This window comes from Bacillus rossius, chromosome 18 (assembly GCF_032445375.1).
Source record: "Bacillus rossius redtenbacheri isolate Brsri chromosome 18, Brsri_v3, whole genome shotgun sequence".
NCBI lineage: Eukaryota > Metazoa > Arthropoda > Insecta > Phasmatodea > Bacillidae > Bacillus > Bacillus rossius.
In genome coordinates, this window is record NC_086345.1 from 4,768,626 (window position 1) to 4,912,804 (window position 144,179).

At 37.7% G+C, this 144,179-nt stretch overlaps 1 protein-coding gene across 2 annotated transcripts; it reads left to right on the top strand.

Moving 5' to 3' along the window:
- The first annotated feature begins 4,739 nt into the window (after positions 1-4,739).
- Positions 4,740-48,151, top strand: LOC134541099 (uncharacterized). Of its 2 annotated transcripts, XM_063384263.1 has the most exons (11): positions 4,744-4,811; positions 22,374-22,565; positions 26,285-26,496; positions 29,220-29,760; positions 32,476-32,867; positions 33,828-33,911; positions 38,523-38,691; positions 39,756-39,873; positions 40,824-41,130; positions 43,294-43,425; positions 47,058-48,151. In XM_063384263.1, the coding sequence occupies exons 2-11, from the start codon at positions 22,388-22,390 to the stop codon at positions 47,217-47,219; spliced, it is 2,295 nt and encodes a 764-aa protein (XP_063240333.1). In that variant the 5' UTR covers positions 4,744-4,811; positions 22,374-22,387; the 3' UTR covers positions 47,220-48,151. The 2 variants fall into 2 exon arrangements, with proteins under 2 accessions (XP_063240334.1, XP_063240333.1); XM_063384264.1 differs by lacking the exons at positions 33,828-33,911; positions 38,523-38,691; positions 39,756-39,873; ... (1 more) ...; positions 43,294-43,425; positions 47,058-48,151 and adding an exon at positions 34,932-35,904 and having other exon boundaries at positions 4,740-4,811.
- Positions 48,152-144,179: the final 96,028 nt, after the last annotated feature.

Here is a 144,179-nt window from a genome sequence, read left to right on the forward strand (position 1 = left end):
CTGCATCAATGTGAAACTAGGCCTTAAAGGATCCCAGAATTATTGCTGCACTTAAACAACTAGTTGTATCAATAAAGACATATAAAAAAAATTAAATAAATTTTGAGGTTCAAAAATTTTTCATGCTATTTTCAGGCGATTTTCATAATCTATTTTCAGGAAATTTTCTGTTATTTACATTAAAAATAATTACTTGAGAATAAAACCTAAACCTCAAATGGTGCAATGAGTGACTGGTTGGCTAGGTAACCGACTACCGTTACATTTGCACCAGCAGATAGCGCCACAAGCAGGTGAAAGTCCACAAGAATACATGTAAGAACGCGAGCTATTTGTCTTTCACGTATATCTGCTTCAGCGATTCTGTAAGGATTTTTACAGCTATTCTATGGTCAAGAGAAATAGCTTATATTCCTGAGATGCAGTTTGGAGTTCCTCAAAGAGGTACTCAGTAAAAGCAAATACCTCTGAATTCGTCAAATATCTTACAATTACATTTTTGGTAGTAGCTGAAATAGATCAGTAGTGCTGTGAAGGGTTTTACGTTTTAAAATTCCTGCATTATTTACCATTCAAGTAATGTCAGGTGATTTAAAGTGAAGGATAAGTTAAAAGTGATGTTTCCAGCTCAAATCGTGTATCAGAAGAATCAAAATACACTGATCTTTTTTTTTTTTTGACGTGACAATGTCTAATAAATCGATTAACTACGGCTGCACGCACAAAAAGTGTCCCGTTACGCACATTGTTCCGTTACGCTGTGTTCCGTTACGCTGTCGGCGAGTGCAGTAATAATAGGTTATGTTACAATTGACTAAACAATTATGGTGGTTCATATAATTGATGATAGATATTTTATTACATTTTATTTATATGAAAACTTGTTCATAATTATATTTAAACTTTATAGTTAAACGCCAGGTTTCAAATTAATTACAAGTCATCTACACGTGAACTGTTTCGTCGACTGTTTATAAAGTGAAGTGAAAAGTTAATGTGGTTTTCATTGCTTAATACAACAATTTCGGCAATAAAGGTTCATTATTCTTGCATTTTAAAAATATGATTACTAGTATAATTTCAAGTATTTATTCTTTTATTATTAAAATTAAAATGATTTAATTTTATTCATAAAACTATGCAATCATTTCATCAATGTTTTGTTATGACGTTGTCACATTAAACTATCGTCCGTAAACCGACTCTACAGACAACCAATTTTTTTTCAAACTGTACGGAAGCTCACGTGACTAAAGTTTAAACCAACCAGCGTCGTCTTCTCTGCGAGCCACTGGCCCCATACAGGTTAGGTTGGGTTGGCTTCTGTGCACGAGGAGTTGCCTAGCTTGCAGGTGCAGTACAACCGGCTGCCTATCCTCGAGGTGTTCCCGATAAATTGCTTTTCAGCTGTCAGGTTGTTACCCGCGTTTCCAAAACAACATCACGCAATCTAAATTTTTCTATTTTTCTATAAAAAAAATGGTTGTCTGTAAAGTCGGTTTACGGACGATAGTTTAACGTGACAACGTCATAACAAAACATTGATTAAATGATTGCATACTTTTATGAATAAAATTTAATCATTTTTATTGAATTATCGCAATTTTTATGGATAAAAAGAAGGAGTGAAATGAAATATACAATTTTATTGATAAATTTAATTTTATTTGCACTCATTAATTCAAATATTTTTATTACTTTAACGAACAGATTATTTTAACTATAAACTTTATACATTATTGCTATTTAACTTCTTCCAATCTGTGTTATTCTGTTAAGGATAGGACGATGATAGGAAAAGTAGGAAACGAATGGGAGTGTTTCAAGTTTAATGTGCCTCAAAAAAATCAAATCGATGGTTGTTCCAATCGAGTGGAAGAGAGATAGATGCGGCGCAAGCGTACAATGAGCGTGACGGGACAATGTGCGTAACGGGACAATGAGTCATCCCTTTTCGTGCGTGCAGCCGGCTTTTATCGATTTATTAACATTACAGAGTTTGTCTTATAAAATGTTTTTTCTTTGTTTAGGTTTGTATCTGCGTTATTTTCACTTGCCAAGCCAAGGATAAGGAAGTAATACTACGCAGAAAGACTGCAGATAATAAGCTTAATCTAACGAAGCTTGAAACAAAGCTTTTATTTATAATTTTAATTGTAACCTGCACAGAGAATTCTCTATAGTCCGTATACTATTAAGATCAGTTATAGAATTTCATTTCTGCCTCAACCTTTTTTTGATATAGCATTGAAACTGCATAGTTTGCTACGGAGAATCAAATTTGTGTTAAAAATATGAACCAGAATATTATAGAAATTATTAAAATTTAAACAAAATAATAATTTTTGATTTATTATGTGCTTTGATTTAACAAATTTAATTAAATATTAAATTTTTAATAATAATTTTTTTTATTTAATATCGTTGCCATATTTTGTAAAATCTCAGACAAGTTGGAAACGAAAGTGTAATACAACGCATTCCTGTATTTTTCAATCAACAATATTAACAGTTCATTCAGTAATTCATGTTGCGACTCTGACCAAGGTAAGAAACCGTTTAAAACCATTTGGAGCTAGTTTTTAAATCATGTAAATCAATTTAGTGTGAATAAACTCAAACTACTATACTGAGTTTTTTTGCTCGATTCCTATGAATATTCAGAAACATAATACTTTGGTAAACTTGGTATAATTTGCGTCACTTTAAAAATAAATGCATTGAAGAAATACGTAGGTATCCCACGAACTGCCTTTAAGGCGTAACTCAAAGAAATTATAGGCAGAAAAAAATTATTCATGCGTTAAATTTCGAGAATCATACATTGCAATGCAACTCTTTAAGTGATTTTTTTCTTGGCATATAATTTTAGAATCCTAAAGGAAGTTTAACATTTATGAAGATTTCAGAAAAGCATGACTTATCATTATTCAGTACCAAAGCTCTCAATAAATAGTTTTCAGGTTAGTTGGAACATTTAATTTCACCACAATCTTACACTTTGAACGTGTTTGCATGAGTATTTCAAATGGAACAGTCATATGAAACAACACCAAAAGTTTGGTTATGTAAAAAATATTGAAATTTGGTTACTTACATTTACAGTTTCATCAGCCGTACATAATATGTCCACAAATTGGGTAATTTAACACCAAAAAATATGAATGGCAGTATTTTTAGTAAATATTCCACAGCTCTTGGTGGTTTTTATCTGATATAAATTGTCCGCTGCATGCGTATTTTACAACAAGTACTAGTTTATTTAATTCTATCATTTTGTAAGTTTAAACTAACAACTAACATGTAAATATATCTTTGTTCAAAAAACAATAATTTTATTGCAACTTATAGCTGTTAATGAATCACGTGATAAATGTAAAATGTCTTAACCAATCAAGGAGTTACTTAAGGTATCTCGGCGGTTGGAAAAAAGTGCGGTTTGCTCAACAGCACTGTATTTTTTTTTTGTTGTAAATGGAACAGAAATATTGTAGTAAAATGAGTGATATTTTTAAAAATTTACATCAATCTAAACAACTGTATCACTATAAAATAATTTCCGCACTAAAAATGGATTCAGATTATTACCCAAGCATTCATGCTTTATTTTGTTCCACAGTATCTCAAATAGTTTAAGTTATTTGTTAACCGTTCCATGAATAGTTTTCCCTGATTAATTGCACACGTTAATAACGTTAATACACATATCAGAACAAAGTGAAGTCCAATAATAAAAAAATTAATTATATTATTTATGGTTTTAAAAACTATGCTTGAATAAAATACGTATAAATTATAATATAAAAATATGAGCACATTTTACGTAAGAAATACTCAGTATTATCTTGAAAAGCGTATCATTACTAATATTATAAATGAAAAAGTGATTTGTATGTTTGTCATTCTTTCACGGAAGAATGGATTGACATGAAGTTTTTGGCATATAGATAGTTTTTAGACCGGAGAGTAACATGGAATGCATTGTAATTATGAAATTCCATTCCCAAAGGTATCGAAAAGACCTGGTTAATTCAGTTTTATAATAGAGAAACTTACTTACAGTTAGTTTGAGTCATTTGTCTATGTCCGCCACACGGTCATATAGTAAGGTCTGTCCACTTGCTATACCCCTCCTTGGAGAAACCCACCCGCTTAGTGAAACTCGTGGCTGCTAGCGAACTAAAGGCTCCAATAAGAGTTCATCTTAAAACTTCGTCAATAGATGGCGTTTGCCTTGAATTCGTAACGCAACTATCGTTTGGTGCGTCCGTCACGTATTCCCTAGGGTTTACCTGCCTTCCCACAAAATGAAGCTGAATGTTAGCGTCGATGCACCGAGATTGTGTAATTAAAAAGGGTCTTCAAATTAAAAAAAAAATTCCCTTTTTTTTCTCGAGTGTATGTCCTACAGACTTTAAAACTCGGTAGTGAAGTTCCCGATGTTACGGCGTGTTTAACCCGGGAAAACGCCAGGTTTTTCAGCTAGTTTTCATGCACGTAGCCACGTGTAGTAACAAAGTAAGAAATTCATTTCTTGGCAAATGGTTTCCAAAGGAATCTGTTGTGTAGGAACTAGGTCTGGGGGAGCAGGCGGTTCAGAGAAGCCGGCTTGGGCAAGACAGCCCCGTCAGAGGGGCGCAGTCCCTCGGCGAGGGGGTGCGAGTGGGGGGGAGAGAAGGGACTCCCACCCGGGCCCGCCGCGACTATAAAACTGGCCGGCGGGCGAGCGACTCGCCGTCAGAAGAAAGTTTCCCTGCGCTGCAGCCTCCTCGCAGCACGGTCGGGCGTGGTTCTTCTTCCAGACACTCGAGGTGAGACACCTTCTTCAACTCCCGGCGCCTGTTCACACGCAGGACTGCGTCCGTGCCAGGGACGTCGGAACGTGAATTTTAGACGCATAATTGTGCTACTTAATGAGTTCCCGAACCAAAATTTTAAATATACCGTTCCAAGAATTTGATGACGTAGTATGTATTAAATACTACTCTGACAGTAGATGAGGTACAATTTGAATAAAATACCATCTAGGAATTTGCAATCATTTTACAGTATATTGACAATCATAAATTTGATTTTCTAATCAATGTGATCACCAATGCAACGTTTGTAACTATTGGTTGAGAAAAGTACTACTAGGACCAAACATTTATTCTGGGAAAAGGAGGGGGGCGAAATGCTACTCTCGCCCCCGCCCCCATGCATAACAGCACGGGGGCGACTCGCCGCTGCTGCCCCCCCCCCCCCCCCCAGAACTGCAGGTTGTAGTAAGCTTTCCCACCGAAGCTGCTATGGAAAAGCTGGATTGTAACCAGAGGTGATCGTGTGCTGGGCTGCACGTGCCATTGTCACCCGTAGGTAGCGCTCTCTGGTTCATGGCTCGAGCGATGATGACAACCAAACTTTGTCCTGCGAAAGCTCGCGTTCCTCTTCCCTGGGATATTGAGAACTTCGCTCAGCTTCGCAGGAAACCAGTCCGTGCATGTGGTCCATCGGATGGATGCTGCGTCGCATTTTACCTTCCGGTCGGGAGGCGTGTGATTTTGGTTTGACATCTAAAAAAGTTCTTATCGGTTTTTCGGTCGTACGGGAGCGTGTCAAAAAATATGTATGTACCGATCCCAGGGTGTTCACATTCTGGAAAGTCAGGAGAAAAGTCAGGGAACTTGCAATTGATCCGGGGAAGTCACAGAATCTAACTTGAAATCCTGGAAAAGTCATGGAAATTTTCAAGTGGTAGTAATTAGACGGATAAATTTAATTTCAACACTTAACCATCACGCAGACTGTGAAAGAATTTTTTTTTCAGAGACAGTTTCAGCTCATAGTGATAAACGCTATAAAATAGCGTTTGCAAGTTTCTGCTAAATTTTCAATTTTGTACCATAATTTTAGGTTAGCTATGGGACTTTGTAGTTTGTATTTTCATTAAATGTTTCTGAACATTGTCGATTAAAATAGAATTCGTTGTTAAATTAACAGTTTTGGTCATATGACAGGGAAATAAAATTCCAGATTTGAGTCAACACCACGCATGTAATGCACTCCAGTGAGTATTTCTTGAGTTCTTGAGTTTTGCTGGTCTCTAACACATTTTATCCATAAAATATTGTCCCAGTTATAAATTTTAACAGTTTTAACTGTAAGCGTTGTAGAATGTTGATTTATGATCAAATTTCTTTACCTAAACGCATGCGCGAGTACTGCTTTGTTGTTTTCTCGCTTGCAGCGCCTACGCAAAATGGCGACTCCTGAGCGAAAAGCGTTTTGTGTTCGGCGATTTTCTAAGAGTGAATTTGTAATTTCATTTCAACGTGCATTTCGTTCATAAGTTAAATTGAGATCCCCCGTGTGGCAAGAAACATCCGCCGATGGTATAGGTAATTCGAGGCGACACAGCTCTTTTCCGCTGGCCTCCGAGTTCACCTGACATAAAGCTATGATAATTTTTTCCCTTCTGGGCTTTACAAAAGATCGCGTCTACGTTCCGCCGCTACCTAGTGATTTGCCAGAGTTGAGACACAGAATTGAAGAGGCTATCGCTTCAATTACTCATGACTAGAGACATGCAAAATTCGCGGATTCCCAGATCGGCCCAGATTTTATCCGGGGAACTGTGAGCCAATGGTAAACACTAAACCAAGAAAGTGCCGAATTACGGACATCCTAGTTGAGACGTCTCACGCGTCAGTAGCCAATGAACAAGTGTCATTTCCGCGAGTTTTTAAAGGACTGTGGAGGTCTATCCTAGAGGTCAATGAATCCGCGAATTTTGCAGGTCTCTACTCATGACGTAGGCTATTAACCAAAGTGTGGGAATAATAATTAGACTTCAGGTTGGATGTGTGCCGTCTAACTAAAGCTGCTCATGGCGTTACCTTGGTTAGTTCACCTTCAATTGAACTGTTGTAATGTACCGTTGAAACTGGGAACAGTCTATTGTGGACACTCCGGTGTATGACCGCCCGGGTCGACACCCAGCGGGGGGGAGGGGGGGGTGTAGCGGTGACGTCACCAAGGCCGACGGCGTCTCCCGGGCGCTGCTGTTTGTTGTGGTCGCGCGGGCAAGTGAAAGTGTAAGGCGGACTCCCTCTTTCTCCCGTCACGCGCCGCTGCGCTCATACTTTCTCCCGGCGCTGGCGCCCACGAGCCTGCAGCCTCGCCTTCCCTGGCTGGACGCATCGCTGCACTCCGCAGTTTCCACGCAGACACGTTCTTGTGGACTCGCAGACCTCTGTGTACGTGAAAACAACCGTGTCACCACGACAACAGTCATACTGGGTTATACTCTCACCCGAAAGTGCTGTTCCAGTACCTGCCAATAACTTTCAAGTGTAAAATACCTACAATAATGAGCCTAATAAAACAAAACAAATTATTTAATATTCTATAAAAATTTCCATTATTTAATAAAATTATGCTTAAAAGAAACATCACTAAAAAATACTAAATTACTCGCCAATTTTCTTAAGAAATACTCGGTACACCCACATGTTGTACAAATTAAGAATATCCACAGTTTTCACGCAGATGTATTCGTGTGTACTTGTAGACATCTGTGTACGTGAAAACAACCGTGTCACCACGACAACAGTCATACTGGGTTATACTCTCACCCAAAAGTGCTGTTCCAGTACCTGCCAATAACTTTCAAGTGTAAAATACCTACAATAATGAGCCTAATAAAACAAAACAAATTATTTAATATTCTATAAAAATTTCCATTATTTAATAAAATTATGCTTAAAAGAAACATCACTAAAAAATACAAAATTACTCGCCAATTTTCTTAAGAAATACTCGGTACACCCACATGTTGTAAAAATTAAGAATATCCACAGTTTTCACGCAGATGTATTCGTGTGTACTTGTAGACATCTGTGTACGTGAAAACAACCGTGTCACCACGACAACAGTCATAATGGCTTAGATTCTCACCCGAAAGTCTAAACTTCGTGCTGTCCCAGCATCTACAATAATGACCCTAATAAAACAAAATCAATGTCAATTATTTAATAGTCGATTATCTTTTCCATTATATTTAATAAAATTATGCCTGAATGAAACATCACTAAAAAAATTACAAAATATCCCACCAATTTTCTTAAGAAATACTCGGTATACCCACATGTTGTATCAATTAACAATATCCACAGTTTTCACGCAGATGTATTCGTGCGGACTTACAGACATTTGTAGATGTGTACATTTACGTGGAAACAACTGTGAAACTGCGATGACAGTAATAATGGGTTCGATTTTCACCCGAACGTTTAAACGTCGTGCTGTCCTAATAGCTCAATAAAAATAATAAAATAACTCGCCAATTTTCTTAAGAAATACTCTGTATACCGTCATGCTGTACAATTTATCAATACCTTTCTTGTGGCATTACAAAATTTGTTTTCGCAAACATGCTTTCCCAAGGAATGTTTTTTTTAATTAAAGAAAAATATATTCTGTGTACCTACAGACGTGCATAAGTAGTTTTATTATTGGAGAGAGGCGGGAATACGTACTCTTAAACTCTGGAACTGCGTTCTCATTGGAGCATTGGTTCACAGTTTCGACACGTCCCGAAGGAATTGAAACCAATAACAACGTTACAAGATTCAAATCATCCAATCACATGCCGGAAGGTAGAATGTGGCAGTGGCTTATCTGTGTACAGTAGTGTGGCGTTCATCCTGGAACCGAAAATAACGTGACTTCCGGACATTTTGATTCCTAATTACTGATGATCAGAGACAAGCAAAATTTAAGTTTTGATTTCTTGTAGTTAGTTAGTTTATTTTTTGGTTAGTTAATATTGTGAATATTATAAAACAATATTATGAGAATGTGCACTTTATTTATAAGAAATATTGATAATTTTTCTTCATCCATACCTAAGTTGACAAGAAAATACTTGCAAAACTAAACGGCAATGTAACATGGTTATGTATGTGAAACCTACCTTGAACTTTTATTTTCTGGTATTTAAGGGGGTGTAGAATAAATGTTGATAACAGTTGAAAACCGCCGATGAATGAATTTTTGTTATAACCAAAACAAATTCACCCAATGTCGTGGTGGGAACTTTCTCTTGAGTGGAGTCGTAAGAGTGAAAGTGTCTACGTTTTGCTCTTCATTGTTCGACCTTAATGGTTCTCACCCTGAGAGCTAACAATACAAATATTTACTATTGAAATGTCTGTTTTCTTAATATTCATGTAATACTTTATTTTGCTACAAATTTAATTACTTAAAAAAAACGAAAACGTTGTAATGGGGACTGTCAACAGAAGTGAAAACTTAAAACTTGGTTTGTAAATGTGTAATATGACATCATTTGTAAGTCAAATATACGTAAGAAAATGATTTTGGTATTATATCACTAGCATGTCGGTGACGCAAACCCATACGTTTTGCCCCTACCAAATATCGCTTAACGCTGTTAAATAAGTTTTCACTTCAAAAATTAAAAATATATACATATTTTTTTGTCTTATTTTATTCAAAGACTGTTCATGCTAAAGATTTAAATTTCAAACAATTTTTATGTAGTTAACTCAGAATTATTTTCGTAACTCAAACTCTTCCAAAGATGAGATGGTAATTTTGAACTAACATTTAATAGCAATTATTAATAGTTTTGTTGTGATTGTAAGAGAAAAAGGCGATTGGTATGTAATTTTATTAATAAAACCTACACAGTGACTCCAAGAGTTGACTTTTTTAATTTCCAATTTAATTTTTTTTTTAAATAGTATTTTAGCCGTCATCAAATTGGGAGCAAGTAGGTAAGGATTATGTATTGGCCTGCGTAGCATTGTCTGAGTAAGTAATTCCACTTAAAAGTTTTTATTGTTCCTGACCATAAACGCAAAAAAAATTGCAGTCACTTGGTAACTTAAATTAACCATTATATTTAGTATAAACATTTGTAACGCACGAATGTCCACTTATTCTTTCGGAATAAGCTGCGTGAATTATTAGTTTCACATGATCCAAGTAGCGGGGAGAGCAAGTTATTAATGACATCAGCACGAGTAGGCTGGATGTGCAGTTAGAAAATGCAAGCGAATGCACTGCAGGCCATGAGCACAACCTGTCAGAAGTCGGCTTACAATTCACATCTTACTGTTAATTTTACCCGATGAAATTTCGCGTTTCATCCGACATATATGTTGGAAGTGTTAGTAACTACATTAATTACCAAACGATTAACTTATGAAATCTGGCCAGCAATTTGTGAGCACGTTTATTTAAATAAAAAACTAAATTAATAAGTGTTATTTAAAAAATTATAATTAAAGATTCCAACCACGACACAAATTTTTTATTTAAAAATTTTGCTAGTAAGAGCATTAATTAATTTTTAAAAGCAGTAATCACACCTGACGTTGTAATATCTCGACAATTTCTTGCCACAATGGCTTGCCTGAATGTTTTCCTTCTCTACTCAATTGGTTGTTGCACCATGCGTCCGTAACCATAAATAAAATATATTCATTTCCCTGCTATGTGCACGACCGTGCCATGCGCTATTGTGAATCAGTGGGTTGGAAAACATGAAGGTCAAATCTTGTGCGCCCGAACTACTGTTACTGTTAGTGTTATTTTTTTCAACTGTACACCCGGCTTAACACCATACCAGCAATACTACACCCATGGGTCAAAAGCTGTGAAATCAAGTTGTTATTATTTAATTATTTTAGTGGTTACATTTACAATTCACTCAATTTTCACGTGTATGAAGTGCTTGATCCAATATGGAGTCAAATATTTTTCAGTAAGGTCGTAAGCTGTCAGGGAGTGGATGTCCGCAATAATACAAGTGAAAATGAGAATCACATTTGAATCGGAAAACATTTAAGATTATATTTATTGTAAAAGCTTATTTCTTGTTTATGGCTTGTACTTAATAATTTTTTTTTTTTTGCAATTGGCATTTTTTTAATATTTTGCCTGATGAGTGGATTTAAGGCTATGAAACAAAAACAAAATTGTTTGTCTGTAAAGTCGGTTTACGGACGATAGTTTAACGTGACAACGTCATAAAAAAACATTGATGAAATGATTGCATACTTTTATGAATAAAATTGTATAATTTTTTATTGAATCATCACAAAGAAGGAGTGAAATTAAATCTACAATTTAATTGATAAATTTACTTTTATTTGCATTCATTAATTAATTCAAATATGTTTATTACTTTAACGAACATATTATTTTAACTATAACTTTTATACGTGTTTGCTATTTAACTTCTTCCAATCTGTGTTATTCTGTTAAGGATAGGACGATGATAGGAAAAGCAGGAAACGAATGTGAGTGTTTCAAGTTTAATGTGCCTCGAAAAAGTCAAATCGATGGTTTTTCCAATCGAGTGGAAGAGAGATAGATGCTGCGCAAGCGTACAATGAGCGTAACGGGACACGGCGTAACGGGACGATGTGCGTAACGGGACACTTTTCTCGTGCGTGCAGCCGGCGTTCATCGATCTATCAGACGTTGTCACGTCAAAATCCAGTATTAGCTCTTATACCGCTCCTGATTGTTTCACCAAAGGTTGCTTGAACTGTGCACCCGGCTTAACACAACACTCGCACCACGTTTTGGAGAGCGATCATGGTCAGGCGAGAACTGGCGGGTGGGGGAGAGAGGGAAACTAGAGATGCCGAGGCCCAGGTTGAAGGGCCTGGAAGGAGGACAAAATGGCGGCCGTGGCAGTGGGGGTTTCTCGACACGCTTTCTTCTCCGCGCACGGACCGGAAGTGGACACGCTCGCTACTGGCCGGAAACGGCACCTCTGCCGCGCGCCGTTGTCCTGGAAGACAAAGACAGGAGACAGTTCTCTAATCCGGCATGTTCGGGACCGCGACCAGGCCGGGTCAGAAAAATTTCCCCCGATTACTGGACGTCGATTCCGTTTTTAGCGAGAGTAATAAATTGGAAAAGTGTGAAATGTAAGCCCGCCAGAAAAAAATTAGAAAATATAAAATGAGATGAAAATCGACATTAGTGATAAACTCTAAACGAACTAAAAACTCCGGCAGTGTAGTGACGTCACGCGGCGGTCAAGGTCAACGCTTCTATCCATTAGAAAAATTCTGATCGTAAACGCCTCGATTGCTGCCAAATTAAAGAACGTGCCGAACAATAGAATGCCGAAATAAAACATATTTTATGTAATTAATTTTTTGTAATAACATAATGGGTAATTTTTTTTTGTATTTTGTGATGGTTTAGTTAACCCTTTAAAATAAACATAATGTTTATGCATTCAAATAGATTATTATTTTTTCTTGTGAATAAACAACTAGTAACGGCAAATTCATTTAGATTAAAATTCTTTTTTTTTTTTCATTTTATTTGTTAAAAAACATTTTTATCCGTTTATTTGCTAGGCGTTGAAATTCCACATTCCTGAAACATTGCCAGAGCGGCGTAGCACAACGAACAGGACAATGGAGACGTTACGCTAGAATATGTAGGTCGGAACGGCAGAGCCAAGCGAGTAAATGGGTTCTGAGAATCATGTCGCTATTAGCATTGAATAAAACATTTCTTCGTGGAAAACAACTCTCTCCTCGTAGTTATTTTACAATCGGTTTTATCAACAGAACTTATTTCTCGGTCTCACACGCTATTTTAGTGATTTAATTTCCTTTTCTTTTAAGTTATCGAAAGAGCATGTACCCTTTTAAAATTCATCTAAGTTTCTTCTAATAGCGGGAAATATTTACGCAAATGTTTCAAATTATGATCCCTTGCGCAATAATTCACGTGTTGTGGATGACTTTATAAAATATTCTGGTGCCAAAATTTTGGACCGAAAATCAAATGCAAAAGAGCTGTCTTAATAAATGTACAGAAATTAAACATTTAATAAAATAGTAAAAACATTAACATCAAACAATCAACATAGTGCAATGACATTTTTTTTTGTAAATGGAAAAACTAACTCGTGTTAAATGACAGATACTTGTAAATTTTTTTACATTTACATGAAATTAAATGTATCGCAACAAAATAGTACTTAATCGAAGAAATGTTCGGACTTGGGAATTCATGCTTTGTGTGGTCCCAGTACGACTCAATAGTTAAAGTTACTTATAAACGGTACCTTGAATAGCTTTGCATGAATAATTGCGCAAGATTAATAAGAATAGTAAAACAAAATAAATTCCAACTATCTTTACCATGGTATAGACAAAACATTCTTGAATGAAACATCAATCAAATTATAAAATTTTGCGCAAATTTCTTTAACAAATACTCAGTATTACCTCAAAAAAATTATTTCATTTACGCAAAAATATCCATAGCCATGTGTTGTAAAATATTACAATACATTTCTTAAAGTACTACTGGTTTCCAAAAAAAATATTTTGTAAAAGTGCAGAAAATTTTTGAAGTAAATATTCATCGAACGTGATGGGATTAAAATTTCATGGCCGAATTTTAATGTAACCTTTTCGTGAAACATTGTTGTGAAAATATTTTTTTTCCTAACCTAAATTAAAACTAACTGTGTTTTTATAAATTTTCCTTCTTATTCTCTTCCTGTTTATCCCTCTCTCTCTCTCTCTCTCTCTCTCTCTCTCTGCCGTTTTACCCTTGCGATATACTAACGAGTCGAGGTTTGAATTGCCGAAGAAATTTCACTTCTATCACGCGTAATAATTTACACGCGCCTTTTTATTTTTGTGTGTGCGTGACACCCAGTCCTAACACAGTATTACTTTCTACGCCATGTTGTATAAGCAGTAAGTGACGGAACCCCAAATATCGAATCTTTATTCTTCCGCTGTTCAATGATAAGTCTCACAAGCCGAATTCGTTAGTTAATTCCCATGAATTGAGGGGTTTTCCCTGTAAATGTGTTCCAATAGCTATCTTTCAATTTGTTGTCGAATTAACAATTTTCTCAAATGTAATTTCTGACCTTAATGTTAGATATGGTCCATTCAGTTAGGGTTAACGTAATTGGTCACAATTCTTAAAACATGCGTGATCTGTAACCGCTTTAAGATAGTATTTAGTTAATATTTCTTGAGAGAATTTTAGATCCAGGAGTGCTGTATTGGTGAAAACAAATGAATGCCCTCAAATAAATGTACTGGCAAGAAAATGAAGGAAACAGCATAGCGGGAGAGACCGAGTGGAGTTACGTCTCGGTACCTGGCGCGTAGAGACGAAGAGACGGGTGATGCGCGAGACATTGTCACCCTTAGTGCCTCCATAGCTCGTGTGCTCCACCAGAAGACTAATGAGATGCAACTGCTGTGTTTCGACGACACTCTAGATGATTCTGCCGCTCGCTTGTGCAACTTCGTGCTACAACTAAAAAAACAATATCGTTATATTTTTAATACATTTTCCCCAATAAATATTATTACGATTATTACTGACTTAACCTAAACAGTTTTAGTTGTAGTTACCACCATCTACGTGTGCGCGAATCTACCCTCTCGGATAAACATAAATCATTTTTATTTTAAATAAATATGTATCTTTTTTTTTTTTGCTAAAAATTGCATTTTCATTGTATCGGAAATAATCTATTATTATCCCTTAATACACGGTTTATATAAAATAAAGTAGCGTTGGGTGTCAAATGCTGTAACAAACCGTTAAAATATTATTTTTAAATACACAATTTATTCCTTCAGATTTATGTTAGGTTTCAGATAAAAATTATTCTGCTAGGATAAAAAATACCTGTTGAAGAGGTTAAACACATTTATAGACTGTCAACTACAGAAATTGTGTTCATTAAATTTGAAATCACTGGTAAATATTTGTAACATTACTAATGAAAAAATATGTCAGGAGATCTTCCTTCAACATTTCTCGTCCTGTTCAGATCGCATGACAGCTGCCTAGCAGTGACAGTCGCGGCGGTGAATAAAGGGAAGAGCAGTTGTAAAGCAGTCACTGCAAATCAGCCTCAAAGCTGCAGCCCTCTCTGGACATCTGCAGCTGCAGCTGAGCGCTGCAGAGACACAGGAGTCGCGTGGTCTCGCATCTGCCGGAGAAAGGCGCGGCGCTCGCTCCGTGTCGGATGGACTCCTGCTCTCCCAGTGCCTCCGACACGCGTGTAACCTCCTTGAGCGCGTCCAGCGTCCCGTGGCTTGGAGCGCCAACACCTTCACGGCGAACCACGGAGGATCAGGACTTACAATCAGGGGGTGGCCACGTGTGGCCTGCTGATTGAGGCTAATCTTGCGGCACATTGGTTAGACGCACCCATCCACTGGCGGAGGTGAAAACAGTGTCCAATGACATTTTTTTTAAAATCAAACTACGGTTTCTAACGACGAGGTTTTTAAATAATACTCACAAAGAATCATCTGACGTCATCATGCACCATTTACGCCATTTTGCGGGTGGGAAAATAATGACGACGGCGAGGTTAAAAAGTGACTTCAACTACGACACAGAATGCCGTCTCCTGGCCATTCGTAGCTCCACGTTGGCAACAATTGATTTTGAAAGTAAAAAAAATAATAAACATACTTAGAAATAATTTCACTTCAGACATATTTTTGAGTGGTTAATAGTTTAAAACAAGGGTGCGTGGGGCCACGTGTGTTAGAAGAGAAACTCTGCAGATGGAAGGACTCGACATGTCGTAGGGTAGGTACACAGATATATTTCAAACAAGTCAACAATAAGTGTGCTAGTGAGTGCCAGAAAGCAAGCATGCCAACGAGCGCTGCTGCAAACCATCTCTGTTTTTTTTTTTTAAGGCGAGATATCAAAGTACAAAAGGAGGTTCACAGTTTATTAAAAAAAAAAACATTCTGACGAAAAACACCTACAAAGATTATTACAGTTAATAGTGTTCGCAGGCTTTCACGGCCATTGTCTGAAGTAGCTTTTCTTCTGTGTTGTAGCCGCATCCTTGGCGACCCGGCTACAACGCAGAAGACAAGATACTTCGGACAATGGAGCCTGCAAACATTATTAATTTGATTTTTTTTTTTCGTGTATACTCGTTACTCCTCGCCAGTATCTCTAAAACTACCATCACTACCACATGGATATTCGTGGAACGTTAAATTTTCTTTACGAGATCATACACACATAAATAAAGATAGGCAAATTACCTGTTTAAGTAATTTATTTGTATGATTCGAAAAATATCAAAAATTAAAAAAAAATTACAATAATGTAACTTAATTCCTAAAATCAAATACAAACATGTTCGGAAAAGTTTTCAGACAGTGTAGCTTCTTCCGTAGCTCTGCACTTTGCCAGGCAGCCAAATGCACAATCCGCTTTGAAGAACTTCCGAATGGATGCTGAATAATGCAAATTGGAAAACTTCAATGCTGCTCACGCGCATGTTTACGGGGAAATACCTTTCCTCCCGTCTGAGATGATCAAACCTTCCTCCTGTCTTCTCCCAAACCCCTTTTCTATGCTGTACGAACTGCATGGAAAAGTGGCATGTATGTATATTTGCCTGCATAACTTACATTTCGTATACGAGAAAAATAACATCTACACCCGACTAAATATTTAGGTTATGTCGCATTATAAAACCATTAATTTTACCCCTCAAAAAACGATATTTCATAAAAACTTAGGTAAATTTGTCGTTAAACATACCAAATTAATTTTTTAACGTGACAACGTCTAATAAATCGATGAACGCCGGCTGCACGCACTAAAAAGTGTCCCGTAACGCACATTGTCTCACTACGGATGTCTCATTACGGATGTGTCCTGTTATGCTCGTTGTACGCATGCGTGGCATCTCTCTTCCACTCGATTGGAACAACCATCGATTTGACTTTTCAATCATATTTTCGTCGTTTGAATTATTAAAATTATGTAATTTAACGATCGTCCACCGTTTTTCAACACAATCGGTACGGTTATTTAAAAGTAATGTTGAATATTCAAATACGTTTTTAACGAACAATCGTGTTTTACAGTTACACATAATAATTCAAATTACACCCGGGATCCTTTGCACAATGTTTTAAAAAATATTGTAATACATTATAAATAAGTTTGGTGTATTTGGGATGCGTATTTGTTAAAAAATCGTGCGGACTACATACGTTTTTAAAACTTCCACAACACAAAATTTATATATATAAAACATCTAAAACAATTGTTTCCAATATGGCCTCGTGGCCGTGCGGTTAGCATCGCTGACTACCAAAGCTTTATGAATTTGATTTGACTACCAATTCAAAGGTTGACGGAAAGAATACCGCCCACTGCAGTACTTTTTTTTGTACTTGTAAAAATAAATACGGCACGCGCGACACTACAAAAAGTAATAAATATATTTGAATTAATGAATGCAAATAAAAATAAATTTATCAATTACATTGTAGATTTCATTTCACTCCTTCTTTGTATCCATACAAAATAGTGTATTTGTCAGGCTCAGCATTATTCTAGTTGAATTTCGTGTCCGAGTTTCGCGTTAGAAAGTTTGTTTGCAACATAAAGAACACGTGACTTTGGTTCGATGTGACGTCATTAGGGAGCACTGAAAGACTCGCTAAGATTTTTTTTTTTTTTTCAAATTAACTAATTTCGAAACGACTCAGTGGAGGAGAATGCGGCTGCTCCCCCCTTAACCCCTGCCCCAACCTCCCACGAGTCGCCAACACAGAGGAGACAGCGACCAATATATCAGTGGAGGACTCTCCCCTTATAGTGAGCTCTCGAACCAGAAAGAGGAGTCATAACGCGATATCTCTGGCCCACTCCAACCCCCCCTTGCCCCTTGGTCCAGCGAGGCAGTCGACCTAATTGCCCTTCTTTCACCCCGACTTGGCGCGACCCTCCATCTGTGGACACGAGGATACTCACTCTCTGTTCCCTCCATATCCCCCCCCCCACCAGTCACTACCCTCCCTCACACGCCACTGGACTTTCCCCGCTACAACTCTGTCCAGCCAAGGCTGTCCAGACTGTCGCTTCCAGCAATTTTCGACAGCATAGTGTGAGGAGTCAGGCGAAAATAAAATGGCAGGGTTTCAAATATATCTCTATCAAATAAATATGGGGACAGCTAACCTGAAACATGTTTTTTTTTTCAATCTTGTCACAATATCAAAGCATATTATTGGCTCAAACATTTCCAACTTTTTTTTTAAAATTAAAACTGCCCATTAAAACTTTTCATAAAAAATTATAACATGCATTTTTTAAATTTGTAATGTTAAATAAAACATTTCTTTGCAAACTAAAATATAGGTATGTTCTGTAATTTTTTAAATGATATTAATGATGGATAACCTAATTTAAAAATTAATAACAATTTTATTTTAAAAAATTCCATTGCTGTTTACTCTGGAAGTCACAAGGAACCTCCGTGAAGGAATGAGATAGTTTGCATACACTTGTTTTGTCCGTTATTGAGGTTTCTTATACATACAATGTAATCAAAAATGGCGAATATTAAAAAAAAATTATATAAATGGCATATATATAGTATATATATGCCATATCAAGAACCATTCAAAAAACATAATATTCATATCTACATTATTTGTGTTATGTTATTTTTTTTATAATCACTCTAACCACCTGTGTGTTCTTAGCCTTGCTGAAAGAATCATTGAGATGGAAACGTATACCATTTTTGTTTTGAAATAAACATTCTTTGGGCGCGATGAGAGTAAAATTTCAAGGCCATATTTTAATGTAATCTTTTTGTAAAACTTTATTTAAAATGTTTCTGACGTGGTACTTAGCCAAAGTGATATAAAGAGATCACTATGCTATATACGTTTGCTGGGCTCGTTTTCGTTCTCCTCTTTGTGCGATGATTCGTCCCCACCGCAAAAAATAGACCCAAGACAGATAGATGAACGAAAGAATAAGACAGAGAGTGTGCACATGCGTATGTTTCATTATATATATATATATATATATCCTATATAGTCAGCTGTGAATGCCTTCAATTTTATATTTGCTACCAGCGCACTCGCGTTCCTCCTTGTTCAACCAGCAGCGCAGAGAGCACCGTTGAAACAGTCCCTGCAGTTACCCCATAGATAGAGATACATAGCTGTTATGAATTTCAAATTTTCGTTCAGAGAAACTGCGTTTTCCAAAATGGCAGAATTGTTTGAAGAAGCAGTAACACGCACGTTTGCAGTTGGCAAAAGGAGTTTCACTTTAAATCACACGAACTGAGCTACACTGGTAATTTTTTTTTGTATCACATTAATACGTAGGGACCGGAAAAATTCGCGGGCTCAATGACCTCCAGGATGAACTCCATAGTTCTACGTACACTCGGTCAAATGCCACCCACTCATTGGCTGCTGTCTTGTGAGACGTTCCAGCGTAGCAGCCTGTGGTTCGATAAAGCTTTAGTTTGGTGTTTCTCATTGGCCCAGAGTCACCCAGGTGAGTTGTGAACCAATAGCAGAGGCAGAACTGAGGCATAACGATTTGTATTTTAGCCTATCGCGAAATGAATTCGCGAAATTTTTCCGGTTTCTAATAATACGTAATAATCATCTGATTCCATACAAACATACAACTTTTTTTTGGAACCCGTCCTATTGACAAACGGTTTTTTTCAATGTGAACTCAAGTAATTCAAAAACGTCTAACAAACACGGTTTGCGCTGGTGGCGTACCCGGTGTCGTCACAGCCGTCCAAACATTATTTGCTGAGGTTTATTGGGAGGGGCTGGAAGGGAAAGTTGGGCAGAGCGACAGCCTCCCGTCTCCCACATCTGCTCCAACAACCCACGGAGCAGGCTTCCCACGCTAGAAGGGTGTGTGGTTGCCTGGCCGGGCCGCCCCTGCAGTCTGTCCTCAATACCTCCTGCCTTCTCCGCTCTCCAATCACCCTGGCGCGCTATCGGGCTCGGGAACCCTTTGTAAATCCACAGAGAGCATTAACACTCTTATAATTAAACAACAGTTGAATCTTTCATGACGGAATTAAACGTATGAAATAATTCATAAATGGTAGTAAATAAAACATAAATTATTATTTTTTTAATAATATTGTTTATTAAATTTGAGTTTCTCTTTACGGTAATGTGTTACCACTTGAACGCTTATATAATAACTAAAAAAATATGAAATCAGCGGGTATAATGTCAGTAAATTATGTAAAAACCTTTTCAGGGTTCTGTAATTTTATCTAGCATGCTTTCAATAAATAATTCCTAGCCCGATGCGGAGTCGACGTGGTGAGCGACGACACAGCTCCGGTGCTAGCCCGGACAGCTGGGCCTCCACCGGACCACGGGTTCACTGGGTCCCAGTGTGATGTGGGCGCCAGCAGTGCTGATAGTACACAGCCAACTGTCTGGTCAGCTGAGCGAGGTACAAGGCTGAGGCGGGGACTATGCTGGGTTGGTGGCCCCAGCCGCTGGCCATAGCTGAGGCTCTTAACACCTTCCGGATCAAAAAAGGAGGGTGGGGAGTGATCCCGTGACAGCTCTGTCGTAATATTACTTGCTCTGGAATTCAAAAACAATAAGGATCTGTAAGCCGACTCCCAATATATCCTTAAAGGGCGCATATTTTGGAGAGGAGTTGTGGAGGATGCCGACCAAAAGGTTGGAGCATAGCGATCAGCCGATCGCTTTGGAGCAGACTCCAAGGGTTCTCTAGCCCTATGAGACCTTTCCCCCTCAAAAAATGATGTGAATAACACCCATTGGGTCAAAAACTGTGAAATGAAGTAGTTATCGTTTTATATTTTTTGTGGTTAAATTGACAATAAACTCAATTTTAATGTGCATGAAGTGCTTGATCCAATATGGAGTCAAATATTTTCCATTCAGGTCGTAAGATTCCAGGGAATGGATGTCTGCAATAATTCAAGTAAAAAATGAGAATCACATTTGAATCGGAATACAGTTAAGGTTATATTTCGTGTAAAAGCTTATTCTTCGTTTATGGCCTGTTCTTATTAATTTTTTTTGCAAATGTCATTTTAAAATATTTTTCCTAAAGAGTGGATTTAAGGCGATTAGTCAAAATTTCAGTATTAGCTCTTATACCGTTCCCGCTTGTTTTTACCAAACGTTGCTTGCTGGAGTGACTTGAGCTCTAATGGCTTCCACGCGTCCTGCAATCCCGAGGGGAAGCCTACGATTCACTCGTCCTTCTGGACATAACCGAATACCCACTTTGGCAAGCCTTCTTTTCACAGACGAGAGAGCCAAACCCGAAGTTCCCCGAAGTTCATGCTCGCTTTTTTTCCGTACCACAACAGGTGTATTTATTTGGGGGGGGAAAAAAATTCGTGGGCATCTATTCTCCAAATGTGCGGGTTTAACTTTTAAGATGTCATTCTTAAAATTAGCAAGAAGTAATTATAAATACTTTAAAACATTGTGGATGGTTGGTTATATTAGGTAAGTATAACTACATTAAAAATACTGTAAAATCATTTTATGGTTGCTTAACAAATACCTTTTTAATAGGTAGCTATCCAGCGCTAGGAAACTGTTTACATGATTTCACAGTATCCTTAATGTAGCTATCCTAACCAAATCAACCGTCCACAATGTTTTAAAGTATTTATAATGTAGCCAACTTAACCTAATTGACAATTAGTTATAATGAGTTGTATATTTATTTACAATGAACAAAAAAAAACCGAAGGTGCACGATCGGACGTTTGGCTCTCTCGTCTGTTGAAAGAAGGCTTGCCAACGTGAGTATTCGGGTATGTCCAGAAGGATGAGTGAATCGTAGGCTTCCCAATCCGGAGCCAGGACGTTTACAGAGAACGACCACGCTTCGGAAATACTCGAAATTCAACGTTGTTTTCCTGCGCCCGCATACAATCGCAGACTACACTGACATCTATGAAATTACAAACGAACTAACATGATCGAAATTGCGTGATGATAGACTGTGTATTGATTTTCAATGGTTATTTTAAGTTCGAACACAGGCACTTAATAACTATCAGACTCGTATAGAACAGTATTAATAATAATAAAACAAAAAAAGACTTAATAATTATTTATTGAAAGGATGCTAGACACAATTACAGAACCCTGAAAGGGTTTTTTACATAATTTACTGACTACATTATACCCGCTGATTTCATATTCTTTAGTTATTATATAAGCGTTCAAGTGGTTACACATTACCGTAAAAAGAAACTCAAAATTTAATAAATAATCTTATTAAAAAAATAATAATTTATGTTTTACTACCATTTATGAATTATTTCATACATTTAATTCCGTCATAAAAGATTCAATTGTTATTTAATTATAACTGTGTTAATGCTCTCTGTGGATTTACAAAAAAAAAAGATAGTTGTAGTAGAGCTATGTATAGCGTCTTGGGTACATATACATATGGGGCTGTTTGGGTTCGCCACCTGGTGGTCCACAAACCGGCACGTGTTGTGTGTGTTGCAGAGGGACAGGCGGAGATGAGGCAGACGATCGTCGCTTGTCTGCTGGCAGCGGGCGCCTGCGTGCTCGCCCAGGGCAACCAAGGCAACCAAGGCAACCAGGGCAACCAGGGCAACCAGGGCAACCAGGGCAACCAGGACTGGTCCTGGCAGCCGGGACAGGAGTCCGGTCCACAGCAGTTCGCGCCCTCGGCAGGTAAGCACCAGACAACCAATATTTAAAGGAAACTTATTTTTGCATATATTAAATAATTTTTTTCGAGATAATACTGAGAATTGCTTACGAAAATGGGCTCATTATTATGTATTTTAATTAATGTTTTTTAAAGTATTTCTTTTAACCGTGTGAAAAATATAAAATATTCGATAATGGCATATATTTAGTTAATACGAAAAGCTATTCAGGGATCGGTTCACAAATAACTTCTAACTATTGCAGGTACTGGGAAAACAAAAAGCATAAATTCCAGGAGTGAGATTCTGAACCCAGTATTACCGCGAAGACTGTTTTTTTTCCCAGTTATACAGTTGCTGTAACGTAAATGAGCCAATTAATAATAATCTGTACATTAACATGAATATTGCTGTTCCATTTACAAAAAAAAAAAAATGGTTGTCTGTAAAATCGGTTTACGGACGATAGTTTAACGTGACAACGTCATAACAAAATATTGATTAAATTATTGCATACTTTTATGAATAAAATTGAATCGTTTTTTTATTGAATTATCACTATTTTGTATGGATACAAAGAATGAGTGAAATGAAATCTAAAATTTAATTGATAAATTTACTTTTAATTGCACTCATTAATTCAAACATGTTTATTACTTTAACGAAGTGATTATTTTAACTATAACTTTTATACATGTTTGCTATTTAAATTCTTCCCATCTGTGTTACTCTGTTAAGGATAGGACATTTAATAGGAAAAGTAGGAAACGAATGGGAGTGTTTCAAGTTTAATGTGCCTCGAAAAAAGTCAAATCGACGGTTGTTCCAATCGAGTGGAAGAGAGATAGATGCGGCGCAAGCGTACAATGAGCGTAACGGGACACGGCGTAACGGGACAATGTGCGTAACAAGACACTTTTTCGTGGGTGCAGTCGGCGTTCGTCGATTTGTTAGACGTTGTCACGTAGAAAATACTGTTTAAGCAATCCCCTTAACTACGTTAATAATATGGAAATCGGTCAGAACTGCTGCAGCTTCTGCAAAGAGGCAGCGAGGGGTATTTTGCTTGCCTGTGCTGCTCGCTGACCCGTGGCTCGATGTCCGACTGTGAGTGCTGTCACGAGGACCAGGGCCGCAACTAGAGTCTCTGGCACCCGGGGCATGAATGGATTCATGCACCACACCCCCCCCTCTTTTTTTTCACATACCGCACCAATAAAGCGGGGGGTCCGGGGGTCCTCCCACGGAAAAATGGTGCTATTTAAGCATTTTCCATACCTACATTGTAACTGTTTCTGTGCCACTGTAACTTCCATGCATGAACCCACTATGTCCATAAAGCAGTCCGTATAATCACTAGACTTGTTCATTGAATATGTTGAGACGTTGTATTGTAAATCAGATTAGACATTCCTGGCATGCAAGTTGAATAATCTCTTTACCAGTTACCAGTTGTAGTAGGAATTACAATGCAAGCGATTTAGTCGCCCCCCACAGCTTTGCGGCCGGGGCGTATGCCCCACTTGCCCCCCCCCCCCTCTAGTTGCGGCCCTGACGAGGGCTGTCATCGCCGCGGTGACAGCGCGGAACACCCTGTAGCGGCTGTCGCGGCCGGAGAAAGTGGAGGCGAAATGTCGTGTGGCGGATTGCGAAACCGCGCGCGCTGCCTTCTTCTCCTTCGCCACGTCGCGATCTGCCCACGTCCCGCGGCGACTAGTGAAGGTGTGGAGTTGCTTGTAGCCGCGTCTAGACTACTACTCCCTGATGATGGCGACTGCAACGCCGACCGAAACGTCGCTGATATTTTTCCCATTCGACGAGGTTACAACCCAGAAGCCAGTCATATCCGGACACTTTTCCCTTGATGATGGTGACTACAACGTCAACCGAAACGTCGTCATGTCATTACCACCTAGCATCAATATTTTACATCCTCCTTGTAAACCGCAAACAAATGCATTCCGGCATTGCACCAACTCGTTGCGCCACCGCTAATTAGTCTCCTCTGGCAACCCCAACATCTCTTTCACTAATTCCTTTTACGAAAAAAACTACAAAAACAAAACCAACATGTTGAAAATGATTCTTCACAACAATATTCTTTTCAAAGATTAACTGTAAAAATGCACTATTACATCAATACCACAGTTACTTCGCTTTGTACCCTTGTTGGATGGTTATTAATAGTCTGTTGTAACTAACCCGTCAACTGAAGGCGCTAATGAGAGATTATCCGTTCCAAAATTTTGTTATCATGTTTAATTTTCTCAAAAACGGCAGTGCTGTTAAGTAATACCAAAGGATACCAATATCCCGTCAGTCACTTGCGAAGCAACAAATGAGGTTTGTTTGCGAACACTGAAAGAAATGTAAAGGTGTTTACAAAAAATTGTTCACGAAACAACAGTGATAGAAGAATATGCTGATCCAAGTATTAAACCAGGGAAAGCAAGATGAAACAAAAAAAATTACAAAATAGATATAAAAACAAAATTCTGATAAATTAGTAACAGGTAAATTGTTGTTATTTCAATACTTTGAAAGTAACTAATTACGATATAGACCGAATTAGGTGTATGTATAAATTTATTAGAATTACCTACACATGAACAAGATTGAATTCCTAAAAATTTCCTCCGTTCAGTTTTCAACTGAATACGTCTTTATGCTGTTCAATGGTACAACTTCTGAGAACTTTGAAATTTGATTAATTTTATATGATTATTTCTATAGTTAATATCAAACGATAAGAGCATCAAATGTTAAAGAAGGATATTAATGGACTGGATAGTTCAAAATTTAGAATTTACCACCAAATAGTGCAAGACGGCGAAATATGTTTTACCCTAACTTGAACCAGGTTCTAGGCTACAGAACCATCCGAACACTCTCAAAGGGACTTAGGAAAAGTTTTCTCCCGCCCCTAACGTCATCCCACGGGAATGGTGGAACAGACGGGATTAATGAATTTCGCACGGCATAACAAAACCCTCTCTACCGAGTTGGTGGTTGGGGAGCGAAAATGTTGTTATCGCAAAAGGGGGAGAAAAAAAACAGCGCGTGATGCAGTGTGAACACGTGTGTAACGGAACAAACACAAAAAAAAAAAACTTTGTTTCCCCCATGGTTTCCAATGGGACATCACCTTTCATCATCGAAACTAAAATTAAAATTTAATCTTAACTGCAGGATGAAAACCAAAGAAACACATTACTGTTTCTAACATTCTTTATGTTAAGACCATTTTTCTTTATCAATATTGCAATTTTTTTCTTTTTTAAGAAACAGTTAAAAAAATTCCAGTAAGGTGTCTACTGACATTATTATTAATGTTGAAATCAATGTCAAAAATATTTCATGAATACAAATGTCCCAATCCGTTGAATTGTATGCAATCTTTAAATAAGTTTCACATAAAACAATACAAAAAAAGATCAGTGAGTCATTCAGTAATTGCCAGTAGAGACGCGGGTTCAATGACCTCCAGGAACGACTCACAAGTCAGCAGCCAATGAACAGTTGGCACTTGCCCGAGCGTGTAGAGGATATTGGAGTCCATCCTGGAGGTCATTGAACCCGCGAAATTCACCGGTCTCTACTCATGCTTTTCCGTGCGTGGCAGCCGGCGTTCGTCGATTTGTCAGACGCTATCACGTCAAGAATATATGTTTATTTCGCCGTATATCTTGTGGAGGCAATCAGGTTGTTTGTACGGAGCTGTGCCGGTGTCTTCCCGCACAGGCGGGTTCGCGCCGAGCCTGCCGGCGCTCAACAGCTCGGCGGCGGCGGCAGTCATCGACCAGATCCTGGACTCGTCCAGGCAGGGCCGCGCCGTGGAGGGCTTCGACGCCTTGTACTCCGACCCGGAGGTGCAGCGCGCCATCCACGGCGGGCAGGAGGCGGAGGCGCGCCAGTACATCAAGGACCGCCTGTGCAGCCTGGGGCTCATGGCGGTGAGCACTCATACACACACTCACACACACTCACACACTCTCTTCTCCAATAGCTCATATCCATGAAAGAATGCCCCAGTTATAAATTTCAATAATACCAACTGTAAGCGTTGTGGAGTGTTGGTTCGAGGTCACCGTTAAAGAGTTACTCAAAATTTTTTTTTGGATAAGCGCGTGCGCGAGTACTGCTTCGTTGGGCGAGCGAAAGAGAAAATAATTTTCTTTGAGACGGGCCACTGATCGTGCGCCGAAGTGACTTCGGCGGTGAATGACCGCCCTTGGGGGAACGGTCTCGAAGGGACGGGGAGGGAGGTACCGCACGAGCGCGCAGGAACATACTTCGTGATAAGCTCCGCTTTCATCCGTGATGCCGGGTAGGCGCCCGGCTGGACTCAGGGTCACGCGCTGAGTTACGGCCTCACTGGAAGGCCTCTAATACGGACTAAAATTTAACTTTATACTTCAAAGCAAAATTCAGCTTACAATTTTTCATACAATAAGTTTACCGATAAAATAAATCTAAGGAAAATTTAAAATTTTTTTTTTTAATAACCACCAAGATAAGCCCATGGACATAACCATCGCGTATATGCGAACTAAACCATGCTCTGCTACCACTTTGTAACTGACTCTTGCTACAATATAAAATATAATTGCCCAAGTGGCTGATTAAGAACTGGAAGTGTGTGAGCAAAAAGACTAAGTAGATATGCCATCAAAGGGAGCAATGGGAGGCCAGACAAACTAATTTAGATTTTCCCCTTAAAACAGGAGAGGGAAAGAGAATCGTTATTTGTTATAGAGATACGACAAACATGTCTATAGGCATGTTGGTTTATTCCTTAGAATTTTCTTTTCCCATTAAAGATTAAATTTCAAAATAGCACTCAATGGACATATCACACACATATATATAAGAGAAAATGCTAAGTGCTGCGAAAACTACGGACGGACCCGAAACCGTATTACATGTTAGCAAAATTATTAAATCAAATACATTATATTAATTTTATAAATGTGTAAAGACAAGCTAATAGTGAAGTTTCTTTTTGTTCCAATCATAAGACATTACCCAAAACAAAACAATACAATTATTTGGTTTTGATATATATATATATATAAATTTGTAAGTTCCTGTTTCTTAAGTTCACATCTTCCTATCGGTCCATAAGCTGACACTTTTAAGCTTGTTTTCACTCACGAATCGTTGACAATTTGGTGGGGGATGGATCAAAAAGGTGCCCATAGGCCTTAAAAGACCAGGGCGGTAGTCTCTAGGTCATCGCAGGAAACAGCGCTGGGAAGACTCCCGAGAAAACTACCAGAGCTCCGGGGCTGGCTCTAGGAGTATATCTTCAAACAGTATCACGGATTCTTGGACCGCCTGCAACAGAAATCCATTTTTGCAAATAAGACCTGTTTGCAGACAGTCCCGAAAGACATTGGCCCAAAAAGCCTAAAAAGGGTGTGGGGGGATTTAGCGAAGTAGAAATAGCACTCACCAAAGCAGGGTGGATGATGCCGTCACTCCGGACGGTACCGCATCTTGGCTGGTCAAATCCCGACGGGGTAGATAAAGAATAATTTCATAATATAATTTAATTTACATAGAAGAAGTACTGAAAATATAACTCTAACTTTACTACTGGCTGGATATATTATACTATCTAATCTAGGGATCTCATCCCTTGTAGCATGTTGACTACATAATGCGACTATCTCTGACGGAACCCGCGTCGACAATTACCGCATACCAGGACAATATACGACAATTACCGACACCACTCGGCATTGGAAAATGCGCCCTAATGTAACTTTCAATGAGTGAACCTAAGACGTATGCGTGACGGGAAGAGCTGCTCTAAGCTGGGCTCTGAGAAGTGGTAACCACTCATCCAGAGCTGTTGTGTGCAAATTTAGTCATGCAGGGAATTAAAGTTACAGGCCCCGGGCATGACGGCAAGCGGGAGAAATTTCATCCGAGCTGCTAACGTCGTCTTTAGCCTTGCAAAAATTTCAGATTGGCCCCTGTGAAAAAGTGCCTCGGGCCACTGCAGCAAAGTTTAACTAAGTAGAGTACACCATCCTAACAAAGTGTAAATACCCTTTTGTAACCAATTTATATGGAAAATAAAATTTCCAAAAATTATTTTAAAATTATAATAAAAATAAAAATGTCCCGAAATACCTAATTTCCGGCACATCACATAGTTTAATGGACAGTTCATGTAGATTTATTTTTAATCATTATTTGCATGCAAATTTAATGTTACTAATTTATCACGCCAAGTAAGTTTAACTAAAAATGCTCCTATTTAAAAACATGCACAAAAAGTTATTTATATTAAAACAATTATCGCAAACTACACATACAAACTGTAAAATCTAAATTACATAAAAATATTTAATGGTTTAAATTTATGGTAGAAATAAAATATGGTTGGCTTAAAGGATTTAGCATTTTAACTTTACTACATTTTTTATTTAATTTATTAACAATATTTGTGACCAGCTATAAAAAATTATATGTAACCTGTTATAAAAAGTCACGCATAAGTTCACTGTCATGACTACCTTCGTAACACTTAGAACTAGTAAACAGCAATTAAGATCAAAGTTTATGACCAAACAACACATGTGGCAGATACTTAGTAATTTATTATTGGAATAGGTTTTAATACCAAGTGACAAGGACTGAGGTACTAACGGGGGTCGGTCCGCAGTGTGACGGCGTGGAGGGCAAGCGCCACGTGCAGCCGCACGACGTGATCTACGCCCAGCCGGTGGCCATCAAGCCGGTGGGACGGCCCATACCCGCGGTGCCGGTGCGCGGGCCCAGCCACGCTCCCCATGGGCCCAGCTACGGTCCGCCCAGGCCCGTGCCCTTCCAACCGCACAGGCCGTCTAGGCCCTTCCCGCCCGTCGGCGGGCCCGTGTACGGCTCGCCCAAGCCCGTGCCGCCGCCCGTCTACGAGCACGGGGACTTCGAGGGCCCCGTCGCCTACAGGCCTCCTCACCTTCTCGGCAAGCCACACCTGGTGGAGACTGGGGTACAGCAGCACGTGCACCACCACTACCACCACGACGACAAGCTGTCCTCCTCCCACGGCGTCGGCCTACCGCCTCCCGGGCCCGCCTACGAGCCGGGCCCCGTCTACGAGCCGGGCCCCGTCTACGGCGGCGGCTACGCCGAGAGCGGTCCCGGCGGCTACGGCAACACCCAGGCCTTCTACAAGAAGGAGCTGTCGCTGAAGCCTCCCTCAGGTACCTGCAGCCTCCACCGCTAGCGCCATCGTTGTTGAAATACTGCCCATCTGGTTGAGAATTCATTGGACAGTTAATGTTCCCCTTTTGGTTTTTGTCAACTCTGGTTCATTCCGTCCGCCACTTACAGGGGCGCAACAACAGGGAGGGGGGGCGCAAGGGTATTTTTCCCCCTCCCCCCTCTGAAACCTTGAAGTTAGGGGAAACGGGGGCAATGAAAGTGCTGTGTAATCAATTTTTAGATAATAAAACTGCTTAAATAGCACAATTTTTCCACCTTGAAATACAAATTTTCCTGGTGGAGGACCCCCCGGACCACTCGCTTCAGTAGGGGGAGATCGATGATTCTTTATAAAAAGGTACATTGCCCCCCCCCTTTGGAAATTTAGTTGTTGCACCCCTGCCACCACAGATGGCAGAACCGGGTCATTTCCATGCGACTTCCGTTCCGTTCACGTGATTACTCCTACCAAATGTAGTTGTATAGAAACTAATGCTCGTTAGGATGTATTGTAAAAACGCCATAAAGAAATTATATCAAAACACTATCAAAGGAGCCCTGTTTGCCGGATGCAAGCCAATGAGAGCGAATGTCCATCTTCGGAACGTAACCGAGAAGTGTTTTGACCATGCCGGATGCACAAATATTCGGCTCAGAGCCATCGGATCTCGAGCAGTATCCCTTTAGCGATCTCATCGCTTTACCACCGAGGTTACCTGGGCAAACTCTTTGTCTCCCAAAAAAAAATATATTTTAAGACTTGCAGGAACTAAAACACCGGGAGTTTGTTTGTGAAATGTTAAACAAAAGAAGTACAGTCACCAAGCTCGATTGTCAGTACCATCCAGAATTGGATTTTGCATGTAAGAAACTATTTGTAGATGATTTCATGAGTTGGTGAGTTTTCCAGGCATTCCCCATTTTTTTTTTCTATGATTGCTCAATATTCTGTCTAACAAGAGACTTTCTCGCCAATGCAAGCTCAGAATTCGTCATGATTAATAAGCCATTTAGCTCAACATGGATTTATAATTACATTTAATGAATGAACGTGACGTAAGTAACAACTAATCAAGCCTCCTGAAATGGGTGGAAATATAAAAGGAAAAGAACCATTTTTAACTTGGAGCCTTTGGGAAAAATCAACTAATTATCTCGTAACAACAGCTCAACTAGTTTTCATTCCGAAAAGGATTCTTAACTATTGCCAATATGCAAAGTGGCCAAATGTAACAAATAGCATAAATGTTTTTAAAAAAAATTATAGCTAAATTTTTAAAAATATTCAAGGTGGCATGTGTTGATAATGCAAGATTGATTTTTCAGTCTGTTTGCGAGTGGCAAAACTGTATTCCAGGCCAGAGACACAGATTCAAATTATTTTCTTTTCCTGTTCTGCTCTTATCCAGTTTTATGTTCCATCAGGAGGAAATTTAATTGCATTGTTTAGTTTCTAGTGCAAAACTATTTTATGCAGTGCCTGCAAAACATCTTCTAAACTAAGCTATATAGTTGGATGGAAACATGTTGCTCGAAACGGACCAGCAGAACCAATCACTAGGCTGAGTCATGTGGAACCAAGCAGTGCCCCTTCGGCAAGGCCCGATCATGCATTAACTGTTCTATGGATATCAGTCACCCCAATGGCTCTGGTGTGTTTAACCATGGAGGTATTAATCTATGGAGTGGGTGTCTGTTCTGTAGCTGAAGCCAACTAGTTAGCAATAGGTAAGTAATTAAGAAATAGTTGCTACATGAAGGTTAATATACCATAAATTGGTTTGAAAAATGAAAAAAAAACTCGCTTGAAAGTGTCGTGAAGAAGCAGTTATATAGTGAATTTTGCTAAACGATCATCTTACTTCAAGAAGTAATTTAAACTAAAATGGTTTTGCTATGCACATGCGGGTGTGGGATGTTACAATTGTGACTTCAAGTCGTCACCTGAGAATTGGAGTGTTCTATGTCCATTGAAGTCGGAACTGAGATATAAGCATTTGAAAGTTCAAACAACTATGAATATCATGACATAGAACAAAATAATATTGGTCTTAAATTAGGAACAAACATTTTTATGTGCGTAGACGTGTGTGGATATAGTAAAAATGAATAATAATATTAATTTCGTGTCCATAGCATAAAAAACCTAAAAAGTGGACATAGAACACTCCAATACTCAGGCGGCGAAGTGTTAACATGTTAAATGATTATACGCACCAACTCCCTTACATCTTATCTCCATGTGTGTAACTGAGAATAACCCGCCAAGCACAACATGGTCAGCAAATTTTCAACGGCAATTAGCACTCGACGAAAAAATTGCATTGCAGATAGTTATTTTTTCCATCCTCCTTTTCTGTGCCTCAATTGAAACGCCATCCTCACCTCGCGTTGTAAGGGACATATGTTCTGAGTCAGGGGCGCAACAACATGGGGGGCAAGGGTATTTTGCCCCCCCTCTGAAACCTTGAAGTGGGGGAAAACGGGGGAAAAGAAAGTGCTATGTAATCAATTTTTAGATAGTAAAACTGCTTGAATAGCACCATTTTCCACCTTGAAATACAAATTTTCCTGGGGGAGGACCTCCGGACTCCCCGCTTCAATAAGGGGGATCGATGATTCTTTATAAAAAGTTATATTGCCTCCCCCCCCCCTTTTGGAAATTTAGTTGTTGCGCCCCTGTATCTGAGTTGGACGGCCTTGATTGCGTGCAGGTAACGGACTCACCACATCCTCCACGTCGTACGCCAACCGCTACTCCGGGTACGAGACCCCGAGGGCGGACGGCGCCTTCAGCGACTGCTACTGCGTGCCCTACGACCAGTGCCCGTCGCCCGAGGTGGGCCGCAAGGAGGACGGGCTGCTGATCGACCCCAGGAACCTGCACAAGGACATCGAGGCCATCACGCTGGACGACGTGGTCATCACCGACGGCAACGGCACGATCATCTCCCGGCACTCCAAGAGGGAGGGCGTGGACGCCATTGAAGACAAGGACCAGGCCGAAAACGAACAGACAACGGCCGGAGAACAGAAGAACGAGAGGAAGAGGCGCGACACCACCGAGGAACGACAGAACGACGGAACGAAAAATCGTGTCAAACCCGTAAGTTTCTTAGAATCTACTTACAGAACTAGACCTGAGTTAAATTTTTTCTCAGTAACCATGTTTAACATTCGTTAATTTCAACATGAATATGCCGTACCCCAGATCCAAAAGAGCCAAAGTCCAAACTGGGCAACTTTATCTGGAGTTAAAATCTGCTCTATTAATGATAATAGTGTTTTCCATCAATATCAATGATTGTGCGGCCAGCAAGTATAATTTTCATTTTCATGTAATTCAAATAGTGACATTTTCAAGCAGCGTCAGGTATTTAACATTGCAACTGGACTCATATTTATCTGGCTTAACTAAAGTTTTTTAATTGGGCTGTGTTAATTCTCAACATTGAAACAATTTTTAATTGCATGACTAAGTTACAGTTCGACAAAGATGTGATTTTTGAAACATAATATTCCATAAAACCAATAATCCTAAGTATTCGTTTCAAGCTCGTTTTGCTTTGTGGTACGGAATATTTCTCTAACAAGGCAGTTGGAAATACATGTTAACTGAATAAAATGAACCAAATAGCCCATTTAGAGTTACAATAAGCATAGAAAGATAATCCTACTCACATAATTTATGCCATGGAACCCAATAAAAGTACTTAAAATGTTGCTTGGCTTCTGGTTTGAAGCAAATATATCGCCTTATTAAATATATTTGCCTTGGACGCGGCTACAACACAGAAGCCAAGCAACTTCAGACAACGGCCGCAGAAATCCTGCGATCTTTATAGCAATAAAGTATATGTTTTATGTTTTTTTAGCTCCAAACTTAACACAAATATGTAAATTAGTATTAGCTAAAGTTGTTGGTCATTCGTGTACATAATAAACTGTAAATAATTTCACATTGGGTTGTAAATGGTTATGTGGGTACAATAGTCCTTGTCCCAAGGGTAATGGGTTTCCTTGTGTACATAGAATCCTGGTGTAAAGGTGACTAACTTGCTTGTAGACGAAGGTCAGCGGGGGTGATGAGGAAGATCAGGAGGCGGGAGAAACCAAGAGCTCACTGACTCCTGCTGCGGACACACAGAAAGTAAGTAATTATACACGTAGCTTCTGAAATGACTTCAGGAATGGAACGGATATCACAATTATGCATAATAACAAAGGTTAGTATAGTAGATAATCTACATCATCTTAGTTTCACCAGTTTCATGTTATGTTAATTATATATCAGTCAACATGAAAAATTTTCCATTTTAACAGCAGAGTAAAACATTAAGAGATTTTTAAGGACCTAATCATATTGTCAATACACAATGCTTTTACAGTTGAAGTCATTCCTACCAATTATTTCTATTAGTATTGTCTAAGAAACTTTTGAAACCAAGAGTGTTTTTCGGTTCCTATCTAACCATCTTAAGACGTATGGTGGCTAGTCTATGCTTTTAAAAACAATCTTCTTTTAACAATTGCTCATGGCAATTTCTTTGGGTTGTATGAAGCTTAGCATGTTGGTTTTACTGTAGATATTAAGTTCATTTTCTTCTATTATATAACATCTCCATACTGGCCTAGGAGGATCAATAATCTCAAATGGTGACAGGTATGTAGTAAGAAAAATCCTCGTGCCTTATGTCAACTTCTCCTCCACATGATCCCTCGTAGAGTTAATAATAGAGTAGAACCTGGTGGGGATATCCTTATAAAACCTCCTCCCTCCTGTTAGAGGTGTAGTTTGAGTGTTGTATACGTATAACAACGGATTGTCGGTAGTTGCGTGGGGTTACAATCACCAAACTAATCTCTCATGAACCACATTCAACATTATCGTGTACATATTTGTGTAAAAATTATGTTTTGCAATTTTGGTAGAGTGCTCAATAATGACTTTTGGAAGCAATAATTCCAATAAAAATAGGTGCTTTATTTATGAGACACATTTCAATCATTATTTTACATAAAAACACATAATTAAATAGTTTTGTAATGGAGCACAAATATTTTCACAAAAAAAGGGCGGGGTTTTATGACTTCATTTAAAATTATGTAATACATCTCACATCTTCTGTGCGAGAAACACTGAAGGCAGGATTGGTGTCACTCTTTGCAGAAACTTTTCGGCGGGGGAGGCGAGGACTCCGAAACCAAAGTGAAGCCCACATTCGGGGTGTCGTTTGGTCTGCCTCAGGGGGGAGGAGGAGGTTATCCCATATCCCCTTACGGTCCGAACCCACTCGTGAATCCTTACGGGGGGTCGATAGGCGCCGACGGGATCAACCTGGGTCTGGTCAGCGTGAACCCTCTGCTCTCGCTGCAGGTGTCCAAAGACGAGTACGGGGACAAGGTGGTGAAGCCCTTCGTGAATCTGCACGTCACTCCCAACAAGGAGCTCATATACAAGCTGAAAGGCCTGGCGCACGGTCACGGCGGCTACGGGCACTACCAAAATTTCGGCCCGCCTCCTTATCTCAAGCACGACTATTACCCCCATCAGCAACACTACGTCCCATCGCACCCACCTCCGTCTTACCACCGCCCACACAAGTACGGCCTCTACAAGCCTTACGCCTCGGAGTACTCCGGGTTCAGGTCCGGGGAAGGGCAGTATGCCCCTGTCCATGATTCCAATCCATACATATCCGACGACGAGGATGCCCAGGATCACTACCCGGGGAGTGACTACGACGAGTACCCTTACGACGACTACTACTCGCGCACGGCGAACTCCTCCATCTCCGCTACCTCGTCCGCCTCCCCCTCCTCCTCCTCTAGGAACGTGGCCTTTCCTAGCGGCAGGCGCAGCTTCGACACCAGGTCCAGGCGACAGGCCTCTGGCGCGCCGCCGCTCCAGGTAAGCGACACCTGAGCCCCGGAGCTGCCGGCAGTGTCGAGGGCCCTTGCCACCTTGCTACCTGGACGACCAGCTCGAGGAACTAGTCCACACACGTGTCAGGACAAACCACTCTTTTACATTTGGAACAGACAAACATTCTTTTACAGGATAACAAAGTATCAAAGTGATATCTTATGGTAGTGCTTGAGGTGTTTCTGAGCGAAATACATTTGAAACAAGAAAAAATAAATCTGATATAATTTTTCGTTATTTTATTGTATGACAATGTTTAAAAGCAATATAAAAAGTCTAGGATCCTGATTTTGCTATTCTGATCATTTTTCGCTTTAAATTTAAATATAACAACAGTTAATCGCTTTCAAAACGTATTATCAGGTTGAAAAGATTTTGTTTTGTGGTTTAAGAACATTTTAAATCGATTTTTTTTTCAATCATAGCATGAACTTAAATCAAGTTCTTCATAAATTTTATAGTTTTAAAATATCTGCTTGTATGAAGCATTAATCATAAAAAATCCAACTCTCTAGAAATTATGATTTTTAAAACCTGGAGATAAACAGGTTTTCATGATTAAAAACAAAAAAAATTTTAAGTTTTTAATATTTTTTAATTAACGAGTTTTAAGAAATGCCACATACAGATGTTTAACTACAAGCAGCACACTACATGATACCATGCTCTCAGATATTGCTAAGGTTGAAAAATAAATCTCAATTTATAGTATTGATAACATTATATAAACAATTAATTAAACAAATCATCAAACCACTAATACCCGTAATATATCATACATTTATCGAATTATTGTTAAAACAAAATGAAATTATCTTTGCAAACTTAAATTTATCTTGTAAGAGCCACTCTTAGTGTGTGACTGAGTCTCCATTTAGCAAGGCCCTAAGTGATACTTTTATGAAATTCTCATAAGCTAGTGGCTTTGAGATAAAATATTACTTGAGACGTATTTACGACATTTATTAAAGCAAAAAAAAAATTGCCGGCATCTTTGGATTCAGACGTGTGAACTACTTTGTTTGACTTGTGATTGCAGCGGGCTGTGTGACTTGTACGCTCTCTCACTGGACGCTACGTTGAGCTGATTTCAGACCGGGCGGCCCACCTTGGCCCAGCGCATGGATGGACCATGACGACAGACGATGACTTCTCACCAGTGTCAATACCACAGTGTCTTTTGCACATTTGTAGACACCAATCTTGTTCGCTTACGCATGACACATCTTCGCATAATGACACTTTCCATAGCAAATTATGTATCCTCCACTGGACTTCTTATGGACTGAAATTGTTAAGTTTCCGCCAACTTTCATTTCTTTTCCACGCCAAGGGAATTATGGCCTACGTTTGGCATTATTCTGAACTGTTTAACACTTATTTCCTTAACAAAACTTCTCAGTTGGACTTCACTTACTTCTTAAGCTCTATGGAACCTTTACTGTGGGACAACTGGCCTTATGTTTACTCTGGTGGTGGCAGTAACAATATGTATTAGTTTTTATTGCTTGTGATAGTGTAGAATCACACCAGTAAATCTACATGCATAAACGTAAGTAAAATTTTGAAATATTTTAAAAAAAATAAAAGTTTCCCAAAAATAGTGTCAAGTAATACTAAATTTATATATCTCATTATAAAAATGTGTTAGTATTTATAATTATTTTTCAGTCTTGTCACATTTTCTTGCATATAAAGTAATCGGGATGACTATTAAAAAGTAGTTGTATGTGTACAATAAAACTGGTATCAATCTGGAAAAAATATTATTGGTAAATATTTATAATTTTCTGAAACATTCCATGAATATGTAAAATTGTTTGAATTTAGGGTAATGTGAACACTAAACATATTGATCTTTCTGAATAAATAATATTTCCAGGATTACTAAACTGATTTGTTTTAACTACAATAAATATACAAATATGTTTGAAGATTCGATAAAAAATATATTTCAAAAAGGAGAAAACTGTTTGGATACAACAATATCCCATTGAATTCAGTATTTAATAATTACACAAAATTTGAAGGAAAAAAAAAACTTACGTAAATGTAGTTACTATTTAATTTATTGCATAACACTTACTATAGATGTAAACAAAGAAATTATTTTTCAGATTACATTTTAATCCGTATCAAATTTAAAATCCAGTCTAAGAATCGGCAAATCAAAGAATATAACATTTTTTTTGCGTTAAAATAACATACGTAACTTATTTATTGAATGACATTCTGTTTAACGTTTTTGAAATGAAACTTCTTTGGGCGCGATGAGAGTAAAATTAAATGGCCGAATTTTAATGAAACGTTTTGGTAAAACATCATAAAACGTTTCTGAGGCGAAAAGGACAGATAATAGGTAATTGGCCAAAGAGATATAAGTATAACACTATGCTGTACACATATCTGGGATCGTTTTCGTTCTCCTCTTTGTGCTACTATTCGTCACCCGCCCCAAAAGGAATAAATATAACCGAGAGAGATAGATGAACAAAAGAATGAGACTGAGTTTGCGCATTCGCTTGTTTCAGAAAATAGATATAGGTATCCTATTCAGTCAGCTGTGAGGACCTTAAATTCTATATTTGCTACCAGCGCGCTCCCTGCATTTTCTGCATATATAAGCACTGTCTGTTATGAATTTCATATTTCATTCAGATATATTTTGCGTGTTCCAAATGAAAGAATTGTTTGAAGAAACAGTAACACGCACAGTTTGAGCTGCTAAAGAAGTTTCATATCCATCCCGTGTGCTGCGATAACGTCTATCGAGGAAGAAGCTGGTGTTGAGTGTGGCTGAGCGTGGCTGAGAGAGTGTGGTCGTGGCTGCTGCAGCGACAAGCCGGCTACGGGGGCAACCGCTGCGGACCGCGCTACGTGTGCTGCCGCCGCCCTAGCCGCCCCCAGAACCTGCACCGCCCCCAGCAGTGTGGCCGCCGGAACGCGCAGGGCGTGAACGGGCGCATCAAGACTCCTGTGTACGTGGACGGCGACAGCGAGTTCGGTGAGTACCCTCCACTGCCCTCCACTGCCCCTCCACTGCCCCTCTACTGCCCCTCCACTGCCCTCCACTGCCCCTGCACTGCCCCTCTACTGCCCCTCCACTGCCCCTCCACTGCCCCTCCACTGCCCCCTCTGTACCGGGAAGCATCCGGCAAGGTGACACGTTTCGAAGTGATTACTAGAGACCCGGAAATTTCACGGATTCTTCTGGCCACAGGATAGAATTCAATGTTATAGGTGTGCTAGACCCATGTTTACTTTCCCATTGGTTGATTTCTTAGCGAGAACATTTTTATCCTTGTTATTTGGCACTACCTGGTTCGCTTACTTCTCTCCTAGCTGGACATCGTTGGCTCACGGTCGTAGACGGGCGTGTCCAAACAACTGCTGGCCAACCATGAACACGGTGCGAGAGTGTCAAGGTTTGCATTCTAGCTTGCGACTAAATGAATCCGCGAAATTTCCGGGTCTCTAGTGATTAGCTGATTACTAAGTGCAGTATGTCCATAAAAGTATGTAGCAGTTATGTAGGGATAACGTAGTGTTGATCATACTGTAGAGACACAACAAATTATACGGCTTGAAAACGAAAATAATTTCGTTATGAAAATTTTACTGTTAAATCATAAATGCTTATTTAGCTCATAAAAAGTTGAGTTTTGTTTGTAGGAAGTATTTTGATACTGCTTCCAGTCTTTTAAACAAAATTCAAATACGCAAACACATACTTTTTGTTATATTATTCATTTTAAAATGTAACAGTTTAATATTTAAGTAACGCCATAAAAGTATGTACGTAAGTACACACTCCCTTTATTTTGCATACGATATATTTTAATCATCTCACATATTTCAATCTTTATTATTTAGTAATGCACAAAATTTTTGAAAAGGTAACATTGTCATAACTCAGTGGAACGCCAAAATATTTTTTAAAGAATTCTATGTTAAAATTAGTGACCGTGATTCGTTAAGTGTGTTTGCAACGTGAGTACACGTGAATTGTTCATGCCGAGGTTGCATGCCAGATGTATGACATAGCGCGTGTGTGTTGGCTCGTTGCAGGCGAGTACCCATGGCAGGTGGCGATCCTGAAGAAGGACAGCCACGAGAGCGTGTACGTGTGTGGGGGAACCCTCATCGACTCCCTGCACATCATCACAGCGGCGCACTGCGTCAAGTCGTGAGTATTGCATTCCGAACATCCTGTAGCTACACCATTTATATACTATCTAGTGAAACTACATGAAATGGAATCGAAAATAAACCAATATTAACGAAGTAAAACGATTTGAGTTGAAAAGAAGTCAATGAAATCGTTCTTTTGAATTGCAACGATATTAACGAAGTAAAACGATTTGAGTTGAAACGAAGTCAATGGAATCGATCTTTTGAATTGCAACGAAATAAGTCAAAGGAAATACTGAAATATATTGAAATGATACCTAACTCTTCATATAAAAGTAAAACAATTTATAACAGTATATCAAAGTGAAACCTTTTTATCGATTCTTCTTAAAAGAGTGTCTTTCAAGCTATTTAAAAATTTTTGGTATTACCTATTACCGTTTATACAGCTGCGGCATGTTTTGCTTTCCAAATGGTAACTGGAGTGGCGTCAACTATAATAACATGCACCCGCCCCAAACATTCTCAGTTCACAAGAGATATAACTCATCGTGTATCAAAACAGTGTATCACCAACACATGGAGATATTTTATGTCACTGGTATGCGACAAGATGTAATTTATTTGTACTCCTATACTGCTCCACCCTAATAAAGTTGTAAAGTCCCTAAATTATAGTGAATACTTATATTCATGTTTTCAAAGTGGAAGATATTGGTTCGCGCCGACATTCTGAAATGACTAGTAAGTAATGACCAAAAAACTTTTCAGTAAAACCTCGAATGGCTCAATGCGATGCTAACGCGAGCTGCGAGCGAGCTAGAGAGGCGTGCTAGTGAAGCGAACTAGAGAGGTGTGCTAGTGAAGCGAGCTAGAGAGGCGTGCTAGTGAAGCGAGCTAGAGAGGCGTGCTAGTGAAGCGAGCTAGAGAGGCGTGCTAGTGAAGCGAGCTAGTGAGGCGCGCCAGAGAGGAGGCGAGACAGTGAGCGGAGCCGTGTCCTCGCAGGTATTCGCAGCACGACCTGCGCGTGCGCCTGGGCGAGTGGGACGTGAACCACGACGTGGAGTTCTACCCGTACGAGGAGCACGACGTGGTCAGGGTCGTGGTGCACCCGGAGTTCTACGCCGGCACCCTGCAGAACGACCTGGCAGTGCTGCGCATGGACCGGCCCGTGGACTTCCAGCGCAGCCCGCACGTGTCGCCGGCCTGCCTGCCCGACCCGGGCGCCGACTACTCGGGCCAGCGCTGCTGGACCACCGGCTGGGGCAAGGACGCCTTCGGCGACTACGGGAAGTACCAGAACATCCTCAAGGTGCGTGCCCCGGCCACCCGCTTCACCCTTCACCCGCTTCACCCTTCACCCTTCTTCACCCTTCACCCGCTTCATCCTTCACCCTCACCCTTCACCCTTCACCATTCACCCCTTTCCCACTTCATCCTTCACCCTTCACCCTTCACCCTTCACCCCTCACCCTTCACCCCTCACCCTTCACCCCTCACCCACTTCATCCTTCACCCTTCGCCCTTCACCCTTCACCCGCTTCATCCATCACCATTCACCTTTCTTCACCCTTCACCCCTCACCCTTCAACCTTCACCCTTCACCATTCACCCTTCACCCTTCACCCCTCTCCCACTTCATCCTTCACCCTTCACCCTTCACCATTCACCCCTCACCCTTCACCCCTCACCCTTCACCCCTCACCCTTCACCCCTCACCCACTTCACCCTTCACCCTTCACCCCTCACCCTTCACCCCTCACCCTTCTCCCCTCACCCTCTTCATACTTCACCCTTCACCCTTCACCCTTCACCCTTCACCCGCTTCATCCATCACCATTCACCCTTCTTCACCCTTCACCCTTCAGCCTTCACCCTTCAACCTTCACCCTTCACCATTCACCCTTCACCCTTCACCCTTCACCAGCTTCACTTCTTCAATCAGATGACTCACACATTGAACCATTCTTTGCCTACGATTTTCAAGCGTTACGAAAATCCCGATCACATGAGGGGAATAGTTAGGTGCGTGGTGGGGGAACCGGGAGAGGAGGAGACGGCATAGGAGAGGTGGAAATGATGCACCATACTTGCACAATTGCACACTTGCACACATGCATAATTTCACACTTTCATACTTGCGCAATAGTATTATTTAGCGCTTGCATACTTGCATTAGTTTTTTTATGTGTGACCTCAGCCAAAGGTAATTACGTTTCCTAAACCTAATATATATATATATGAATCAATTGCTGCATGTATAAATGATCAACACTTGAGAACTGCTCAACTGATATTTTTTTGTGTTTGTAATTTTCAAGACAAGATTTGTATGAAAGTATTTTTTTTTGTAATATGGATAATTTATAATTTGCGGCATAACAATGTAACTATTTTAGCAGGAGAATTCGGATCTGAACTGTTTCATCCTGGTTTATACAATTTTAAGGACACAACAATTTTCTTTCGTTCTATTTTCACAATTTTTCTTCGTAAATGCACAGTTGATACCTGAATGTATTGCCTGAAGTAAACAGTAACTGGCTGCCTCACAGTAATTAACATGCATCATTGGATTAATTTCCGGGAAATAACAGTAACAGTAAAAATACTGCCAATTGACACTATGTTATCGACTTTGCGATGTTTATCTTAACAAATACCAATTTTTAATATATACTGCTAAAGATAATATGGTGACATAAAAGTTCTCGAAACAAAAGCGTTTTTTTTTCTTCCAATTTAAATATCAGCCTCAATACGGTGTGACGTGTTAGAAAGTAAGCAACAATGTTGTTGGATCAGTGATCCATTGATGAAGGTGGAGATTGGCATAATGTGTTGTTGCCTGCTAAAGATAATCTGGTGACATATAAGTTCTCGAAACAAAGGTGGTCTTTTTCAGTTTAAATATCAGAATCTTAATAACGTGTTTGAAAGTACGCAATAACGTTGTTGGATCAGTGATCCATTGATGAAGGTGGAGATTGGCATGATGTGTTGTTGCCTGCTAAAGTTAATCTGGTGACATATAAGTTCTTGAAACAAAGGTGGTCTTTTTCAGTTTAAATATCAGCCTGTTAATAACGTATTCGAAAGTAAGCAATAAAGTTGTTGGATGAGTGATCCGATGGCGATGGTGGAGATTGGCATAATGTGTTGTTGCCTGCTGAAGTATAAGTTCTCGAAACAAAAGTGGTCTTTTTTCAGTTTAAATATCAGCCTCTTAATAACGTGTATGAAAGTGAGCAATAACGTTGTTGGATCAGTGATCCGGTGGCGATGGTGGAGATTGGCACGACGTTTTTTTGCCTGCTAAAGATAATCTGGAACATATAAGTTCTCGAAACAAAGGCTGTCTTTTTCAGTTTAAATGTCAGCCTCTTAATAACGTGTATGAAAGTGAGCAATAACGTTGTTGGATGAGTGATCCGGTGGCGATGGTGGAGATGGCACGACGTGTTGTTGCCCGCAGGAGGTCGACGTGCCCATGGTGTCCCAGCACCAGTGCCAGTCGCAGCTACAGCAGACCAGGCTGGGCTACGAGTTCAGGCTGCACCCGGGCATGGTGTGCGCCGGCGGGGAGGAAGGCAAGGACGCCTGCAAGGTGAGGATGTCACAGCCGCTCATCCAGAGACTGTACCACGGCTCGTGCATGCACCGGCAACGTCTCACTGACAGACGCGACGAACTTTGATCATGTTCACCGGATTTCACGGCCATTGCCTGAAGTAGCTTGGCTCCTGGGTTGTAGCCGCGTCCTTGGAGAATAATTCTACCGACGTTGCGATTGACATTGCAGTCGCCTTCACCAGGGAGCAGTTACCTCCCTGATGATGGCGACTGCAATGTTGACCGAAGCGTCGGTTGAATTATTCGCCAAGGACACAGCTAGAACCCAGAAGCCAAGCTACTTCACGAAGAACTTTGTTGGTTTTTTTTTTTTTAATATTTATCTGTGCCAAGAAGGTAGGCTATCAAATACTGATACGGGAACAGCAAGATATTAAAGGGTGTATGATTGACATGCAATCAGTACTTAACTATGAGCAAGCGAATGGGATTGCCGAAATTTGCCATGCTTTAACCGCAAAATGGTAAGTTCTCCCAAAACCAAGCTGTGGACGATAGCCCATAAGTTGACGGTGAGGCGGCGGAATTGCCGTAAGCTGGCAGGAATCAGGTTCTACCAGAACTCCCGTGTTTTAAAATTAAGTGGTCTTGGACCTGCGATAGGAGACAAATTGTTCGCCGCCACCGACCTTTCACGTCGACGTCAGGAGAATTCATCGTTAGTGGGACCAACAACAGAAGTTTCCACATCGTACTCTGATCGAATTTATTTCAAATGCCATACACACTCTTGCCGAATGAAGTGTCTTCTGGCCTGACACGAACCAATTTTACGCTGTAACGTAGTGTGTGTTGTATATAGAGATGGGTAGTAAAATCACGGATATCCAATGTTATCGCTCGGAGTTTTGTTGTAAGCGGCTTTTTCCTGTGGTCGTGACTAGCTTCAGCTGATGTGACAAATATGGACATTCTGAAACTGCATATGCTTTAATTCCACCAATATCAGAGAAGCTTTTAGTGAACTCTGTCTGCTCTCAAAGAACCAGCAGGAGAGCAGCTTTTTTTCCTTTAACCTTCTTTGTGGCTTCATAAACATCAAAGAGCCTTGTAGATATACCATCCCACAAGTCAATGAAGGATAATATTCCATTGTCAAATGGCATTTATGATTCCACTAGTTATTGAAGCATCACATCTTGTATTCTTTTATGGAATATTTTTTGTACGAGGCTGTTTTTTTTTCAACCTCCGAAAGGCTATATAAAAAAGGAAATTTACTTAACATAGTAATTCTACCACCAAAAGTACCGAAGGTTCTTACTTATTTTAATACATAAAAGCCAAAACTATCGAGGCATTTGTAATATTGTAACACAAGCTTATCTATGCATGTTTCGAAGAAGTTAGCCGCCAGTGAATAGAGATAACAGGACAAGTGCCTTGATCTCCCGCTCCCTCACGACACCACTGTGAGGCGGGTGGACTAATCACGCGGCGCACTGGCTCCCGCGTCAAGAATTATCGCAAGAATATGAATTATGAGGCACAATACTCCACACAATTAGTCCACCCGCCTCACAGTGGTGTCGTGAGGGAGCGGGAGATCAAGGCACTTGTCCTGTTATCTCTATTCACTGGCGGCTAACTTCTTCGAAACATGCATAGATAAGCTTGTGTTACGATATGACAAATGCCTCGATAGTTTTGGCTTTTATGTATTAAAATAAGTAAGACCCTACTGTACTCTTGGTGGTAGAATTACTATGTTACGTAAATTTCCTTTTTTTATATAGCCTTTCGGAGGTTGAAAAAAAAGCAGCCCTCGTACTTATGCCATTATTACCCGGGGCTTAGTCCAAACCTACATTGTTTTGATAAATAAGAACTTAACTTGGCGAGAATGTGTGAAATGAGGTTCGGTTTTTGGAGGCCGGTGAATGAAGTTCAGTCCAAGGCTTATTTAGTGGTGAAAACCAGCCTCAATTGGCTAAGGATGGAAGGCAGCTCCTAAAATGATAGCAAACACATGCCCTTTATCTAGAGGCATCATCACTATCCAAATACGTGCGTCTGAAAAGTTTGGAGAACTTTCCGTTTTACTGAAAACCTTTTTTTTCTTTTGCGTTTTAAGCTTGGCAAATATTTGCCCACCTATTCGCTTGATCATAACACACTTCCCTTGGTAAGTATTAATTTTATTTCATTCATACACCATTTAATATCGCGCTGTCTCCGTGTTGTCTATTCGCTCAGGAGACGGTTTCTCTGAGCAGCTGATTCCCGCAATCACGCCAAAAGATTATCCCCCAGTAGCCTAACTTCTCCTTCTTCTGAAATGAACAGGTCTACAGCTCCAAAATTTTTGAACGTGGCGTTAATTACAGCAGTTTCACTGTTTTTAGCAGTATTAAAGCTAACATTAGTTGTATCGAGTATGTTATTTGGGAGACAATTTTAGAAAATATTTATCAGGTTTGTCTTTTTATAATCTTAAGATTTTTTCGAAGGGAATTTTTTGTAGTGCTGGTATTTTTGAAGTGAAGGCAAACCAGAAAATGTCGTGCAATACACTGACTTCGAAGATGGTGTTTACTCTCTTGTTTATGACTACGTCTAGAATATCGTTGTTATGTGTTTCTGTACATTATGCTATCGTAAGTTGGCTCAAATGGAGCATGGATTTCAATATTGAAAGCCAAGACAGTTCTCAAACATAGCTGATAACTAGAGGCAGGCATTTTTCGCGAATAAATCTGAACGCCTATTATTCTGCAAACATGGTATACATGCACCAGCGGTTTAATCCTTGTGATTGGCAGCTGTACGCGAGATAAGTCGATGCCTTGTTTGACCGAGCCACTCAGGACAGCTTTTGCTTCCGCACTGAATCACTGTGGTTGGCATTGTAACAATCGACATGCTTGCGAAATAAGCTCACCCAATCTCGAAACACATTCAATGCTACAGTGTTTTTTTTTTTTTACTTTTATGCTTTTATCTGGTCTCGGAATCAGTAGGGGCATGCAGATTTCGCGAAAATATTTCGAGACTAGATGAAAGTTAAAACACTTTACACCGTCTGTGTTTCGTGATTGGGTGAGTTCCTCCCAGATACATATCAATTGTAACAACACCAATCACAGTGATTCAGTGCGGAAGTAAACGCGTCCTGAGTGGCTCGGTCAAATAAGGCAACGACTTCTCTCGCAGACGGCCGCCAATCATAAGCAAGAAACCACAGGTGCGGGTATACCTTGTTGCAGTCTAGTAGACGTTCAGATCTTTTCGCGAAAAAATGCCTGCCCCTACTGATAAGTAGAGACCTGTAAAATTCGCGGATTCATTTCGCGATAGGATAGAGTCCAAATACTTTTGACTTTTGCTTCAGTGATTGGGCCACAGTTTATCTGAAGGACTTTGGGCCAATGAAAAATTTTTAACAGAAGGATTAGCGAATCACGATCATTCCAGTCAACAGGTGTTACGAGTCGGTAACCAGTCAGCAGATGTAATTCGCACGAGTGCGCAGAGGATCATGGAGTCTATCCTTTAGGGATTTGAAATCGCGAATTTTACAAGTCTCTACTGATAAGCCATATTTTTCTTTTTGTGTTACCCATCAGAAATTTAACTGGAGTGACGGTGTGTGTGTGTGTGTGTCAGGGCGACGGCGGCGGTCCCCTGGTGTGCGAGCGAGGAGGCAGCTGGCAGGTGGTCGGCGTGGTCAGCTGGGGCATTGGCTGCGGGCAGCGAGGCGTGCCCGGGGTGTACGTGAGAGTGGCGCACTACCTGGACTGGCTGAGGCAGGTGGCCTCGCGCTTCTGAGAGCCGCCTCACCCCGCCTTCTAGACACACTTCGTGCATGCACCATTGTCACACATCTGCAGCATTTCAGATACACGCACATCCAGAAGTGTACCATCATTTTGTTGTTATTGTGTGTGAGAGCTCAAGCACACTTCATGAAGGTAACATTGTTGACATTTCTGCAGCATTTCAGATACACACACATCAATCTGTTGTTACTGTGCGTGAGAGCTCAGGCACATTTCATAACTGTGACATTGTAACATTCCTGCAGCATTTCAGATACACACACACATCAATTAGTATACCATCAATCTGTTGTTACTGTGTGGAAGAGCTTAGACACACTTCATGAATGTAACATTGTAACATATCTGCAGCATTTCAGATACACAAACATCCAGAAGTATACCATAAATCTGTTGTTGTTATTGTGTGTGAGAGCTCAGATACTCTTCATGAATGTAACATTGTAGACATTCCTGCAGCATTTCAGATACACACACACATCAATCTGTGTTGTTACTGTACATGAGAGCTCAGACACACTTCATGAATGTGACTTTGTAACATATCTGCAGCATTTCAGATACACACACTTCAATCTGTTGTTGTTACTGTGTGGAAGAGCTTAGACACACTTCATGAATGTAACATTGTAACACATCTGCAGCATTTCAGATACACACACATCAATCTGGTGTTGTTACTGTGTGGAAGAGCTCAGTCACATTTCATAAATTGAACAGTATTTAAATTGTTTTATAATTTTAATATTAAGTCTGTAATGATTAATATAAGTATTTAATTTAAATTTTTTTTTAATAGAAAATGTTTTGTAGGAAAAAAATTAGCTTGAGAATTTCGTAATAATGTAATTGAAGTAATAGCTTAAAAGAATTTATTTATTTAGGTAAATAATAACAATAATAAAATTATGAATGTATTGATTGTTTCTACATGTAGTTATTTACAGAGAACAAACAATTTCTGGTACATACTGGATGCCATTGATGTGATATTTATTTAGTTCACTTAAGTCATGTCAATGTCCTCCAACATCACATCAATTAGTATACCAACAATCTGTTGTTACTGTGTGGAAGAGCTTAGACACACTTCATGAATGTAACATTGTAACATATCTGCAGCATTTCAGATACACAAACATCCAGAAGTATACCATAAATCTGTTGTTGTTATTGTGTGTGAGAGCTCAGATACTCTTCATGAATGTAACATTGTAGACATTCCTGCAGCATTTCAGATACACACACACATCAATATGTGTTGTTACTGTACATGAGAGCTCAGACACACTTCATGAATGTGACTTTGCAACATATCTGCAGCATTTCAGATACACACACTTCAATCTGTTGTTGTTACTGTTGGAAGAGCTTAGACACACTTCATGAATGTAACGTTATAACACATCTGCAGCATTTCAGATACACATCAATCTGGTGTTGTTACTGTGTGGAAGAGCTCAGTCACATTTCATAAATTGAACAGTATTTAAATTGTTTTATAATTTTAATATTAAGTCTGTAGTGATTAATATAAGTATTTAATTTAAATATTTTTTTTTGTAATAGAAAATGTTTTGTAGGAAAAAAATTAGCTTGAGAATTTCGTAATTGTGTAATTGAAGTAATAGCTTAAAAGATTTTTTTTATTTAGGTAAATAATAACAATAATAAAATTATGAATGTATTGATTGTTTCTACATGTAGTTATTTACAGAGAACAAACAATTTCTGGTACATACTGGATGCCATTGATGTGATATTTATTTAGTTCACTTAAGTCATGTCAATGTCCTCCAACATGTTTCGGGAATACCAAGTATCGCATATTCTTGCGCATTTTATTTACTTTTATGTTAGATCTACTGTTTTTGCTAACTACTCAGTACTCAATTGTTCTGATGTAAGATGACTTTTAATTATATATTTAATAAAAAAATTTATTGAAATGTTTGTTTTTATTTACTTGCGTGCGAGTGTTACAAAAAACCTGAAAAAAGTAATAACTTAAAAAAACATATTTATGACTTGGCTGAAGCAGGCATAAAAAATACATGAGAATAAACAAATTTCGTGAGATGTGTTTGTTTATGCCCAAATAATATTTTTTAAATATAATATTTATTTCCTGCTTAATCAACAACCTATTGAAAACCAAAGTAAAAAAAAAGTGTTTTTAATGTAACCAACAACACCTTAACATATTAACCAAAATGATCTCAGTTAATTGGCCAATGGGGGTCGGGAGCCTGTGACACATGAAAGTCTTGGAGAGGGTTGAAGAGATAGTACGGTTCGCTGGTCCACTTACAGCTCCGGTATGTGGCGACTACCTACCACGGCTTGTCTGCACTGGGGTCTCCAATGAGGGGACCTCTGAACGTCACTCTTAGAGAGTTCGTCAATGCAGTTTGAACCACAGATGGCAATAAAGTCTGGAATACGTCGATTGGCACGCGGTTATAATACAACGAGATGATAACGAAACTGGTATTTCATGAAAGGAAAATATCTTCTGTTTAAAACTCTGCTTGAAGTGAAAATTGATTGCCCCCATAGCTCGGTATCTGATCGGCGTACTTGTTCCAGTATCACTTGATCTTGCACCAAGGAAATACCTCCGATCACCATCCTCGTTGCAGTACCCCTCTAGCTTGGCGCCCATCACCCCCCGTTGTTTCAGTAAACCTCCAACTTGCCCCATAGCTCTGCTAGAGATCACATTTCTTGTTACAGTACCGCTTTAGTCTGCTCCAAAGCTCTCTCTCTCTCTCTGGTCACTATCCTCATATCCTCTAGCTACAGCGGTTCCCAAACGGTGGGTCGTGACTCGATCCTAAAACTATCAGAAACCATCGAATAAACCATCAGAAAAGATAAGAAAAATCGTAACAAATAGAATTGTGTGCAAACATTAAGCTATTGTTAAATAAAAAACTGTTTTCTACAAAGTGCTTATATTTTGTCAACCATTTTCAAATCAGAACACAAATCATTTATCAATGATTAATCGGTATCTTAAAGAAGCATATCTATGTATGGATATATTTGCAATATTTGATGGTAAATTAAATATACATAAGGAAGGGTTAAGATACAAATAAGTTTTTTACGCCACCATGGACCGATAGACCGTGGAGGTATTCCTAAAAGGAAAGGTGGGTCACCAGCTGAAAAAGTTTGGGAACCACTCTGCTCTAGCATGTAACGTAGCTCTGCCACTGTTCACAGTTCTCATTATAGTACCCCGCCCCCTCTAGCTTGTGTCGTAGCTCTGAAAAAGATAAATATCCTCGTTCAATTTCCCCTCTTGTTTGCTCCATAGCTCTGTGTCCGATCACTGTCCTTGAACCAATACCACTCTAGCTTACACCGCACTATTCATAGTCCTTGTTCCAGTACCCCTGTAACTGTTACCGTCGCTCTGCCTCGGATCACTATTCTCATTCAGTACCCCTCTATAATGCGCCATAGCTTTGCCTATGATAACAAACCTCTTACCAGTATTCCCTCCAGCTTCAGACATAAATCTGCCTTTGATCACCGACTTCGTTCCAATAACACTAGCTTGCATCATAGATATGCCTGTGATCACCATCATTCCAGTACCCCTCCAGCTTGAGCCATTCCTATGCCTCAGATCAGCCGACCTTCTTCCAGTATCCATCTAGTGTGTGCCTTGGCTCTGTCTCTGATCACCATCCTTGACCCAGTACCCCTTCAGCTTGCACTGTAGATCTTCCACTGATCACTGTTCTCATTCTAACACCCATACAGCTTGCGCAGTAGCTCTGCCTCTGATCACAGTACACTTTGCAGTACACATTAGCTTGTATTGTATATTTCCCACATATTTCTCTCCATGTTCCAGTACCTCTTTAGCATGTACCGTACCTCTGCAACTGATCACAGTCCTTGCCCCAGTAATACTATAGCGTCTGCAAAATATACAGGGTTAGCTTTGAAACACACCCCCTTTTATTTATTTAACTGAATCACCACTCGATCCACTTTACTCTCCTTCTTTTTGAGAGTAATTAAAATTGTTTTAATGTTCGCCTCGGGGTTAATTGCACTCCCCTCTTCTTTGCGAAAGCAGCTTCCTGAGATTTTCAGGAACCTTTTAATAATGTACTCAACGGAATACAAAGGGTGTATCATAGGGTAGCAGAGCATGGTTTTTTATAAGTTTACCCTGGTTTTATAGTACTACTTTGGTTCCTATAGGTATTTAACATTTTTTTTTAATTTTCTTAGTAAGTTAAAATCTTTAGTGTACTCTGTATGTAAAAGGCTGTACACTGCGAAATGGCTCATAACAGTTCCATCTTGCGACATTAGGATTGATTTCTCATAAATGTTTCCACCTACCATACTTCGGGAAAAACTTTTATTTTGAACAGCATTGTGATTCGCGTTGGCGGATATTTTCCAGTTTAGAAGTGTGTGTGAGTCTTCTCACACACACCTCCCTGCCCATAGGGCACTGGCATTTTGGGAACAGTGGTACCAACTTGATTTCGGTGGTTGGCTGCCCTGTCCTCGGCAGTTGCTTGATTCCAGGCAGGAATTTCCACTCACTGCCGCGCGACATGTCTTATCGCGTGGCCTGGCCTCTCTCCACCCCCTCCTTCCGTCTTCCCACCGCTTGTCCCCCACGAACCAACAGTGAAAGGGCACGCAGACTTCCTTACTGACGTCACGAGGCGTCACACAGCCATCACATGTTATCACGCTCCTGGTTATCTGCTCCGTAGGCATACTCTCTCGTGCTCCACTCGAGTTAAACGAGTCGTAATTACTTCCCCTACATATTGGTGTGACTCAGGTTGCGACAGACTTCCTAAAATTGCTTGTGATATAATATCACTAGAATATTTTTAAGTTAAGAGTGTTTTGGTGTGTAGTCATTAAGTCTAAAGTTAAGAGTTAACCTTACTGCATAGCATATTCTGACAGATCTATCTGTCAGTTGAGTTTCATTTTTTTTAAGGGTATATATCTTCCATATTATAAGGAATACGCCAAATGAGGCGGTGTATGAGCTGTCTCTTCGTAAGAAACCTTCCTCAGGTGGCACCCAGACTCTGAGAAAACGACCCAGGAGCAGTCTGTCTTGAGCAGATCCCTCCTTCACTGGCGAATTTGACGTTGGATCCTCTAGAAGAATTTAACATTGCTTGCAGTAAATTCCAAGATATCGTCAGCTACACTTATAGCTTGGACGAAACGATGAATAAAGCCAACATATTATGAATTCTTACATGACTTGCCCATGTTGCCTCTTAGGTTGCGGTATATACCAACAAATTGAATGGCGTTTACCAGAAGGAGATTGAAAAATATCAACAGTAAATTCCAGGCCTCACTTATAGGTTGAGATCCAAGCTCGCCTCACTAGAGCAGGCACTTATCGAACATGCCAATCAGATTTCCAGTCCCCAGGGGCAAATGCCTGAAACGAACACGACATCGGTTGACAAATAAACGGCACCATCCCCAAAGCTTTTAGTATTGTTTTACACAAGTCCTTGAGTTTAAAAAGGGTGAGCGTTTTCAATCGATACTACAAGGATGGCATGTGGACTTCCACGGTTCTGAAACTCTATTCGTGTCCATGAATCGATTACTTTTCCACCAATAATTTTGTCATTATTTTATCTGTTTCATGAAAGCATACGATTAAATCGAAAGCTCTATTTCATAAATATTTAATTAGCTATGGTCATCATAGGTTCGGCCATCTGCAATCATGAAAAAAATATTTTCGGATGTCAAGCCAATTTAAATCTTTCAAGATCAAAGTAATAATAAAAAATTGGATAATCAAGGCAAAAAATAAATAAAATCATTTTGTTGTGAGCTGTTAAATATATATTATATATATATTTTGTTTGTTTGTTTATTTTAATATAGTTCTGAGCTATCCCTATCTCATCGTGAAGTTAATTGTAAATCGACTGCCGAATTTGTAGCGGACAGACACACATACAAGATAACGAGTTAATAAACACGCCTGCTGAGTTCTGCCATACGCATCCCGCAACACTGTACTGTTCTGCTGATTGCCTAATGCCACGAATCATGGGGAATTGCTCATCAAAAACAAACAATTTGTACCAAACAGACAAACAGTCAAGAAAGCAAGTTAATATTTATTCGTTATCCGTTTCTGAGCTATGTTCAAATTTTAAAGTATCTAGCTCATTGGGAAGTCAATTTAAAACCGATTTCAATATTTGTACCGAACACACAAACACACAGGAAATAAATAATTAAAAAAATATATAAATAATTTAAGCAAATAACTTGTTAGTTAGCATAGTAGATATTTAGACATTTTAATTATTAACATTTACTCGATTTAAAATGTTTCCGCTTGAGGTTTTCAAATTATTTAATTACCCAAATATAGAGTAAGTTAGAAGTTATTTTAAATTTGTTATCAAAGAAAGGATTGCTTATTATTGTGGAACAAACTTTTGTAACAATAGTATCTTATAATCAGATGAAGGATGGGAATGTCTGTAATTAAAAAACTACTGCATTTATAAATTTTTGGTGATTTAATTCAGAAACGTTCTCAGCTTGTCATTGAGTTCTAGAACATTCTATATAGATAAGCCAAGAGGTAAATATAAACACATATATTAGTAAAGTTACGCGTTGATGAACACTTAAAATACGAGGTTGCCATCAATCAAATTTTTTTATTTTTAGTAGTAAGTAAGCTTAGCTAATGCAGAAACATTACACGTTACCGTGTCACCTACATTCAAGTATAAACACGTGACACACCTGCGCAAGCTGTTATGTTCAATGTTAGCTTCCTCAAATTTACAATTGACTTTTCTTATAGGCCTACTACTCAAACCAATTTATTCATGGAAACAGGATACAAATTAAAAATTTAGCTGTAATCAACAGACGAACTGAAGCCATAGATGATTTTATTTTTTAAATATTTATCTCCCGATCAAATTGTTTTCAAATTAACTGCTTTGTCTCTGTGGATGTACATGCGTTTAATATCTATACTATTTATGTAGGAAATTTTTGTACTTAATAGTTTGGAATTATTAGTCTATTTATATGTTTATTTAATTACATACAGTTCTACAAAGGGCCGGTTTATTATAAACTACGTATTTAAAACACCTGAAGTTAACATTATCAAATGTTAAATTTCATATTTTAAATTAAACCTTAAAAATATTTTATCTAACATTAATAAACAAATAACTAAGGTAATTTTTCATACTCTCAAAATATTTCTTGCTTGCATCTTAGTCATTTTATAATTGCTAGTTGTGTACGGAAAAAAAAACATTTTCTGTAAACTTAATTTCAATTTGTTAAGACACTTAAATGTTTTCTTTAAATAAAATTGTCAAGATGATCTTCATATTTTTTGTCAGTTGCAATAACATAGTAATTATTTTATCAAGAACATATACTTTCGCATTGAAATATTTTGAATTCCTGGTTCTAAATTTTTACTCTCAGGATATAATGTTGTTTTAACCACACTTGTGAGCTATATTTCGTAGGCTTGCATGAATAAGGTAAATAATTTGGCTACTAAACGACATGTACAAATATACCATCTTTTTTTCAAAGTTTCAATGGAAAAAAAGAACATTAAATTAATAGCTGTTCTGGTAATTAATACCAAAGTTCAAATCGTCAAATGATTTTTACCAAAATTATTGCTTCTTGATTAATTTAATTTATTTTGAATGGATAATCTCTGATAACCCAAAATGGTTTTTTTTTAAACGAAGTGAATATTATTTGCAAAAATAATCATTGTACTTGAAAACAATATAATATATTAAATTCTTAATTTTTTTAGTTTGATATAGAACATTTCATTATTGGCTCTTTTTTGCCTATGCATTGTTTAGGATTTTGAACGCTTGTTGTAATGATGGTTAGTAAATTGGTTCAGGAACTATATTAATAAATATTTGCATATCTTTTGGAATATTTTATACAGTTTGGTTGTCAGTCTTTGTTTTCTGAGACTTGCAAATGCTCAGCAATGGCGGATGTCGGTAGTTATTTATTATAACCAAAACGTCTCCCTGAAATCTTTACGTTTATTTTTTTCCCTGGGCTCATCCAAATTGCCTGACTTCAAAACGCTAACGGAAAACACAGTACATACCTATGGACTTAAAAAACTAATATAACTTGTAGCCAACACAGGACTCGAACCCAGCACATCACTCCCCTCCGTCCCACTTCCCCCACTCCAACGGGCAGCCTTTCCTCACCTACCAGTGCCCCCTCCACCATTCCTCCTCCCTTCCCCTTTTTTAGGTCGACAGTAGCGCCTCTTGTGGCATAGATTTAGTGGGGTATAAATAGGGCCGCCCGACCGGTCTTCCGGGCAGTCCTCGCTCACTAGGAGTAAGGCTGTCCATCTGCGTAGGCACGCTCTTTGGGATCATTTAGCTAGGTATATCTAGGTCGTCATTATGCTCGTGGAAACCGCACATGCTTAACATGGGTCCCAGTTAAGAATTATTCTTCGGTGTGAAGCTTGCTTACTCTGGATGCACTCAGGCAGTGGCGTGAGCTCCGCCTCTGACTGCGTGTTGCGGGATTGTCAGCGTTTGAACTTTCTATCAGGCCGTGGGTGGTTGTAGGTCTTCCCTTCATTTGTTTAGATGCGTTTTCAGTCGCTTTGCACTGACTTAGTGTTGCTTCTAATTCAGTTAATCGGGTCCGTTTCATCCGTCATTGTGTGCCTACGTTCGATGTTAGATATTGATGGTTAATGATAGGTAGCATCCTTAGTAATGATGTAATGGTGTATGCGTACACTCAGTTTGAGTAAAATTTACGTATTTAAATGTTGCTATAATAACATTTATATCGCAAGGTTTAACGTATATTCTTTTGAGAGGTGTATTATGGGGTTCTGCTATACACGTCCTAGGGTTGATAATACTAATGTACCTGAGATTACGTAAGGGGGGATACGTAACATAGCTTTCTTATCCTGTGTTGTAATGAAGTTTTTGGTCGAGTTAATAAGACGTCCATTAACTTTGGATATGCACCTAAAGGCGAAACAATTCAAGTAAGACGATTCATTGTTACGTTTGTTGTTCAAAAATATCGTCATAACTATTCTTCATGTACCTAAGACTATATCTCTAAAAACTTAATAGATGTGGTCACTATAAGCGTGTATGATGATATAAATGTGAAGAACTAAGTGATAAGATAATTTGTAAATCATTGCTTATGTTACCTTTCTTTTTTTTAGATAATTGTAAAAATAATATTTATAAAAAAAAATATATGATTAAAGTTACATATATATGTCACCGTTTCTAATCTTTCATTTCATAAAAAGATTACCTTAAATTCTTCAAAACAAACAGTGTACTGTATGCTAAACTAGCCTTCGCTAGTATTTTGCTCTGGTCACGTGTTATTTGTTCGCCCAGCTAATGTAATCAATCCGGGTGGTCAGCGGATTGGTTACAAGATCTGCGCTACTCTGCTGTCCGCAGCAGTTAATCTGTTTGTTTCTTCTTTTTCATGGCTACATCGGATCGTGGAGACGGTGTTGGATGGGTTTATAGGCTTCATAAGCCTGAACTCATCCAATACCTATCGGAGAACGACGTGAGTACTGACGGTGCGGAAACCGTTACGGAGTTGCGAGCCCGTCTGGTCGCGCATTTACGCGCGTCCATAGTTGAAACGTCTGGCAACCCAGTTGGTGCCTTCTCTCCCAAAGTTCCCGCAGTAAGTGAGTTTACAGATCCGTATGCTCCCAAACTGTTCTTTTCTACATTAAAATGTCTACCATTGCTGGATAGCAACCATCCTAAAAAGGTGTTAGATTTCTTTTTAGAGGCGGATCGCCTACACAAGTTGCAATTGATTTCACAAGATATCTTCCTAAAGGGATTATTAACGAAATGCGCAGGGGTTTACGTAAATACGTTAACGGAGGCGATAGTGCAGAGGCAATCATATGCTGAATTTAAACAATCAGTCCTTCAGGCTGTTTGTCCTCCTCTTGTCATGGAACAGTGTAAACGCGATTATGTATTACGTTTACAGTCACCAGTTGAAAGTGTGTCTCAGTTTATAGATAGTGTGATAGCTTACGCCTTGGTTCTGGGGTTTCATTTTAAGGAAAGTGAACTCGTGGAGTTGATAATGGGCAACGTTTCGCCGGTCGCCATTAGTTTGTCAAGTATGTTGTCTCTTCCTCATTCCTTTGAGGAGTTACGTAAATGGGCGATTGCTGTTGACACTCGCATTCATGCACAAAGCAGATTCACATGCGGTAACGAGTTCAATACATCATATAGTAAGGATGAGCATAAGAACGTTACACCAAAACGCCTTACATCCAATCTTAACACTAATGTTGTTGTCACCCAGAATGGGCCTCCACCTATGGCTAATGTAAGTCCTCCTGTAGCCCAGACTACGGCGCGCAGTCCGGCGGCAGACACACCGCGTCATCAGGTACAGTCGGGGACACAATATTCTCACCGCCGGTGCGCGAACTGCACTCAATTCGGCCATGCTGTAACCGATTGTCAAGCTCCTAGGGTAGACTTTCACAACAGAACTTGTTTTAAGTGTAAAAAGGAGGGACACTACCGGGCTGCGTGTCCGGAAAACCGGTTTTGACGGGGCGTAAAAGAGGTCGTCGCCGTCGGTTCCTTCGTAAAGCCTCTTGTCAAAATCCGTGTTTACATTATGTACAAGTTAAACTCAAAGACCTTTTTTTTCCCGCATTAATCGATACGGGCGCTACACGATCTGTGGTGAGTCAACAATTTGTGAATGCTCTCATGAAAATGAAATGCTTTTCGTCTACGTCTTTTATACAGCAACCTATAAATATGTGTGTGGCTAACGGTAACATTATTTCGTCAGACAAGTCTGTGATTTTACACATAAAATTGAAACACTTTTCCTGGTCATGGAGTTTTGCTGTGGTGGATGGCATATCTCCTGAATTCATTATCGGTCTGGATTTTTTAAGTCATGCCCGAGCTGTGATTGATTTGAGTCATCATGAATTATGTTTTGACTTCGCGCCCACTTACAAAATTCCGTTGCACACCAGACAGCAAGATGACACCGTGTTTGTATGTCCAGATGTAGACAGTGAAATACCGAGATGTAAACTAGATGAAGTGATCGCCCAGTATCCCGACGTTATTACTAAAAGGATTGGGAAGTGCGATGTCCTTCCATACCGGTTTTACCTACGTGATGAAATACCAGTCCGCAGTAAGTGCTATCAAGCGTCTCCGCCAAAGTTACAGGCCATGCGTGAAATTATTGATAAACTTATTAAGGAGAATGTCATTGTGCCTTCAACTTCCGACTTCAGCACTCCTACTTTCCTTGTACGCAAAAAAGACGGTGTAAGTTGGCGCCTTGCTCATAATTATATTCCGCTCAATAAGAAAATAGTTTACCAGGATGTCTACCCTCTTCCGACAGTAGAGTGCGCTCTTCAGCATTTAGGTAAAGCAAAATATTTTTCTACAATAGATTTAAACAACAGCTTTCACCAGATTTTACTTCACCCTGCTTGTAGAAGATATACTGCCTTCTCCACTCCATTCGGGCACTTTGAATTTAATAGATTACCCATGGGAGTCACATTTGGAAGTCAAGCCATGAGTAGAGTCATTGATCACATCCTGGCAGATATAAAATACAAATTCGTATTCAACTATATTGATGATATTATTATTTATAGCAACTCCATGAAAGAGCATATCACCCATGTTACTGAAGTTTTAAATAGATTAAGAGCGGCCAACCTCACGATAAATCCAAAAAAGGTGGAATGGGGTAAAACTTCAGTTATGTTTTTGGGCTACGTTTTGCACCAGGGTGAATTGCATATGAATCCGGATAAAATAGCACCCATCATTCATTTTCCCAGACCAAATAATATTAAGGGTATTCAACGTTTTTTAGGGCTAATTGGTTATTATGCTAGGTTTATTCAAAATTATGCTACAGTGTGTGCTCCTTTAAACCATTTAAGAAAAAAGAATGTCAGCTTTACATGGGGTGACGAACAAGAGGAGGCCTTTCAAAAGTTAAAAAACCTAATAACGTCACCACCGGTCTTGATACTTCCTGACTTCAGTAAAACTTTCGCTGTCCAGGTGGATGCCTCTAGTGTAGCGGTAGGGGCAGTTCTGGGACATGTTGAGCAGGGTAATTTGAGACCGATAGCATTTGCCAGTAGGACACTGTCGGAGACTGAACGTCAGTTCGGTGTATATGAGAAAGAAGCCCTAGCCTGTCTTTTTGCCTTAGAAAAATTTGAGTCATATGTGGATAATCGAGAATTTGACCTATACACAGATAACCAAGCCCTAAGCTGGTTATTCAATCATCCCCATCAGTTAGGTAAACTAGGCAGATGGATCCTACGCCTATCCAAATTTCGGTTTAATATTCATCATATACCTGGTAAAGATAATATTGTTGCCGACACGCTTTCACGCATGTTCAACCCCGATGAATTTGAAATTAAAAAAGAAAATAATAGTTTTATGGCTCAGATACACGCCTTTCAGTTATTCCCAGAATCATATTTAAACATCCGTCAATATCAAGATGAAGATTCCCTATGTCTAGCGATTAGGAAGGATTTGCATAGTAAGAGAAATGTTCCATATATCATCGATCAAGGCTTAATATATTTTACGGGTAAGATAGGCAAGGCAAAAAAGGCAGTTGTTCCCAAGGCGTTACGTCCTATGATCATGTGTTATTTCCATGCTTCTGCCATAGGATGCCATCTAGGCATCGAGAAAACCATCCAACGTATTTCAAAACATTTTTTCGGGCCTGAAATGAAACAAGATATTAGAGATTATGTTAGAACTTGTGTTGATTGTCAAATGTCGAAGCCTCCCCGCAATGCCAAAAAAGGCCTTTATGTCGCCGACCCTCCCATTGCTCCTTGGCACTGTATTCACGTTGATATTTTCGGCCCGTTGTCTCGTTCAAAAAAAGGAAACATTTGTGTGCTAGTGGTTATTGATATATTCACAAAATTTGTAATATTACTGCCCCTTCGCAATATGAAAGCAGAAACCATAGCTAAGAGTTTGACAGATAATGTGTTTAAGTTATTCGGACCTCCAAACATAATAGTGTCTGATAATGCCCCATACTTTCAGTCCTCTGTGTACAAGAATTTTACCTTTCAGTGGTCGGTCAAACCTGTGTATAGTTCGCCATATTTCCCTCAGGGCAATATGGTGGAGCGTGTTAATAAGGTCTTGAAAGGAATCCTTACATCTTTTTACCGGTTTGATCAGACTCTGTGGGATTCCGATTTGGCATTTATAAACATTGGGCTTAATTCATCGATACATTCAGCGACAGGTTTCCCTCCCTGTGTACCTTTCTTAGGTAGAGACTTGTCCCATCCACTCCTAAACCAATGGGGTCTTCCTCCCATCGACTCCAGCTTAGATGCCAGTTCGCTTAATCGAGTGTTGGATACTGTTTCCTGTAACTTGGAAAAGGCGCGCCACGATGTGGCCATGTCATATAATAGAGACAGATCTGATCATACATATAAAGTAGGTGATTTGGTACTTGTAAGATGTTACAAACTTCCTAATCTTGCTTTTCAGATAAATTCTAAACTTATACCCCCCTATGAGGGACCGTTCATTGTGGAGCGATTCCTCGGGGTTAATACAGTCCTTTTAAAATGTGTTGATAATCCTAGGAAATTTCGTAAGGCCCATGTAGCTCAATTAAAATTCTTTTTTCAAAAGTAAGGTACGGTGTGAGTAGGCTGTAGAATTAGGTTGTTTAGTTTTTAAGGTTTTGTTATGTTGTGTGCCCAGTTGTTCTCTCTCCTCCCCCTTGTTTCAGTTGATCGCGATCGTCCTTGTCTGTTTCCTTCGTCCTTCCCTTGTGCTGCTACTCTGGAATCATGTCGCGTGGGACCTTGCGGTGGGTTCGAGCGGAGCCGTCTGCCCGGACTTGGGCTACATCCTCTCGGAGCGTACCTCGTCTGCCTGCAGTTGAAGATATTCGATCGTCGCCTGCTCAGTGTTGGTGTCGTGAGTAGACACCAGTGGAACCTCATCTCTGGACCTCGCCGTGCTTCGACTAAACGACGCATCTCGGGGGCATCTGCAAGAGTTGTGCCACCCGCTTATACTTATCCTTCGGCCTGAAGAGGGGTATTGTGGGACGGTTTGGGCGTTTTGGCACCCTCACCCCGGCCGGTCTTAGCCTTGGATAGTGTCTAGTGTCTCAGCCATCAACAACTATTAAACATTCTCTTCTACATTCTACTTTCAACCCTCTTTTAGAGACCTGTACGTGCTTTTTTGAGACTTAACATTTTCGCTGGCAAGAGGAACTTATGGAGGGGGAAGTTGTAGCCAACACAGGACTCGAACCCAGCACATCACTCCCCTCCGTCCCACTTCCCCCACTCCAACGGGCAGCCTTTCCTCACCTACCAGTGCCCCCTCCACCATTCCTCCTCCCTTCCCCTTTTTTAGGTCGACAGTAGCGCCTCTTGTGGCATAGATTTAGTGGGGTATAAATAGGGCCGCCCGACCGGTCTTCCGGGCAGTCCTCGCTCACTAGGAGTAAGGCTGTCCATCTGCGTAGGCACGCTCTTTGGGATCATTTAGCTAGGTATATCTAGGTCGTCATTATGCTCGTGGAAACCGCACATGCTTAACATGGGTCCCAGTTAAGAATTATTCTTCGGTGTGAAGCTTGCTTACTCTGGATGCACTCAGGCAGTGGCGTGAGCTCCGCCTCTGACTGCGTGTTGCGGGATTGTCAGCGTTTGAACTTTCTATCAGGCCGTGGGTGGTTGTAGGTCTTCCCTTCATTTGTTTAGATGCGTTTTCAGTCGCTTTGCACTGACTTAGTGTTGCTTCTAATTCAGTTAATCGGGTCCGTTTCATCCGTCATTGTGTGCCTACGTTCGATGTTAGATATTGATGGTTAATGATAGGTAGCATCCTTAGTAATGATGTAATGGTGTATGCGTACACTCAGTTTGAGTAAAATTTACGTATTTAAATGTTGCTATAATAACATTTATATCGCAAGGTTTAACGTATATTCTTTTGAGAGGTGTATTATGGGGTTCTGCTATACACGTCCTAGGGTTGATAATACTAATGTACCTGAGATTACGTAAGGGGGGATACGTAACATAGCTTTCTTATCCTGTGTTGTAATGAAGTTTTTGGTCGAGTTAATAAGACGTCCATTAACTTTGGATATGCACCTAAAGGCGAAACAATTCAAGTAAGACGATTCATTGTTACGTTTGTTGTTCAAAAATATCGTCATAACTATTCTTCATGTACCTAAGACTATATCTCTAAAAACTTAATAGATGTGGTCACTATAAGCGTGTATGATGATATAAATGTGAAGAACTAAGTGATAAGATAATTTGTAAATCATTGCTTATGTTACCTTTCTTTTTTTTAGATAATTGTAAAAATAATATTTATAAAAAAAAATATATGATTAAAGTTACATATATATGTCACCGTTTCTAATCTTTCATTTCATGAAAAGATTACCTTAAATTCTTCAAAACAAACAGTGTACTGTATGCTAAACTAGCCTTCGCTAGTATTTTGCTCTGGTCACGTGTTATTTGTTCGCCCAGCTAATGTAATCAATCCGGGTGGTCAGCGGATTGGTAACTATTTCAATGAATGAAATCTCTTCGTGATGCAAAATGACTGGATCTCCGTGTCTTTTTCTCAGTGTTCAAAATTCAGACATCTGATTCAGCACGAAACAGGAAAAAACATGCGCCTGGAAGGAATGAGAATTCTTGCAGTAGCATTTTTTTAAAAGTAAGTAACCTCGGCACTCTTCAGTTTACTCGTTCGTTACTTTACAAATCTGTGCTTGTTTCGTAAAAGGCGTTAAGTCCAAAATCATAGTTTTGAGATAATCGCGATTGAAAATTATCCGGTTTCTTGAAGTCAGTTTTTTTTAGCTTTATTAACTGCTTTAGAACTTTCGAAACTCATTAATTGTTTTAAGATAATGTCTCTTATCTCCCTTATAAATTTTTAAACTAAAAAATTCAATATCGCTATGTATTTTAACCATTTGTGACTTAAACCCCTTTACGCAACAATCACAGAAATTACGGTGGAGGGTCCTCAGTAAACTTAAGGTAATTTTTTTTAACAATCCTGGTATTCCAGTAAAAAAAAAAAAAAAACACGCCAACCCTGCTCTCAGGATAAATCCAGGGATCCATCACCAGCAAAGGCTACGTTGGAATCAGCGACTTTCACCCCCCCCCCCTCCACCTCTTCACCACTGAAGTTGCGCTGGCGTCCCAGGCTGCTTTGCAAGGCAAATTAGGCCAGGAGCTCAGTAAATTCCCGCGCCGTCCTAACCCCCTTACAACGCCCTTCATTAACCTGTTCGCAGCCCCTGAAGACAGAGAAGGAGATGTCTACGTTTTTTCTCCCCCCCCCCCTCCCACCGCTCTCTCGCTGTCCTGAGCACCTTTGACCAGGGGCTTCTGCACCGACCAATAGGAGCCGCCCTTATAACACTCCCTCGGGCACGACGCAGTCCTCGCTACAGATGATGAGACTGCCAAAAAAAAAAAATTGGTTGTGTGTAAAGTCGGTTTACGGACGATAGTTTAACGTGACAACGTCATAACAAATCATTGATGGAATAAATTGCATACTTTTATGAATAAAATTGAATCATTTTTATTGATTTATCATTATTTTGTATGGATACAAAGAAGGAGTGAAATGAAATATACAATTTAATTGATACATTTACTTTTATTTGCGTTCGTTAATTCAAATATGTTTATTACTTTAACGAAGAGATTATTTTAACTATAACTTTTATACATGTTTGCTATTTAACTTCTTCCAATCTGTGTTATTCTGTTAAGGATAGGACGATGATAGGAAAAGTAGGAAACGAATGGGAGTGTTTCAAGTTTAATGTGCCTCGAAAAAGTCAAATCGATGGTTGTTCCAATCGAGTGGAAGAGAGATAGATGCGGCGCAAGCGTACAATGAGCGTAACGAGACACAGAGTAACGGGACAATGTGCGTAACGGGACACTTTTTCGTGCGTACAGCTGGCGTTCATCGATTTATTTGACGTTTTTCATAATGTTCGTAGGCTTTTACGGTCATTGTCTGAAGTAGCTTGGCTTCTGGGTTGTAGCCGTGTCCTTGGCGAATAAACCAATTCACCGAAACGTCGGTGAATTATTTGCCAAGGACGCGGCTACAACCCAGAAGACAAGCTACTATATATATGTTCATGTTGTAGTTTGTACAGAGTATGAGTTAAACATAAATGTCTCTGATAAACGTGGCCGCTGGGTGAAAAATTATTTCCAATGTGTGAGGTCTAGAAGAATAAGGCAGTTAAGGACGACAAGGGCTTGATAATTTAGTAATGCTTTAGCCCATTAAGTACGCACCCCTACCGTCTCTCTATCAGTACATTGAAAAATCAGTTTAACTGAATATAATCTCAATGTTTATTTGCGGTTTTCTATTTATTACCTATAAGTATTATTTGCTATAGAAAAATTAGACACTTGAATTAAATCTAGAGAGAAAATTTCCTGTCTTCGTACAAAACTATTTTACTAAAAAAATGCTTTTAGTGTAGTCTAGAATTCCAAATAATTATTTAACCATCACCCGCCGGGGGTGAATTGAGTTTTCTTTTTTTTTGATAACTGATACAGTCCCGAAAATATACCCAAATATTTGATTTCCGTAAGTGGGAGTTTAATTCACCACCTACACTTGTACCACCATCAAGTTATGCCGAGTATAGGTACTTGGTTATCATGTGTAAACAAAATATCCTTTTTATTTCTATGCGAACAAGTTGCAGGCTTAGCAAGTAGTAAAATTTATATTCGCTGCTAGTCCTACATGTATAGCTCAAACCCTTAGTAATATATGTTCTTAATACCCTAATTAAAAACTCATCGAAAACCTAAACATTACAGGAACAGACTTCACCCCGGAAGTAAATTATTTAAAGTAAACGACAAGCACCTAAAATGCCCTTTATTATCACTATTTACGATATCTCAAAAAAAAAATATACTGTGTGAAAAGTTATGTAGTTATGGTTTTGTGAGATAGCATATGTAAGATCCATAGTAGGTTAAGGCTTTTTCCCCCTATTTTAATGTAAATTATAACTATATTTACAAAAGGATTTTTGAATGAAATTTGGTAGCGTAAAATTGTGTTATATACTCCTAGTAATAATAATTTCTTATACATAGTATTCTAATCAACCGCTAGCAGAATATTTCTGATGTAATGCATACCTGAAACACTTTAATTATTTCTAATATCAAAAATTAAAAAAAAATATATATCTCATATGTTATGAAATAAATCAAATAAAAATATCTTAATTTTTTTTGTTTAATGGCTGTACAATTAAAACATAGCAATTATTTAAAAGTATATATTTCTAAATGTTATTTAGGGTAAGGCCTTTCTATAATTTTCCCAAACTGAAAATGTAAAAACTTTTAATTTATATTGTGGTATTTTCTCCGCAAACTATTTATGTGCTTTACAAATTTATTTTGTGTAATAGTTAAAATATGAAAAAGAAAACAGAAATTTTTTATATTAATGCGTTTATTTAAACACATAGTGAATACAGAAATAATATACAGTATAATTTGAAATCTGTGAATAAATGCTTCAAGGAAATCACTTATCGGTGACCGTTAGACATTAAAAATTAAAAATAATCTTTTATAGTGATATTTCTCTCTAATGACATTGTATATTTTAAATAAAATCGTATCATATAGAAAGATAGACAAGCACACAATACTTATTAAACGTTATATATGGCTTGGGTATTGAAATTACTTACAGGAAATAAATATCGAGTAATGATAGTTACAGAATCATACACAGGCATTTAAAATTTATTGATTGTCAAAATTTATCAATCATGTGAATAAACCAACCAACAGAGAGCTGTAACAAAATTTATAAAAGAAAAATATTTACTTTCTTTATATATTTATTCAGCTGTGAGGGCTACAAAATGCTACGAGAGGTATGTTCCTGTATTTTTTTCCCTGTTCCTGAGCTTCCAGCTAACTTACTGAGATCACTCTCTCAGTAAAATGTTGCTATTCCTGGCCGACAAAGAGGGTAGTTTATAGCAAAGGTTACGGTAATGTTCTTAGAAATCGTGGCCCTTTTCAAGAGAATCGGGATTTAATTGGAATCTTAGTTTTAATAATAAAACTTCATTTAGAAAACACTTTTACAACTGAAGCACAACGAGTATTATTTATTCAATATTCGTTAAAGTCATTGTTTTAAAATTATCTAAAAAAATTAATCTAGTTCACAGTATTTCGTGGCCAGAGATACTGACTACTTCCTGTCTTTTGGGTTGAAGCCAAGTTCGTTGAAATTATGGTGTACCAAACGATTTGACAAAAATTGTGGCAGCCCTCTTCAAGGGTAAAAAAAATTATGTCTTAATTATCTAGGATTCGTAAAGGGTCATTCCAAAACGAAATTTGACCAATTATAACTGTTTTAGGCTTTAATATAATTGCACGCATTAGCCCTTACATTGAACGCGAACACAAAAAGAATTTTATTTTTAACAGGTCTTTGAAGATACCTGCAAAAAATCATGCTGAATCTTTGGACACACTATCAGTAAATATATATATTAAAATTAAAGGTTTTTTTTTGACACTTATATTAAAAAACGTTTTTGATAACGTTTTCGAAGATGAAATGAAATTTATTAATCTGAACAACTGTGTAAGAAGTTTTCCATAAATCCTTATTTTTTTTAAGGAAAATTGTCAAACGAATAGGAAATGTGTCATATTTTAATGTTTGATTCCCCATGCAACTGCATATGTTAATACATTTTATTACATATTAAGAAAAAAATATCAAAAATCAATAAACATTTTAGTTTTCATCTATTCTTGCTCTTCAGACGCGAGCGTATTTCGCAGTCGACCTGCTCATTAGAACTCGCTCGGGATTAAACTGCTGAGCTGCGTTTCTCCGCGTCTCCTCCCGATGAAGATCGGCCGGCGCAATCAGAGATAATAATGCTTCGTCGGTTTACTTTAGACTGGATACTGCGGCATTCACCCTAGCTTAGACATCCAGGGAGAAATTTTACCTTAACCACAATGAAACTGACTTCGTTATATTTAAATAAACGATGTTTATAAACACAATTTATAAACTTAAATTCACAATACATAGATATTTAAATTTTATGGACCAGTATTAAATATTAATTATTGAAATTATGATTTAAAAGCACATAGATAACTTTTATTTTATGTGTATAATTTTTCATCCTGTAGATTTTTGTTGCATGTTGCGCGAACATAGTAAAAATTTAATCTCAGTATTTTATCATAATGCGCCTAAAAAAATAATGTTCACCTTAAAAACCTTCTGTATTATTTTGTAGTAACCAGTCGTTCGCCAGAAACTTTGAAGACATAACCCAGTATTAGAAATCACTTAAAACAATTCTAGTTGAATTTGAAGCTAAATGTCTAAATTAAACTTACCATACATTGAGAACATCGGTGCCTTTTTGAATTTATACTTCTTAGACGCATTATGAAAAATGATGAGAGTCAATAATTTCTATGCGCGTGCGCCAGCAAAGAAATGTTCACAGAATGAAAAAAAGGCTACATACAAGAACAAAGGATACATATAAATAAAAAATTTATGTGTGATTTTAAATATTATACTTAAGTGATAGATAATAAATATTTGCCCATACAATAAGAAACATTAATTTATTGATATATTGTGAATATTTGTGAGAGAAAATGTGTTTATAAACATTTTCAAGAGTGTTTTCAATAATTGAGGTTACGTTCTCGTAATTATAATTTAATTTCATTATAAATATTATACATTATTTTTTAATAAAAAATAACATCAATAAATAATAGCATATTTTGAGCATATTTTGTGGTTTTAGTTAAAACTTAATATTTATCTCAATTGTTTTAATTAATCAAATTATTAGTTTTATACACTTTGTTATAACATTAAATACCGATAGTTTATTTAATCTTTTTTTTTTAATTTTACATAATTTATTTTTACCAACCCTATTTACAATATCACTTCAGTCGATTAATCATTTAATTTCTATAAATTATTACCATGCAAAAGTAATATACGTTTTTTATTACGCCTTTTAAGTATAAATTGTAACACGTGCACATAAGTACACACACATTATCTTCTTATGTGTTTGACAATTTATGGCAGTATAAATTCGTTTGTTTATGTGTAAAACTAACAAAACTCATTCCTGCAATTTTATTTATTGAAATCACAATTGCGTTTGTTCAAATTTATTGTTTTGCCAGTTACGTTAGTTAAAAACGAAATATTAAAAACCATAACGTGATCTTCCAGCGTTATCAAATAATTAATGTACTGCGAATGTAATGAAAAACATGCAAAATAAAACGGCTGGTGAAATTGCCAGGACAAATAGCCGCTAAGGAAACGGTAGCAGTAAAATATTTTGACTGTATTTGATGTGGGAAATATACATATAAATAACAGTCAAATTACGCAGCTATAAATGAACTTTATTTTAAACTAAACAGTCCTATCTGTACGAGAGCAGTCTTCAGTGCCGTGTGCGCAGTGATGCAGTTTATGTTTATACTAAATGGTTAAGGTTTTATAAAACTTTGATTGCTATGATATAGCAAAAATATTTACACGGATGGTTAAGCTTTAATTATTATGATTAATTTATATTAAATGAAAATATTTTGGCCAGAAATAACAGCAGAAAAATTTCATTCACCCTTTTAGTTAAGTTGAACAATACGTCTGTATAGAAAATGAGCTGGAGATAAATAAAGTTTAAAAATATATATTATATCATTCATAAAAATTTTTATAGTAAAATTCATGTTTATAGATGATTTAGATAAATAATATTTCTTAGAAGAATTGTTAAATATATTGAAAAATGTGATATTTTAGTTAATTATGAATGATAAAGTGTTTTAAATTACATATTAAAATAGTTTTGTAAATATGAAACAAAATATTTTTTTTTTAATATTTGAAATTGTATTTTAATATTTATATTATTCCTAATAACGTATAAATTGTTATTCTTAGTTCAAAATTTGTTTTAGTCACACCATCATATAATCAGCGTACAGATACTTTTTTGTATTAATGAGACATGAACTACCATGAGAGCCACAGTGATGCAGCAAGATGCAACAATCAAAGACACTCTATTAACATCACTCGCTGGTCCAAAGCGAGATGTGAGTAATTGCGATTGCCTTGAGTTTGATCGCAAATTGCGAAACTGCAAGCAAGCATATACTTACTCTCGTCCAATAACACTGTTTAGCGCTAGCTTTTTTGCCGTTTCCAATCAGATACACTACAACTACAAGCAACATTTTATATATGAGAAAAAAGTTTTGTGACAATAGTGTCCTCAGTTTTATTTGTCTATTTTTAACCTGAAATATCATTTTTTTAAATATAATGAAGTAAAAATAATATTAATTATATTTATGAAACTACTAAATGATTTTTTTATTTCATAAAGCACCTCTTTAGTAGGTACATTTTAGTACGTGGCATATAGTCCTACATACACATATGTAACGCATGTGCAGATTTACCACCCATACGTGAGTAGCACATAACGTAAGTAAAATATTTAGTATATTAACACAAACTTTGCGTGTAAAAAATTTTACTTCTTTCAAAAAGATTGTTTTGTTAAATATAGCAGGATTCCGAAACATCTCTTATGTGACATCGCGAACATCAATTTACTTTTTGCGCATGGATGAACTTAATTTACACCACGCTTATGACGATTACGTAAACATGATGTTTCAGGATTTCTAAGACGTATGTTCCTTGTGCTGGAAATATGAGCACGGATTCCTAGTTATATTCAAGGACTGGCCTCTATATAAGTGGAGGTACAGACAAGGTATAGATCAGTTTATCGTCAAACATGAGTCATAGCATTTCGAAATTCGCTCGCAGCATTCCCGCTGCCTAACTGCATACTGTTCTCTGTTCTCAATTAACGACGTCGATATCCGGAAATTCATTTCGCTACTGGCTCAAAAACTATAAAGTACGAAAAACGAATTACTAGTGTACCTGCTAGCCATCGAACAGCGAGTGGAAGCCACAGATTTTATAATTCGTATCACGATCGAAATATCGAATGCGCAAAGACGCGACGACTTTCAGGGCTTTTCAAAGTAGTCTGAATGCATCACTATCTCTCTTGGCAGCGAAAACAAATCTTGCTAACCACAGGTAAAAAGGCTTCTGTGGACGAATAAAAAAAGTATAAAAGCAAATCGAATATATCTGCGGCGCAAAGTGGTAGTGCATGGACTTGATGACTTATTTCAGGCACACCTGGTGATTTATTCCAGGCAGACCTTGTTGAGATGACACCATATTCCCGAATGAATAAAGGTTTCGAGTACATATTGACGGTTAACGATGTTTATAGCATGTTCGCTTAGGCAAGACCTGTGAAATCGAAAACTGCAATTTACGTAACCAAGGCCATGACAGACCGTTTTGCGTGATGAACATGTACCGTCTCAACTGCAAAAACGGATCTCGACTAAAATTTTACAATGCAACCTTCAAGGCTTTGATGAAGAAATTTGACATCAAACACTACTCTACATGTAATAATATCAAAGCATCTGTTGTCTGAAGGTTTAACAGAGCTTCGCGCACCAAGATATGGCAACAATTCATAACTAGCGGAAATTACAAGTGGCTGGATATCTTGCCAAATATAATAAGCGAATATAATTCCACGGAGCATTCTTCCATGAAGATGATGAGGCCAATGGACGTAAATGACTATCACTTGCTTGTAACAGTGTTTTCCAACACGAAGAAGAAAGATGCATGAAAGCCTTGAATTTTTTTTATATAATATATATATATTTGAAATTTAAACTACACTTTAATAACTATGAGATATCTTTCTGTACGTGTTTCAATAACTAAAATTCCCGGTAAGGTAAAAATATTACTGATCTAACATTACTGTTCAGGCAATATAATCACTTAACTGAAATGAACGCCAAATTAATTTAGTTGTATCCACCGAAATCTTCCAAATGAATAATACAATATTAAAAATAAAAGATTTCAAGAAAAATAATTAAATGTTAAGCAATTTACAACTAATTAATTAATTGTATCCAAAATGAATGGTTGATACTTAAATAATACGAAAATTAAAAAAATAAATTTAATTTTCCAAACAGTTATTAACCTCAGTAAACAAAACTAGCTCATTTAAAATAGCACTAAGACTAATTAAACAAAATTTTTTCAGGACTTCTGAGGGAAAGTACTAAGTTTATCAGGAATAGTTATGCAACATACGAAGTTAATCAAATTTAAATTAGGAATTATACGAACTTTAACAGAAATCAATGATAATATAAAGAATTTTGGATACAAATAACCTTTTTCTCAACATTAATCTATTACTAACTACACACACACATATACCTGAAGCAACAACACATCATCACCATACATACAATTGTAGAAATATCCAAATAATACAAAATCTTCAAAATATTAATTTCTGTAGTCTTTCATAGCAGTGAACAGAAGCTGTTGAACTTGAAGAATGATGATTCAGTCCTTTAGTAGTATACGTTAGCGTTATTTTAAAAGCAGCAAATCTTCATCTATCTAATCGTCTATTAATGTTTTTTTCACAAGTGTTAAATTCACATTCTTCAAACTTGTTCCTTTGAATTCGGTGTAGGACTTTAATTAATAAACTATATTATCACATTAAAAATGACAGTCCTTTTCAGCCTTCTAAATTCAATATATGTTCCAAAACTCAATGTTCTTAATAATCACTTTCATTTCTTTTTCCCTGCTCTTGTTTTAAAACTAACGTTTAATTACAAAGAGTATTTAACATACAAGTTTCCACAGAGATTCAGCAACATACCCGCGACCGCGAAAAAGTAACTGCGTCATTTTATTAATGTGTTTTCTCACCAATAAAAACAAAAATCACGCATTTTCTGTTATGAAAACGTTTCTCCATGCCAAAGGATTTCTCTTAGCAATAAAAAAACTACGTCAAGTGAAGCGAGCGGGAAATGGCTATATACAATGAGAATGCTTTTAATGTGAGGTGCAATAATTAAAAAATTACTAAGCGTACCGGTATGGGACTAATTGTACAATATGAATGAGGTACTTTAGTGTGATTGTGTCTCGATTGAGCTGCGCCGTTATCCAAATCGTAAGTAGAGGTTATGTGTTGTATGGGTCTATCACCACATGTAGATGGTTCTAGGATATTCATTTTTTGAACTCCTTAGACCCTATACTTTTTATTTAATTTTTAATTTAATTAATATGTTCTATCACCAATAACAACAATTGCATCAATCGTAAGTAGAGGTTATGTTTTGTATGGGTCTATCACCACTTGATGTGGGATTGCATGTAAATGGTTCTAGGCTATTCATTTTTTGAACTCCATAGACCCTATACCTTTTTTTATTTTTTATTTAATTAATATGTTCTATTGCCAATTACAACAATTGCATCAATCGTAAGTAGAGGTTATGTTTTGTATGGGTCTATGTCCACTTGATGTGGGATTGCGTGTAGATGGTACTAGGCGATTCATTTTTTGAACTCCGTACACCCTATACCATTTTTTTTTAAATTTTTAATTTAAATTAAAATGTTATGTCGCCAATAACAACAATTGCATCACATTCATAGCACAAGTGCGAAAAAACAGATTTTTACCTATTAGCTGTGTACCAGTGACCGCGCCATCTGCCGTAATCGAGGAAAACACTCGCTGACATCCGCAATAGTAATGGCGCAGTCACATGACAAACAATATTCGTTTCCAATTACATGATAGGTGTGCCAATTATCCTCTTGCGGAATATTAATCAGCCAAAACTCTGCAACGGCACGCGACTTTTAGTTAAGAAATTAATGAATAACGTAGTGGAAGCAACGATTTTAACGGGGCCTTTTAAAGGTGAAGAAGTCCTCATTTCTCGAATACCCATGATCCCGACCGATACACCACTTCAATTTAAAAGATTGCAATTCCCAATTCGATTGGCTTTTGCAATCACAATCAATAAAGCTCAAGGTCAATCATTAGAATTGTGTGGTTTAGATTTAGATGCGGATTGCTTTTCACATGGACAACTGTATGTTGCGTGTTCCCGAGTCGGAAAACCAGATAGTCTATATCTACGCATACAGTGGAAAAACAAAAAAATATTGTATATCCACAAGTATTGCAAAATTAAACTTATATGAAATGTAGTCTTTGTTTTGTTTCTTATTTCTCAACTATTCAATCACAATGTGCCACAGCGAAGCGTGGCAGGGTACAGCTAGTTTATAATAAAAGAGTATAACTGGTGTTATCAAAAATAAATTACACTTATTAAATTGTCTATTAACAAAACACAGTACAATTTCATTACAGCCTAAAGCTAACGTGGCTGACATTGTGCGTATCTCCAAGCAGAAAGGCGTCTTCGATATATAGGTTTCACTGCGAATTGGAGTCCCGAACTTTTCCGTGTGACACATGTTCGTGAATCGGAGCCTAGAACCTACTACCTCGGAGATTTGGACCACAAGCTTATACGTGGCGGCTTCTATGCCGAACAGATTCAACCTACGATGTATGCGGATACAAACTTGGTGGAGATAATTCTCAAACAAAGAAATGGTCGATCCTGTGTTCAGTGGTGGGGCTTCCCACCTTGCTTTAATTCGTGGGTGGCAGATGCAGAAATTGAGAAGTGCCAGTAATATTTTTTTTGTATTTGTATGAGTTATGTAAACAATTCTTTGTTTTTAAAAATTGTGTTTTATTTAATTTTTTGAATATGTCATTGATCTAGTATTTGTTATTAAATTTTCTTGTATTGCATCAAGCAAGTATCAAACCGAGAACCAGTCAAAAAATTAATAATATTTTTAATGAATTTTGGAGGTTTTTTTTACGAATTTCTAGCATAATAAATACAGATTTCGAAGATAGCGCTCAAATGACCAGATAGCGTTTGTTACAGTAATAAATTATTCCTGCACTATGGAGGACAAAAATTAAACTAATATGGCGGAAACGCACTCGGGCTGATGTTGTGTACACTAGCGTTCCTGGTACAAATTACTGAAAGCAAGATGGCGCCGACGCCCTCCAGTAGGCGATGTGTGTTAAATAGCGCTCCTGGTAGCATGCTCTGAAAAAATAAATATTGCCGCTTGGTCTCGATCGGTTGATGTTATTATTCCTTCAAATAAAAAATAAAAATACATGTCCAAATGTGTGTTATTTTTTTTATATACCTAGCTTTATTAATTCTCGCTCAGGTAAAGGACTCTACGGCCGTGCAGTCAATGGTGTATGTTTTCCAAACCAGAGGTCATACCTGTCATGGTTCGAATCACAGCGCTTTCAATGTATTTTGCAAAAATATATATATAATTTAGTGTGCTGATAAGGACCACAACGACATTAGCAGGTAATGGAACATCGATCTTATGCGCATGAGACAGAGCGATGCTGGCGCTCTCTAGGAACAGACAGCAGAAACAAAGATGACGGAATACAAGACGGCGGCCTCCAGCAGAACAGGAAAATCCAAGATGCCAGTGTTAAGATTAAACCATAATTTTCATGACTGTAATGATATTTTAGTTGCTTTTTGCAATGAGAATAGTGAATTATTGAAATAGACCTTCATGCCCCATAACTGATAATGTTAACCATTTAAATAACCAGTTATTCAGTCGTAACCATAACTGCCATAGCGGGTATTGGGAAATAGTCATTTCGCTCATCCCTAGATGACATCTGCGTTTAATAGTGACACTCTGCGTTTAATGGCGACTCGCAGCGTTTACGATTCAGGCAGGAAATTCTAACGGCGAGCGCAGAAAGTACGTGTGTGGTTCGCATCAAGCAATTTTGAAATTTAGAAAAGCGAAAATGTTACATATCAGTTTATTTACCACGCTCAGCATTATTATAAAAAACATATGCGATATATTTTGTGTCCGAGGTTTTTATATTATATGTTTATTTGAAACACGAACAACATGGGAACATATTAATTTCTTCGTTACTGAGGTTTGATGTTTGCACATGACTGGCAAGTACCAAAAGACCCGCTCAAATTTTTTTTCTTTATCTCCACTTCACATTACCAAACTCAATGAAAGACCACTTCACACCTAAAGACATCCACACACGATCGGTCCAGGTGCCCAATCCGAACTGACAGTTTGAACTTAAACTGAAGCCGTCCCCACACACAATCAGTCCAGGTGCTCAGCCTGAAATGACCGTTGAGACACATGATCAGTCTTGTGGTTGCTATTGCTGTTGGGTGTATCGTTTCATCGTAGCACATGGAAGATACTTTGATTGTTTCAATTGCACTAGCAATTTAAGTTAACAAAAGGAAAACAAAATAGCAAAGCAACTAACGAGCGCAAACAAATATAATCTGCCACGTCACTCAGTTGATGGATCGATTGCTCGGATTGACGGTTTTGGACTGGCGATACGCTCTTCCCACACACGACAATCAGTGGGAGTAGCATTCCAGTTCGTTTGGACATTCCAGAGAAATAAAATTTAAACAGAATTGCTAGGGATCACTCAGTCTTGTTTGATCGGGAAAGGTGTTAGAGCTTCAGCTATGACCAGAGGCTAGGGCTACCCATCCCAGCATAGTCACCGCCTCGCTCAGCTGACCAGACAGTTGGCTGTGTCCTGAGCCCTGAGACTTTATCAAGTCTGAGCTGACGGTTTGAACTGACCGTGTGTGTGTGTGGGGGGGGGGGGGGCGGGAGTTGAGGTTTTCGTGACACTCGGAGAGAAGGCGTTGCCTTGACATGCCCTGCCGGTTGTAAAGAAGCAACTATCTTAAAAAGGACAATATGGGAAAACTATGGACCATTTAACATAGGCGAAGCGTGAGATAATTCACTGCATTGCTCTCAAGCTACTTTTCCACTCCGCGCCGCTAGATGCCACTACTACTGTAAACTAGTTTCACGCACTTAAGGGCTTCGCCTACTCGAACACATACGGTGCGCAGAGCTTCAGGAAAAATAACCCGATTTGATAACTACTCAAAGTATCCGAGTGGGGTCTGCTAACGAAAAACATTTAAGAGTTCCCTGAGGCATGAAAAGTACTTTTGATTTCGGATTGTGTTTTTAAAATGTAGTTTTAGAAGAGTGAAAATGGTTAAAACGCATGTTTTCAGAGTAATTATTTAGGCGTAGAACAACCGGTACAGATTCTTGAAAGCACTTGAGGGACTTGCATTACAAATTTATCTTCATTTCTCCGTCGTGTAATGTGAGGTCACCGCTCATGTGCACGACGAGAAGACTGCGCGCCAGTCCAGAGGAGACACCGCGCTAGAAGCACCAGCGAGCGTCGCGCTTATCATCCCGCCTCGCTGACACAGATACGCCCCTGACGAGGCGGGCCCCTTAAGTCAGGTACATTCCACGCCGCCAGTTTCGCTGGCGCCACCCGTCACGTGTTTTCCTTGCGAGTTTGCCCATCACAAGGAGGTAGTGTGTGTGTGTGTGTGTCCCACGAGGGAGAAACTCTAATTACCGAGACTGAGACCTAGTTTTTTGAAGTAGTTATGGGCCCGTCCGCTAGATAGTAGTTTTCATAATATATTGCTGACAAAACTACACATTAATTTATTAGGAGAAGTAATGTATAAACTATTATCAGGCAAACAAACCAGTGAAAATTCACTCTTATTTAGGTAGCCACTAATTTTGTGGTGTGTAATACAATGGGTTTTTGCACCTCCTACTCCTTTATTTATTACATGACGGTTTTTTTTACAAAACAGCATTAGATAACGACACATGTCGCGTGAGCCAACCTTCTATTCCCGTAGCCAATCCGCATGTAATTAATGCATGAAGTTTTGCATCCCGCATGTAAGTGCCCAGGGTTTAACCCTGTGTCTATGCAGGTTTTACCTGGGCCCAACTTATCTAGTTTTTAGTCTAGAATAGTCAGTGAGGGGAGTTAGTCATGGCGCCAATTGCTGCCATGGCTGGCCAATCACCTCCTAGCACACTATGCATGCACCCTCTCCCGCATGGCTAATACCCTGCATGATTAGCGCGTATGGGCTTCGGCCTGAGATGCACTTAGAGTCTCTCCCTAATCCAGACCCCTCCCAAACACACTTAGTTTTAATTTAGGTTAGGAAAAAAAATTGTGAAACATGGTTTCAGTTTCCACTGTAAAGCTGGAATCACAATGCCCCGACGGCCCCGACACGACAGGCCCAACAAGTTCAATAGCCAATGAAATACAAGCTAGCCGTGACGTCAGCCCAACGGCCCGCAAGGAATAGATTCTATTTCTAATTTCGTCGTGTCGGGCTCCCGACAGATCGTGTTCATGGTTAAATACGTTATTTTAGAATCGTGAAGTTTGGATTTAAGAATGGACGAGTTCAGCGAAGAACTTCTAATTAATAAAATCCAAGCTCATGCTTTTTAGAATGATATTGGTCTGAAGGATTACAGAAACCAGCCAAAAAATGAAAAAGCATGGGCTGAGATAGCAAATAGTTTTTCGGGAGAGGAAGTTGATGGTAAGTTAACTAAATAAATAAAAGAGCCTACTTTGTTTTAGCGTATTCTATAATGCATTTTAATTGAAGTATTTAGCTTGGCACGATTTGCCGAAAACCAAATTGAAAATCGTCGGGTTATTTTTGTCGTGGTATTGTGACCCTAACCTTTTTAATCTGTCGTGCTGAGATGCTGCACGACAGTTTGTCGGGCCTGTCGTGTCGGACCCGTCGGGGCATTGTGATTCCAGCATAAAGGTCGCACTTCTTTATTTACCTCCTTGTTCCGTGGTGTGTCCGCGCGTTGAGCGGGCAGCAGTGCCCGCGCCGGCCGCCAGGAGCGCTGCGGTCGCGGTGCGCGGTGGAGGGGGCGATGGAGGGGAAGTGAGTGGAGGGGAGGGGCGGACGCCACCACCCCGCCGCGAGGCGCGGACAGACGCCAGTCCAGTCGCCTCGCTCTCCCCGTCGCGACAGCAGGCGTGTGCGGTGCGCGCCCGGCAGCTGACGTCACCCCGGCGTCTCGACGTCTCGGCGTCCATGAGGCTGCGCACCGACGCCGTGGGACGCGGCAGATGAGCCTGCGGCCGGTCAGTTGCAGACGGTAGTTTCCTCAACTCTTCTTGTGTGTACAAAAAAAAACGTGGTTCAGCCAGTATGATTAAAAATTATGTTATTTTTCAAAATGTTCATTTAATGGTTTTGAGTACACCTACCAAAAAAAGAGAAATATTTTGGTCTATGTGTGAACATACTGCTTGTCGTAATACACTTTGTTTTACGTACACTGTTCATAACGCAATAATTATTTGTATATCCCCTCCCCCCCCCCCCAAAAAAAATTAAGGTTTTTAAAATTCTAGTATACTTATTATTTTTTAACTATTTATGACGTCCCAGTCAACAACTATAAAGAACGACTAAAATTATAATACAAACGGTTTATGGAAAACTGTACACCGCATGAATTTTGCTGTCAGTTCATGGTATGGTTGAAAATTTAATCCACTTCTTTAAACCATTTAATCGAAATTTTTAACGTCATCACAATCACTTACATAACACCAACCATAGTTTAAGTATAAATTTTTTTTAACCATACGAATAAACTAACAGGAGACAAATTATTTAGGAAACTATGCCCCTGAGAGTACCCTACAGGATTTTAATTCAAGGTTGCGTTATTGCGAAATATACGAAATAGCATGTTGGCTTGGTTAAGACTTGCGCAACATGCGATTACTTTCCTTTAAATCAATGAATTTAAATGCCACGATTTAAGTTATTGAAATTGATCTCCTTAGAAAACAAAAACATTATTTTTCACTTTTTTAAAAAAACTTATAAAAGAGTATTTTTGTAATTAAAAAACAAAAGTTTAACTTCTCTGTAGTAAAAAGAGACAATTAATATTTTTGTTTGGTCACAAATGTTATTATTATAAATTCATTTATAATTTTTTGCGAGCTTTAAAATTCCGTGTAACTAGTAGTTATTATGGAAAATCAAGTGATTTTATACTGCTATGAGATAAAATTCAATAAATATCATGTGACAATTTTTTTGACAAAATAAAAATCCATATGGCCATTTGTCATTAATTTGCAAACAATAGGTAAAATTATAGTATCATTACTAGAATTAAACAATACAATTACACATGGAAAAGTGGCTTAAATAAATTGTTGTATAGAGTGATTATAAAATATAGGTCGCTTCAAAAGTTCAAGACCGGTAGTTAATTAAATATAGTCATGTATTGATATCATGACGTTGATTTTGTTGCTTTATCCATCAATTATATGAAAATTAAAATTAATTTACAAGAAATAATTATGGAAATTAAATATTCACGTATCTTTCCTTTAAGAATGAGGTTGAAAAGATTTGTCTGAATAAACAAAATGTATACAAAAAACTATAATTAATGACCAAAAAAATTATATTGAAGTGTACTGTTTTAGAACTCTTAAACATAAGACGTTTTGTGAATCATTTTCAAACCGGAAACTTTTTACATTTATATATGATCTCAAATCTTTTGTGGGACATCATAGATGATTTTAAAAATAATCAAGAATGTTGGTTTTCGCAAGTAAAGGAAAATCCAAAATCCAACTCACGCAATGCCTAATTGCAAGCCATTTCACGGTCTAATAAACGTCAGCGTTGTTAAAATAAACATTTTTAAACATATGTGTCTTCGAACCTTCCAGTAGAATAGTTACTTAACCAATCAACTTGTGTGTACTGACGGTGTTTTCTAATGGTGAAAATACATAGTCACTGCTCAATGGCGAAGTAACCTCAATTAATTATTTTGCAAAAATATTTTGTATTTAAGCTTATTTCTTTAAATGAATTCCTAATACGACTGTCGTAATATATTTATAAAAATTATTTTTTTTTGTTTTTCTATTATAACATAGTTTTCGGATTTGAGAACTTTCAATCATAACTTAGATTCAATCATAACTTAAATTGAGACCACAAAAGCATGTTGTTTACTGTTTGGAAACAAAAATTTGTTTTTTAATTGGTCATTAAAGACCTAAATTTGGGTATATAATTAATAAAAAAATACAAAAAAATTATTATTTCTCTGAAACAATGAAAAACCAAGGTTTTTTGAGTATTTTTTTGGAGGAAACCAATGATATTTTAAAATTATTTAGGATATTCAAAAATAAATACTTTTGTGACAAATATACACACCAGAGTTCAACTCAAAACTACCGCTCTTCGCGACCATGCGCGTGTGGGTATAGCCCTTAGTGACTTTTGTTTTCTCTCCAAATGAAAGTAGTAAATACGCCTGGTGATCGGATCGCCTGGTGAGGTTCCAGACACACGGGCAAGCTTGCAACTGTTTTCCGACTCAAGGCCGTCACCTCCCCCACTCCTCCCAAATATGCGCCCTTAAAGGTGGGTTGGGAGTCGGCTTACAGAACAGTTTAAAAACTTCCAGAGCAAGTTAAACTGAGACTTAACTGTCATGGGATCATTCCCCTCTTTTGATCGGGAGAGGTGTTCGAGCTTCAGCTATGACCAGAGGCTAGGGCTACCCATCCCAGCATAGTCACCGCCTCGCTCAGCTGACCAGACAGTTGGCTGTGTACTATCAGCACTGCTGGCGCCCACAGCACACTGGGACCCAGTGAACCCGTGGTCCGGTGGAGGCCTAGCTGTCCAGGCTAGTACCGGAGCTGTGTCGTCGCTCACCACGTCGACTCCGCATCGGGCTAGCGAACCCTCGTAGCCTGCTCCAAGTCAGCACGTGTTGTAGGCGTGGCACGGCCTTAGAGTCGCACGAACCACCCGGAGCCGACACGCAGAGTTCCGCCGCACCGTAACTTTATTTATTTTAATGGAACAGAAATATTTAATTAAAATTGCTCACCTTTATTAATGCGAACATCTACATGAAAACCACTGCATCGCCATAAAATAGTGTTCGCAGTAATGCTGGGTTCAGATCCTTGCCCGGGAATATATACACTTAGCGTTGCCCCAGTAGCTCCAATAGTAAAATTTATTTGTTAATCTTTCCAGTATCAACTTCGCAAATCAATAACCGTAATCAACAAAATAATAACAAATTCAGGTTTTATTTGATTATCTTTTCAGTGTTTAAAAAGGGTTAAGCTTGAATGAATCATCAATCAAAATATAAAAGTGCTTCAATTGCGTAAGAAATCCTCAGTATTATCTCTAAAAATAAAATTTATTTCGTATATGCAAAATTTACCATGGCCATGTATTGTACAAAGTAACAACTCTTTTTTGTTGTATTACGAAGTATTTCCTTGCAACATGACCGCGAGTCGTTGGCGATAGTGAGCACCGAGATACATAATTGCGAGAGATTATGAAGTGGTCACCTGGTTTTATATTTCTAATTGTTGCGTTGTAATTTAGGTTCCTACATACAATTTTATTGGTTGGAACAAGTTCATGAAAGATAAATCATTTACTCTCCATGCACATTAAAAAAAATTTAATATGACTTGTTTTTAAACCATTTTAAATTATTTGTAGTTTCATTTAAGTTTAGTGTAAATTATTTGCAAGTTTATAAACAAAATACTATATTATTAGATTTCAAAATACTGTTCAATTAAAAAGCAAGTATGTAAGCTTTATTTTTAAAACAGACAATTTTTTAAACTAAAATATAGTTTTATTTATTTAATAAACACAATTTACCCAATGACGTCAGTAAAAATACGGACATTTCATAGTTTGTAGTATTTTACAAACACTTATCACGTGATTTTGGTAAGCAAACTCTGAATAAATGGTGGCTTTCGATATGCATATATTACATATATTTATTATTTGAAAAAATCGTTTTCTTAATTACACTTATATGAAAAAAATGATTAGATCTTAATACAAAATTACACAAAACGTTCTCGTTATAAAAAATATACTTTTTCTTAAATTACTTAGGAAATTCACATTATTTCTGAAAAGCATATTATTTTAAGAATATAAATATAGATGTACATTTCAAAATTCTGTATTTGTTCTCACAAATGCATGAATACAGACAATAAGTTATTTTAATTGTTAACTCTGGTGAATTATATTTGTTAGATTAATTTTAAATTATTTTAAGAAGTTTGAACCATTATGAATAAACATGCAATGTTGTTTCCATTACTCCAATGGAAACATTCCAAACAGTAAACACTGTATCCGAATGAAGGATGTGTCTTTACTGATGCATCCTTAGCCAGAGAATCCTTTGATTTCACCACCGCGTCCAGTGAAACTAACTATGAATGAATGGGTATCTAAATCCTTTCGATGTTAACGCATCCTGAATTATCGACAAAGAAATACCTGAAGGGCCATCAATTATTTTTTTTCGTTTTCAAATATTTCTCAATCTATTTTCTGAGATTATACATTTTTTTAATCATCACATTTTAAGTTGATTATTTAATGGTAATAACTAAACATGTAAAGGTGTAGAGATTGTTCAACTATAGACGATTGCTATATTTTACTAAACGAAAACGCCACAAACCCCTCATAGGCCAAAACCCTCCATAGAGAACACAAGCGACTCGTTCTTTTTATTTCACGTAAGGCTGAACCGGCGATTCTGTAAGTATCCTTGCCACTAATAGTTAGGTCAATAAACGTATTGAAATACTTTTACAATGCGTTATCAAGGGATCCTTAAGACTTAAGGAACCTTAAAGCTATTTGAAAACAGACTTCAAAGTACAGTACGCGTAGGGCATGACTTGGAGTAATCGTATTTCAACCACCTTGTTCAACAAAAATAGTTTACACACACTGAGTATGAACCCAAGTGTTTCCGTGCGTACTATTATGACATCAACCATTGCCTCTGACTATATATCAAATCAAGCAATTTAATTTTACAGACTTTTTTTAAGTTGTGAAGAAATTTCAATAAATATGTATTTTTTAAACTATTACTTCCACTCACATTTTTTATGCGTGCTTTATAACATGAAGTAATGGACATTTAACTGGACCGTTCCACTAGTTACGTGTGTGAACGTGCAAAATGTTCATTTAAATTCTACGATAGGACAAAGTTTACTTGCTCAGACATTTAATTTGCAGTTGAATGTTTTTATTAAGAAGGAAAGATACAACACAAGTTCGTTATTATCTTACATAATATGAGCTTCCTTAAAAATATTATTAACATTTAAATCAAAACACTGTAATGAACTCGAAGAAAATTTCAAGGAAAATTTGGAAAAAAAAATTATATCTCTATTTTGCAGCCAGTGTGTGAGATACGCCTATAAGTAGAATTATATTTTTACTAGCTGAAGTACTCGGTGTTGCCAGAGCTAATGCAGATGAAAGACTTTTCGTGGGTTGAGGGTGGTATTTAAACCATTTCTGATTGGCAGTGATTTACAGAAACAAAGTTGAAATATATTTGGACCTAATAATTTCAAAGCTTGAAGGGCGCAATGTTTTTTTTTTGTTTGTTTGTACAGAGCGTCCGGAGGTGTCGACAGTTGTACCCTTAATTTGAACATCATAAATAAGTACAACAATTCTGCTTTAATGACTTGGAAGAGTGGGTGGGGTGGTTTTTTCGAAATAGCACGTAGAAAGTAACCTTCCTCTCGTCCAAAAGGTAAAATGTGCCAAATCTCATCGAGATCAGAGTAAAACTGTATATTTTTGTAAGAAACACAAGGTTATATATATATATATATAGAGAGAGAGAGAGAGAGAGAGATTGAAAAAGGGAGGTAGAGCATAGAAAGCGCAACATAAATCATCAAGTTCATTACTCCATTTCTTAGTTTTGCATTTATTGCACATTTTGTCCATGTTGCCAATGTAGATATCCACGTGCTAACAACTGTAAAAATTTAGGTCATGATGAAAAAAAAAATTAAAAACAGAACCCACACCGTTCATATTCCCCGCAATATACCGTTGTAAATTACACCTGGCTTCACACGTATACGTGCCCTGCGTATAGTTAGCCTTCCATTATGTTCGACACTTGATTCTACGGTTCGTAGTTGAGATGTTCTGTTACTTCGAATGGCGAGCATTTCAGTGCTGTTGACGCTGTCTCCTCGTGCGCGCCTTTCAGATGCGCGTATTTCCTGAACAGCGCGTCTTCATGAGCGTTCATTTACTTGCACGTGCTCGCGGCTTGGGTGGGCGAAGAGGAGAGAAGATGGAGGAAGAGGAAGGAAGACCAAAGGAAGCACCAAAATATTTGAAACTTTCATACACAGTAACTGTAAATGTCAACATTACCCATACCAAACTTTAATTAACAATTAACAACTGTAGTATATTCTAACAAAAATAACTAAAAATATTAACTCGAGGCGTGAATAGGAGGGAACAGGAAGGAAAAGGAAGGTAGAAGAGGAAAGTGAGGGGTAGAGGTGGGAAGAAAAGATAATAGGAGAGAAGAGGAGATTAGAGGAGGAAAAACCAAGGGGAATACCAAAAGACTTAAAACTTTAATACACTGTAACAGTAAATGCTAACATTACCAACATAATTCTTCAATTAACACCTGTTTATATTCTAACAAAAATAAATAAACGTATTAAGTCAAGGAGGAAAGACGTGTGAAGGGGTGTGTAGAGGAGATAGGAGGTAGGAATAGTGGCGAAGAGGAGAGCAGAAGAGTGAAGAGGAGTGAAGAGGAAAGTGACTGTGGGGTGGAAGGGTGTCGCGCCCCCGACAAATTTAATAATGTAAACGGTTGTTGCGATTATGGAGGGGCAATTGAAAGAAAGATGTTATCATGACGCAGTGGAGGGGCGCAAATCCCGAATCTGTTTGGAAAAAAAATATTTTTTTTTCTGTAAAGTCGGTTAACGGACGATAGTTTAACGTGACAACGTCATAACAAAACATTGATGAAATGATTGCATACTTTTATGAATAAAATTTAATCATTTTTATTGAATTATCACTATTTTGTATGGATACAAAGGAGGAGTGAAATTAAATCTACAATTTTATTGATAAATTTACTTTTATTTGCACTCATTAATTCAAATATGTTTATTACTTTAACTAACAGATTACTTTAACTATAACTTTATTACATGTTTGCTTTTTAACTTCTTCCAATCTGTGTTATTCTGTTAAGGATAGGACGATGATAGGAAAAGTAGGAAACGAATGGGAGTGTTTCAAGTTTAATGTGCCTCGAAAAAGTCAAATCGATGGTTGTTCCAATCGAATGGAGGAGAGATAGATGCGGCGCAAGCGTACAACGAGCGTAACGAGACACAGCGTAACGGGACAATGTGCGTAACGGGACACTTTTTCGTGCGTGCAGCCGGCGTTCATCGATTTATTAGACGTTGTCACGTCAAAAAATGACAAGTTAGTATTTACGCGCAGCGTGTGATGCGTACTGCTTTCAGATTCGTAAATGGACTAAGGAAACAAAATTTCAGAACTCTCTGACGGTGTAAAAAAAATCAAAATTGTTAAAAGTGAAATTATTAGTCAAGTTTTTAGTGTTAATAACAGGACAGCCATAACTTAAATGCGATGCACGTGAAGTGTTTGGCACGAAATCAAACGCGGCGCGACGCCACAAGACTGTCGCGATGAGACGCGAGGCGACATCATCGAACGACTGCCCCCAATTGATCGCGAGATGACTGTCAGATGGCTTCAGTGTTCTGCGCATGTGCCAGTAAAATTTTTTTTTCTAGCAAAAACGTGCAATAGCGTGTCCATTGCTGACACTTAAAAAGTATTTTCCATTAGTTATTAAATTTGTATATATTTAATGGGTTTTTAAGATCGCGGTCATAACAAACTGTGCTACTTTGGTGGTCGAGGTCAAAGCTCCCCACCATTTAATAAAAATTTCTAGGAATAGGGACATATCAAGCCTCAAAACGGGAATTGTAAGATATTTTGAGTTATTTTTGAGGAATTTTGAGGAAGTTTGTCACAAAAAATTGGAAGCCGCGACTTCACAATCCAATATGGCAGTTTCACCTTGGGCACCGGACCCTGGACCGTGTTTCTGGACATAAATATTTATACTTCTTACTAAATTATATAATTAATTTTATACACAGTTTTATATTATTTCTGAAAAGTAATAATTTTTAAAAAAAAATTTAATTTAGTGAAACTTATAATTTTGCAACCGCAACACTCCAATCTTTTTTATTATTTCTTTCTATTAATCATTTGCATGCCTACTTAAAGTAAGTTTTTTATTACGCCAAGTGAGTAAAATCTAACGCGCGTACATAAATACACGCACTTTTTTTTAAATTTAAAACTAACATTATTTATAATTATAATATAATATTTAAAGTTCATTCTTTCTATAATATTGTAGCCTTAAATCAATTGTAAAGCATATGAATCATGGTCTAGTTTATTAACGGAGCCTTGCCTTCACGAAGTTAACTGCGTCAACGCAGTGAACGCGAACGAAGAGCTCTGGAATAATTTAACTGCCGCGAATGCTGGCGTGATGTTACCCCCGCCGGGTGTTGGAAGCCATGGCGACTGCAGCAGCCGGAGACTACCTGTGGCCCCTCCAGCGCTTCACCGCTCTTCCCCGCCGGTGATTATTCACCGTCGAGAGCGCCTACACGCCTCACTGCACTCGCCCTAACAAAAGGGCAAATCTTCCCGAAGAACTCGTCTTAAGTGGGCCATTAAACTCGGGAGGCTAAAGTTTTCGTTCTTTTTTAACATGCGATTTATTCAGCTCAACCTACAGCTTAAAATCTTTCACCGAAATCCGTATTCTTGAGATATTTTTACTGGTGAATCAAATGCTTAGCCACTTCAAGCTATAAGTTATATCGTAGAGACCTGCAAAATTCGCGGTTTTATTCGGTGATAGGCTAGAATTCAAACAAATATACCTCTTAGATAATTTTGCTATTGGCTTACTGTTCATCTGGACGAATCTCAAACCAGTTATAAACCCTCAACCAAAGAAGGCAGGACGTATTCCAGAACGTGTCAGTAGTAGGATATAGTGACTCCGAGGACAGGCTTCGAGCTGTGGTACGTGTGCCGGGGTTCAGTCTGTCGATTGCGACGTCACGGCGGCCATTTTTGGTGTCGAATTCCTTAAAAATTCCACAGAAATGACTCTAAATTCCTAGAAATTTCCCTATTTCGAGTGAAAAATTCCCATTATGAAAAATAATTTACCGTTTTATTCTTCAAAAATTAAAAAAAAAAAAAAAACGGAATTCCAAAAACTTCAAAAGTTTTTCAACTTAGGAAGAACAGAATTTCTTAGAAACGGCTTAAGGGTCCTAAGTGGAAGGCCCCCCCCCCCCCTAAGCTGCCAATATCATGAACATGACCTTGACCTAGAACATAAAATTCAAATTAATTATTTTCGACCAAAAATACCGCAAAAATTAAAACAAATATTATTCACATCATATGTATAATTACTTAATCAATTTCGGTCCTCTGTTCGATTCCTAGCGAAAGTAAACATGTAATTTATTAAAATAAACTAAAAAAAAATGGTTGTCTGTAAAGTCGGTTTACGGACGATAGTTTAACGTGACAACGTCATAACAAAACATTGATGAAATAATTGATCCAGAAGAAAAGCAATATCATATTCGGCCTGAGACAGCCGTAATTGGTTTTTGCAACCAAAACATTTAGGCATTAAAAATTTATATTGTTTGAGGAATAATTTTTTTTTAAATTTTTCTATCTTTTGTATGATGAAATCTACCTCTGCATATATTTATGAATAAAATCGAATCATTTTTATTGAACTATCACTATTTTGTATGGATACAAAGGAGTGAAATGGAATGTAAAATTTAATTAATAAATTTACTTTTATTTGCATTAATTAATTCAAATATATTTATTACTTTTGAAATGTTTCGTATGTCGTATTTATTTCTACAAGAACAAAAAAAAATTTCGTAGCTGCCGGGATTTAAACCGACAACCGGTGGATCAGAAATTGGCCACGCTAACCACAATACCACGAGGCCAACATTGAAAATAGACAGTTTCAGATGGCATATGCTAGTAATAAAAAATTTGTTCACGGTAGGGGAATAATATTATTTCGTTTTTATAACACGATTTCATAACAAATACGCATCCCAAATACACCAAACTTATTTATAATGTGTTACAATATTTTTTAAAACATTGTGCAAAAGATCCCGGGTGTAATTTGAATTATTATGTGTAACTGTAAAACACCATTGTTGGTTCAAAACGTATTTGAATTTTCAACATTACTTTTAAATAACCTTACCGATTGTGCTGAAAATTGGTGGACGATCGTTAAATTACGTAATATTAATAATTCAAACGACGAAAATATGATTGAAAAGTCAAATCGATGGTTGTTCCAATCGAGTGGAAGAGAGATGCCACGCATGCGTACAATGAGCATGAAGAGAGATGCCACGCATGCGTTCAATGGACGAACAGGGCACATCCGTAGTGGGACATCCGTAGTGGGACACTTTTTCGTGCGTGCAGCCGGCGTTCATCGATTTATTAGACGTTGTCACGTCAAAAATTCTTAATAAAAATTTTAATAATTAATAACAATTATTTACTACACATAGCCCATCTTTAATTTGGTTGTAACCACTACAATAGGTACATATTGTTACGACTGCCATCTTGAAAGTTAGTAATAATTAACCTATAAATTCGGGAATAATTCCAAAAATTAGGAAAAATGTAATTAATTAAATTTTAATAAGCATTAATTCATCTTGAATTAAGACATCGCCATTGCACATTGTGTTACGGTCGCCATCATGAATTCTATAAATGTCGCAAGTTTCGTTACGCCCGCCATCTTACATTTGCATGTCATCATCGTTGCACATTTAGTGACTGATGCCATCTTGGATTCTAGAATGTTGCAATCTTCGTTATGGCTAACATCTTGAAAATCTGTTGTTTTTTTTTGTGTTAAGCTCAGTACACAATTCGATAGAATGCCTGAATATTTTACAGTGTCTACTACAAATCGTTTACACAAGTGAAATTTTTTGCGTATAGTAATTAATTTGTTTTTTGGAATGTCTTTGTGTTGCTATAACCTGTGTTTTCTGTTATTGTGTTGTATGTGAGTAGTATATATTGACCTATACTGGCCCAGATTTCTGGCTTAGGCTTGAGGATTGTCGACGCCATCTTGGGTTGTGATGTCAGTTGCTGCCAGCTTGGACGACTTTAACCTTTGACATTGACCTTCAAAATTTACAAGTATTTGCCACACAAAAAAGAATCAAAATTTTCCCAAATTTTAAAAATAAATACACAAATATTTGCAGATTTAAGAAAAAATTTCCGCCAAAAAATATCCAAAACCTGAAAAATAAAAATGAATTCTATTTCGAGGGATTAATTCCCGTTTTGAGGGAAAATTTAATTTTTTGTCCTAAAAGAATGATAGAGGCTTAAAAATTACCCTGGCAAACAGTCGCTCTAAGCCGCTAACATCATGACCTGATTAATTAGAATGTCTTTATTTATGACATAAACGTTTCAAATATCGTTACGGCCTCCATTTTAAAAACCGCATTTTCGGTGCTAATAAACCGGGGGAAAGTAAAAAAGAATTATATTATATAAAAAAATTAATAGAAAACATTCTGCCATCTTTAATTATATCACGGCCACCATATTGTTACCGAAAAAAATGGGAAAAAGTTTTAAAACTTATAAAAATTTATTTACATAAAATTTAAAACATTTTTTTTATAAAAAAAAAAGCACGTACATCATGCTGTCCTCGGTTCGATACACGCGAGAGCACACTTAAAAAAATTGCGATAGATAATTCCTCCACGGAATCCACCGACAGACTGACCTCCCAACATTAATTCCAAGGTATATATATCATCCACCATTTTGATTTCAACTGCTGGAAGCCACCATATTGTTTTCATCTGCTAAAGTACGCTATGCCACAATGTTAATTTAATTTTCACCCGCTAGAGTACAGTAATTATTTACTTTCTGGACGTCCACTATCTTGACTTTTGGTTACCATTTTGGCAATTTATATTTATTTAGCTTAAAATTGAGGGAAAATTCCAAAATTCACAACAAAAAAATCTGCAATCAATGTACTGAATGATTCGATTAGTTCCTGTACTTGGTTCGATACATATAATCAATACAAATAAAAAAAAATATTTTACATTAAATATTTTATTCAATAAAAGCAGCTTAGGTACCTAAACTACCAGCCTCCAGTAAGTCGATGATGACATTTATTAAATACCATCTTAGATAATTGAATTTTTAAGCGAGAATTTCGAAAAAAACAAAATACATAAAAAAATCACTTTTTAATTTACTGGTTGATTCGATTGATTAATATAGTTGCTTCGATCCTTGTTCAATGCAAAAAATACAAATTTAATTAAACATCACTTGAATTTACCATATAAGAAACAGGTTCGAAAAAAAAACACTTTTTTACAGATATAATTTTTCTCATAAATCCTACACTACTATAAAAACACTTGTTCAAACTATCCATCTAAAAAAACTTTATTGCTTCATTAATTTAAGCTGACCAATTGTCAGCTTCAAACGGTTTACCGAAGACCGAAGAAACCAGAAAGATCCTTTCTTTACATAATATGTTTCTCTCCGACAAAGTTACTCAATTCTGTGTTTAACAAACTACTTCGCATTGTTGGAATTGTAAATGGGAGCATTCACTGTCTTGAATGCACACTTCTTCACTTTGTCCTCTAACGAATACAGTTTATCATACTCGCATTCCAGACACAAGTTTTATTTAAAAGGCCCGTTATTTGCTTCTTCATCTATGCGCTCATTTATTATGTTCTGCTTGATATCCTCGTCAAGGAAAATACTAATTTATTTTGACTCACTAAATATGTTAAGATAATAGTGGTATTTCAACATTCAACGAAATACAGATTTAGTCAAGTCGAATCCGTTATCATTTAACTATAATGCACTAAGCACAGTCAGAGTTTTAGATTCATGTCCAGAAGTCATCGCAATCGGTCGTGGCACATATTTTTTTGTGCTTGTACGCATCCGAGTCTCCAACCTAAACCGAGGAGTCGAAATATCTGCAGATAGTTCCACAGCAGCTGAACGCAACTAACCTTAACAGTTTTACGCATGTCGTTTCGAACTGTCCATATGCGTAAACCAAACATGGCACATATCACAGTGAATCTTCACACGAGAAGGATTCCTCATGCATATGCTTCTCTCGTGTCTTCGGGCATTATGGGAATATGTGAACGACGTATGTGATGAAGACGAAACCATCAGGTTTCAACAAGATGCTGTTATAACTGAAGTAGTACCATTTCCCGGTGTACTCTTAAGCGAGTCAATCTATCGCTGTTGTAGCGAAACCTTTACTATCTGCCGCGCAGCAGGACGTTGACATATATTCAAGTTTCTTTTTAACACATTATTTCTTGTAAAATGGCTTGCGACACATTTTACAGTTTATCATTTTGCGTGAAAGATTCCTAACACATTCTCTCATCTCGTGTCGTCTAGCATTACTGTTAGAGATTATCTTGTCACAGTAACGACATCGATGCTCGAAAGTTCTTGACGAATCACCAGCCATTGAAGTCTGCATCGAGGGTAAAAAGTCGTTCATCGAGGTTTCCGCTGCAGCCAGCACTGCAGGAATTAAAGTCTCTTCTGCTGGTGGAACCGTGCCCGTTGAAGTCTCCTCTATTGTGTGTGACGATCTTACACATTCCGTGGAGATCTGCTCCGTTGCTGACGAGATCTTTGCTGTCGATGGTAAAGCTTCCATCAAGGTCTTCGAGGTTTCCGTCGACGGTGCCAACGGGATCTGCGCTGCTGTCGTCGTCGCTGCCTTCAGGGTTCCCGTAGACGATGGTACAACTTCCACCCAGTTCGACGTTAAAGATGGTAATGATGCCATCGAGTTCACAAGAACAGATATGAGCGTGACTTATGTATCATATGATTCAAACTAGGTGATCCTTGACTTGATGTAAGTTTTTGGACATACGCCATTGCTAAGAACTTTTTCTGTTGAAGAAAAACTAAAAAATAATAAATAAATAAATAAAACCCAAGAAAGACAAAAAACACAAAATTAAGCAAAAAATTGCTGTTGTCAAAAAGGATATTAACACCACAAAATATTCCGTAACAGGAATATGGTCAACAAAACAAATAAAAACAAAGAAAATTGTACTATGAGAACGAAAAAAAAAAACCCACAAATGATGACGACACAGAAATATTGAACCCAAAAAATTCAGCACAATGGTTGAAACGAAACAAAAACACGATCCTTACGCCGTCGTAGCCAGTAACAAAATGAAAGTTGTGTCGTTCAGTCCACACTTATATACTAACAGCCACTGGAATAATACGCGAGTCAAAACAAGAACCATTTACACTAGCGGATGCACCCATCGCAGTCTTCGTTTTTTTTTTTTTATCACGTGCGTTTCGAACAAGAAGTACAGAAAGGCATGCTAACTCTACGAAATCCATCTCGATACTGCGACAAAAAAGACGCTCGTGTGCAAGGTCAAGCGACTGTCGCCAGAAGCTGCGATTTTCTGTCACTGAGTCGCTGCGACAGAAAGTCGCCCGTGTGTAAAGGGCCCTAATACGCGAATCAAAACAACTTTAAAAAATAGATTCGACAAAAGTAAAGGACATGCAATACACACACACAACACATATTGAATACACAGTACACAAGCAATTAACCCACAGTAAACACACTAGTTTTAAGGGTAATATATTATTGTTTATTGTCACTTGTAAAAAAAAAAGGTCAAGTGTGGAGCTATACTCATACATTGACGTATTTTATATTTTGAAGTGAAATTTTTTCCTGAGGGAGCTACAATTTTTGAGTGTTACAAAAATTCAGATCGCATGAGGGGAATAGTCAGGTGCGAGGTGGGGGAACCGATAGAGAGAGTGCGTCAGCGGCAACGCCACTCCAACGCACGCGCTAGCGGTCGAATGGGAAGATGACAAAGGGAGGGGTGATATGCACGCAGCGGAGCATGCTCTATGCTAGTTGTAACGGCCGGAAGGGGAGACGGCAGGGGAGAGGAAGAAATGACGCAGCAGCGATGCTACTGAATTCTCGTAACGCTGCTTGTGTTCGTATACTCCTTAGTTTTCGTAACGACTAACAATTGACGGTGCCATATATCTTTAATTTTATTTCAAGAATCCACAATTTATTTATTTGTGTGGAAAATAGTTACTGATTTGTACAATTTAGTTTATAATTATCATTATTTTTGATGTGGATAGTTTAAATAAAAATGAAAATAATTTATTTATAGCTATACATAAAAAGCAAGAAGTTTCAATTCTGTCATGCGCGGACTCCAAGCACACAATTTTTTTTTTTAAATTATAAAGGAAAAACAAAAATGTTGAAATATGTACTGCTTTTAATGATGTAGGTTTCGAACAAATTTATAAATTAATAACTAAAGATTTCTAGGATTAATTAAAAAATAAAAAAATATATATTTACAGTTTGTCGTATTTATCAACACCATCTCTGCAGGCTCTTTATAAATTAAAAAAAAATATTACATACGTATTGTTTTTTTTTAAATTTGCCGTGCAGTGTATTAAAAAAGAACGATATTCACCTCATTACTTTCGCCGTTAAAGAAAAAAAAAGTCTCTGCGAGGACAGTATTTGTCCTGCTGGCCGGTATTCTTGCAGACTTCCGCTTCATTTCCCCATATTCTCCTCGGCGCAGACGCGCAGAATGGCTTCTTCGGAGCTGATGACAAGTCGAGCTGCAGGGACTTTAAGAGGAGGAGATACCGCACGAAGTGGCGCTGAGATACTGCCGGAAACATCTTCGCAGAACAAGATAACAAGTGTGGACGAGAGTCTCGAAGCTCAAGCACCATCTTTTTCAAGTTTTATTTTATTTATTTTTTTCCTTATCAGCTCTCGGCGCAAAAGCCAGGCTCGTATACGAAAGCTGCTCGAACTTCGAATGTAACTGAGACGAGTTTGGACGTCAGACTTCGGTGAGTGGGCGTAATTCTGTGCAATTTAAAGCTCGAACTGAAACCCATAATAAATATACCTAAAAAAACATCCATAATTTTACCATTTTGCAAAATTTACATCCTGAAGGGTGAAAACAGGTAAAATAGATTCAAAATGTTTAACTATAAATCCGAGGGTAACGAAGCAAAATTAAATCTATTGAATACCAATAATTTACACCATAACCACCAACCACAAATTTATTATTTGGCAAAATTCAAACCCCATAAGGGGTTTAAAAAGGTTTTATATGGTTTTAAGATAAATCATAATATCTCCGAATCTGTTCAAACATAAGAAAATATTATTAAGTATCACGTACAAAGATACCAAAACAGATAAATTTAATATTTAGAAAAAAATTAGGCCTAAGGGATGAAAAAAAGAGTAAATATGGTTTTAAGAGTAAACATTATTGGATACTTTTGCCAATCATTTGAAGTCTCTTCCTGTTTATTTATCACGATATGTCTCTTTGTTAAGTTTTTAGTCTCAACATTTTTTTTTTCAAATCATAAAATTATCTCAGTGTGTTAAACAGTGACAAAAGTGTTAATGATAATGATATTTTGTGTGACATTTTAAAACTAACAAAAATATTGTCCCCCAAAAAGAAATTATTGCTGTAGGAATAAATTTGCAAAAATATTTATAAATAATAATTATAACAAGAAAAAAAGTTGTGTTGAAAGTATATCGAACTAGCGGCATAAGTAAAAAACTGGAAAATTCCCGTTATTGTTAGGTGACAGACCAAAAGGCAAATGAATGATCCTCCGCATTGAATCACAGGTTATTTGACAAGCCCTGAAGGAATAAAGATAGTAATGAAAACAAAGAAAATGTATTTATTAAATAAAACGTGACCCGAGAGATGATAAAACTTGTCAGCAAACAATAAACACGTGATATTTACTTAATTGTGCTCACTATTAAGGATCACATCCTGGCACAAGGGAAATTTAATTCAGAAAAACAAAAATACATGTGTCAGCAAGAATTCATATTTTGGGACCTCTGCTTTCTATTAAGCTTTTAAAAAGAAAAAGAAAAGAAAGAAAAATTTTAAGGATAATAAACTATTATTACTTAGTGACACGTGTAGGAAAAAGTTGTGTGTGGAGCAATGCACCCATTGAAATAATTTATATGTATCCAATTATGAAGGAAAAAAAACTTATAATTTTATACTGAAAATAATGATTCAGGCTATAAACAAACATATATAATAAATATTAAACATTTCTAATACTAAAAACCATAAATGAAATAACACATAAATATTATGTATAATAAAAATATAAATTATTTAAAAGCTGAGCTTCTAGTCACCAGAATAAAAACCACAAAATAGTAAAAACACTAGCATCCGAGTTAATCGAGGTCATTTCCGTCATCCCTAAATGGAACACTTGAGTGAAACAAGTGATGATAGTAATACTGCACGTAGGAGTCTCATAGGCCAGTATACTGTACAACATGTCTCAAGTCGTTTCAGTTCAGTTCAGAAAAATAGTTTCTGATAAAACCGGGGAACAGACTTAAAATAAAGTTATGCTTCTAATGTCAACCTTAAAAAAAAAATCACTCTTACAAAATTATAGTGAAATTAATCCGGTTGAAAAAAACGCTTGCTTAAAAATACTGAAATATTTAAGGAATTTCAACAAGAAAAATACCTCAAATATAATAAAAGGTGTACGTAGTTGCAGGTAATTGTATCTTCATAGAAACGTCTATTATGTCTCATCAAGTTTTTCACACGACGCGGAAAGAACAAACAAAGAAATTGACTTGTTTGAGTTCTAAACATTAAAATATATATATATATATATATAAAATATATAATATGTATGAACAAAAATTAATTGGTGTTTAATTTTTTTACAAACATTTTTGCTGAAATAATTTTTCTATAATTATTAGTAAGATTAAAATGATGTATTAAGCTACATATATTTCGTATCGCATTTTGGAAAAAAGGCAAAAGAAATTTGTTCCTATAGAGCGATTATTTTTCATATTCGTTACACTTGTAGAAAACAAAATATTTGGTATAACAAAAGTTAATTTTTTCATTCCTGGAATTTTATTTAAATCATCATTTGCAAGAAAAATTATATATATTAAAATTATTTTTTTTTGGCATGGAAAGTTAAATCTGTTTCATAACGTGTTATTTTGTTACAAAGTTTGCCGGGGAAAGTTTAAGTCGGGAGTAAAAAAAAAATCTTAGAAGTTTTTTTATGTCTGCTAATTACAGTCGTTCCAACTTTTTTTTTTTTCCTTCTCTCCTCCGGTGAAGTTTATTAGGAGCTTTTAAGTGTTGCAAAGCCCTTTTCGGTAGTTTCCCCGGGCGGACAATTAGCGCCGGTGAACACGAGTTGTTCCAGGGCGGCGAGGCCGTGGCAAGAGAGAGACGGCAATCCTCGGCGCTTCGCTCAGCGGAGCGGGGGAGCTGAATTGTTGCCCCTTGGATGGGCAGCCCATCAGGATTCTTCTGACAGTGCTTAGGTTAGGTTAGGTTAGGTTAGGTTAGGTTAGGTTAGGTTAGGTTAGGTTAGATTAGTTTAGGTTAGGTTAGGTTAGATTAGTTTAGGTTAGGTAAGGTTAGGTTAGGTTAGGTTAGGTTAGGTTAGGTTAGGTAAGGTTAGGTTAGGTCACTTTACAAACTAACCACTGTCCAGTAGCGGATCCAGAGGGGGGGCTAAGGGGCTCAAGCCCCCCCCAAAAGCATCTGGGTCACCTATTGTTTTAGTGTTTGCCTTGATAAAGCCTAGCCACGGCTGGGTCAAGACCCTCCCAAACCAAAATCCTGGATCCCCCACTGCCACTGTCAGAAAAATCCTGAAGGGCTGCCCATTCAAGGGGCAACAATTCAGACAACCTTTCAAAAACACCACTGTCAGAAAAATCCTGATGGGCTGCCCATCCAAGGGGAAACAATTCAGACAACCTTTCAAAAACACCACTGTCAGAAAAATCCTGATGGGCTGCCCATCCAAGGGGAAACAATTCAGACAACCTTTCAAAAACACCACTGTCAGAAAAATCCTGATGGGCTGCCCATCCAAGGGGAAACAATTCAGACAACCTTTCAAAAACACCACTGTCAGAAAAATCCTGATGGGCTGCCCATCCAAGGGGAAACAATTCAGTCGCCCCAACGGAGCAGGAGTCCTTGCTTCGAGCCCGCGCGAGTGCCTGGCGGACAGATTGTTCCCACCTTACGGCCGGCATTCTCAACTTCCCCTCCCACATGTGTGCCCTATCAGGGCAGGGTGGGAGTGACATTCCAGTTCGTTTATTTTTTTACATTTCAGAGCTATATAAATTAAACAGAGCTGCTAGGGATCGCTCCCTTTTGTTAGATCGGGAAGGTATTCGAGCTTTGGCAATGACCAGCGGCTGGGGCCACCAACCCAGCATCGCTCAGCTGACCAGACAGTTGGCTGTGTCCTGAGCCCTGAGACTATCAGCACTGCTGGCGCCTACATCACACTGGGACTCAGTGAACCCGTGGTCCGGTGGAGGCCTAGCTGTCCAGGCTAGCACCGGAGCTGTGTCGTCGCTCACCACGTCGACTCCGCATCGGGCTAGGGAACCCTTGGAGCCTGCTACGAGCGATCGGAGCACCACCACCAGGTACGAGTCCTATCAAATCAGACACCTGCCGCGAGCTGAACAACTGAGTCAGTAGTCGCCAACGTCACGGAGCTGCGTCCAGAACATCGCGCGAAAATAGCTGACTGATCACGCGCCGCTTGATGTTTGATGAGTGCGAATCACGATTCCCGCAGTACATCACAGAAACACGATTTTATGGTGTTAAACGGTAGATCTTTTTTTTTTAAAAAAAACAAACGATTTCGGTTCTATTTTTCTTATTTACGTAAAAGCTGATTTGTAATACTTACTCCACCAAAATAATGGTAGACTTTATATGCTACATCTTTATGGTAAAATAATTTGTAATAAATTGGTCTGAAACAGGTTCATTCAGAACAAAAAAATACTAACAAGTGAGCTTTTGTGGTTCAAATTGGATTCAGTAAGAGATGCACAATAACAAAAACTAGCTTAATATTTCTGATACATGCACTCTTTCATACAATTTTTTTCCCGAAAATAATGAATCTCCTTTAATTAAAAAAAATAAAGATTACATTTTTATGATTTGAATTATATTTTGCCAATACTACTTAAATCCAGAGCTATATGACATACGAGTATTAACTTTAATTTCGGTGTTATGCGGTGAGTTTAGATGATTTGGAGCTATTTTGGTTTTACCGCAATTCACCATATAAAAATGTCTCTAGGTATAGTCCTTTAAGAGTGTTTCCGCAATGCAAAAACTATGTTTCAAATATATTTCAAGTGTCCTGGAAAAATGTCGCATAGCACTATCTGTACAAAAGTGACTTCCAGTAGTGTCCATAAAGTAATACAATCGTGGACCACTCATGACGTTAAAACAGCCCAAACCAAAATAAAAACTTTTTATGTACATTAATACTTGTTTACGTACTGCAGAAATAAACTTTATCAAACAAATATTACGTCATGCTTTCTAAATTTTGCATGTCACGAAATAAGAGTTGAGTTGATGAAATAATTTTGTATGGACATCCAAATATCGACTAAATAAAACTCTAGCACGGAATGACAGAAAACGCATAGCTTACACCGGTGCGTCCATAAACATGAAAATTTGCATAGTTTTTCCCTGTATATAATGGAGTTGATTACTAAGAAAGGATATTGGAACAATCCCCTTAAATTGGGAACGAAAGTTGGTAAGAAATTTAAACATTTTTTAAGTTAGAAATTCGAACTTTGGTGATTAGGCTTCTGTTAAATAAATAAATTTCAGTTGTATAGGCGTTTTTGGTAAATCATCAAACGTAAGTATAAAATACTTTTCAATCAGGCTCACAGCTAGTTTTCTAATACAATTATTAGCCTTAAATAAACCTAAGTACCTAGGGGTCACTGTCACTGAGTGATCCGGTCTCTCGCTACAGCGATAACATTCCGGGTGCCACGGACATTTCCCGGAAGGAAACATTGCTGACGTTTCCTTGGGCTGGGAATCTGCAAAGGTAGTTTCTGGCTCCCCACCAATCCATTATGTCAGAAATGCACTGGCATGTCATTACCTGCCATAATCTCCAGTGACCTCAACGAAGACGAGACTCAGAGTCCATTTCATTCACTCATTCACTCATTCACTCATTCACTCATTCACTCATTCACTCATTCACTCATTCACTCATTCACTCATTCACTCATTGCCCCAGTGTCACTCCAAACAGTCACGCGCTCTTACGAGAACTAACACAACTCCCTTTCTGGCCGGGTGTCAGGTTGGCGGTGTGAAAACATCTGACCGACAAAAAATGACAAAATTTTTGCTGCAGGCTCGTCACGAACAATAAATTTTAAATATTTGTACTACTTTTGGTGTTAAGCGCTTCCATAATCTAATATGCCCCTTATGAGTTAGCTATCAACAACATTTGTTTTATTGCAGAAAATAAAGATTTTATGGTAACCCACTATACATTAGCGCTAGGCGATACGATAAATCTGCGGAGGAAACCAGAAATAGTCTTAATAAAAGCGAAGAAGGTCCATATGTACTGATTTTTAAACATTTACTAGCTGAAGTACCTGGCGTTTCCTGGTTTAAAAAAACATATTAAAAAAGGGTTATTTTAGCCACATACAACATTGGAATAGCCGTTTTAATTGGAAATGAAGAAACCATAAACAAATCTCCTTGGGAGAGGTTTTTCGGAAATCAACGTTCTCAGTTTCAAGTCTGTAGGACGTGAAGGTAATTGAAAAACGGGAATTTTGATCTTAAACGCCCCTGGAACACCCCTTGGGAGCTGACGTTCGTACAGTCGGTTCTTAACGGATGCACATGTAGTCAAACGAATAAACGTGCCTATTATAAAGTCTGTTCAGGAGAATTCGTGTGAGTCAGTGAGTGGTGTTTCGCAAAATACTGTAGATACACATAACAATTGTTAGCCTACAAGTAGTATATAATAGCCGGAGCTGGCACAGGCTTCAGGCTGAGGTGCCGAGGTGCCGACCGCCATCTTGGATTGTGACGTCACGGCGGCCATCTTGGATGGTTGTGACCTTGACCTTTGACCTTGACCTTGACCCCGGCGGCCATTTTGGATCCGCCATCTTGGATCCGCCATCTTGGATCCGCCATTTTGGATGACGTCATTGTGTTCTAGAAAATTCCGGCAATGTGTTTTCCGCCATATTGGATGATGATGTCACCGTTGCAATTGTGGTTACGGTCGCCATCTTTAACTTTTTTATTTATTATCCGAATTTAATGAAATGTTTTTAAAAATTATAAAAAAATTCAAATAATAAAATTTTAATAAAATAATTACAAAAAACAAACATGTACGACACGGAGTTCGGAGTCCTCGGTTCGAACCCGACGAGTGCAAAAAAAAATTAAAAATGGCGACAGGCTCCTTCCTTAATGGTGTCTGCAGGCAGACTGACTCCCACCACTTTTCTTAAAGCATATATATCGTCACCTAGTATAACGTCATGTCCGCCATCTTGTCTTCGTTGCTGGAGACCACCATCTTGTTTTCGGCCGCTAGAGTGCGCTGACACCATGTTAGTTTAGTTCTTATCCACTAGAGTGCAGTAATCATTTATTACTGTGACACCCGCCATCTTGAAATTTGGACGCCATCTTGAAAATCCGTAATTATTTAGCTAGAAATTCGGGAAAAATTCTAAAATTCATTAAATAAATCACTCATTAACTTACATATTGATTCGATGGATTCCCGTCTTTGGTTCGATACCCGATCGATGCAATAATGTTTAATTTTATGTAAAAAAATAATTGCCATAAACCATGTTCAAAATTCATTAAATAAATTTGTAATCTATATACTGATTGAATAGATCGACTAAGGTCCATGGTTCGATCCCTGACCGATACCAAACAACAACTTTAATTTTAAAAAATACCACTAAAGTGTAAGGTTTGAGAAAATAAAAACACCGCAAGTTCTTTTAAAAAATACTTTTATTACATACTACACTACTACAAGTACAAAAAAATACACAGACAAATTACTAAAGTCTTGGTTAAGATTTATTTCCGCATTTAATCTTGTGCTGTTCAAGACACTGTATAGCTGTGAGTCCTGATTTTCGAGGTCGATTAGCAAAATACTTAAAGCACATCTTACACATATAAATCTTATGTTGATGTTTTGTAACCTGGGGTCTCACAAGTCGGGAGAAGTTTTTGATGTAGCAGTAGTGTGCAGAACCGCCTTCACTTGTCACAAGCAACAAATCGAAATGATTTTTTCTTTTTTGTTTGGTTACCCGAATCGGACACACCTTATTATCCTCATTTAGCGCATACACATTAACTGAGACTTCAGGGTTATTTTTCTCAAAAACTTTTATCTGATTTAACGGTGGCGGATAGCACAGTCCATCGAAGTTGTACTTATTCTCCAAAGCATAATACCTCTTATCAACACGGTTTTGATGACTTCCCTCGACAAATCTTGCCAAAATACTCCATTTAAAACAAAACTGGTCCTTGAAGTTTTGGCAATTGACTACTGCTCTTTTGTTGACTATCGCCTCAGGTAAGGTAATAAATGATGATGTCTGATGGTATGGAAGCATACTATCACTTGATTCGTATCCTATGCACATATTCTTGTGCCTGTCCAGACTGTTACAATGCGAAAAAACCTTATCGCATTTGTCGCACTTATATGTCTCTCGAGAGATTGTCAGAGACCTACTGCAGGTTATTGATGCACCACAATATTTGCATTGATGCGATGTACGCTCTTCATTAGTTGAAGAATCCATTGCTGATGATGAAACTTCAGCTGATGGTGGAACAGCACGTATCGTTGTCTTCTCTGCAGCAGGTATCGGGATCTCCACAGCTGTCGACACCTCAGTCATTGAGCTCTCCGCTGCCGTGGTCTCCTCTGCAGTCGGTATCGGGATCTCCGACTCCATCATCGTTGCTGCCATCGAGGTCCCAGCTGCTGTCGGTAAACATTCTATTCCGGTCGACATAACTAAATCTCACGAAACTTAATGGAGAGAGCACGTCCGTACTGCACCGCGACCAGAGGTGAACTGCGGGTCCAGTCGTCTGAACCTCGCTTATATACCCGTGGTCTACTGGTATACCTCATGAGTCAAAATAATGTCTGTATTTAAAATTATTTTTTTCCCCTATTAGGTACCTAAAAATTGTAGAAATAAAAAGCATACGAGTTCAAGTTTTACACATTTATTTATAAAAAGTACACAAATACATATTAGGTTAAGGAATCAAGCATTTTCACAAGCACAGTCTTTAATGCCGCACGAACTGACACGTCGACTCCGGTCCCAACTGGTTCGTTGAGTCCGGTTCCAACTGGTTCGTTGACTCCGGTTCCAACTGGTTCGCAGGCCACAGGATCAGGAACACAGGTTTCCAGCTGGTCATCTTCTGTGACGTTGACAACTCCGACAAGACATGGTCGATGACGTCTGTGACCACGTCTACGCCTGGGCTTTGGCTCAGTGCTAGTTGGGACAGATTCACTGCCTGAACTGCGACGACGAGACACACACCGTTTGGACGTCTGCGTAGAAGCATCACAGGTCGCAACAGGTTGCAACACGTCCATGTTTGGTGTTGCACGTGAAGACGAGGCGACTACCTCAGCGATGCTGGCAGGAAGGATTGTGTGTGGTCTCATGTGATAGACGGCACAGTTTCCAGGTTCGCAACAATCTACCAGCTGCTGAGTCGGTTCGTAGGACACAGGAAAGTGCGCAAACCGCCAATGCTGAGCGCCTCCATCACAGGTTTCTGTATATGTACGTAGATACCCGGAATCCCAGTAGCTGTACTCGACACTGCTGAAGCTAGGTCTTGCGCTCACGTACACGTTAGCAGGATGAAACGTAAACATCTTCTTGCGGGTAGAACGACAACTGAAGGCACGTACGTAGGTACGACATTTATATATATGCAGGCTCCTACTAACATTGAGTGTGCCATTTCTGCATTAACTGCGAGTTTGTACAGGCACAGACACGTTCAAACTTGTCACATGGCTGCACGTCGTATATTGAACAGAGTTTGTGCAGGGAAGGACAGCCGTAGTCGGTCTGTATATCTACGATTTCAGCTGCTCCGTCGTCACACAGTTCTCGTAGCCATTTCTTCTGTTCGGGTCCGGCAACGTAGATTATTTCGTTTTGAACTAGTAAATCTCCAATAGTGTTTTTCACTTGGTGGTACGGAATTTTTCCTTCGTCCCACTCTAGTCCGTGATAATATTTACATAGCCATTCGTTCGACCGTTTACTTTTTTCGTCTAGTAGTTTCCACGGATACGGAGGTCGGAAGCTGCGGGTTCGAGTCTTGTCTCCAGAGGTGACGCTAATTTCCTTGAGCACGAATCCATTTTGACTCTGGAAACCTTGCAGGTTGCAGTACATCTTGTCGCTAGCAATGCTCGGTCGTAACTAAATTATTATTGAAAACGAAACAGTATTTATGTCAGAATTTTCACAAGTTTGTCTCGACAATTGTACGAAGCAAGCCGATCGTGAAGTATCAGACAAAAAGCATAGGTGTTTGGTGGAATATTTCCGCTAGTCGTTATCTCGATCCTACAGTCGATGATGTTTGAATTTATTCGATCATCCTGTTTGGAAACGTCAAACACCATTAACGGTGCCTTGTTCTTGAAACTGTCGGGACTCAGTATCGGTGACTGTCTCCGCCCATAGTAAGCTTGCTGAAACTTGGCATACATTTGATATGCTAGAAGGAATCTTCCACTTTCAAAGTCCATGTTCATGTCAACGTACGGATAACTTTCGCTGTTTAAGAATATTTTTACATTACGTATTTGACAGTTATCGAATACGGAGCGACTTACTCCTGCATTGTCCTGTCTTCCAGTCTGAAGCCCGACGATGATGTATCTTGGTTTTTCCGTAGCGAAGCTGGACTTTACTATCCAATTGATACGCTGACTATGAGGCAAGCCAGGATAAGTTTCCAGGCTCCAGGATCGGAATGGCACATCGAAATTCTTGCCGTTTTCTATGTTCTTCAACATCTTGACTCGTTCAACGGTGCTCACTTGGATGTGGGGCAGCATCCACTCGATAGACTGTAGTGTTAGCGAGACATCTTGAGGGTTTTCTGCAGCGGCGACAATTGCATTAATGTGCGTGTTGGCTAGAAGCAGTACGAGCTCTTGTTTCGAATTAATGATTATATGCTTGTAGTCCTCAGCGAATCCAAGAAGCATGGACAGAGGAACACAAACTTCGAACTTCCCTCCGGCATAAACCGGAAGCTTATATTCATCCTCGAGAGCCCAACCGGCCATCTTTGCAGCAGACAGTTCATTTGGCGTGAGCGAAAGGTAATTTTTCATAGCTGATGTTATGCCTACATCTCTCGTCTGGTCTACCTCGACACCATTGAGTACATAAGTAATGCGCTCGATTAGGTGAAGAATACCATTGCAGGATATTGTCGTCGTTGTCGGATGCGTACCATCCGCTTTTGTAAGCGTGCCTCTTATACGTAGAAATGACTGCGAAGGTAAAGTACAAATATCTTGGTGCTGTACTGCAATGCGTACTTCCGATGGTAGTGCGTACGGTCCGAGCAGGAAAGGCTGGTACTCGTGCAATTCCATTTTCGTAATGCTGTCATCAAAAATGACTGGATCTTCCACGTTGAGGATTTCGTCTTCCATATTTATTCGGCACTTGTCCAATACTGAGAAGATACTTTATGTTGTCAGGTGTTAATGCACCGATGTCTGGTAGAGAACTGTTCTTGTTCACGCCAATACGATTTCTTTTATAACTGTTCGGTGTTACGAACTTTATGCCCATCGCTTCAAGTGCAGACGTAATGTAATTTCTTCGTCTTGAAAATTCACCAATCGTCCTCGCTGGTCAACCTATTCGGACGACGACTTCGTGTGCGCACTTCACGACGACTGGAACGTAAATGATACTTTGCGGTACTTCTACCAGTTTATATCCTGGCGGGACCATCGGCGAAAACTCGTGCAGCATGTTGCTTAGTCTTCCGTTGAGATACGTTCCACTTGCCAAATTACAGTTTATTCTTATGACATTCACAGGCAAAATGTTTACTGCGCGTGTAGATTCGTACGTTCTTCCCGTATCATAAACCTTTGATTCGAATCCGAGCATCGTACCTATGGTGTCAGGTTTCGTAAAGTCGACATTTTCACTGCATGTTAGAATGCTTTTTTGAGTGTTTGGATTTCCATGCAGTTGAAAGTCTACATCCTGTGGTAACATATCCCTGATGTAATTTGCAATGTCGTCAATTTCGTAAGAGCCAACAGGTAACCGTATTTCATGAGCGGTCCCATCACTTTTCAGGAAGCAGATCTTGCAATTTTCTTCGTCGATATTAGGTATGGCATTATACGTTTGAAAATCTACGAGTCCGATACACCATTCTCCGTCTAAATCCAGAGGCGGGAAATGAACCGCCCGCAGCTCAGATGCGTGACCTGTCAGGGTAAGTGTTATCGACATGACTAATGAATTAACATCACTGCACAACCTTTAAGTAGCAATTTTTATTTGTCAGCTAATTTTTTGTTTGTTAAAAAGCGAAGACACAAGTGTCCGCAGTTTGTTTGATTAGGCTTCTGTTCCGTTTCGTAATTGTAAAACAACGTAGTGGACCGGCCCAGGTACTGTCGCAGTTCGGGCGGAGGGCGAAATTTCCAAAACTGTCGTAGTAAGTAGCTTTTTTTCCAGACTTTATGTACGCCACCCAGTGCGTGCCGCGACCCGCCGACGTGTCTAAATTAATTATGGCGCACTCACGTGTCTTTGGCTTGCTGGGCAAAGTGTCTCGCATAAACACGCCGCGGAAATTTGGTATTTTCAGTTTGCGTGCGTACTTTATTAAATCTACGTTGGTGAGCGGTCGTTTCGGTAGGGAACTTAGGATTTTCTCTTTACACGTTTCTTTCTCATGCCTCGTCCTGTCTTGTGAGGATGCAAGTACAGTCCAGCGCCGTTTTTTTTACCGATGGCAATGGCTTCCATGCTGGCATTGTGTCGCTGTGCTTCTTTTAACTGCTTGCGCTCATTCTTCGAAGTGTTGACTGCCCGCACTATACCGCTCGTTGCACCGATAAGGCCTCCGAGAGCACCCAATGCAGGCAAAAGCAAAGGAAGAAATCCTCCTATAATCTTCTTGTCGAGAGTCTGTAGTTTTTGCTTGGCTTTTTGCACGCCTGCACCGATCTTGCGCTTCTTGGTCTTGCGTGAGTTAGTCTTTGACTTGATGTAGCTGGTTCGACGAGCACCCAGTCCTAATTTCGTCTTTGCCTTCATGATCTTCGATACGCCCCACGCTGCGATTTTCTCTCCTAGTCCCGCGTTCACGATTTACTTATATCTTCGGCTTCCTGTGCCAATATCTCGTCGGCCCGGTGCCTGGATTCCAGATCCTTGCTTAATGAATATGCGATATCGTGCTGCTTGCACTTTTCGTCGAGAGAATTAATGCCCACGTCACCACGAGCTAACCTTTTCGCTAGTTTCGTGCCGGGGCCGCAGAATCTGTAGCCGGGAATGTGTAGCTCGAATGGTAGATTGTTTATCAGCGAGTTCACGAGTCCCGCGCCGATGTGTTTCTTGTTCTTACCTCTTCGAGTCATTACGCACAACTGACCAGAAAGTATAAATGTGTTTGATTTTATACAATTACTTTAGTACAATGCAGGTCGTCAAGCAAGACGTGTGTTTGCCCGTGCGCATTACGCAAGACGATTTATTTAGTGCGCGTGAATCACGACATGGCTTACTGTTGCCTTCTGCCGTACGTTGCATAATGGCGGGTCCGTCCAACTGTGGTAAAACGTGTGTTTTACTGAGTTTACTGGAGGAACCAAATGGTCTTCGGTTCGAGAACGTTTACTTGTATTCCAAGTCGTTGCAACAGCCAAAGTACCAGCGCCTAGCAACTGTTCTACGATCTGTGGATGGACTGGAGTATTTTCCGTTTAGCGATAATACCGATGTTGTACCTCCAAGCGAAGCAAAAGCCAATTCCGTGTTTGTTTTCGACGATGTAATGTGCGAGAAACAAGGCATAATACAAGAGTACTTTTCCATGGGCAGACACGCCAAGGTAGACTGCGTTTACCTGTGTCAGACGTACAGTCGTATTCCAAAACATCTCCTACGAGACAACGCAAATGTCATAGTTTTGTTTCGCATGGACGAACTTAATTTACGCCACGCTTATGATGATCACGTAAACACCGACATGACATTCCAGGAATTCAAAGACATGTGCTCCTTGTGTTGGAAAGAAGAACACGGATTCCTAGTTATAGTCAAAGACTGGCCTCTATATAAGGGCAGGTACAGACGAGGTTTCGATCAGTTGATCACCAAACATGAGTCATAGCATTTCGAAATTCGGTCGTAGCAGTCGAGACTTACGTACTGCTCTCAAGTCTCATGACGACGTTATCCGCAAATACATTTCGCTACTGGCTCAAAAAATAGACGGGGTGAAAAAGGAATTACTTGAGTACCTCGTAGCCATAGACCAGCGCGTGGAAGCTTCGGATTCTCGCATTCGCGACATGATCGAAGTTTCGAATGCACAAAGACGGGACGATCTGAGGACTTTTCAAAGTAGTCTGAAAGCATCACTATCTCAATCGTCAACAAATTCAGATTTGGCCAAACACAAGAAAGAAGTTTCTGCGAACGAATAAGAAAAGTATATAAGGAGGTCTTGCAATAAGTTTTCAGCCAGTACAATGTCGGACTTGGCCAGTGACCTTCATCGAGCTATACAGTCTGTTCGCGAAAAATATTTACTTGCTAGACGAACCAGACTTGCACGTGAGATGGAAAATGAGGAGATATTTAAACCAATCACTAGTCGCCTCGACGAACTTAAAAACAAGGAAGAAACAGCCTTCATTGTGAAGACAGAAGTTGAAGATGAAATGCTGACTGTAAAGAAGAGAAAGTATGAACCAGATCGAGAAGAAGAGGACTTAACAAGTACAGAGTCCATGCACAAGAAAAAAATACCGAAAAAGGGACATCAAGTTAATGCAATGGTCCGACCATACCTGATATCGTTTACGAGCCGGAATAATGACACGACCTACGGAGTGTACAGAAAACATAATAAATGGTTCCTCGGTGCTAAAGAAATAGACTTTCTACCAGGAAATATCGTGCGCGTAGCAGAGTTCAAAACGCGCGGGACTCCGGGTCTGTACGAATTGCTGTTTCGCAGGGAGCCTAAAGGATATTCTCACAACGACTTACAAGAGTACAAAAAACTGCTAGAGCTAACCAATGCACATTTTCGCGATAACGATCCAGATAGTGGTGTATATAAAGACGTAGATCATGAAAAAATCGACATTCTCGCTAATCTCTTCAGTGAACTAACAATACATGGCGAAGGTTTAAAAAAGCTAGAAAGTGGTCAGACATTTGACTATGTATATTGGGACGACCCTAATGAATTAGTTGATCGCCTTAGAATTCTACATGCATCGCTTAGTGTAGGAAACTATTCGCACATCAACGAAATAGTCTCCATACTTGAAGAACTGAAGGAAGCCGGCTACATACAATGAGTCGAACCGGAATCGCTCGCGAACTTCATGCTCCTGCTAGACGGAAATACCTTCGTCGCAAAGTCATAGTTCGTGGAATTGATGATTTATTCCAGGCGGACCTTGTTGAGATGATACCGTATTCCCGATTGAATAAAGGTTTCAAGTACATGTTGACAGTCATCGATGTTTATAGTAAGTTCGCTTGGGCTAGACCTGTCAAATCAAAGACTGCAACTGACGTAGCCAAGGCCATGAACAATATTTTGCGTGATGGACGTGTACCGTCGTACCTGCAAACGGACCTCGGGAAAGAATTCTACAATGCGACCTTCAAGGCTTTGATGAAGAAGTATGGCATCAAACACTACTCAACATTTAGTAACGTCAAAGCCTCCGTTGTCGAAAGGTTTAACAGAACTTTGCGTTCCAAGATGTGGCGGCAGTTCACGGCTAACGGAAATTACAAGTGGCTTGACATCTTGCCGAAACTAATAAGCGAGTATAATTCCACTGTGCATTCTACAACGAAAATGAAGCCAAAGGACGTAAAGGATAATCGTCTGCTTCAAACAGTTTTTCCCAACACGAAGAAGAAAGATCCACGAAAGCGTAAAGCTAACGTCGGCGACATTGTGCGAATCTCCAAGCAGAAAGGTATCTTCGAGAAAGGTTTCACTGCGAACTGGAGTCCCGAACTTTTCCGTGTGACACATGTTCGTGAATCAGAGCCTAGGACCTACTACCTCGAAGATTTGGACCACAAACCTATCCATGGCGGCTTCTATGCCGAAGAGATTCAGCCTACGTTGTATCCCGATACGTACTTGGTGGAGAAGATTATAAAACGAAGAAATGGACTGTCCTACGTCAAGTGGTGGGGCTTTCCACCTCGCTTCAATTCGTGGGTGGCAGATGCAGACGTCGAGAAATCCACAAGGCTTTAGTAATTTGTCTGTGTATTTTTTTTGTACTTGTAGTAGTGTAGTATGTAATAAAAGTATTTTTTAAAAGAACTTGCGGTGTTTTTATTTTCTCAAACCTAACACTTTTCTGGTACTTTTTTAAAATTAAAGTTGTTTTGTATCGACAAGGGATCGAACCATGGACCTTAGTCGATCTATTCAATCAGTATATAGATTACAAATTTATTTAATGAATTTTGAACATGGTTTATGGCAATTATTTTTTTACATAAAATTAAACATTATTGCATCGATCGGGTATCGAACCAAAGACGGGAATCCATCGAATCAATATGTAAGTTAATGAGTGATTTATTTAATGAATTTTAGAATTTTTCCCGAATTTCTAGCTAAATAATTACGGATTTTCAAGATGGCGTCCAAATTTCAAGATGGCGGGTGTCACAGTAATAAATGATTACTGCACTCTAGTGGATAAGAACTAAACTAACATGGTGTCAGCGCACTCTAGCGGCCGAAAACAAGATGGTGGTCTCCAGCAACGAAGACAAGATGGCGGACATGACGTCATACTAGGTGACGATATATATGCTTTAAGAAAAGTGGTGGGAGTCAGTCTGCCTGCAGACACCATTAAGGAAGGAGCCTGTCGCCATTTTTAATTTTTTCTTGCCCTCACCGGGGTCGAACCGAGGACTCCGAACTCCGTGTCGTAAAAGTATATTTTTTATAAGTATTTTATTAAAATTTTATTATTTGAATTTTTTATATTTTTTAAAAAAATTTTTATTAAAATCGGATAATAAATAAAAAAGTTAAAGATGGTGGCCGTAACCACAATTGCAACGGTGACATCATCATCCAATATGGCGGAAAACACATTGCCGGAATTTTCTAGAACACAATGACGTCATCCAAAATGGCGGATCCAAGATGGCGGATCCAAGATGGCGGATCCAAAATGGCCGCCGGGGTCAAGGTCAAGGTCAAAGGTCAAGGTCACAACCATCCAAGATGGCCGCCGTGACGTCACAATCCAAGATGGCGGTCGGCACCTCGGCACCTCAGCCTGAAGCCTGTGCCAGCTCCGGCTATTATATACTACTCCTACATATATTCGACACCACATCAAATAAAACAATTACTTCATGAAATTTTTATTAATAAATCAAAAATGTTGAATCAGCTAAATACGTTTTATTTTTATTCCTAAGAAGTGTTTACAGAATAATGTCTGTCGTTTAAGCAAAAAAAATATTCATATATTTACTAGTAAGTGTTATGATATGGGCTTTAAATGGTTTTAGCTTATTTTTGTTTTAAAATTTTTATTACCTCTGCATCCTTTAGTTTGAAAAATACTTTTAAGAGATATATATATATATAATTTACAAAATGTATTCCAGAATAGTTTCACTACCATAAAGTTTAATTTCGTACACCAATACGCTTAGAACATTGCAGGATGTTGGCGAAAGTTAATTTGTGTAAGTCCGCCATCTTATCGACTTCGGCTTGTGGTTTTAGCAGTTTCTACATAAATTTGCATCTGATTTTAAACATTTTAAATTTCCGTTGTGTAATGCGCACTTATTTAATTGAATTTCGGGTCCATACTGAAATTTCACCCTCAATGTTCCTAAAGAAGTATAACCAGAAAAACTTAGGCAAAGGTAATCCGGGTCTAGGGGGAAATGTCACATGTTCAATGTTGAAGCATTTACATGAGACACATTTGGTACTCTTGTTGTGTTCGGCTAGTCCTAAAAATAGTACCATTTCGTTAAACAGAATTGTATTTAGGCTTTAAAAGTGGAAACAATTTTTACCTTTTTTTCAGTAAAATGAGTATCTTTAGTTTATTTACCATGCTCGGTCTTAATTTAAATCATTACAGGTTTAATTTTTTGTCCAAGTATCGTATTATAAGTTTATTTGCAGTATAAAAACTCACGAACGATTTTTATAGAGATTAGATATTTACAAAACTTTGGCGAGTACTTTAATCCTCGCTCACATTTACTTTTTTGATATTCCCAGCCACCCCTTTGGCTTATGCCCTACAAATTCCGGTCAATCTGAATGATATGAAATTAAAACATTTTTAAGAATTATTAAAGAGTGACTTGATTTTTTAAAAAAATTATAAATCCAATTAAATTAAGGAAACGTTTGTCTGATAGTTTGCAGTGTATGTAATAGTGTACTTGAACTATTTGCTGCAGTTTTCCAGAAGAAACATTTATAAATATTACCTCAGTGTTTTTACCACACTAAAATGACGGTCTATTCCATACTAAATATTTTTCGGAAGATAAATTGTGGCATGAGAAATAAATTTATTTGTTTTTATAAACATGATAACTTAAAAAAACATATCGTTGTACAATTAAAACTGCAGCTAGTATTTAGGTTAAATGATGTGTAATGAAAATAATACTTGACACATAAAGTAAACCTACAGTTAAAAACATAAAATATAGAAATTTAACTCATAAATTATATTTTTATATTTAAATTTCATATCTTTCAGAGATTACGTTTTCAATTAACGCCAAATTTTAACATTAGCTTTTATTTGTTTTTGTCTTCTCTGCAACAAATAGTTGTACAAAATCTTAAAGGATTAAAATGTTCTGCTTAAAGTTGAAACTTTAATATATTTTCTATTTTAACAATGCAAGCTACTCAGATCAAACTAAAAGAAAACGGAAGATTCATTTATTTTTCACCAAAATATAGGACTGTCAATAATTTAAATATCAGTAAAATTTTAGATTACCTAAATTCTGAAGAAAAAAAACACGCTTTACTTAGCTAAATATTTTAAAAGCAATACACCTTAAAAATAAAACTTTTCAAATTAAATATGCCTACAACATTGTTTTTATGAATTCAATGGTTATAAATTGACATTGGCATGCTTTTTAATACAATTTTCGAGCATAACCTAATGTGATTTGTACGAAAAGAAATTTCGTACACTAATAAATAATACAGTTGAGTTAAAAAAACAATAATTTCGTTGGATAAACATCATCTTAACTGAAGCCAAATATTCCCTTGTATCGACTGTATGCATTTATCTCACAATAAATAAATAAATAAATATTTTTTTTAAGAAAATAAAGATTTATATCAATGTGGTGCAAACCAGCATTACCAAAAGCTTTAACAACAGAGGTATCCGAGACTGTGTGTGTGTTACATTTACAAATATAATATTTTAATTATAAAAGAGTTATTTTGCCTTCACCAAAAACCTTCAGGACCAAATTCTGGTTTAAGTGTAGTTAACATTTTGTTTAATTAAATACACTGTGTGGTGGACTTCTTAGAATTCTTTCTACCGAGGTACTTATTCAAAATCGTATAGCAATATCCTAAGGCTTGATTGGCTTACTTATTGCTAACCATGGCACTACGCTTATCAAAGACCTGAGCTTATCAGGACTCCGTGCCCGCGCTTTTACTTTTTTAATACTATTTTTGGCACGGTTTTCTGTAGAAAATACGGACATTAATGTGAAAAGGAAGAACTAAGATGGCATTAGCACGTGGTTTCAAATGCTAGTCAGTACCTTTACGATTCCCATTGAGTTTTCAAGATTAAATTTTACAAAACATCTAAAAAATTTGATATGTCTCATACAGACCCGATTTTACACCAATTTTACATTTGAAATTTAACAAATTAACCGGATTATAATTCCATGGGGAAATATCATCGAAATTTCTTAAGATGAATAAGAAAACTATCTTAGAATCATAAGTTGCAGATTGGTTTAAATATGTTGTTTTTAATTTTCAAATTTCCCTAGAGAAGCTTATTACGTATCTCTCCACCACTGGCCACCGCGGTAAGGCCCCTCTCAAAAACACGAGGCCCCCCGCATTAATAAATATAACCAGGGCCCCACCAAGTCTTAACGACACCATTGCCGGAGCGACCTCAACTTCAGAAAAGCCACGTGCTCCAAAAGACTAATGATACCTATCTCCTTGGCACGAATCGATACAGCTTCAGATGTTCACTTGTGTCTGTGAACAGGGAGTGTGAGTCATTCCCGGTGGGAGATCTTCGTCCCTGGTCGAAGTTTCTTGGTTTCCTACTCCAGGTGTGGAGGGGTGTGTGTGGAAGGGGTGTTATGGCACCTAGAGAAACTCTTTGAGCTCCATAAATTCGTCACTTTACCTCCCAACCAGGGTACCGCCGTGCTTGGAGATGTCTGGGAACGGGTTAAGGTTGGGACGATGTCAGAGGGTTTCTGGGAGCAGGGTCGGTATCTACCCTGGGGAGGTTGGGAAAGGAGGGGGGGAGGAACGGAAGGAAGAAGCAAGGCGTCTCCCGGATTAACCCTGTTAGCCCGCGACTCGCGCTAAATTAAGGGCAACATCTCCGGTGAAGCCCCTTGTGTCGAGTGGCTGGGGGAACTAATGCGACCCCCCAACCCCTTCTCCACCCCGAACCTTTCCTGGCGCTGTGAAGATTACTCGACTGTGGCGAGAGCAAGAGGGGCAAAGAGATGGCGGGACGAACCATAAGGCACAAAATGAGACTTAGAAAAGGAGAAATGGAGGTGGAGATCAAGGAGATAGATACATAGAAATACCTCACGTCGGTAAGATTATAAGACATTTAGAAACACGAATACGGAGATAAAGAGGTAGAGATATTGAAAGACCGATTGACATGTAGATAGGGAGATTAAAAAAAAAGAAACATATTAAATACGTTTGTTAACACCAATTACTTAAATGACATCATTTTAGGAAAGTCACAAGTTTTCTATGGTTGTGAATCTTTGTTTACTATAAAGTTATACGGACATTAATTGTTCAAACTTGAATACTGATTCTTTTATTTGCAACGAACCAGTTATTCAGCTGCAATTGTAAAAGTGTCCACTAGGCATGGGAGCACACGAGGAACATGGGGCGGAAGGTAAGTCGCTCTAATCCACACTCAATCTGTAGACTTTCCTGTGTCATTACAAAGATCCACGCAGTAAATTCAGTTACTGTGCCTCGCGCTTATGGCGAATTTTCCTAGGAACATTTTTTTTGTGTCACACTAAACGTAATGAGCACGTCCTTTAAATAATTCACGCAATGGGAAATTTTGATCTAATACAATTTATTGGACATACAACATTTCAGTTTAGCCCTGTTTGTGATGGAAAAACTTCTGTTTTCCTTTGTGTCCGATATCAGTCTGTGTGTTGCTGATGACGGGAAAATATGCCAGTTCCCGAAACGTCTCAACTGTTTTTTCATAGAAAACCTTCTGTGTTAGTCGGCGTTGTTGTTGTTGCATTGTGTATAATATCTGTTTATCTTCATCGTTATGTTACCATATTTGCTGCGTTGTCCAGGTTTCGTTGTCTGCCTGCATTTACTGTTTTTGTTGAAACTGTCTCGACGTGGTTAGTCGTCTGTGCTGTAATTATATTATTTCATGACTATATTCATTGCACGAAATTCATGTGCTGTCCGATATTTAGGTTTGAATGTGTTCGTCAGTGCTGTTATCGTTGTGTTGTCCGTGATACCTGTTTGGTTACATCGTTGGGTGTATCTGCTTGACATAGCTGATTAAGGCTTGTTTTCTGTGAGTAGAGTAGTTTGGGGGCTCCGAGCGCTGGCTTCTGGCTGTGGTGGTGCCAGGTCAATGACCGACCTCTCTGACGTCATGGACGCCATTTTGGACTCAAAAATGACTCAAAAATTACTCAAAATTCCTCAAAAAGAGGCCACACAAATTATCCTTGTTTATTGTGCCCCTGGGATAGCAAGAGCAATTCACTTGAATGCATTAATAGTGAAGATTTTCCACCCCTTCAATAAATTTGACACCTGTAACATTTAGGATAAGAAAAGCCATCCCCTTTACTAATGTGACCGAACTCTTTTGCTGAATTCGACACTAGCATCACACAGAATTTAAAAAAAAAATGTCCCATCTACTAATGCAGTCTCACCAACTCTCTAGATCACATCATATTATGCAGCACCTAAGGTTAGAAAGGAAGTCTAAACTTCTTAAGCAGCCTTTCTCCGCTACTTCACTTTAAACACAGAAGCACGCCACGGTAGATAAGAAGGCTCTTCTAATAATGCAGTCTCGCCGCCTGCCACGATGACTTCGACCCTGGAAGAGCTGTCTCATCTGCTAAAGCAGTATCAACAACTTTATTGCATAATGCAGGATAAACCAGCAGGCTCAACTGCCACTGCAGTATCACCAACTCTCTAAATAACTTCAACCTCTGCAGCATCTCATGTAAAAAAATTTGTTATCTACTTGAGCAGCTGTTAAGTAAAACCCTTGAGTGTATATGATGAAGTAAAATACTTTAAAAAATTAGTTATTTATTATATTTTGTGCATTTGTAGTAACATTATGAATTATATCTTCAATTTCATTTAGTATTGAAATGATTTGTTTATGTAGGTAAGCCGGATAAGCAAACAAAGCAAGAAATAAAAGAAGTCAGGGAAAAAAGCTCATAATGGACGTACATGAAAACTGCTCGGTACATATTGTCCGCCGTGACCCACCGCATTGTACGGTGTTCACCGAAAAGTCATGGGTCGCTTTGTTCGGCCAAAACAGCTGGAATTTTTGTCATAGAATCGTTGACTCTAACAAAAGCATTGAAACATGTGAATATTAATGGTTTTTGAAAATACTAGAACATATTTACAAACATGATTTCTGGCCCAACTATGCATTAATGATAGAAAAGGATAAATGGTATATAACATGTACCATTTATTTGTGAATTATTATGACGGAAAAGTTGAAGGTATTATATGCTTGGGAGGTATCGGAAATTTGCGATAGAGCGATAGAAGGACTGATGGGATACTTGATGTGATAAAATGATTGTGTGCATCCATACATATGTAGAAAAATTAATTATTTCAACAAACAAGACAGTTGTAGTCACATGTTAGTAATATTATATATGTTTATTTAACTATGATTATGGCTTAGTGACCATTTATGCCTCTTTATGGTATATGTTGCATTATGTGTAACGTTCGAAAGTTTAAAACATAGCAAGGCGCAAGTTTATCCTGCGCATATTCAGCAATATCGTGCCCACGATGCAATGAGCATTAAATTAAAAAAAATAACAAAATATGTCCTGCCCACAAGTTTAATCTCGTTAACGTCACAGATGTGTACAGCTTATTTTAGTACAAAAATATTTTATTCCCATCTCGTTTATCACGTCGCGCCCATTCTGTATCATGGTTCCAGCATACCTAACCATGCAAAAGTGAGATCAGAACGAACCTTAGGACTTGGCTTAGGAACAATCTGTGCGGGGACGCAGCAGTAGATTAAAAATCACTTGATAAAAAGGCAATATATCGAAAGTCATGTAGCTGAAAAGCACTAGGCCGAAAGGCACTAAACCTAAAACTTGAAAATTTGTCTCGCTGGGAATATGTCTTAATTTTGGCAAAAGGCACCAGACCAAAAGGCACTAGACCGAAAGGAACTAGACCAAAATACACTAGTTCGAAAGGCACTAGACCAAAAGGCACATTTCTAGACTCGTTCCTCAGAAATTTCGGTCAAATTACTTTTGGTTTAGTGCCTGCTACCCACTGTGCACATATATCGATGGTGGCTATCACGATGATATCGATAGTGGCTATCACTATGATATCGATAGTGTCTGTCACGATGATATCGATGTATGACATGCTACCATTTAAATTTTCAACTTAGTTTGTCTTCATAACTAATATCCAAAAAATACCATTTACTTATTTATCTTAATTGAAATAAATTATTCTACATTTCAATTCGGTATTATGTTTTTATCTAGAAATTTATTGGTTTTTTTGGACATTAGGCAGATTCTTGTATTGTGCATATGAGACTAATATTGTCTCACTATTTCCCAAAAACATTGTCAAAACCATGCTTCAGTAACAGAAATGAAATGTTTTATTTTCTTTCCTTGTGCGTGACACCTCTCTCACGCACACATATGTAGGTACATGTATTTTGTTTTAATATCGTTCTCAATCCGACATCAGCTTATTTATTCAAATGTTTAATTACAAATAATAAGTGTAATGTTAAAATCTTTAAAAGAACTAGCTTCCATCACACACCCCTATCACGAAACCACTGGAATACGTAAAAATAATAGACACACCAACCGTATATCTGAGTACTGTTATGGTGTTCTCACAATTATAAAATAGCAGTCCTATAGCGTATGGGTCAAGTTCACCTGATTAAACCGCCATGATTACGAACTTATTGGTTCACAGCTATGCATAGTACAGACACATGCATGGGCAAAGTGTCACGCACATAGGAGGGAAATGAAAACATTTGATTTCTGTTACTGATGCATGGCACAAATAGTACACAGAGTAGGGTGGTGTTTGGGTCTGAGTTAGTAACTAAAAACATTATCTATTATATGTTGGCAAGAATTTGCCGGGATATTACACTACATAGGTAATAACAGCTTCAAACATAATAATTGTAATTATGAAGAAAAATGAACTGTGATAAATGTACACAAAAATACCTAAACATTTTTTTTAATTATTCAGTAAAAATTTTACATTAGCAGTCTTAAACATATTAAAAACATTTGTGTAAACCAGGTGCTGGTAAATCTGTCACAGGATAATCATACATAAAGCATTTATTCAACATCACTCCCAAAACATTTGAAATTCATAATGTTCGCAGGCTTTCACGGCCATTGTCTGAAGTAGCCTGGCTTCTGGGTTGTAGCCGCGTCATTGGCAACTGCTCCCTCATGATGGCGACCGCAATGTCGACCGAAAAGTCGGTGAATTATTTTCCAAGGACACGGATACATCCCAGAAGCCAAGCTACTTCACATTTTTAAACTCATCACGAAATTTTCATTGGCTTCAATTAAGAGATTGTAATTCAACTGCGAACCAATTTAGATCTGGGAGATACGCACTCGCTTATGTTTGTTTGATTGTGAACCCACCACGAGGCCTGGGCGTCGCGGCAGAGAGGTGTGGGGGGGGGGGGGGAAGGCAGATGTGTTGCAGCAGTACGCCCGCTGTAGACAATGGAGAATTCCGTGAATTCCAAGAATGTTTCGCGGGAGAGAGGGGTAGGGAAAGCCTGAGGTGAAAATAAAAAAAAAAACACCAGCGGTGGAGGCGGTTTCTCTTTGTTGCACAGAAGCTCGTGCGGGGCGGATTCTCCGCAGAGCTGCCGCGAGCAACCCTGCCTCCGTTCCTTGCTACATTCTGCTTGCTTCGACCCCCCCCCCCCCCATACCTACAGCCCTGGGTTGGAGAGAGGGTGGAGAGATGCGCCACTCTGCCAGCGCCTGCGACCCCACAATGCCCGCTGGAAGGGAGACCTACAGCCCTTCCACGAGCCCCTTCCCTTGTTGCCCGCCACCCCGTCTGCGCGCCGTGGACAGAGCAACTTGCGGAACTCTGCCCCCTGCGATACCGCCCTCCACCCGGGCTCCGGAGATACGGTCTTGTGCTCCTTCGAGCCGGACTCTACCTTACTTAGCGATGTTTGTTTTTTTTTTTTTTGTCAAGTCTGACCTTCCCATGTGATATATGGGTGGCTTTAATGAACATCTCACTTTATAATCGCTGTTTATCGAGTGAAAGCATGCTACACTTTATCTGCTGTTTCTAAAAATGTAGGGGTTTCAGTAACTGAAGTATTCCAGTGAATAGTAATTAAAGAGACAAAAAAAAATTTTTTTTGAATAAAAAATAAAAAATCTTTAGTACCAAAAGTGTCTAAAAAAATTTTGATGAAATTTTTTTTTTTACATTTTAAAAATAAAATAATGTACTTCCTATGATTCTTTCTAAATCCCGCTGCATGAAAATGTAATTCTTTGGCTCTTAATAGGTTTTACATTTACAGGTTCATAATAACATTATATTCGCTAATATAAAATTAATTTTAATTTTCTTGTACATAAATATTTAATAAAAAAGTATTCTACAGCCGTATTTTTTAAAATAGCTTCTTGAAATTAGGTGATTACCGAATCAATATACAAATATACAGGAGGATTTGAAGGATCTATGTAGATAATAAATACTAAGCATAAAGGTCCTAGGGGTCTAAATAATTTGGTTATAATATTATTTATATATATATTTTTTTAAATTTACCGAAATTTGACATATCAAAACCAATAACATTTTATCCGGTGTTTTAGATTTGATATTTTATTTATGTGTGGTCCCTGATGCATCCTTCGTGTATTCAGGGCAGTGTTAGATGCAAAGAATGACAATTCAATAAGTTATGAACTCAGGAAGTCATAACATTTGAAACGAATAGGCAAAATGGTAAACTTTAACTTAATTTAAATTTACTATTAGCGTTCACGAAGTTAAAATGCTTTTAAACATTTCCTAGTTATTGTTTACTATAAAGGTTTACTCACTTGATATACATCTCTATCAGATTGTGTATTAAATGGAGTAAAGTTAAATCGTTTTTATCAAAACATAAAAATTTACATAATTTTTTTTCTAGGGATAGCCTTCAAGACACATAAGAGCCATGGAGTTTGGCCATTTCTTTGCATTTATTCCAAAGGATATATCTCGGTTTCAGGTTTAGTAGAATGAGATGAATAGCGATTTTAGTTCTGCAATTTTCTCCCACATTCCGATGGACGATTTTTGTCACGAATTTTGTGGACGGACGGTTAGAAATTTACTAGAGTGGATATTTCCAACCAGCACAACCTTCACAATTAACCACAAAGGATCCAAAATCCACACGCTACCAGGCGAACATCTAATCAAACCAGATTTCCAGTGAACGTCTGGGCAGGAGGCACCTCATCGGACCACACCATTTGCTGGACACCCTTAATGGGGGTTATTATCTCTATTTCTTGCAGAATCACATCCCGGAATTGATGAACTATGTGCAGCATGTAATTTGAAGTGACTAGTTGAACTCACATACCCTCTTGCTTTCGTGAGTGCTAAATTTCCTGGTTAGTTAAGTGAATATTGTTAACAAAGTTAAAAAAAGGGGTAACAAAATTATTGTAAAATTATTATATTATAGTTCCTGCAAGAATTCTAAAAAGTCTTGAAACGTTATCGCCCCTGGTTTGCAACACATTGACTGTTCTATACATGCGTGATGCGGGACCATACCTCGTTAAGACATGTCTAAACATTTACTATGCAGCAAACTATGGCTATTAATTTTGTTTTATCTAGCTTTTCTTAATAATATAGACTTATTGTTTTATTAAAAATGTAATTTCTGCAAATTTTATTTTTATATTATATTCTTTTTTTGTGGTCACTTAATTTCCTGCTGCTAAAATTATCGGTAAAAGGTACAGATGCACTTAATATGTTTAATTATTTCTGATATAGGATATATATATATATATAAATATTAAATAATTTTAAGCAAAGTACTTTTTTAATAAGGGCTAGGGACCTAGAACCTCTTATTTACACACCAAAATTAATTGTTTTAACTCCTGTTGGTAAAACCAAAATGTCACTTTCGCGGAATCTTTACTATACTTTTGAAGTCTAGTGCATATTTAACTAACAATAGTTGTGAACATCCCTAGTAATATTATAAATTCGAAAATGTAGTTGTTTGTTTTCCATTCATGAAGCAGCAACGGAGAAACAGATCGACGTGATATTTTTTTTTTTTTTAATGGGCCGAAGAATGACATACGTAACTTTTTATCCCAGAAAAATGCACGATTCCTGAGTGGATCTGAAGCGTAAATCTGTAATTACGTCATGCCTAAGAAGCAATGGTAACTGTTATTTACATTGTTGATAACTTCTACATCTCCCAAGCCAACAGCCATTTCATCGGATGCTTTCAGTTCGGGTTGGTATAGACCATTAGATATTAGTTAAAATTTCTACTTAATTTTTATTTTGTTTTTTACAGTGAAAATCAGCTCCAAATGTTGGTTTAGCCCAGGCAACGCCGGGTACTTCAGCTAGTTGTTTATACAAAATTTGACTTTTTTGTTTACTCAATTTATTAAACTGCAATATATGATGTTTAAAATCTTAAAATAATTTATATTTGAAATGGAACCAACCAAACAAAACAGATTTACTTTCAGTGAGGTGATGTTTCAACCCCTGTCTGCTAGCAGTGACGTCACTGCATTCTAGCGTGTGTTGTAGTTTCACCAGGCGAAGGCTCAGAAAATACTGTTCCTGGTTTGTTTCCCTTTTTCATCTGTGACGCGTGTTTTTGTGACACTGTCAAGTGGCCTCTGGCCGTTATTTTGATTGCGCTGTCAGAGCCAGATGAATATAGGTCTGCGTGTTTGAGTCGCGAGAGGAAAATATACTTATCAACATGAATGGGTTGAATAATATTTAAAAAAAATTAATACACTTTTTTGTCGGTTGTACCAAAAATAAAAGCAGTAATAATATAAATTTAGAACTACAAAATATTATAATTGCTTGTTACACAACATTGTTTAAATATCTACCTCTGTTAATATTTCGTTTGCGTTGACAGACAAGCTACACATGTTATTTGAACATATATAATTTTAAGTGATAAAATTATTTAGTGATTAAATATTTTTATTTGTTTGGTTTTATGTGTCAAAGTAAATTAAAATATATATATATATATTTAAAACAATGCGTTTATAAGCATACACACGGTAAAGGCTAAAGAAAAACAATATGAAATGAAGTTGTTATGCGGTGAAGTGCCACCCCCCCCCCCCTTACCATGTAAAAAGTGGATGCTCGCCTTATCGGCGATATGCTGAATGGCATATAGCCTGCGAGGTAGACTACCATCGTTGCAGGTGATGCCTGACGTGTAGGCCACCCGACGAACGGGAGCGAAAGAAGTGTTCCTCTGTGTAAAAATCCCTTCCAGTGACAGGAGGTGACGTGATATGAAGTCGGCCATCTTAGCTGGCCGGTCGCGAGAACACTCCAGGTTGTTTGAGGCGTGGAGAACTCGAGACGCATGTGAGGATAAGCACGGAGCTACTCTCTTCGTGAGGGCGTCGCGACGCCACCTGGACGCTCCGACCAGCAAGTACGTCTCGCTGTCCGTCATCGTCAACACGTGACACTTGGTGTGTCAGCCAATGACTAACCCCAGCACTGGACCTAGAATCTCCTCAAGGAAAGCCACTTGGTGGTAGAATATTTTCAGTTGATATTCCCGCAGCCATAGCTGGGAAATATTCGAAGTCCTAAACGGACTTTAACTCTGGACGATAGTCGCTTGGTACTTGTGAGACTATGATAGCAAACTACGTGGCGGGTTAGCGTACTTCGTGGCTGGCTTGTGAGGACTGTTGCGGTGTCTGGTCGTGGAGCTTCTGGGCGTTCGGTGAGGCCGGCGGTGTACAACCTAGCCTTTTCAGTAGAGACTTAGAACTACGTTGTTTTACGTAGCTTACATAACCACACTTACGGTTATGTTTTCTGAAAACACCATTATACTGATAAGGACCTAGCATGAAGGGGCAAACAAGCAAATAACTTTTTTTTTTTTTGCAAAATTCGAAAGTTCACACTTGTGTTTACGATTGGATACGTAAATACGTATCATTACACACTCAAGGGAAACACATGTACGAAACTCTACTATCAATAGAATAACGATGTGCGTATGGTCGATGGACATTACACCGTGTGCTTATGAAGAATTTTTAAGAGGGTTAATGCAAACCAGATTACGAACAATCAACATATCTACAGTTAAGCCCACCAGTCGCAAGACATCGCAGGAAGTCACCGGAGGAGTCTCCAGCTAATTTTAATTTTTAATAAAGAACCGTAAACTTGCTACCCGTTCACTGCGTACCTTGCCGGAGGAACGAGTTGCATCTGTTTATTGATCGATAAACTTGTACCGGTACATCGCGTATACTCTATTACTTCGAGGTTTAGGGAAACACACCCAGTAACCGGGCTTGGTAACAAAGTTTCAATTCAAGTTAAAAAGATTAACGGAATTCAATATTTTATTCATATTTATAATCATCTCTTTAAAAACCATATAACTCTTTGCAATTAAATAAATACATTAAAAGTTTAAGTGGTAAAATCGAAAACATTTTGTATTTTAAAGTGAATAGCATCGTTCCAACATCAAAACTTTTTTTTTTGTATTTAGATTTGTTTTATATATTTATTGTAACACGAATAATATGTGATAAATCAAAATCACAGACGGGACACTTTGTTCAGCTTTACTGAAGTGAAACTTTTTGACTGAGGGGGCTAAAATTTTCGAGCGTTACGAAAATTCCGATCGCGTGGGGAGTATATTTAGGTACGGGGTGGGGGGAACCGGCAGAGGAGGAGAGTGCGTCAGCGGCGACGCCACTCCAACGCATGCAGAAGCGGTCGAATGGGAAAATGACAAGGCGGAAGGGGGTGAGGGGATAGCTACGTAGTGGAGCATGCTCTATGCTAGTTGTAACTGACGGAAGAAGAGACGGCAGGGGAGAGGTAGAAATGACGCAGCAGTGATGCTACGGCAATTTCCTAACGCTGATTTTGTTTGTCTTCACCTCGGTTTTTTTTTTTTTATGTGAGTGCCTAAATATTCCAAGTTATCTCTTGTTCAAAAAATCTCTATCTTTACAAAATAGACAGGTTTCACTTCTTGCGCGCGTGGAATCCACGCAGATTTGCCTTTATGTATGGGATAATATCCGGAAAAAATTCGCGTGTTACCAACCAAACTGTCAGAAATGTTAATTTGTTAATATTCCTTTTAAGACCCGACGTTTATGTGATTAAATATAATTGTAACTTTATCAACGTTTGGAAATGCACATTAAGATTAAAAATTTCAAGTTTTCTTTTTACGAAGAAATTAACTAAAAATTACCACTTTCCATCAACGATATATATATTCATGACTGCCCACTTGAGCATAATTTTTTTTAATATGAAAATTTATTACGTTCGATATTACAAAATTATTATACGGATTTTTTAGTAGATTATATATATAGACACACACACACGTACAGCAATATGTGCGACTCACTGACTGGTTCATCCATACAAATTCTAACACACTTCCAGAAAGAGTTGGAAACTCAGAATTCTGGCAGTAGGTACCCATCACGTAACCAAAAAGCTAAAAATTTTAATTGAAACCTTCCAATATTCTGCCAAGCCAGGCTGTAATAGAAGAATCGTCATGACAACACTATTGTTAGAGACTTTAAATAATCGTCCAAAGGATATAGGCTCGAATAATTGCTTTAAACACATTTTTTGATGAAAAAATTCTACAATATCAGTTTGGCGACAAAACGCTTTGATATTTATTTTATTGACGACAAAACGCTAAAACATTACTAACCAGCGATTTTTTGCGTCACTATTTTTCACGTTTGTTTTCACGATGGGACCCATGTTTATTTATTTGTAAGCCCTGGCTATAGACTTCGATAACACGTGAATTTCAGAAAAAAAAACTTTGTTCTATTCTGTGAACGATGTATTGTTTGCTGCGGAAAGGTTTGAAAACATGGCGTCCATGACTATTCAAGTTGAATGTTTCGTGCGTGTGCCAAGTTAAGCACACTGAAATCAAGTATTGTACTAGGACAATAAAGCAAAGTCGTTAAAGGAACGGGAAAATACACATTAGGAAGCGTATTCTTGAGGCAGCGCTCTGTCCTAAGGCGTCAGAGTATCTGTGTTAAGCGGGTGCCTCCCATTTCAGTTTATGATTTTATGTTTATATTAATCACTAATCAACTTTAAGACTTTTTCAATTGTTTAATTTTCAAATAATAAAAAATTTATACGGCGCATAATTTTTGCATAATTAGCTGCCAAAGTTACATTTTTAACGTTTTTAGGTTGTGTTACATTTTTAACGTTTTTAGGTTGTACAAATAAGGAGAATTTAATTTATTGTAGAACTGAAACTTTTTAGGTTTAACTGCAATGCCACTGGCTACTTCATGATATGGTTTGCATTTCTATCACAAAAACTCGTTTCATGTTTCTTGACTGTCAAAATCGTAACAAATTTGAGAATTTTTTTAAATGACAGGTAAAATTAATTAATATTTTCTGAAAGAAATTCAAACAATTTCCTGTGTGTACAGCCCGGCCGACGTGACTCGACTCCCAGTTCCAGTCTTTCTCTCTTGCCACCGCTGCGCGCGGGCGCTAGTGTCGCGCGTCACACGACGAAGACTCGAGTCAAAGGTCTCACACGCAGAATAAATAATCTAAGAGTGATCTGCGCCCGTCACAGATAATTATAAAAAAATTATAAAAAATATTATAAAAGACTGATGACATACAGTTACAAATTTAACACTAGTTAAAATTACTAAAAAAAATATAAAATCTTTATGTGCCTGTCAGTGCTACAGCAAACCTCAGGTAAACAAAAGCACAAGTAAACTATTAAATTAAAATAATAAAAATAAGTTTAAATTAAAAACACTAACCAAAGATTTTTTGTTATAAAAACAAGGGAAAATGAAATAAATTTAAATTAACACAACAGCATTAAACAGCAAGGAAAAATATGACAGTGGCATGACATTGACACAGTTGGTTTGTTTAAGTAAAAATCATTGAAAATATTAAACGTGGGTTCTCGTGTCAATAGTACAAAAAAAATTTCTGAGACTTCATATATTTTTTCAGAATAACACCTAAATAGAAAATTTACTATTTTATCATGTTAATCAGAATCAAATATTTACAATAATTCAAGTTTAATGTTATGTATGTTTCGTTGTTAAAAAAAGTATGATCATTGTGCTTTTTCTCTCACATTAAATGTTAGGTAATTTTTCATGATTTTAAAAGTATAAATAAAGATATGTGTGACCAGTGTGTGTATTGTGAGTTTATTTTGTGTCTTATGGGTGTTTACATTGCGTGTCCTGTGTGTACTGTGTCTATTGCGTGTACTGTGTGTACTGTGTGTATTGTGTGTCCATTGTGTGTCCAGTGTGTGTACTGTGTGTGAACTGTATGTTCAGTGTTTGTACTGTGTCCAGTTGTATACTGTGTGTTTACTCTGTGTTCAGTGTGTGTACTGTGTGTACTGTGTCTCCATTACGTGTACTGTGTGTACTGTGTGTCCACAGTGTGTGTGCTGTGTGTCCAGTGTATGTACTGTGTGTGTTCAGTGTGCGTACTGTGTATGCATTTTTTGTCTAGTTTGTGTACTGTGTGTCCGTGTACTGTTTGCACTTTATTTCGTTGAATGTGTGTATTTTCGTTAAATGTGCGTAGTCAAATCTGTAGTAGCTCTTAATATTTACTGTTTCAAAACCTCTTAGTCTTGATAAAACATTTTTCCGGGATTCTTGGTCCTTCAGTAAGCGTAAAACATGTTCCGTTGGTCTAAATGTTTGTAATTTATTTTATCGATACTTTAGGTCTAATAGTTCGAAGTCTCTGCCTTGACTGCTTGAAATACGGTGTCTAAGCTATCAGCGAAGAAGGCCTTGAGGTTCGAAAATGTCTGGTCTATACGTCTGACATTGTTCATGATCAGGTCTCGTAGTCCGAAGACACTTTAACTTATACGTATAGCATTGTACATTAACTGGTTGGAATGTATTGCATGCATTAAAAATAGACTTGCATGTTAGGCAGTGCGCCAACATATTTAATTCGTCGGACAGTCATTTTGTATAGTTTTGTTTTTCGTAGAGTGAATGATTAATAAAACCCATTAAAAGGTAATGGGAAACAGAATAAAAAAATTATTTCAAGTTTAAGTTATCCTCATCACTGGCCGAGGATAAAACCAAAGATGGAAATCCATCGATTCAATCAGTAAATTAATGAGTGATTTTTTTTGATGATTTTTGGAATGTTTTCCAAATGTTAAGGTCAGATCATATGTATTTCTAAGATGGCGGTCAATGTGTCGTCATCGACTTACTTGAGTATGGTATTAGAGAAATTTTAGCTTATTTTATGTCTTTCCAACATATTATTTTTAATACGAGTATTTTTAACCTAAATTTACCTTTTTGCATTTATCAAGTTTCAAACAATGGACAGGAACTGATCGTATCAATCAGTATATTAATTGCAATTTTTTTAATGAATTTTGGAATTTTTCCCTAAATTATAGCTAAATAATTAAGAATTTTCAAGATGGCATTCAAATTTCAAAATGGCGGGCGCCACAGTCATAATAAATAATTACTTCTCTCCAATAGGTAAAAATTAAACTAACATGACGTTACCGCAATCTAGCAGACGAAAACAAGATGGCGGCCTCTTGCAGACGAAAAGATAGTGGACGTGACGTCATACTAGCTGCTGATATATACCTTGGCGTTCGTGTTGGGAGGTCAGTCTGTCGGTGGCTTCTGTGGAAGAAGGATCTGTCCTAATTTTTTTTTTATTTGGCCCTCAGCGAGTTCGAACTGAGGACTCCATGACATAAGTGTTTTTTTTTTAATTTTACTTGATTAATATAAATTAATTATTTTTAAATAATTTTAACATATTTTTCCAATTTTCCTGATAATAATTACGAATTTTCAAGTTGGTGACTGTGACAGAATAAACCAAGATGGATGAATTTCTTAATTAAATTTTTGTGAATATTTTATGAATTTCGTAATTTTTCTCACTTTCTTAAACAAGCCAAGTTTTAAAATCAAGCGAAACATTTGCTAAGGCCTAATAACTGTTGAAATAAATACGTGTTTATAGATTACTAGGTATCCATTCCCGATAAGAGCAAATGATATTTTTAAGGTTAAATTTCTCTTCTACGAAGTGATATTTACCTGGAGCTTTGGTCATGTACGTTGAAGAACCTTTCTTTCAATCAACCCTTGAATAAAAGACTTGTTTTTTTTTTTTTTTTTTTTTTTTTTTAAACTTCCGTGGCGTTATTAAATGTTGAAGAAGATTGACTTCTCGTGGGAAGGCAGACAATTGAAGAAACACTAACCTTGCTCTCGTGCCAGGAAATGTATTTTAAGGGAAGGAAATGCTCGAGTGCCCGGGACATGCAAATGAGGGGACGTCTGGATTTAATAAAACTTGCGAGAGAAAATGTTTTATGCAACGCAAGGACAATTCCGCGCGAAGGAAATGAAACGGTTCTTGGAATGCTTCGCGTCGGAGCGCCAACACCGATGTAAAGCGCGGGCGGCATGTCGGAGTTTTGGAAACGGAGTGATTTTAAGGTCGTCCGCTGTAGAGTTAATATCTAATGACGAGAGAAAGAGAAAAAAACAAAACCATATTTGTTTTAAAACCATATTCAAAAGTACAAATTTTAATCCCTTGTCATTGGAATTTTTTTTTGTTAAAGCATTGATAATAATTGGGCATGTGTCGTTTTGCCTAAAGGCGTTTTGCCTAATTTTAGGCAAAACGCCGTTTAGGCAAATCGCCGTTAGGCAAAACGTCGTTTGGCAAATCGGAGTTAGGCAAAACGCCATTAGGCAAATCGCCTTTAGGCCAATCTCCTTTAGGAAAATCGCCGTTAGGCAATTCGACGTTAAGCAAAACGCCTTTAGGCGAAATGACTTTAGGCAAATCGCCGTAACGAATTCATGTTTAGGCAAACCGCCTTTAGGCAAATCGCCTGTTACTCTAATAATAAACAAGTTTTAAAAGAACATTCAATTGTCTACACTAAAAGTTTAACGAAACGTAACTTAAACGATTTTCGCAAGGAAGAATATTAATTTCAATTCATTATTTTGACATACGCAATGATAGTTAACACATTATGTTAGAGAGGGAACTCGAAAAAAAGAAACAACTTTCTTAGGGGCACAGCAATAGGGCAGTGGGCAGGATATATTCCTCTATATAAAATCCATAAAAATAATTCTAAAATATCTCTCATTGCCTTACAAAAAGGAAATAATTTTAACGCAAATAGTAGACAAAGAGGTTCTTTCACTGTTCATACACATACAATGAACTTCTGCGTACGCTCGTGAATATTCTTCGGGTTTTCTCCAGACAAAGTAGTAGTATATAAAAGTATTTAATGTCACAGGAGGCAGGAGGGGGTAAATAACCAAATAACCACTGACGTCACGGCGACCATCTTGAATTATGATGTCATCGATCAAAATTTTCGTAACGGCCGCCATTTTGCATTCAGATGTCATGACATACATCTTAGATACCTTGGATCGTCACTTCAACATTTGACCTTGACCTTAAACCTGGACCTTGGCCTTGACATTCTACCTTGACCTTCGACCTCAGTCGCCATCTTTAATTCCGCCATCTTGAAAGCAAACTTCCCATTTACCTAATTTTGTAATTTTCGTTATGCCTGCCATCTTGGACATGTATGATATAATCGTGGCAAATTTTGTTATGGCCAGCTTCTTGGATTCTAGAACATGACAATTTACGTTACGGACGCCCTTATCCGGGCACACATACGCTGTGCACAGCTTCAGGGGAAAAAAACGTGATTTAAAAACTACTCATTATATCCGAGTGGGGTCTGCTTACGAAAAGCGTTTAAGAGTTCGCTGAGGACCGAAAAGTACTTTTGATTTTGGATTAAGTTTTTAAACTGTATTTTTAGAAGAGTTAAAATGGCTAAAACGCATGTTTTCAGAGTAATTTGTAGGCGTAAAGCAACCGGTACAGATTCTTAAAAGCACTTAAGGTACTTGCATTACACGTTTATCTTCATTTCTCCGCTGTGTAATGTTACGGTCACCGCTCATGTGCACGACGAGAAGACTGCGCGCCAGTCCAGAGGAGACACCGCGCTAGAAGCACCAGCGAGCGTCGCGCTTATCATCCCGCCTCGCTGACACAGATACACCCCTGACGAGGCGGGGCCCTTAAGAGCGATACTGGAGGTAAACGCCTGCATCGGTTTAACTGCTCGCCGTCTTGTGGCACCCTCTGTGACGGCCAGCCTGATGCTTCCCCTCCTGCCACGCTGGAAGATTGCAGGGAGGTTTGACTTGGCCTTACCAGCGTACTGGCGTATCAGTTACTTTCTCTTCTATGAAGGCATAAAGCTGTCTACTTTTTGACGTTAAAACGTCTAATCAATCGGTGAACGCCGGCTGCACGCACGAAAAAGTGCCCCTTTAACACACATTGTCCCGTTACGTTGTGTCCCATTACGCTCATTGTGCGCTTGCGCCGCATCTATCTCTCTTCCACTCGATTGGAACAACCTTCGATTTGACCTTTTCGAGGCACATTAAACTTGAAACACTCCCATTAGTTTCCTACTTTTCCTTATCATCGTCCTATCCTTAACAGAATAACACAGATTGGAAGAAGTTAAATAGCAAACCTTTATAAATGTTATAGTTAAAATAATCTCTTCGTTAAAATAATAAACATAATTGAATTAATGAGTGGAAATAAAAGTAAATTTATCAATTAAATTGTAGATCTAATTTCATTCCTTCTTTGTATCCATACAAAATAGTGATAATTCAATAAAAATGATTTAATTTTATTTATAAATGTTTTGTTATGACGTCACAAACTGCCGTCCGTAAACCGACTTTACAGACAACCAATTTTTTGAAGTAAAAACTTCTATAGGAAGGTTTGGTTAGGGAGTAAATTCATGTTAGTCGTCATCGACATGGTCACGTGACGTGTTAACGATAACACTATTATCCGTTCGAATTGTGGTTTTGTTCAATTTTTATTTTAAGTCTTAAATATACGATTACTGTGCAGTAAAAAGTGAATATAAAATATATTAATGTTCTCATATAGATATATAGTTTGAATAACGAAGAAAACGGAGTCTTTGTAGCAATATAACCAAAAAATTAATAACATCATTATTTATTCTTTTAATACCTTCAATTACAATGCAATGCGTATTTTATAGTAATTTAGGAATTATTTTATAAACGTGATAAAACAAATTAGTTGTGTGATAGTATTTTTTCGTAAAAATTGCGAAAAAGTCTCTGATTTTTATCCATAAATATTTTCTTATGCTACACAATTATATTTTACAAAGTTAATATTTATTATTTCAAATTAAATATACGTATTTTCTTAATTCTATTAATAATATATTTATAACAGTAATTCTTTTATTATTATTAATTCTATCATTTGAAGTTTAGGAAAAAAGGTTGTATACATTGTATTGATATTCTCTCTAAATATCTATTTTTAATATTTTTTTTAGATCATAGATTCTGTGTAGAAAATTTTAAAGATGTCTTCAGGCGACAGAAAAATAAAATTGAAAATAACAACTGTTTGTTTGTACCGCACTGCATTCTGCGTTTGGCTGACTCATCACGACGACAAAGGAACAGTAAGTCCATTATCGACGCACCTTGTTATTCAAAATACTGAAGGGCGGTTACAACTGCCTATAGTCCCTCACTATGTAATATTTTAGGAGCTCGTACGAAGGTGTCCTCAGCGTCAACTACTTCATCATTTCCAGGCATTGTTTCATTAACTGTGACAGCAGCAGCAATTTCTGCATTGGACAGAATGTCTTCCTCGGTATCATTCTGGAACTACTGCTCGACATCCCAGAACTATTTTCAGGAGGTCGAGAATGTTTAATTTTTTTGCATCATCATGTTCAGCACACTCATATCCCCCGTGATCAATGAGTTTTCGTCAGGAACGAACTAGTGTTAATTAATGACTCTTAACTCGTTATAGGCGTCCGCCACCCATCTAACAACATCTAATAGGATAATTTTATTTAAGTTATTGACGTGAAAACGTCTAATAAATCGATGAACGCCAGCTGCACGCACGAAGAAGTGTCCCGTAACGCACATTGTCCTATTACGCTGTGTCCCGTTACGCTCATTGTACGCTTGCGCCGCATCTATCTCTCTTCCACTCGATTGGAACAACCATTGATTTGACTTTTTCGAGGCACATTAAACTTGAAACACTCCCATTCGTTTCCTACTTTTCCTATCATCGTCCTATCCTTAACAGAATAACACAGATAGGAAGAAGTTAAATAGCAAACATGTATAAAAGTTATATTTAAAATAATATCTTCGTTAAAGTAATAAACATATTTGAATTAATGAGTGCAAATAAAAGTAAATTTATCAATTGAATTGTAGATTTCATTTCACTCCTTCTTTGTAACCATACAAAATTGTGATAATTGAATAAAAATGATTCAATTTTATTTATAAAAGTATGCAATCATTTCATCAATGTTTTGTTATGACGTCGCGTTAAACTATCGTCCGTAAACCGAATTTAAGGACAATCATTTTTTTAAGTTATTGATAAGACCTTGACCACCATCGTTTGCAGAAAGAAGGGAGGATAACAGCTTGCGCCTATGTCGTCTCTTGAGATTAACCAAAACTCCTTGGTCCATTGCCTGGCGTAACACTGTGACATTGGGTGGTAAAAAAAAATTGCTTGTATGTCCCAATTTTTTAACTCGATAATGTCTGTGCGAAGACGCGTTGTCCAAAATCAGTATAGCCTTACTTGGTAAGGGTTCAAGATTTTAAAAACTGCTCAACCGATGGAACAAATACTTCATGGAACCATTCATTGAAAATTACACAGCTCATCTCGGCACGCGACTGAGTTCGGTACCTCAATGAAAGGTTATCTATCTCAATGTGCTTAAACACATGAAGTTTCTTTGATTAAAACGTTTTTATTAGCTTCATACGTATGTATGTTAGTCTGTAACGGAAACTTTGAACATGATTTTGACACCCTTCAAAACTTCGGATTAACTCGAAATTTTACATACTTATTAAGGACCGATGACAATTCAATATTTTAAACAGACGCGGTATCCTTACTAGGATAATCAGGATTAGTGTTTTTTTTGTTATCCTTAAACTGGTACCTAGTGTCTTTGTGCCAAGACCAAGAAGGGAAACTACCAGGCGCGCCGATCACCTATTTCTCGGATAACTTACCGACTTTGAATAAGATGAAATTTTCGGAGAGGGAACCTGAGAACCGGCTATCTCATCCAAGGAAGGCAGCAGGCTCCCAAATTGCTCATTTTTCGGGTAAGTTACTGACTTAGAAAAAACATCAATGACTTCCCAATTTTATTGAAAATCATTTATTTTTATTGTAGGATATTGAAAATATTGTGTTCTATAGTTCTTCAACATGCTGTATCGAATATATATTTTAAATCAGCAAATATTTACTCAAACTCACTTTAATAGTAATTTGATTTAATAAAGAAAACCCAAATTAAAATGCAAAATAAATAATAGTTTAAAAAATTAAAAAAACACGCTATAATGTAAAATCTGACCACAAATATAAAATAAATTATAATAAATTTGAATTAATAATAGCGTAAATAAGAAAAAAAAATATTTTATTGTAAAAAAAGCGTGGGGTGCATGGTGTCACTAGTTATAATTATTTTATTGAGAGACATGAGTAGAAGGATTATCATTTTGATAATATCTTAAAAAGCAGCCCACGCTTTTTTACAATAAAATACATTTTTCTATTTACACTATTCTTAATTCAAAAATTAAAATTTATTTTCTATTTTTTAGTTGGATTTCCTATAAAAGCGTGTTTTTTTTGTTTTTTTAAACTATTATTTATTTTTCTATGAGACCAAGTTTTAATTTGTGCTCACCTGTTGCATTACTGCATGCTAGGATATTTACTCTGTTCTTGCCCCTTTTAAAACCTAGGGCTTACTGTTATTTCTTAGAAAGCAAGACTTCTCGCTGGTAGCAGTTTATAATTTAACCCTGTTTCTCACAATTGTACAATTTGACGGTCTCCGGGTAAAAGGTAACAAGTCACATTTTGGTGATTTTTAGAGAAAAGTCACTTAAACTCTTAAGTATACTTAGAATATGTAATGCATTTTTAATCATTGGCAACTATGTTGGTAAATATGTTGGTAAATAAAAGAATAATGTAAGGAAAATTTAAGTATTTAAATTCAATTTTTATCTAAGAGTTTTTTGTTTCTCCTGCAAAAAGTGAATTCTTGACTTGTTACCTTTTACCCGGAGACCGTCCAATTACTCTGCGGTGAAACCTGCAACTTCGATAATTTTCGGAAAGTTTTTCTTAAACTCAGTAAAATTATCGTCCGTAAACCGACTTTACAGACAAACACCCCCCCCCCCCCTTTTTTTTTCCGGCGACTTTCCTGTATTGTTTTTCCACGTTATTTGCGCCATCTGCGGCGAACTGAACTGAAGAAGCGAAGAACGATTCGGACGCATGACAAGGCGGTGGCCGCAGTCGTCTCAAGGTCATCAGTACTTTGCGGGGGAGGGAGAAAGGGTACTAGAAGCATGGGTTGAGAGAGGGCGAAGAGGTGTATAGGGGGTGAGCAACAGTATGCTTCCTAAGGTCGCCACCCAGCTCCGAGCAAGAAAGAAATGCCATATACGCCGTAGCGCGTTTTTTTTTTCTCCAGCTGAACGGCGCCCTTAAAGGATGTCAGCTATTTTTGTAGCCTTCCGACCAGTTGCAAGAGTGTCGACAGGATCGTCTGCGCATGCGTGTAGCCTCTCAAGGCCTTGTGGTGCTGCCTTCACAGAAATATGTCTATGGTCGGTTCTTTATATAGCTAACTATAAGCCACAATTTTTTAAAGTGAATTTTAATTTTTTTTTAGTGTATCAATTTGGAATGCGTGGAAATGTTAAAATTGTCTGGTTTTTTTTATATTGCGAATATTCTGTTAGTTCAAAAGATTGACCCCCCCGAAAAGATTTTTGTTCTTTGACACGCTACGTTATATGGGCGTCGAAAGAATTCTGACATTTTTTCAAGCCTAGGTTTTCATTAAATTAAGCTTTTTGAAATAAAATCTCCGTTGGTAAAGGCTGCCTCACAAAATGACCATCCTTGCAATTAGAGAAAGGATACGCAAAAACCCAGCATTGCCTTTAGCAGAACTTCACTTATCTCAAATTATATACTCCAATTATTATAACACTGGTGTGTGTGTTTTGTTTTATGGCAATTTAATGCTGTTTCATTATAGTGAAGACGTTTTTGTTATTGATGCATTTTTAGACAAAGGATCATTTATTTTGAGGCGCATTCAAAGATAAACTAGCAGAATATTTATATTAGAATGGTTTTGATGTATCACAAACTGATATATATCTTAAATACATATAAACATTCACATATATACACATATACCTATATATAAAAGCCAGCACTAAAATGTTTGGTTAGTGAACTTTTCACGCACCATTACCAAGATGTTTACTTTTCAAAATGATAAAATTATAGATAATCATAAATGAGTATACACATAAATTTCTTGACTAAGCAACAGAATACCGTTCTACTGTAACCAAACGATAGCTCCACAAAACTATAAAAGTACACAATATAGCATGAAAGGACAAGAATGACTACTCCTTTTTCGAAAGAGCGCATCGGCGATTATATAAAGATCTTTTAAATTATTCAGAAAGGCAACTTAAATTGCTGCCAACATTTTAGATACTTATTTCTAGAATACTCAAAACTGAAATTTATTTTACAGATGTGCTGGAGAAATGAATTAAATCCTTTACGTTTCGCGGCAAAACCAAAAACCCTAAGCAATGCATCGATAACGGTATAGTTAACACTATACTCGTCGCCACGTGGATGTGTGACGTCACTGCTACATCTGAGACCACGCATGTTGCAGTATGCCGAAGGTATTCGTCCTGAGGCAAATAGAATCGAAAGATTCCTTGAATCCGCAAATATTTGAGTTCCGCTGCGGCGACTCGGTGTGAATTCTGGCAAACACGCCCCATCGATACTCAACCCGGCATACGGGGTGTGTGGCACAGATCCAACCGCAAACCTGCGTATACTGGATGACACAGATCCATCCACAATCCTGCGCATGCGTGTTACCACAGATATAATGACAACCCTGCGCATACATAATGTCACTGATCTAACAGCTACCCTGTGTATACGTGATGGCACAGATATATCCAAAAACACTACATGTAGTGGACATCACTGATCTAATCGTAACTCTGCGTTTTCGTGATCACACAGATATAATCACAACACTACATAACTAGATTGCACAGGTCTAAATGCAACACTGAATATAGGTGATATTCTAGAGACCTGAAAAATTCGCGGATTCAATGACCTCTAGTATAGCTTCCATTATCCTCTGCATTTCTCAAGCAAACACGTGTGTTCATTGAGTGCTAACTTGTGAGGCATTTCCACTGGGTGGCTTGTGATTCAACGGTTTTTTGGTAAATAGTCTGCCATTGGCCTATAGAGCTCCAGTTAAAATGTGAGCCAATAGCAGAACCAGCAGAATTGTTCAAAAGTTTGAATTTTAGCCTATCACGAAATGAATCCGCGAATTTTTCCGGTCTCTAGATATTACATACATAACAGCAAAACTGCATATCATGGATGTCACAAAACTAACCGCTTCTCTGTGTGTACGGGATGTTACAGATATACCCACAACACTGCATAATAAACTGGATTACACAGATCTTACTACAACCAAGCGTATATGCTACTTGATGGCACAGATATAAGGGCAACACTACTTAAACTGGATGTCACAGAAATAACTGCTTCCCTGCGGATACGGGAATTTCACAGATACAATCGCAACAATGCATATGCCGTATTTCACAGAACTAACCAATAGCATGCATACATGGGATTTCAAAGATATAAGAGCCACACTATATAACGTGGTATGACACAGAGCTTACCGCAACACGGCGTATGTGTGATGTAAAAGATACAAACGCAACATTGCACATACTGAATGACTCTGCTCTATCCGCAAAACTGGGTAAACGTGATGTCACTGATGTAACTGCAACCCTGAGTGTTGTCACTGATATAACCGCAAAAAAAATCATATACTATATGTCACAGAACTTACTGCAAGTCTGCGTATAGGTCACAACATAGATATATCCGCAACGCTATTTTTACCTAATGCCAGATAACTAACAGCTTCTCTGCGTATAATGGTGTCTCAGATATAACCGCAACACTGCATGTACAAGATGACACAGATCATACAACAACCATGCGTATACATGATGGCACAGATATAACCGCTTTCTTTCGTATAGATGTAATAGATATAACCTAAACACTGCATACACTGGTCGTCACATAACTAACCACTACCCTACGTATACGAGATGTAAAGGCTTAATATGATTGAAGCTATTATTAAAGCCAAATGCAATGAAGTTTGGAATTGCAAATTTTAGCTAATTTATTTCAATATATCTCTTAACAACCTTAAACATGAAAAAATAACTGTGTATACAATTTTTTTTAGTATAACAAACTTTTATGCGGTACTGCTTTAGAAATTTCAACCCTTAAATGTTTTTTTAATAATGAGTTTTTATATATACATGGCACTTTATTGCATGTATTGTTTTCCTCAAGAGTAATACAAATTAATTACATACATTTCTTACAATCCTACAATATTTGTGTGAGCAAAACACCGGTTGGGTAGCTAGTCGGTGAATAAAAGAGAAATGCCAAATTTATGTTCCAATAAATCAAGTTATATTATTTATGGACGTTTTACTGAGTGTCACAACGATTAAAGCTTGTGCTACATTTTTTTATTAATTTTGGAAAATAATACAAAAAGTTGCTTTATTAGTTTTTATTTTAGTTCAATTGACTATAAATTTTAATTTTTTACTTAGTGCACCTATTTAATGAATGATTAAAATTGATTTGTTTAACTAATTTACAAGGTTGATATTTACCTCCGGTGAAAAAAAGGAAGCATTAAAAATTACTTATGAAGTCATTTAATGTGTTGAAAATGGAAACCATATTATTTGGGTATATTTTTCTTTAATTGAATATCAGCAAGTTTTTAGCTAAAAATAAAGTTACTTAAAATAAAAGTTTTATAAATTTATTGTCATTCGTAGAATCTTGTATTTTGTATTGAAATAAGATAATCATTAGTTTTTGGCTTCTTCATACGTTTGGATAGTAAAGTCTCAACTTTAAAAAACACATATTGCGTTTAAAATGTGTTGTGTAAACAAGGCAAGCTTTTATGTATTATTTTTACATCTACAATACAATTTAAAATTTAGTAAATTATAAGCATTGGTACAATTTTAAAAAATTTCAAGCAAAAAATTTGTAATTAATGTTTTTAAATTCAATTATATTCTGCCGAAATTAATTTAGGTGGTCACAAACAATCAAAAATTAAGATACATTGCATCACATTTCATGATTTTAAATTAAACCTCTGCGACATTTAAATTAATAGCATAATTTTAATAAATATATATATTAAAGAAATTTTAAATTTTTCAACATTTCTTTGTGTGAAATTCTTGTATGGCATTCAAATTTTCCCTTTTAAAGATCTCCTGCATAGTCAGATTAAAACTCCATCGGTGTTTTTTCCATCCTCTTTCAAAAGGCAGGTTCACTGTTGGACATGGGATATTGAATTTTCCTTCACGCGTGATAGAAGTGCAAGCTGTGTAAATGCTTGCTGGTCGTGCGAAAGGAACCGTCCTGATGTGATGGTTTCGTAATTTCCGGCGCGACCGACGCTTTGTACCTCACGCCTGAAAGAGCTCTATCTATCTGCCTGTTAAATTGCTTTCCTAATGGACACTGTACGTAGTCTTCCGCGTCACGTTGGGCCCACAAAATAAAAAAAAGTTGCAATCAATAATTTCTGCTGATACGGAGCGCAAAGTCCAAAAATTGTTACTGTAGCCATTTTCAGAGAAATTACTTGTAATTCGTCTCATATTTTTATCTAGAATTCAATGTTGTCCTGTTTTAAATTTGTATTAAATAATATTAAAGATATATTCTATGAAAAATGCAATTATTATAAAGTTATTATTATATTATAAAGTGATATATAAATTCGAAAATTTGTATCCATCTTCCCCTAAGGTAAATAGAAATAGCATAATTTAATTTTTAAAAATGACTTTAAATTACTTATTTATATTTTGTTATAATGACTTTTTATACATTAAAAATTAATTTAAAAAAATTATTTTTAAATTAATTTTACAATAATATAATGTATATATTTATTCTAAATTTATCAACGCAAAAGTATAATGTATGTGACATAACGTTTTATTAGTATAAAAAGGGGGCTTCTGCGTCAGGTGGTGCTGCTAGATGCCTGGTTCCGGGGTCAGCCATCTTGGATTGTTACGTCTTGGCGGCCTCTTGGATAAAAATTTACCTTTTACTTTGACCTTGACATTGACTTGAATACTCACAAATTGCCCAATATTGTCAAAAATGACTCAAAATTATCTAAAATTGACACAAAATCCACCAAAATGACTCAAAATGTCCATTTTTTAGGAAAGCATTTCCGCCAAAAATATATTGAAAGAAATCTTGAAATCTTGTATTGCATATCAGGCAGCGAATACTCGTGTTTGGTAAAATATTTTCATATGTCAATATCTCGATCTCACATTCGATGAAGTTTGAATTTAATCTATCATAATTTTCGGAGACAACTAACCAAACTTTGTTTCTGAAACTGTTTGTGAACATAGAACACTTGTTGGAAACTAGCATACATTTTAAATACCAAAAGAATATTCCGTTTTTCAAAGTTAATGTTCATGTTCATTAAGTAATTTGCAGTTCAAACAAGAATATTCTTACTCTTCCAGAATGAAGCCTCAAGATGATGTATCTTGGTTTTTATGTGTAAAGCTGGACTTTACTCTTCAGTTCATATGTTGGCTTATGTGGCAAGTAAGGATTCGTTTAAAGGCTCCTGAATCGGAATAATATATCAATGTTTCTACTAATTTTTTAAGTTCGTAAACATCAACTGTGCCTTCTTGGACGAAAGGCAGCGTCCAATCAATTGATTGCATTTTTAGCGAAATATTCTGAGGATTATCTACAGCAGCAATTATCTCATTAATGCGTGTGTTGGCAAAAATCAGTCTGAGCTTATGTTTCGAAGTCATGATTTCATGATTGTTGTCTTATGCGAATCAAAACAGCATGGACAGATGAACACAAACTTCGAAAGTTATAGCTTTCCAATCTCACAAACTTTATGCCCATAGTTTCATGTGCAGGCAGAACATTATTTCTTATTTTCTTAAATTCACCAAACATCCGGGCTGGTCAACAATTCTGATGACACTTTCGGGTGCACTATTCACGACTGAAATGTAAATGATAATTTTTGGCAAACAAACTAGTTTATGACCTGGAGGAACAATTGACAAAACCTCGTATAGCATGTTGTTTAGTCTTCCGTTAAAATATGTTCCACTTGCCAATCTGTTCTTTATTCAAATAACATCTTCGGGAGAAATGTTTACTGCTTGCATACACTCGTATGTTTTTTCCTAAAGTGATCACTTTCCGTTCGAATCCTAGCATCGTATCAATGGTCCCTGGATTGGTAAAGTCGTATACTATCCATGCCCTAAGTTTATGTTCTATAGAAAATTCTATTAACATAGTTTATGTACGAGGGTCGTTTCGAAAGTAGTTATAACCTTTTTTTAATAGAGCATATGCCAATTGTAATAAGAATCCACACCCGTTGCTGGTTCAATGACGGAAGTAGCGTCAGCGGAGGAGGAATGGCGCATGTGCAGAGCGCCGAAGAAGATAGAGCAGCCAGAGGTTATTCGAGTGCAAATCACGATGGCGCACAGACTCTTGGGACGTAACTTCCAAAACAATGCTTAGGTGGAGCAGGCTCTGCAACAAATCCTTGCATCACAGGGCACCGAGTTTTACCAGAGGGATTTCTCCAAACTGATTGCACACTACGACAAATGTCTCAATGACAGTGGAGACTATGACTTGATGTAAGCTTTTGGACATACGCCATCGAAAAAGCACATGTATCTCTGTAGAAAACTACAAAAAACCAAAAGACAATAAACACAAATTAAGCGAAAATTGCTGTTGTCAACAGAATATATACATCACATAATATTCCACGACAGGAATATGGTCAACAAACAAAGAAAAACAAAGTAAAATTGACTAAGAGAACGAAAAAAAAACAACAAATGATTAATTGAACCCCCCAAAAAAAATTCAGCACAACAGTTGAAACGAGACAAAAACACAAAAAAAAAAACGAAAAGACGAAACAAACACTTTTCCAACAAGCCAGCACAACAGTTGAAACGAGACAAAAACACAACAAAAACTAAAAGACGAAACAAACACAATAGTATTCCAAAACAGAAACAAGCAACGTTTCGGGAACTGCTATCTGCTCCCGTACTCAGACAGAGACACACATGGTATGAAAACACAGGTGCGACTGACATACATGTGCTTAGCAATGGCGTATGTCCAAAAGCTTACATCAAGTCATGCACTCCCATTGCACAAATCTTTCAAAGATAATAAGTGGAGACTATGTCGAATAATAGTGCTAGGTGTATAGTTTATGATGCCATAGTGTATTTTTATTGGCAATAAAGTTCCCGCGTAAAAGAAAAAACTACGAATCTTACTTTCGGAACGTCCCTCGTAAAAAACAAGTATACTTGATTGAATATTAAAGTATAACTCTTCAGATTCCGTGGCGTTTAGAAAATGTTCCAAATTTCCTTTCAGTTCCACAGAGTCGCGAGAGAAAATTCCCCGCAAAAATTGCTAAATGTCTGGAACCAACAGGGGGTTGGTCGGAAACACAGGGTCAGCTTTCTGCGATGTGCGTGCGTGGGGAAAAAAAAGTAATTAAAACTCAGCGAATTGAAAGAAAAAAAGATGTGTGTTAGCTTAGCCGGCAGCGATGAAATTAATTAAGTGTGCCATAAAAGATAAAAACAAGACGCGAGAAAGCATTTGTTTGCTAGCAACATTTTTCAGAATTAAAAAATGTGGAAAGATTATCTTGCTCTCTCGTCCTCTGCCTTCACATGTAACAGTTAATGCACACGTCATAATATTTCTGTCAGCTAAAATATTTGCATAATTGACATGATAGTGCAAATATCGCTCAGCTTATTTTATTTGAAAATGTGTCTATAATGCTTATTATTTTCTTTCCATACATTATTTATTGCAAATAGAAAAATAAACTAACATATTCGCAGATAATTTAAAATTCAAGTAGATTTTTGTAATAATTTTTGTCCTTGATTTTATTTGGGGTTTGGATATGTTTGGTAATATATATTTATGTTAATCAAATCAATTTAGATGTGTTTTACCCTACGTTTCTGTTAAATCTGTGGTTATAGATTTTGGGCCTCATCCTTTCAAATAATATAAATTGTCTTACCTATTCGTGGCCCTACTTTTTCACAGCTACAAATGGGACATCATGTGGTATTAATATATTATTATTTTTTGACATTTAGAATACTTAATTTTTTGACGCTGAATGAAGAGAGAAACAGTGAATTGAAACTATAAATCTTATAACCCTTATGATGCACCGCCGCCTCTTTTGTTACTTAGTTTTAAAAAAATGTAAATTCACCCAGGAGCTTTTGAAGCCTTGTGTTTATCACAGAAAAATATAATATAAATAGTATTATTTTAACTTTAGGATATTTAATGTATCATTATTAAATTTATGGAACAGTTTCGTAAAAAGTATTAGCCTACTATATTGTATTTTTGTATGCAATTAAAAAAATTGAATTATCTATGTATTATTTATGTTTTAAAATTCTTTTCATCAATTTAATAAGTGTGGTAATGGTTTTTAATGACCTTACAATCATATTTCTATATTTATCCTAGCATGCCCTGGCAGCATAGAAATAGTTTTGTATTGACCGATTTACTGAAACAAAGGAGTTTAACCACAAATGATTCGTACCCACGGTTTATTCAAAACCATAAACCACATTTTTTCATGCTGAAATGATCAAAAGCATAAATTTAAGGATTTTTGACATGAATTTCCGGCAGGAATATAAATGTCTTTAATCTCGGGTTGGGTGTC

What these genes read in the sequence shown, in the direction of transcription:
- LOC134541099 (XM_063384263.1), top strand. Translation starts at nt 22,388, where the DNA reads ATGAGGCAGACGATCGTCGCTTGTCTGCTGGCAGCGGGCGCCTGCGTG. An exon ending in GCAGCCTGGGGCTCATGGCG is followed by an intron (nt 26,497 to 29,219) that starts GTGAGCACTCAT and finishes GTCGGTCCGCAG; the next exon opens with TGTGACGGCGTGGAGGGCAA. An exon ending in GCGGCGCACTGCGTCAAGTC is followed by an intron (nt 39,874 to 40,823) that starts GTGAGTATTGCA and finishes GTGTCCTCGCAG; the next exon opens with GTATTCGCAGCACGACCTGC.